This window comes from Caretta caretta, chromosome 1 (genome assembly GCF_965140235.1).
Source record: "Caretta caretta isolate rCarCar2 chromosome 1, rCarCar1.hap1, whole genome shotgun sequence".
NCBI lineage: Eukaryota > Metazoa > Chordata > Testudines > Cheloniidae > Caretta > Caretta caretta.
The window spans coordinates 17,310,997-17,455,175 of record NC_134206.1 but is presented as its reverse complement, the minus strand read 5'-3'; the positions used below and the strand labels follow the sequence as shown (position 1 = coordinate 17,455,175).

Here is a 144,179-nt window from a genome sequence, read left to right as displayed (position 1 = left end):
AGCAGACAGTGCTGCATCCTTACAGGAGGCAGTATAGTGATTTAAGAAGAATTCATTCTCACCTCCACATCCCAAATGGCACAGGAGCTTGGCTGTGGGTTGGAGGAGCTAGAGCAGGTCAGCTGAGAGGAAAATATCTCATTGGAGTGCATGTTAGGATATAGATATTCAGGCCTGTCGGTAAAGGCCTGTACTCAAAGAATTTAGGTGTATTCTTATCACTTGGGTAGTTAGAGATATAAAAGAAAGAATCAAAATCACTGTCTGCCGGTGTAAGGTCCTTCTCTTCCTGTGACAGTCTGAGGCCCTGTTCTTAGATTAAGGCCTTTGGCTAAGCAACAGAGGCATAAGCTGGGAAGTGAACGGTCACATCCTCACATTCCAACCTAGTCACATTGAAAGAAGGTGCTATTGGGCTCTTAGGAATACACTCCTGTCCTGATAGTGCCTATCGCCTCCAGAGAAAGGGAAGTGCCTAGAAAATGTAAAAGGAAACTGAGTTTGATAGCATCCTGTCTGGCAAGAACTCACTTATCAATAGCTGGGATGTGAAATCCTCACTTCTATATTGTCTTGTCATTATAGTTCCCACTTTGCTATTGTTCGTCTGTATAATCTCTGCCTTGTTCTGTGATTGTTTCTGTCTGCTGTTTAATTAATTTTGCTGGGTGTAAACTAATTAAGGTGGTGGGATATAATTGGTTACATAATCATGTTACAATATGCAAAAAGAAAAGGAGTACTTGTGGCACCTTAGAGACTAACCAATTTATTTGAGCATAATCCATGAAGTGAGCTGTAGCTCACGAAAGCTCATGCTCAAATAAATTGGTTAGTCTCTAAGGTGCCACAAGTACTCCTTTTCTTTTTGGAATACAGACTAACACGTCTGTTACTCTGAAACATGTTACAATATGTTAGGATTGGTTAGTTAAATTTCAGGAACATGATTGGTTAAGGTATAGCAAAGCAGAACTCAAGTTTTACTATATAGTCTGCAGTCAATCAGGAAGTGAGTGGGTGGGTGGGTGTGTGGGTGGGGGAGATGGGAACAGGGAATGGGGGGTAAGGAAATTGGAATCATGTTTTGCTAAAGGGGGAAATGGGATCAGGGAATGGGAGTGGGGAAACTGGAATCATGTTTGGCTAAGGGCAGGAATGGGAACAGGGACACAGGTGTAAGGCTCTGTGGTGTCAGAGCTGGGAAGGAGGATACTAAGGAAGGAAACTGGAATCATGCTTGCTGGAAGTTCACCCCAATAAACATCGAATTGTTTGCACCTTTGGACTTCGGGTATTGTTGCTCACTGTTCATGCGAGAAGGACCAAGGAAGTGAGTGGGTGAAGGAATAAGCCCCCTAACAGTGCATCTCCTCGCTAAAGCTCTGATCCTGCACCATTAATGCCAATGGGTGTTTTGACTTCAATGAGCTCTATCAAGCTCTAAAGCCCAAATCATCAGTGGTATTTAGGCTCCTAATTTCCATTAACTTAAACAGAAGTTAGGAGCCTAAATACTAGGGCTGTCAATTAATCACAGTTAACCCATGCGATTAACTCAAAAAAATTAATCACAATTAATCTCAGTTTTAATCACACCATTAAACAATAGAATACCAGTTGAAATTTATTAAATATTTTGGATGTTTTTCTACATTTTCATATATATTGTAGTCTGTTGTAATTGAAATCAAATTGTATACTATTTTTATTACAAATATTTGCGCTAAAAATGATAAACAAAAGAAATAGTATTTTTCAGTTCACCTCATTCAAGTAGCGCAGTGCAATCTCTTTGTCATGAAAGTGCAACTTACAAAGGTAGATTTTTTTGTTACATAACTGCACTCAAAAACAAAACAGTGTAAAACTTCAGAGCCTACAAGTCCACTCAGTCCTACTTCTTGTTCAGCCAATTGCTAAGACAAACAAATTTGTTTATATTTACAAGAGATAATGCTGCCCTCTTCTTATTTACATTGTCACCAGAAAGTGAGAACAGGCATTTGCATAGCACTTTTGTAGCTGGCACTGCAAGGTATTTACTTGCCAGATATGCTAAACCTTCGTATGCCCCTTCATGCTTTGGCCACCATTCCAGAGGACATGCTTCCATGCTGATGATGCGTGTTAAAAAAATTAGGCGTTAATTAAATTGGTGACTGAACTCCTTGGGGGAGAATTGTATGTCCCCTGCTCTGTTTTACCCGCATTCTGCCATATATTTCATGTTATAGCAATCTCAGATGATGACCCAGCACATGTTGTTCATTTTAAGAACACTTTCATAGCAGATTTTACAAAACGCAAAGAAGGTACCAATGTGAGATTTCTAAAGATAGCTACAGCACTCGACCCAAGGTTTAAGAATCTGAAGTGCCTTCCAAAATCTGAGAGAGACAAGATGTGGAGAATGCTTTCAGAAGTCTTGAAACAGCAACACTCCAATGTGGAAAATATAGAGCCTGAACCACCAAAAAAGGAAATCAACCTTCTGCTGGTGGTATCTGACTCAGATAATAAAAATGAACATGTGTCGATCCGCACTGCTTTGGATTGTTATAGAGCAGAACCCATCATCAGCATGGACGCATGCCCCCTGGAATAGTGGTCAAAGCATGAAAGGACATATGAATCTTTAGCGCATCTGGCATGTAAATATCTTGCGACGCTGGCTACGACAGTGCCATGCAAATGCCTGTTCTCACTTTCACGTGACATTGTAAACAAGAAGCAGGCAGCATTGTCTCCTGCAAATATAAACAAACTTATTTGTCTGAGTGATTGGCTGAACAAGAAGTAGGACTGAGTGGACTTGCAGGCTCTACAATTTTAGATTGTTTTATTTTTAATGCAATTTTTGTACATTATGCTACATTTGTAAGTTCAACTTTCATGATAAAGAGATTGCACTACAGTACTACTTGGCTCTGGGAAGAAGGATATAGGAGTTTGAGGTGCAAGTGGTGTTCTCGTCCATCCTCCCTGTGGAAGGAAAAGGCCGGGGTAGGGACCGTCAAATCGTGGAAGTCAATGAATGTCTACGCAGGTGGTATCGGAGAGAAGGCTTTGGATTCTTTGACCGTGGGATGGTGTTCCATGAAGGAGGAGTGCTGGGCAGAGACGGACTCCACCTAACGAAGAGAGGGAAGAGCATCTTTGCGAGCAGGCTGGCTAACCTAGTGAGGAGGGTGTTAAACTAGGTTCACCGGGGGAAGGAGACCAAAGCCCTGAGGTAAGTGGGCAAGCAGGATACCGGGAGGAAGCACAGGCAGGAACGTCTGGGAGGGGAGGGCTCCTGCCTCATACTGAGAATGAGGGGCGATCAGCAGGTTATCTCAAGTGCCTATATACAAATGCACAAAGCCTTGGAAACAAGCAGGGAGAACTGGAGGTCCTGTTGAAGGCAAGGAATTCTGACGTGATTGGAATAACAGAGACTTGGTGGGATAACTCACGTGACTGGAGTACTGTCATGGATGGTTATAAACTGTTCAGGAAGGACAGGCAGGGCAGAAAAGGTGGGGGAGGAGCACTGTATGTAAGGGAGCAGTATGACTGCTCAGAGCTCCGGTACGAAAATGCAGAAAAACCTGAGTGTCTCTGGATTAAGTTTAGAAGTGTGAGCAACAAGAGTGATGTCGTGGTGGGAGTCTGCTATAGACCACTGGACCAGGGGGATGAGGTGGATGAGGCTTTCTTCCAGCAACTCGCAGAAGCTACTAGATCGCACGCCCTGGTTCTCATGGGCGACTTCAATCACCCTGATATCTGCTGGGAGAGCAATACAGCGGTGCACAGACAATCCAGGAAGTTTTTGGAAAGCATAGGGGACAATTTCCTGGTGCAAGTGCTGGAGGAGCCAACTAGGGAGAGAGCTTTTCTTGACCTGCTGCTCACAAACCGGGAAGAATTAGTGGGGGAAGCAAAAGTGGATGGGAATCTGGGAGGCAGTGACCATGAGTTGGTCGAGTTCAGGATCCTGACACAGGGAAGAAAGGGAAGCAGCAGAATACGGACCGTGGACTTCAGAAAAGCAGACTTCGACTCCCTCAGGGAACGGATGGCCAGGATCCCCTGGGGGAATAACATGAGGGGGAAAGGAGTCCAGGAGAGCTGGCTGTAATTCAAGGAATCCCTATTGAGGTTACAGGGACAAACCATCCCGATGTGTCGAAAGAATAGTAAATATGGCAGGCGACCAGCTTGGCTTAACAGTGAAATCCTTACGGATCTTAAACATAAAAAAGAAGCTTACAAGATGTGGAAGATTGGACAGATGACCAGGGAAGAGTATAAAAATGTTGCTCGGGCATGTAGGAATGAAATCAGGAGGGCCAAATCGCACCTGGAGCTGCAGATAGCAAGAGATGTTAAGAGTAACAAGAAGGGTTTCTTCAGGTATGTTGGCAACAAGAAGAAAGTCAAGGACAGTGTGGGCCCCTTACTGAATGAGGGAGGCAACCTAGTGACAGAGGATGTGGAAAAAGCTAATGTACTCAATGCTTTTTTGCCTCTGTCTTCACAAACAAGGTCAGCTCCCAGACTGCTGCGCTGGGCAACACAGCATGGGGAGTAGGTGGCCAACCCTCTGTGGAGAAGGAAGTGGTTAGGGACTATTTTGAAAAGCTGGACGTGCACAAGTCCATGGCGTCGGATGCGTTGCATCCGAGAGTGCTAAAGGAGTTGGCGGCTGTGATTGCAGAGCCATTGGCCATTATCTTTGAAAACTCATGGCGATCGGGGGAAGTCCCGGACGACTGGAAAAAGGCTAATATAGTGCCCATCTTTAAAAAAGGGAAGAAGGAGGATCCTGGGAACTACAGGCCAGTCAGCTTCACCTCAGTCCCCGGAAAAATCATGGAGCAGGTCCTCAAGGAATCAATCCTGAAGTACTTACACGAGAGGAAAGTGATCAGGAACAGTCAGCATGGATTCACCAAGGGAAGGTCATGCCTGACTAATCTAATCGCCTTCTATGATGAGATTACTGGTTCTGTGGATGAGGAGAAAGCAGTGGATGTATTGTTTCTTGACTTTAGCAAAGCTTTTGACACGGTCTCCCACAGTATTCTTGTCAGCAAGTTAAAGAAGTATGGGCTAGATGAAGGCACTATAAGGTGGGTAGAAAGTTAACTAGATTGTCGGGCTCAACGGGTAGTGATCAATGGCTCCATGTCTGGATGGCAGCCGGTATCAAGTGGAGTGCCCCAAGGGTCGGTCCTGGGGCCGGTTTTGATCAATATCTTCATAAATGATCTGGAGGATGGTGTGGATTGCACCCTCAGCAAATTTGCGGATGATACTAAACTAGGAGGAGTGGTAGATACAGTGGCAGGTAGGGATAGGATACAGAGGGACGTGGACAAATTGGAGGATTGGGCCAAAAGAAATCTAATGAGGTTCAACAAGGATAAGTGCAGGGTCCTGCACTTAGGACGGAAGAATCCAATGCACCGCTACAGACTAGGAACCGAATGGCTAGGCAGCAGTTCTGCAGAAAAGGACCTAGGGGTGACAGTGGACGAAAAGCTGGATATGAGTCAACAGCATGCCCTTGTTACCAAGAAGGCCAATGGCATTTTGGGATGTATAAGTAGGGGCATTGCCAGCAGATCGAGGGACGTGATAGTTCCCCTCTATTCGACATTGGTGAGGCCTCATCTGGAATACTGTGTCCACTTTTGGGCCCCACACTACAAGAAGGATGTGGATAAATTGGAGAGAGTCCAGCGAAGGGCAACAAAGATGATTAGGGGTCTGGAACACATGACTTATGAGGAGAGGCTGAGGGAACTGGGATTGTTTAGTCTGCAGAAGAGAAGAATGAGGGGGGATTTGATAGCTGCTTTCAACTACCTGAGAGGTGGTTCCAAAGAGGATGGTTCTAGACTATTCTCAGTGGTAGAAGATGACAGGACAAGGAGTAGTGGTCTCAAATTGCAGTGGGGGAGGTTTAGGTTGGATATTAGGAAAAACTTTTTCACTAGGAGGGTGGTGAAACACTGGAATGCGTTACCTAGGGAGGTGGTGGAATCTCCTTCCTTAGAAGTTTTTAAGGTCAGGCTTGACAAAGCCCTGGCTGGGACGATTTAATTGGGGATTGGTCCTGCTTTGAGCAGGGGGTTGGTCTAGATGACCTCCTGAGGTCCCTTCCAACCCTGATATTCTATGATTCTATGATCCTTGTATTAGGTGAATTGAAAAATTCTATTTCTTTTGGGTTTTTTTACAGTGTAAATACTTGCATTCAAAAATAAATATAAAGTGAGCATTGTGCACTTTGTATTCTGTGTTGTAATTGAAATCAATATATTTGAAAATGTAGAAAACATCCAGGAATATTTAAATAAATGGTATTCTATTATTAACAGTGCGATTAATCGTGATTAATTTTTTAAATTGCTTGACAGCCTTACTAAATACCTTTGAGCAGTGGGTCTCAACCTTTCCAGACTATTGTACCCCTTTCAGGAGTCTGATTTTTCTGCATACCAACAAGTTTCACCTCGCTTAAAAACTTCTTGCTTACAAAATCAGACATAAAAATACAAAAGTGTCACAGTGCACTATTACTGAAAAATGGCTGGCTTTCTCTTTTTTACCATATAAATACAAAATAAATCAACTGGAATATAAATATTATATTTACATTTCAGTGTATAGTATATCGAGCAGCATAAAAAGTCATTGGATGAAATTTTAGTTTGTACTGACTTTGCTAGTGCTTTTTATGTAGCCTGTTGTAAATCTAGGTAAATATCTAGGTGAGCTGATGTACTCCCTGGAAGATCTCTGTGTACCTTCATGGATACATATACCTCTGGTTGAGAACCACTGCCTTTGAGGAGCTGAGTTGCACAGTCTACACTGAACAGAACACGAACTGGACAGCTGATCCCCTTGAGATTTAAAGTTATAGCACGCAGGAAAGAAAGGCATAAACATTACATAGCTACACCACAAACACTACAAGGAAAAAATGGTGACCCATAAGAAGAATGAACCTCATCCTCCAGTCTTGCACTAGGATAAAATGGTAAAATATTGCAAAATTGTAAAATGATTTCAAATTTCTACTGTGCTTTCTTTTCCCCCTTAAGAACAAAACACAGGATCTTATCTAAGAGCTGCGGGCCCTAAAAATTGTTGTTGGGGATTTAGGTTTTTGAATTTTTTAATGAAAACCTTCCCTACAAAATCTCCTATGAAATCATAATCTCCTGTGATGCATATTTGCCCAGAGTTTCATGTGTCTTTTCCATAGTGTCTTGGGATATTTTTCCCCTTCTGTTTCATTATCACCACCAGACGGACCTCTATTGTTATGTCTACACTACGAAATTAGGTCGAATTTATAGAAGTTGGTTTTGTAGAAAGCATTTTTATACAGTCGATTGTATGTGTGTCCCCACACAAATGCTCTAAGTGCATGTAGTCGGCGGAGTGCGTCCACAGTACCGAGGCAACCGTCGACTTCCGGACGGTTGCACTGTGGGTAACTATCCCACAGTTCCCTCAGTCTCCGCCACCCATTTGAATTCTGGGTTGAGATCCCAATGCCTGATGGGGCTAAAACATTGTCGCAGGTGGTTCTGGGTACATATAGTCAGGCCCCCGTTCCCTCCCTCCTTCCGTGAAAACAGGGGCAGACAATCGTTCTGCGCCTTTTTTTTTCTTGAGGTACCTGTGCAGATGCCATACCATGGCAAGCATGGAGCCTGCTCAGCTCACCGTCACGGTATGTCTCCTGGGTGCTGGCAGACGTGGTACTGCATTGCTACACAGCAGCAGCTCATTGTCTTTTGGCAGCAGACAGTGCAGTATGACTGGTAGCCGTCATCGATGTAGTCCTGGGTGCTCTTTTAACCTACCTCGATGAGGTCAGGAGCGCCTGGGCAAACATGGGAGTGACTCAGCCAGGTCATTTCCCTTTTAAGTTTCTTCTCATGGCGATTGAGTCCTACCGGCAGTGCACAGTCTTTTAATCAGCAGCCAGCAGAAGACGATGGCCAGCAGTCATACTGTACCGTCTTCTGCCGAGCACCCAGGAGATGATGATGGCTAGCGGTCGTACTGCACAGTCTGCTGCCAGCAAGATATATAAAGATAGATGAAGTGGCTCAAAACAAGAAATAGACCAGATTTGTTTTGTATTCATTTTCTCCTCCCTCCCTCTGTGAAATCAATGGCCTGCTAAACCCAGTTTTGAGTTCTATCCTTGAGGTTTTGAGTTCTATCCTTGAGGGGGCCATTCTGTTTCTTGCAAAGCCACTCCCTTTGTTGATTTTAATTCCCTGTAAGCCAACCCTGTAAGCCATGTCGTCAGTCGCCCCTCCCTCCGTCAGGGCAACGGCAGACAATCGTTCCGCGCCTTTTTTCTGTGCGGATGCCATACCAACGCAAGCATGGAGGCCACTCAGCTCACTTTGGCAGTTAGGAGCACATTAAACACCACACGCGTTATCCAGCAGTATATGCAGCACCAGAACCTGGCAAAGCGATACCGGGCGAGGAGGCGACGTCAGCACGGTGACGAGAGTGATGAGGACATGTGGACACAAACTTCTCTCAAAGCATGGGCCCCGGCAATGTGAGCATCATGGTGCTAATGGGGCAGGTTCATGCTGTGGAACGCTGATTCTGGGCTTGGGAAACAAGCACAGACTGGTGGGACCGCATAGTGTTGTGGGTCTGGGACGATTCCCAGTGGCTGCAAAACCTTTTTGCATGTGGAAGGCCACTTTCATGGAACTTTGACTTGCTTTCCCCTGCCCTGAAGCGCATGAATACCAAGATGAGAGCAGCCCTCACAGTTGAGAAGCAAGTGGCAATAGCCCTGTGGAAGCTTGCAACGCCAGACAGCTACCGGTCAGTCGGGAATCAATTTGGAGTGGGCAAATCTACTGTGGGGGCTGCTGTGATGCAAGTAGCCCACGCAATCAAAGATCTGCTGATATCAAGGGTAGTGACCCTGGGAAATGTGCAGGTCATAGTGGATGGCTTTGCTGCAATGGGATTCCCTAACTGTGGTGGGGCCATAGACAGGGATATGGGTTCCATCTTGGCACCGGAGCACCAAGCTGGCGAGTACACCAACATCAATGTGGGATGGCTGGGAAAGGTACATGACGCTCACATCTTCAGGAACTCTGGTCTGTTTCAAAAGCTGCAGGAAGGGACTTTATTCCCAGACCAGAAAATAACTGTTGGGGATGTTGAAATGCCTATAGTTATCCTTGGGGACCCAGCCTACCCCTTAATGCCATGGCTCATGAAGCCGTACACAGGCAGCCTGCACAGTAGGCAGGAGCTTTTCAACTACAGGCTGAGCAAGTGCAGAATGGTGGTAGAATGTGCATTTGGACGTTTAAATGCGTGCTGGCGCAGTTTATTGACTCGGTTAGACCTCAGCGAAACCAATATTCCCACTGTTATTACTGCTTGCTGTGTGCTCCACAATATCTGTGAGAGTAAGGGGGAGACGTTTATGGCGGGGTGGGAGGTTGAGGCAAATCGCCTGGCTGCTGGTTACGCGCAGCCAGACACCAGGGCGGTTAGAAGAGCACAGGAGGGCGCGGTACGCATCAGAGAAGCTTTGAAAACCAGTTTCATGACTGGCCAGGCTACGGTGTGAAAGTTCTCTTTGTTTCTCCTTGATGAAACCCCCGGCCCCTTGGTTCACTCTACTTCCCTGTAAGCTAACCACCCTCCCCTCCTCCCGTCAATCACCACTTGCAGAGGCAATAAAGTCATTGTTGCTTCACATTCATACATTCTTTATTCATTCATCACACAAATAGGGGGATAACTACCAAGGTTAGCCCAGGAGGGGTGGTGGAGGAGGGAAGGACAAGGCCACACAACACTTTAAAAGTTTAAAACTTATTGAATGCCAGCCTTCTGTTGCTTGGTCAATCCTCTGGGGTGGAGTGGCTGGGTGGCCGGAGGCCCCCCCATCGTGTTCTTGGGCGTCTGGGTGTGGGGGCTATGGAACTTGGGGAGGAGGGCGGTTGGTTACAGAGGGGCTGCAGTGGCAGTCTGTGCTCCTGCTGCCTTTGCTGCAGCTCAACCATACGCTGGAGCATATTAGTTTGATCCTCCAGCAGCCTCAGCATTGAATCCTGCCTCCTCTCATCACGCTGCCGCCACATTTGAGCTTCAGCCCTGTCTTCAGCCCGCCACTTACTCTCTTCAGCCCGCCACTTACTCTCTTCAGCCTGCCACCTCTCCTCACGGTTATATTGTGTTTTCCTGCACTCTGACATTGTCTGCCTCCACGTATTTTGCTGTGCTCTGGCAGTGTGGGAGGACAGCATGAGCTCAGAGAACATTTCATCGCAAGTGCGTTTTTTTTCGCCTTCTAATCTTCACTAGCCTCTGGGAAGGAGAAGATCCTGTGATCATTGAAACACATGCAGCTGGTGAAGAAAAAAAAAGGGACAGTGGTATTTAAAAAGACACATTTTATAGAACAATGGGTACACTCTTTCACTGTAAACCTTGCTGTTAACATTACATACATAGCACATGTGCTTTCGTTCCAAGGTCGCATTTTGACTCCCCCCACCACGTGGCCAGCGCCCCCCCCCCCCCCCCCCGTGGCTAACAGCGGGGAACATTTCTGTTCAGCCACAGGCAAACAGCCCATCAGGAACGGGCACCTCTGAATGTCCCCTTAAGAAAAGCACCCTATTTCAACCAGGTGACCATGAATGATATCACTCTCCTGAGGATAACACAGAGAGATAAAGAACGGATGTTGTTTGAACGCCAGCAAACATACACTGCAATGCTTTGTTCTACAATGATTCCCGAGTACGTGCTACTGGCCTGGAGTGGTAAAGTGTCCTACCATGGTGGATGGAATAAGGCTGCCCTCCTCAGAAACCTTTTGCAAAGGCTTTGGGAGTACGTCCAGGAGAGCTGCGAATGCCAGGGCAAATTAATCATTAAACATGCTTGCTTTTAAACCATGTATAGTATTTTAAAAGGTACACTCACCAGAGGTCCCTTCTCCGCCTGGTGGGTCTGGGAGGCAGCCTTGGGTGGGTTTGGGGGGTACTGGCTCCAGGTCCAGGGTGAGAAGCAGTTCCTGGCTGTTGGGAAAACTGGTTTCTCTGCTTGCTTGCTATGAGCTATCTACAACCTCATCGTCGTCATCTTCCTCGTCCCCAAAATCTGCTTCCGTGTTGCCTCCATCTCCATTGAAGGAGTCAAACAACACAGCTGGGGTAGTGGTGGCTGAACCCCCTAAAATGGCATGCAGCTCATCATAGAAGTAGCATGTTTTGGGCTTTGACCCGGAGTGGCTGTTCGCCTCTCTGGTTTTCTGGTAGGTTTGCCTCAGCTCCTTAAGTTTCACACGGCACTGCTTTGGGTCCCTGTTATGGCCTCTGTCCTTCATGCTCTGGGAGGTTTTGGCATTTCGAAAACTGGAACGTAGTTCTGATAGCACGGATTTCTCTCCCCATACAGCGATCAGATCCCGTACCTCCCATTTGGTCCGTGCCGGAGCTCTTTTGCGATTCTGGGACTCCATCATGGTCACCTCTGCTGATGAGCTCTGCATGGTCACCTGCAGCTTGCCACGCTGGCCAAACAGGAAATTGAAATTCAAAAGTTCACGGGCCTTTTCCTGTCTACCTGGCCAGTGCATCTGAGTTGAGAGTGCGGTCCAGAGCGGTCACAATGGAGCACTCTGGGATAGCTCCCGGAGGCCAATACCGTCTAATTGCGTCCACAGTACCCCAAATTCAACCCGGCAAGGCCAATTTCAGCGCTAATCCCCTTGTCAGGGGTGGAGTAAGGAAATCGATTTTAAGAGCCCTTTAAGTAAAAAAAAAGGGCTTCATCGTGTGGACAGGTGCAGGGTTAAATCGATTTAACGCTGCTAAATTCGACATCAACTCCTAGTGTAGACCAGGGCTAAGAGTATAGATCACATCACCTACGTGGAGAATCTGTACAGAGTGGGGATCTGAGCCAGAAAATATCTCTGCATGGGCAGGCCCGTCTGCCCATACAGAGCTCGTGGTAAAATCAGGGCTTAGCTGAGCCCACTTTAATAGCGTTCCAGATGCAGGAATCAACTTGTTAATTGACTCATGTTTCAAAATCCTAACCTTTTCTTCCTTGTTATCTGTACCTGGTAAAGGCATTCCTGATAAAGCAATCATTTGTAATTAAATAATATTTTAAAAGCCTGTGTCTGATCACTTATCTAACTCCTCTCAATTAACTAGTCCATATAACACTGTGAAAATGGTAATTACTGCAGGCATTAAAACCTATACATCTGCCTGTCTATCTAAGGTACTTACTGTAGTATTTAGGTACTGATTCCTGATTACTGCAGAAATCCCCCTGAGAGGCATCTACTACTGTAGTCCTCAGCCAGGATCAGGGCCCTGTGTTGCTAGATACTGTAGATATGCACACAGTAAGACACTGCCATTGCAGGGAAAGACTTTGCAATCTAAAGCTCTGATGCTGCAAATTTTTATGCCTATGAGCATTGCTACTAAGTTTACACCACACTTACCGGCATAGTCTCTGAGCACCTTGCAGTAGTGTTCTACGCCGTGGAAGAGAAGTGTGTGCAGTGGAGTGTCTTGTTCTGATTTTGAAGGTTGTGGGGGTGGTTTTGATTTGAATTAGGTTTTTTTTTTTTGCGGGGGGTGGGGTTTGTTTGTTTGGTTATTTTTTTAAATCTACATGTTGTTCTGTATTTATGTTGGAGAAGGCAGGCCAAAGAAATGTGCCTTGCTCTTGGAGTGGAAGTTGGTGAGGTCTGCTATGATCCTTTGTTCCTGGGGGGAGTTCATTCTACAGACCAGCCCTCGAGAACGTTCTGTCTCCCGTGCAGTCAACCTTTCTCTTATTGTTCCATTGGGCCAGAGGAGTGAAGCTGTCAATCACAGTCTTCATCCCAGAGCTTTAGGTGGTCTCTTAGCTATCCTGAGTCGAGACCAAGGGGACTAATTTAAGACAAGAATGCACCAACAGAAAATAAGGAACAGAGAAGATGAAGGTAACCAAGGCATGGCTACATAGACTAGCTATGAGAACAAGCAGGCAGTTCTGAGTCAGTTATTATGTTTATATATAAACTTCTTCTCCTTGTATGCAAACATCAGAGCTCAATGTCCAAGTTCCATAACCAGAGGGCAGCCTCTGTATCAAGGGAGGCTAGGGATTGTAGATTTCTGGTTGGGCACTCTTCCAGCACATGAGTTTTTGTCTGCAGTGTTGCCCCACGGTCTCAGAATGGAGAGGAAGACAGGCCAATCAGGGACATAGCTGTGGCAAATCTCTATGAGCCAGAGAGTAGCCTGTTGAGCCTGGGCCAGGATCTACAATCGAGGAAATAGGCCTACAATCGACAAGGAGGCTGGTGCAGCAATGGGCTCCTCGATTTACACTCTTGTGTTGGACTCTTTCCTACCAATGATTCCCTTCTTTAAGAACACAGTTTTCAGCTTCTGGTGGTGCCGATGATCTGTGCACGGTAAAGGACTAGTAACGCTCTTGTTCAAGAGTGCATGGGCTGCCATAGCAAAGGGCTGTCAAGAGGTCAGCTGTCATGTCACACTCTGGTCTGCATATTGGGATTCCTCCCCTGGATAAGACCAGACTGTCAAGTTGGCGCTGTGTATGGTTTCCTGTCTGAGAATGGGGCATCGGCCAACTGGAGACATAATAGGTTGGTTTCATCTGTCGCAGTTCTCCAAGCAGACTTAATAGCATTGGCATCTCATTGAAGGTCTGGCGGAGCTGCTAGCACATGCAAACTGGAGGTTGGTGTATAATTCAAGCAACCACAAATAATTCAAGTGGCTGAATTCACTTCCGTGTCAACAAGCTGAGTGTGGCAACTGCACCCCCAAACCACAGAGCGAACTCCAGGGCCAATACAGATGTATCGAAAGGTCTGCTCCCCATGAGCTTCCAGATAGTTTTGGTATCGAGGCAGTACGGGAAGAGATCTTTATTTTCAGGTGTTCCAGTTGAGGCCAGTATGTCAGGCTCTGGTTGAGCTTTTCTCCTACAACTATTTGCAATGGCCGTATGTGTTCTTGGACATGGATCAAGATGGGTCAATTGGCGAGACAATTGTTTAGATGGAAAGTAGTTGTTACTGTCTTGGTTTCATTGAGAATTAGCTTCCATTACTGTAAGTAAGGGTCAAAATGGGGAGTAAGTCTACTGCCTTCACATGGAGCCCCTGTCAGTAGTGAAAGCAAAGCTAAAATAGATGAAATGCAAAATTGGAGCTCACGTTCTCATCATATATAATCCATAACAGATATAAATAGCCATCCCAAATCCCTAAGGCAACGTTTAACATTTAACAAGATGTCAAAGGCATGAATTGCTATTTCCTTGGCGGTATTTGTAGGGTACGAATTTGAAATCAGAGTTTGGAATTATTAGCTGGTGTAGCATTGGTGGGAGCCCTGCTGGCACCGGGTGGCTGAAGTGTAGAAATGTGTAAAACAGGAAATGGAGAGGTGACCAGGTTTGGATAAAGGAAAGGAGAGGTTTATTGGGAGAGCCGGGGACTGAAGTTGGGAAGCAAAAAACCACTGTGCTGTGAACAGCTGGAGTGGAATAAACTACCAGCAGTGAGAGAGGATCTCTGCCATCACACCTTCAAGCTGATCACCCACTAAACGGACGGGGTGTCTGTGGCAAAGGGGGATTCCTCTAGCTTTTAGGACACTGTCTTGTGCTGAGACATCTTATGCCAACTGGGCAGGCCAGTCTCCTGGGTTGTGAGGAAGCTAGTACGGGGTGCTGGGCTGGGAAGGAGGGACTAGGTCAGGACTGCTAGGCGAAGTAAGGAACCTCCTCTCTGTTCCCCTGTTGGCCTTGTCTCCATCCCTGGTCCCTGATTCTTGCTGGGAAGCAGAAGCAGGTGGGGAGCTCAAAGTGGCCAGCCTGTAGGGAAGGCTGTTGTGATGGGATGTAGGCAGTCTGGCCTAGTAGTCACAGCAGGAGTCATGTCTAGTGGGCAGAGCAAGTGTCCAGGTTGGGGAACAAAGCTGAGTGCCAGGACCAGAGTCAACTGCCAATTACCAAAGCCAAGGGGTCAAGCCAGAGTCAGAAGCTGGGGTCAGAGCCAGGACTGGTAACTGGTGGCAGAAGCAAGGTAAGGGCAGGAACTGGAGGAGAGGCAAGGATCAGACACAGAGCAGGAGCACGGTGGGAAGAGGGGCAAAGGCAGGGGTTCGGCAGGAGCAGCGCAGGAGTCAGGAACAGTGTTTGGGTGCAGGAAGCAGGCGCAAGCAGAGTCCATTGCAGTTACAAGAGGAAACCACCTTATTGCTCAGACAACTGCCTGTGCCTCTTTCCGGCTTAAATAGCATGGCTGGACCAATTGGTGGAGCTAGGCAATCCCCCAATCACGGCTTCCGTGGGTGGTGCCTGGGCTGAGCCTGTAGTCCAACTGGCTTCTTGGGCCACCCCACCAGCTTTCAGCAACCATTAGGTGGAGGCCAGGATATGGTGGCTGTCTGGGAATGCCTAGACCTGGGCTCAAGACCTGGGATATCACAAAGGGTAGGCAGGTGGCTCTTCTTGTCTATGCGGTGAAGGGCTTCTTGGGTGTATGTGTGAGGGGTGATTAGCAAAGGTGGAAGAGCTTGTTTAGCAATTATAGAAGGGAGGGGTTGAGTAGTAGGAGAGAGACAGGAGATGTGTGGCCTGGAGGAATATGCATTAGAGGAGACATGAGGGGAGACTGAATTTTACTAGTGCCCCCAGCTCACTGTGTTGTGATCTATGGCAAGGCACCCATCCATCACCCTATTTCCCCCCCCCCCTACAAAATGGGGTATAATGGTTCTTAACTGCCTGCCTCACGTGAGTGCAGAGGAGTTGTGAGTTAATGCTTGAAGAGGTGAAATCCTGGTCCCTGCTGAAATCAACAGAGGTTTTGACATTGACTCCCCCCACAAAGGAATACCAATAACTGGGCTCTTTTCCCTCCCCCGAGAGTATCATCTTGCTCTAAGGGTTAAGAGGACTTGATTCCCTCCTTAGTGTTATTAGGGCTTTAGAAACAGATTCTGTTGGTTCCCTTTGTTTCTGGAGATTGTTTCTGTCTGTGATTTTACCCCTCTGCTGGAACGTGCTTGGAGAGAGGATATTTAATATGAAAATGTTTTAAAACTTCCCTGATTTAATATGTTGGTTACAGACCCTTGGTTTGTTCTTGAGCTCTATGAATCACTCAGTTATGTTCACAGATCTCCCAAAGGATATTTCAAAGATTTTTTTTTATCTGGGAAAATAAAATATGGAACACAACCAATCATTTCTGGTGACAGCTCCTCTATCTGCAAACCAATTCTCATTCATTAGGCGGCATCTGTTTGGAGGGGGTGGGGGAGAGGAACAGCTGCAATAAAACACCTCTTAATCCAGAGCCAGAGAGCAGTTGGAAGCAGGGAGTCAAAAACCAATATTTATTTTGCTTTGGCTTAGGTTTGGGTTCAATTGCATTCAGTGTGTTCTGGTTCAAGCCATCAAAAAAAAAAAAAAAGGCATGGTTCAGTTACTGGTTCAAACAGTTTCAAATCAAATGTCAAATGTTTTAGTCAGTGATGAACTGCCAGAAGCTGAAGAACCAGTTCCTTCAGTCACTCCGGGCCTTTGGTGGCACGTCCGTCACTCGCTCCGGGTCTTCGGCGGCACTGAAGGACCCGCTGCCGAAGTGCCACCGAAGACCTGGAGTGACTGAAGGACCTGCCGCCGAAGTGCCGCCAAAGGCCTGCAGTGCCCCCGGGTGAGTAAAACTTCTCAGGGGAGCCTCCCTGAGAGCTAGGCAGGATGGACAGGACGGTATGTGGCCCGCGGGCCAGAGTTTGCCCACCCCTTTAACAACCGGTTCTAAACCAGCTTCAAAATTTAACAACCGGTTCGTGTGAACCGGTGCGAACCGGCTCCAGCTCACTACAGGTTTTAGTGGAAGATGTGGTGAGATGCTGGCTGCATGTGTGTGTGTGTGTTCATTCAGTGTACTGTCCTAGCTCTGTGAAGATAGCAGAGATACCAGACCTCAATTAAACTGCCCAATAAATCCACAGACTAGGTTTTCAGCAAAGGCACTCGGCCAGGTTTATTGTCGACGAAGCACGGTCATAGCCCCTGGCAGACTCTACGAGGATATTGAGACGTGTATACTTGGGACAATGGACACAGCTCTGTCAGTGGCGGGACTTACCACTGCCCCCTAGGCCGGCCAAAGACACACCCTCTGAGATATATCTTTATACACCAATACAAACAAGGTACATATCGCTTCTGACATATCAGGGTGCCACCCTCTGACATATTAGGCCGTCACACATTGCCTAGTTCCTGTTGGTTTGATTAAAACATCTCTCTCCATCATGCTGTCATCCTGACCTTATCTTTAGGATGGGTCAGTGTGTTCCTGTTCTCTTTGGGGAATGTACTCGTGTCAAGGTGTTCTGGTACCGCCCTTCTGGAATGCGCTTGCGTGAGTGCTCTGTGCCCAGCACCTCTTAGGAATATGTTTTTATGCAATATCAGCCCCGTGCTTGCCAAATTCTGTGAGCAGGGCCTGCCTCTTGCTCACAACCTGACTTTGCTTCATATTAGTGAAGCTTTGACCACTACTTTAGTTCAAACCTCAGGCCTCTGATACAAGGGCTTATGTCTCAGGCTCTCTTCCTATTATAGAAGGAAGTTCAAAAAAGAGAGCGGAAGCTTAAAATTGATTTGATTTGTGACCATTTCCTTATTTTCAACTCTAATTTTACATGAGTTTTGGGGTCAGAAAGGAATTTTCCCCAGGTCAGATTAGCAGAGACCCTGGGGGGTTTTCACCTTCCTCGGCAGCATGGGTACAGGTCGCTTGCTGGTTTGAAATAGAGTAAATGGTGGATTTTCTGTAACTTGAAGTCTTTAGCTCAAGATTTGAGGACTTCAGGAACTCAGCCAGAGGTTAGGGGTCTATTACAGGAATGGGTGGCTGTGGTTCTGTGGCCTGCAATGTGCAGGAGGTCAGACTAGATGATTATGATGGTCCCTTCTGGCCTCAAAGTCTGAGTCTATCAATATATCTACACTGCAATAAAAGACCCATAGTATGGCCATGGCTGACCCAGCTCAGCTGACTCAGGCTCACAGGGCTCGGGCTGTGGGACTATAAAATTAGTGTAGACATTCAGGTTTGGGCTGGAGCACAGGAGACTCCAGAAGGGGGTGAATCTTTGAGCCTGGTCTCCAGCCCGAGTCTGAATGTCTATACAGTTTTTAGCCCTGCAACCCAAACCCTGTGATCCCAAATCAACTGAGCTGGGCTCTGAAACTTGGTAACTAAGTTCCCTCTAAGCTGCTCTCCCCTGTCCCTGGGCTGCTCTGATGAGAGAGGGCTGGGGGGAGTCCTGTTTTCCCACTGCAGCCCCAGGGCAGCCTGCATTGCAAACCCCTTATCCCTGGCTCCACCCCAAAGCGTGCACCCCCAGCCTTAACCCCCTCGCACTCCAACCTTCTGCCTCAGCCCTGAGCCCCCTCCCACACTCCGAACCCCTCGGCCCCACCTCCACCACACATCACCTCCATATTGGTGCACATAACAAAATTCATTCTGCACATGGATGTAAAAAATTAGAGGGAACATTGCTTGGTACCATGGGTTTTTTTGTGGCAGTGTAGATGTACCCTATAAGTTTTCCTAGTGTTTTTGTGGTGTCATATAAACACAATTTTTTTATGACTGATTTGTTTGAGAGAACTCAAAAAACATCTTCTAATGTTTGCTCTGTCATACAGGACCTCTGTGGTGAAAGGATACATTTGAGTTTGGGGCAACTGGAGAGAGGAGCTGCACCAGGGTTTGGAGATGGGTGGGAAGAGGCCTGTCTAAGGGGGAGAAGTGTTGGGGAGCCATTACCATTTCCCTTGAGCTTGAAAAGTTATTGTCAATTTTGGGACCTGGGAGCATCCACCTCTTCTCTCCCCAGGGGCGAGTCTCAGAGATGGTGCATGTATTTCTTGGGGCCCCTGGTCTGCAGGCAGCTCCTAAGCATCCCCTCTCCCTCCCTACTCTGGTGGGCTGGCCTCTTTCTATTCTCATTCTCTTCTCATTATACTGGGGCAGGCCTTGCGGGTAGCAATCACATGGCCTATTTGTTATTTTGTTGTCTTGTTTTATAATGAAAATAAAATCACAGGACTTTTTTTAAATATTGAGCTTAAAAAAAAATACAGAAACTTTATTTTAACCAGTAACCCAGTTTTTGATTTAGTTTAGTGCCAGTTTGAGTTCAGCAGGTAGGACAAAATTATGGGACAGGCTCTGGTTCAAGTAAAAATACTGGTTCCAATTTGGGGTCTGATTCAACTCCCTTGTCTGAAGACCTCATTCTCAACCACATGCATTCCCCACTCACTCCCCCTGCTTGGGAGATGAGTTCTGTAGATGGTGAACTTCCACACCAGATCACGGCTTCCTCGGGAAGGCCTCCTTCATATGAGAACACCATGAAAATTGGCTGTAGGTAGTTGAGTTGAAATGTTTTCTTCAATTTGCCCCTCCTTAACAAAGAATCATAGAATCATAGAATATAAGGGTTGGAAGGGACCCCAGAAGGTCATCTAGTCCAACCCCCTGCTCGAAGCAGGACCAATTCCCAGTTAAATCATCCCAGCCAGGGCTTTGTCAAGCCTGACCTTAAAAACCTCTAAGGAAGGAGATTCTACCGCCTCCCTAGGTAACGCATTCCAGTGTTTCACCACCCTCTTAGTGAAAAAGTTTTTCCTAATATCCAATCTAAACCTCCCCCACTGCAGCTTGAGACCATTACTCCTCGTTCTGTCATCTGCTACCATTGAGAACAGTCTAGAGCCATCCTCTTTGGAACCCCCTTTCAGGTAGTTGAAAGCAGCTATCAAATCCCCCCTCATTCTTCTCTTCTGCAGGCTAAACAATCCCAGCTCCCTCAGCCTCTCCTCATAACTCATGTGTTCCAGACCCCTAATCATTTTTGTTGCCCTTCGCTGGGCTCTCTCCAATTTATCCACATCCTTCTTGAAGTGTGGGGCCCAAAACTGGACACAGTACTCCAGATGAGGCCTCACCAATGTCGAATAGAGGGGAACGATCACGTCCCTCGATCTGCTCGCTATGCCCCTACTTATACATCCCAAAATGCCATTGGCCTTCTTGGCAACAAGGGCACACTGCTGACTCATATCCAGCTTCTCATCCACTGTCACCCCTAGGTCCTTTTCCGCAGAACTGCTGCCTAGCCATTCGGTCCCTAGTCTGTAGCTGTGCATTGGGTTCTTCCGTCCTAAGTGCAGGACCCTGCACTTATCCTTATTGAACCTCATCAGATTTCTTTTGGCCCAATCCTCCAATTTGTCTAGGTCCTTCTGTATCCTATCCCTCCCCTCCAGCGTATCTACCACTCCTCCCAGTTTAGTATCATCCGCAAATTTGCTGAGAGTGCAATCCACACCATCCTCCAGATCATTTATGAAGATATTGAACAAAACCGGCCCCAGGACCGACCCTTGGGGCACTCCACTTGATACCGGAGGTATCAAAGGAGGTAGTCTAGGTATAACCAGGGCTGGATTAAGGCATAGGCATTATAAGTCTCTGCCTAGGGCCCCAGCTCCATGTGATAAGGGCATAATCTCAGTTATCACTGGTGGGGAAAAAAAGTAAGTTTCTATCCCCCATGGTCAGAAAGAAAAGCTTGAAAATGTGACCTACGTGTAACCTGTTCAGGGACGTCTGTATGAGTTTACAAAGAGCCTGAAACAATAGCTCCAACGGGTTAAATTTACCCCATTGAGATGCATGGGAGTTAACTCCCAGTGATCTGTGGGAGGAGCGTGAAGCTCCCACTGGCCTGCCAATGCCATCCCAGCAGAGGACTCTGTGAATGACAGAAACAGCAGGCCTGGCCCACTCACTCAAGCAGATATTCCCTGGCAGCTTGGGTAAATGGTGGGGTGTTTCCCCATTTCTTCAGGCGTGAAGGGAGTCTGCTGCCATTCCTGGATGAAATTATAGGCGCCAACTCCGTGGGTGCTCCGGGGCTGGAGCACCCACAGGGAAAAATTGGTGGGTGCTCTGCACCCACCGGCAGCTCCCCACCCTGCCCCCTCCCCTTTCCTCCCCTCCCCAGCTCACCTCACCTCCACCTCCTCCCCTGAGCGCATTGCATCCCCGTTTCTCCTCCCAGCGCTTGCCACCACGAAACAGCTGTTTTATGGCATAACAAGCTATGGGAGGGAGGGGGGAGGAGCAGGAATGTGGTGCGCTTTGGGGAGGAGGCGGGAAAGAGGTGGGGTCATGGACGGGGATTTGGGGAAGGGGTCCAATATGGGCAGGGAGGGGGCGGAGTTTGGGCAGGGACTTTGGGGAAGGGGTTGGAATGGGGGTGGGGCAAGAGGGGGTGGGGCCGGGGCAGGGGGGCCCGAGCACCCACTGGCACCAGGAGAAGTTGGCGCCTATGGATGGAATAAAGGGGTCTTATGCTGCCCCTGCAAATCTATGAGGGGAGGCAGGATCATGGAGCGGAGGCAGGGCCATAGGGGTAGAGCCTAGGACCCATATTGCCTTAATTCTGACCAGGGTCCGTCTGCTTTTGTTTATGCATAATAAGACACCACATTTTCATAGCTGCATATCTACAGGCCACTAACTTCAGGCAAATATGCTGCAGCTGCATAAACATAATAAACATAGCACAGACTATCCAAAGTATAGGCTGTCCTGGAAACACTGGCAGCAAGCAGTATCATTTAGGGGAATCAGTTAAGAGTGACTGAATAAAGTGCAGAACTGCTGAGAGGAAGCATGATTCTGTGAGTAAGACACTGGACTAAGATTCAGATTTAGGTTTGGTTTCTAGCTCTGCCACAGACTCCCTGTGAGAGCTTGGCCAGGTCAGTCTCTCAGTTCTATATCCATAAAATGGGGGTGATTCCTTTCTTCTCTTCCCCCAACCCCTTTGCCAGTCCTGTCTCTTTAGAATTAAATACTTCAGAGGAGGCAGCATCTCTTACAGTGGTTTTGTACAGTGCCTAGCACAATGGGGCCTGTAAAGGATCCAAACAAGGGGGAAACCCAAAAGAAATGAACAGAATAAGTCTGTCCCTTTAATAAGGTCTCCAAGAAAGAGCCCAAGAGAGAGACTACCACCCACAGCAGCCTACGTGGCTTCTGGCCCCCAACTCCTCAGCTTTTTATAGAGAACACCTGTCCCCTTCTCAGCTGCATCCATTAGTGAAGCATGCTGGCTGGCCGGCCCCATGTCTCTGGCCCTTAAAAGCCCCCTGTTACAAGGTCCCTGTTTGTAATAAGAAATAAACTGAGGGGTCCAACTAGCCCTAGATTTTGCCAGTGCTAAGACTGGGGGAGAAAGTGATTTGACTCACACACACACCCCACACATACACACACACTAAAAAAAATGATGGCAACCACCCAACAGATCATCTTTTTGTTGTGTGTTTGTACAGCACCTAACACAATGGGGTCATGGTCCATGACTGGCGCTTACAGGCACTGCTGCAATACAAAGAATAAATTCAACTTTCCTATCCTTTTTTCCAGGTTAGCAATAGTCGGAACGAAGATTTTGGCCCCTCCTTTCAAGCATTAGATTTTATTCCTCATTGCACAACTCAGTCCCTGGTGGTTCATTTTGCTCATTTACTTATATGGTCTAGGTGCTTAGATTATGCTTCGCACTGTGGTATTTAATGTACAGATTTTATTTTTATGACACCCCCAAAAAACTGTCCAGAATTAAAGCAGCAGATAAGAGAAATTGAGAGATCAAGAAAAACACTTGCATGCCTTTTAAACAATACTTCCCTTCCCAGGCAGCAAGGGTAGTTTTATCACACTTCTCAAAAGGAAAGCTAAGCAAAGTCCCCAAGCCTCACAGCAGCGGGGCACTCAAGATAAGACAAGGAAAATATTTCACTCGTAAGGAAACTATGCTCATCTTCTTGTCATGGCTCTCTTCTTTGGAATCCAAGGCAATACTTACAGCAATTTGTAGATAATTATTTGTTAATTAGAAACAGGCTTGCTGGATATAGTTACCATTTCCTCCACAGGCTGTGTGGAGCTGTACAAAAAGACCCTGGGGGATTGAAGATTTCATAGATTCATCCATTTGTTCATTTTGAAAGCCATCTTTGGTGGGTCATCTGCTCCCTCTGTGACTCCGTGCATCATGGCAGGATGGATTAATTATCCCTATGTATCCCAGGTTGATGAATGCCCAGTTGTCCCTTGAATACTTCCAGTTAAGGTGATCTCACCATCTCCCACAGCAGCTTGTTTCACTGGATAATCTAATGAACTGTGCAAATACAGGTTAGTTTCTGCCCATCAGCATTTAAAGACTACTTATTACAGTGGCAGATCTAAGGGCCCAGTCTTGTAACAAGTAGTCCCATTAACTTGACTTCAATGGATCTACTCATGCTAAGTAGCCCACCCACCAGGAAAGTTTTGCAGGATCAGTCCTGAAGTCCTATACAACAATTTAAGTCCTACATGTGATCAGGGGTCCTACCATGACTGTCACTTCTCCATTCCACTCTACACCAGGTTTAACCTTGTATCAGAGGGGTAGCTGTGTTAGTCTGTGTCCCCAAAAACAACGAGGAGTCCGGTGGCACCTTAAAGACTAACAGATTTATTAGCGCATACGCTTTCGTGGGTAAAAAACCCACTTCTTCAGATGCACGGAGTGAAAATTACAGAAACAGGCATAAATATATATTGGCACATGAAGAGAAGGGAGTTGCCTTACAAGTGGAGAACCAATGTTGAAGGTCAATTCAGTCAGGGTGTATGTGGTCCACTCCCAATAATTGAGGAGGAGGTGTCAATACCAAGAGAGGGAAAATTGCTTTTGTAGTGAGCCAACCACTCCCAGTCCCAATTCAAGCCCAAATTGATGGTGATGGCCAGCAGTGTTCTGTTATTTTCCTTGTTGGGCCTGTCCTGTAGTAGGTGACTTCTGGGTATCTGTCTTGCTCTGTTTTTCAGATTGATAGAGTGAGACAGGTACCCAGAAGTCACCTACTACAGGACAGGCCCATCAAGGAAAATAACAGAACACCACTGGCCACCACGAACAGCCCTGAAGTAAAACCTCTCCAGGTCATCATCAACGATCTACAACCTATCCTGGAAAACAATCCCCCACTCTCACAGGCCTTGGGAGGCAGGCCAATCCTCACTTACAGACAGCCCCCCAACCTGAAGCAAATACTCACCAGCAACTACACACCACACCACAGAAACACTAACCCAGGAACCAATCCCTGTAACAAACCCTGTTGCCTTCTCTGTCCCCATATCTACTCTACTGACACAATCCTGGGACCCAATCACATCAGCCACACCATCAGGGGCTCATTCACCTGCATATCATATTAATGTGATATATGCCATCATGTGCCAGCAATGCCCCTCTGCCATGTACATTAGCCAAACTGGACAGTCTCTATGTAAAAGGATAAATGCACACAAATCAGACCTCAGGAATGGTAACATATGAAAACCAGTAGGAGAACACTTCAATCTCCCTGGACATTCAATGACAGATTTAAAAGTAACCATCCTTCAACAAAAAACTTCAAAAACAGACTTCAAAGAAAAACTGCAGAGCTACAATTCATGTGCAAACTTAACACTGTCAATTTGGGCTTGAATAGGGACTGGGAGTGGTTGGCTCACTACAAAAGCAATTTTCCCTCTCTTGGTGTTGATACCTCCTCACCAATTATTGGGAGTGGACCACATACACCCTGACTAAATTGGCCTTCAACACTGGTTCTCCACTTGTACGGTAACTCCCTTCTCTTCATGTGCCAATATATATTTATGCCTGTTTCTGTAATTTTCACTCCATGCATCTGAAGAAGTGAGTTTTTACCCATAAAAGCTTATGCCCTACTAAATCTGTTAGTCTTTAAGGTGTCATTGGACTCCTCGTAGGTTTAACCTTGGGGGTGCTACTTTTCAAAGCATCATTGGGTTTTATCCTGTGTTGGTTCATTTCTTGGACACTGCCAAGTCACTGAGGCCTGAAATCCAGGTTTTGGTTTATCACTGTGACTTTGGCATCGCTGTCTCTCCTGTTTTTTCCCAATGGTCTCTAATAGTTTATTCTCCTGAGGACTGAAATGCTTTGGTCCAACTAAAGTCTTTGGGCTCAACATAGGGGGATATATATATAATTTATACAGGAGATCATATTGGAAGAGCTAATGGTCCTTTCTGGCATTAAATTCTATGAAATCTATGATGAGTGTCAGGATAAAACCCTAAGGTAAGTACAACAGCAGCTGAGTAGTGCATGAGAACCACACAGTGAACCTAGTTAGAGACAAGAACTGAGATTGAGCAGCCTAGTTTCAGTGTCTGTGCTGACTGAGACCGTTGCCAGGAGTAAAAGCAGCAGCAAGAACAAACCAGCAGTGACAGTGAAAGGCAAATTAAAGTGTAAACATTTTCTCCATGTTTATAATCTCATGGGTTGTTAGTTACCCGGGGAAGGCTTTATCTCTTTAATTTGGTGTTCTACATAGGTTTTCATGTTCTGCTCATCAGCTGAGTACAGTACAATCTCCATTAGCCAAAGGGTGGGGTGTCATGATATACAGAATCACAGATCTGCTTCAGAAAGTTACCAAACAGATGAAATTAAAGATCAACACCAGGTTAATTAGTACTTTTAATTAACTCACAGTTATCAAATCCTTTCGGATCCTTAGACAAAATTTCTCTAAGTGCAAAGCATTAGTTAGAAACATTATTATTTATTCTCCTCTTTTCTATCTGGGTATGTGCTGCACTTGGAGTAGCTGGACATCCATCCTCAGCTCCATATGACAGCTGGATCCTGCCCTCCTCTTCTAGTGGAGATTCCCCAAGTCAACAGCTTGCATGAAATCAGGCCCTGGGGGACAATCTCAGATCTACAAGCGCTTTGGTTCTTTAACTGCAGAGCAGTTAAATCTGGGGCAGAGCAGCAGGAAAAACTGGCAGGAGGGGAACCTGCTAGGATTGAGGGAAAGCAATGACTCCCCCCGCCAGCACAGTTTTGACCTGGGCAAGAGCTCACGTGAAACAGCTAGCAAGGGGAAGGGAGAGAGTAATGGCTCATGAGTGAATGCAGAGAGTTAAAGGAAGATTTAGAGATGGCCCTTCACAGAACTTGGAAGAATTTAGTCACAGAGCAGTAAGTTTGTAGAGCTACCCCTGTCACTCCCAGCAGCTCGAGATTCTCCAGTGTCCAAGCACAGGTACCCTGTGGGGAAAGAGAAAAGAGAAATAACCATTGGGGGACAAGTGGAAATTTTCTCTTGCAGGCTCCAGGGCATTCCCCAGTGACTCCAACTGGCAGCCTCAGGGAGGGGAAATACTCTAGCAGGAATCAGGACATTCTGCTGCTCGGGGAGGCTCCTACTTCACCCCCAATGGAGGGAGCAAAATCTGCCTGATTCTCACACCACCTCTAGCCTCTCAATATTGTTCGGCCTGTTCTACACTACAGGGTTAGGTCGATGTAAGCTGCCTTGTGTCGAACTAGCTGTGGAAGCATCTCCACTTAAATTTGACTCCCGCTGACATAAGGGCCTCTCTACACTGATTAGAAACACCCAGCTCCCCGAGCAGCATAGTCACGGTCGATGTCAGTGTAGACAATGTGTTGCTTACATTGACTATAACTGCCTCCAGGAGCTGTCCCACAATCCCCCACACTGACAATACAATCGATACAAGCGCTCCTGGTGAGGACACACACCACAAACACAAGGAGCCAAGTGTGCACACGCACAAACGATTTCATAATTGTGGTGGCTGTATGCCAGCGTAAGTTAGATCAACATAATTTTGTAGTGTCGACATGGGTCTGAGTATATAAAGGATCTGGAGATAACAAATGGGGAGATAAGAGGAGACAATAGGGGCCCCAAATAAGGGCAGCTGAAGCGATACCCACTCAACCAACATCCTCTCTGCTCCTCTTTCCATCCCTACAGCACATTCATCCAGGGGGCTCTGATGGGGGAAGAGAGTATTTAATGGGTTGCAGAATGAAGTCTGAAGTTACTTTGAGTTTGGGTAATTTGGAACCTTGAAAAACCGAAAGAAATGTGCTCAGAGCCTTAGGCAGGCTAGAGAGCTGGTTCTGGCAGGGTAAAGTCTCCAGTCCCTGCTCCCCCATTCCTCTTAATTTAAGGAGAAACTGGTGTTTGGGAACTATTTTTCTAAGGCAGTGGTTCTCAGCCTTCTCCATACTGAGACCCTACCCACAGGTCCTGGTCCCATCTAGCCAAGACACCCACCCAGTAAACAATTTGGGATGGGCAGGGAGGTCATAACTGGAGCTGGCTGAAATTCAGGGATTTTGGTATTTACAAAGTTAATTTAATTTTGATCTGGAAGGAAAGCAAATTTACTGGAACTGGAGATCCCTGAAAATTTCATGACAAAACAGCAAAATATGGTATTTCTGAGACAAAATGTGAAATAGCAGCCATGAAACTGACAAGAATGTCAATTTCACTGCTGGTAGCCTCCCTGCCCAGAAACTTGGAGCCTAGCAGTGGCAAGAATCCTGCCTGCAGATGCGGAGAACCAGTCGTCCCCCAGAATCCTGGCTCCAGCTGGGCACTTGCAGGCTGGCTGCTGTGTTGCAGGGAACCTGCCAGTCTCCAGCTGGGTGTCTGGGGGCTCAGAGGCTCCCTGTCAGGGCTGTGGACCCTGGAATTTCGGTAATTTTCCAATTTAAACCTGCCTATGTTTCAACAAAAGTTTCACGGACACTATAATAGGCATGACAAAACATTTTGGTCCTTGGCCGAGGACCCCTGTTCTTAAGAGAAATAGACCAAGAATGAAGAACCTGCTAAGTTTGTTTGTTTAAGAAAAGAGGGAATCATTGGACAGGCTTAGGCTGGAGAAAGCTTGTGAGTGCTTGTGTGAGAGAGATCCTACCATCAGGATTTTAACCGGTCATTCTAGTTCATTTTAAGTGGAAGAACTTAAATTTATGTTAGTGTACTGAGATGAGAGAGAAGTTGGCAAAAGGAACAACCAACCAAAACTTTGCGGTCAAGAGTTCATAGGTTTCTTTTGATTTTAAAGGAGAGGTTTCTTAATTCTTTTGTACATAAATATGAATTTATCCATATCCAGACTAACTGTCTGCAATAAAGTGATGTTGCTAGAGTCTGTGGGGAAGAAGTGGAGAATTTGCCATAAGTGAGCACCACCACAGTCCAGAATTCAGATGGTCTGTTTCAGAGCTATACCAGGTCAGAGACTGATCTTTCAAGGCACAAAGGATGGCCCAAATGGTTCCTGGAAAGGTCTCTAGTCACTGAAGGCCCAATCCAATGTCTGTAGAAGTCATTTAAAACTGCCATTGACTTCAGTAGGTGTTGGCATAGGTCCTAAGAATCCAAAATGTGCTTGAATTTCAAGCTAACTGACTTGGTAAATCTAAATGATAGTGAAATCCTAAAGACTATCGGGCCATCTTACTGGGGACACATTTCACCTCCTTCGTTCACCCGCTACTCACCTTTCTTACTCTTCTGGTAGATGAGGAGTCCCATCACCATGAGGCTCAACCCCAGTACGAAGCCCCCAATTCCAATGAACATCTTGCTCTTGGCAGAGTCAGACTGTGCTACTGTCAAAAGAGGAGCACAGAGGACTAGGGCTCAGCCTGGACTCTGATTTCCCTTACAATATCTTTGTTGTCTTACTGAAGCGCGTGAGGAAGTAGGTATGTGGGGCACTGTGCCCCCTTCTAGATGGTTGTTACCCTGCAGCACCTGTTGCCTCCATTTCCCCCCACTTTCTTTGGCCTTCTCCAGCTGTAGGAGTGACCTGGCCCTCCAGCCAGCCCACTATACAGAGTCCAGTCCCTTCCGGGGCCTCAGAGTCCATGTTTGTTAGACTTTGGTGAAAGAAACAACCAAACCTTCATCCCAGCTGGGTTCAGCAGGCCACCTCTTCCTCCCAGGCATGCTCTGAGTGCTATAGTCTTTTCCCCATGCCGCACACCAGGTTCCTATGCCTCCAGCAACCCCACTCTCCAGGGGCTGGCACACTCCTCCCCTCACTCAGGGGCAGTGGCATTGGAAATATTTTTATAGTGAGGGTGCTGAAAGCCATTGAACCAAACTGTAACCCTTGTACAAAGTGGAAACCACTTCAAGTTAGGCATGCTGCTGCTCCCACAGCGCTCCTGGTTCCGGCACCCCTGCTCAGGGGTTCAGGAAGGCTGCAGCCCAGCAGTGTCCCTGCCTCCAGTCAGGCTTCCGGTTCACCTGCTTTGCTCAGCCTTCTTTCAGGCTGCTCCCTAGAGTGAACTCAGCCCAGTCTCCCTCAACTGGGCTCACCCATCTCTTTATGGAGGGGGAGGAAGAGGGGAAGGAGAACCCAGCTGGGCTTTATCTCCAATTAGGCCTGGCCTACCTGAACAGTTACAAGCAGGTGGGTTAATTGGCCTCTCGCGCACATATTAACCCTCTCACAGCACGTATAGGGCACACATCCCATCACAGTCTGCTTCACGGCCAGCCTCTGGTCGTCTCCATAGAGCTAGGAGTGACCCCAAGGCATCCTCCGGGGTTGCCCCAATGTCAGTCTCTTACCCCACTGCATGGTGATGGGCGTTTGCAGGCTGATGTGCTCCACTTGGCAGGTGTAGACATCTCCCCACCTGGGTTTCATTTCTAGTGTCACCTGGATCTGGAAAGTCCAGTCTCCATTATGTAGCAGCTCCCTGGATACAACTCCAGCTGTCTCCTCTTGCCCATTTTTGAACCACTTGGTCACTATCTCGGAAGGATAAAACCCTGTTGCGGAGCAAACCAGCAAGCTGGGGCGGTGGGAAGACTCTGCTTTCAGGGTGGAAATTTTCACTCTGGGCTTAACTGTGTGTGTGTGCGAGAGAGAGAGAGAGAGAGACACCTTGGCAAAGGGGACCCAAAGCACACACCTTCTCCTGTTCTGTCCTATCAGAAATTGCTCCTTGCTGGGACATGGGTGGGAATGGGCCCAGAGCGGGCCAGCTCAAGTCTACACCATCTGGATTTCTCCTTGAAACCCACCTGTCTGCATCTTCTTCAGCAGCCCTGACCCTGAAACGCACAGCCATGACTGTATTCTGCATGACACCCCTTCCAGTCACACTGGTCCCACCCTCATCACCGTCTCCCAGGTGAGGGATCCCTGTGGTACTTCAGTGCCTCCTACAGAGAGCTTTGGTAGGGGATGGGTGGGAGGGTTTCATCTGCTGCCCTTTGTCCCACTCCCACTGCCTGCAGGGGCTGGCAGGATGGGGAGGACCCTGTGTGGAGCTCTGGGGTCCTGGCCTGTCTGTGGGGCTCACCCAAATTATTTCCTTCAGTATCAGGTTTTGGGAGAATTTCCCTCAAAACTGGAATTTGGGGCCTAATTCAAGCTGAGAGCAATCCTTTGCTATTAAAGATTCTGTCTTCTCCAGTCCCGTCCTCCGACTCCCACTCTGCCCCTTCAAGATCAAACCCAGCCCCACTGATGCTCAATTGCTGCCTGGTAGGGAGTGTGCAGAGGGAGGCAAATATAACACCACCAGATCGGGGGCTGACTCAAAGTTCCCAGTTCCAATTTGGTCTCCTCCCCCTTCAGCTCACCTCGCCTATCCACAGTGATGTTTTTAAATCTCCTACGGTTATAACTGCAGAACTTCTCCACTGATGCCCACAAGTAGCTCAGCCACTCCAGCCTGTTCCAATACTCCGCGATCGGCCGACCCAGCTCCGTGCGGGCCACCGAGAAGCCCAAGTCACTGTCATAGTAACAGATCTCCTGCTGGCCCCAGATCAGTCTTTTCAGATACCTCACCCGCTGTGTGCTGTTGGTGTAGTGACACTCAGACTTCTGCTGCAGCAGGAAATGCTCTGAGAGGAGAGAGGAACAGGTCAGGAACCCACCTTCACCCACCTCTGCTGCAGCCTTTCCCCACCTCCAGTTGCTAGTCCCTTGCAGCCTTTCCCCACCTCCAGTTGCTAGTCCTCCCCTCTCACCTCCAGTTGCTAGTCCCTTGTGTTGATCCTGTAAGAGAATCTCTGAGCCTGAGCTGGGCAGGGGGAAAGCTTTTGTGTTCCCCATCCCGAGAGCCCAAAAGGGCTTTCCCCCCCCAGCACTGGGGTCTCTGCTCACCTGGAGGGTCTGTGCAATGAGTTCTGTGAGTTCTCAGTGCTATCGCCACTATTAGAGCCCCAGCCCAGCAGTTCCTGGCGACCCCAGGGATCCCTCTGGGGGCCATTGCTGCTCAAGAGGGGGAAGTTGATGGGGAGATCAAAGCTGAGAACAATAATATTTCACTACAGCTCTCGAAAATGGAAGTTCTCTGCAAAGTCCTGACCACAAAAACTCAGGAAGTTGCCTAATACCTAGGGGATTGGGTGGCCCCCAGCCAATACCACTGCCAGCCTTGGGCCTGGGCCATATCATTGGTCACTAGGCAGCAATAGGGCCAGCTTCTCCTTTGCGGTAGAGTCAACTTCCTAGAGCAAGACAGACCCAGAGTCCCAGCAGCAGCCAGTGTCCCAGAACACAATCACAGCAGAACGGGCAGCACAGCACCTGGGATGCTGTGACTGTTGCTCCGGCCCTCTCTCTCCTGGGACTGATGTCTCCAGGCCCTCCCCGTCCACACAGCCCATGACAGGAGAAGTGACCTTGGAGCACACTGGGCTGCAGGAGGACAGGGGTGAAAGTCCTATTTGCTGGGACCAGTCCTGCCCATCCTGGCCACCTGTTCCACTGCAGGCTTGGAGCATGCCAGGCATCAGCCCTACACCAGCAAGGACCCCACAGGCGAAGGGGGCTGAGAGGCAGCTGGGGGCAGCATAGATACCTTTGCTTCAAAGCTCATAATCAGACAGGGAGGGTCCATTTGTCTGACCCCTTCTGAGGGTGGGTGTCAGGGCAGGGAAAGGGCAGGGTGGGATCTGAGGAGAAACAGCCAAATGAAAAAGAGTCCCATTCAATTACATCACATAATGGCAGACAACTAAAAAGTGATAATATTTTAAGTGCTTATATACAAATGCTAGAAGTCTAAATAATAAGCTAGATGAACTTGAGTGCCTCATATTACATGAGGATATTGATATAACAGGAATCACAGAAACTTGGTGGAATGAGGATAATCAATGGGACACAGCAGTACCACGGTACAAAATATATCGGAAGGACACAACAGGTCGTGCTCGTGAGGCAATAGCAGTATATATGAAAGAAAGTGTAGAGTCAAATGAAATAAAAATCTTAAATGAACCAAACTGTACCACAGAATCTCTATGGATAGTAATTCCATGCTTAAATAATAAGAATATAGCAATAGGGATATATTACCGACCACCTGACCAGGATGGTGACAATGACTGTGAAATGCTCTTGGAGATTTGAGAGGCTATAAAAAAGAAAAAACTCAATAATAATGGGGGATTTCAACTATCCCCAGATTAGCAGCTCAGGACAGGATTCAGAGATAAAGTTTCTTGACACCTTAAATGATTACTTCTTGGAACAGCTAGTCCTGGAATCCACAATAGGAGAGGCCATTCTTGATTTAGTCCTAAATGGGGCACAGGATCTGGTCCAAGAGAGAATACAGCTGAACTGCTTGGTAACAGTGACCATAATATTAAATTTAACATCCAGGGGGTGGGGGAGAATACCACAGCAATCCACCATGGTAGCATTTAATTTCAGAAAGGGGAACTACACAAAAATGAGGAAGTTAGTTAAAAAGAAATTAAAAGGTACAGCACCAAAAGTAAAATCCCTGCAAGCTAAATAGAAACTTTTTAAAGACACACAATAGATGCTCAACTTAAGTGTATACCCGAAATTAAAAAACATAGAAAGAGGACCAAAAAAGTGCCACGGTGGCTAAACAACAAAGTAAAAGAAGCAGTAGGAGACAAAAAGGCATCCTTTAAAAAGTGGAAGTTAAATCCTATTGAGGAAAATAGAAAGGAGCATAAACTCTGGCAAATGAAATGTAAAAATAATATTAGGAAGGCCAAACAAGAATTTGAAGAACAGCTAGTCAAAGATTCAAAAAGTAATAACAAAAAAATGTTAAGTACATCAGAAGCAGTAAGCCTGCTAAATAACCAGTGAGGCCACTGGACAATCGAGATGCTAAAGGAGCACTCAAGGACAAAAAGGCCATTGTGGAAAAACTAAATGAATTCTTTGCATTGGTCTTCACAGTTGAGGATGTGAGGGAGATTCTCAAACCTGTGCCACTCTTTTTAGGTGACAAATCTGAGGAACTGTCCCAGAGTAAGGTATCATTAGAGAGGTTTTGGAACAAATTGATAAACTAAACAGTAATAAGTCACCAGGACCAGATGGTATTCACCCAAGAGTTCTGAAGGAACTCAAATGTGAAATTGCAGAACTACTAATTGTGGTATGTAACCTGTCATTTAAATCAGCTTCTGTACCAGATGAGTGGAGGATAGTTAATGTGACACCAATTTTTTAAAAGAATCCAGAGGCAATCCTGGCAATTACAGGCCGGTAAGCTTAACTTCAGTACCGGGCAAACTGGTTGAAACTATAGTAAATAATACAATTATCAGACACATAGATGAACACGATTTGCTGGGGAAGAGTCAACATGGTTTTTGTAAAGGGAAATCATGCCAAACCAATCTACTAGAATTCTTTGAGGGGGTCAACAAGCACAGGGACAAGGGTGACACAGTGGGTATAGTGTACTTAGATTTTCAGAAAGCCTTTGACAATGTCCCTCACCATAGGCTCTTAAGCAAGGTAAACTGTCATGGGATAAGACGGAAGGTCCTCTCATGGATCAGTAACTGGTTAAAAGACAGGAAACAAAGGGTAGGGATAACTGGTCAATTTTCAGAATGGAGAGAGGTAAATAGTGGTGTCCTCCAGAGGTCTGTACTGGAACCAGTACCGTTCAACATATTCAGAAATGATCTGGAAAAAGGGGTAAACAGTGAGGTGGCAAAGTTTGCAGATGATACAAAATTACTTAAGATAGCTCAGTTCAAAACTGACTGCAAAGAGATACAAAAGGATCTCACAAAACTGGCTGACTGAGCAACAAAATGTCAGATGAAATTCAATGTTGATATATACAAAGTAAAGCACATGGGAAATCATAATCCCAATTATACATATACAATGATGGGGTCTAAATTAGTTGTTACTACTCAAGAAAGAGATCTTTGAGTCATTGTGGAGAGTTCTCTGAAAACATTCACTCAGTGTGCAGCGGCAGTCAAAAAAGCGAACAGAATGTTGGGAATCATTAGGAAAGGGATAGATAATAAGACAGAAAACATCATGTTGCCTCTATATAAATCCATGGTATGCCTACATCTTGAATACTGAGTGCAGATGTGGTCGCCCCATCTCAAAACAGATATATTGGAATTGGAAAAGGTACAGAAAAGGGCAACAAAAATTATTAGGGGTATGGAGCAGCTTCCATTTGGGGAGAGATTAATAAAACTGGGACTTTTCAGCTTGGAAAAGAGATGACTAAGGGGGAATATGATAGAGACCTATAAAATCATGACTGGTGTGGAAAAAGTAAATAATGAAGTGTTATTTACTCCTTCTCATAACACAAGAACTAGGGGTCACCAAATGAAATTAATAGGCAGCAGATTTAAAACAAACAAAAGGAAATATTTCTTTACACAACGCACAGTCAACCTGCGGAACTCTTTGTCAGAGGATGTTGTGGTGGCCAAGACTATAACAGGGTTCAAAAAAGAACTAAATAAATTCATGGAGGACAATTCCATCAATGGCTGTTAGCCAGGATTGGCAGGGATGGTGTCCCTAGCCTCTATTTGCCAGAAAGTGGGAATGGGCAACAGGATCACTTGATGATTACTTGTTCTGTTCATTCTCTCTGGAGCACCTGGTATGGGCCAAGATTGGAAGACAGGATACTAGGCTAAATGGACATTTGGTGTGACCCAATATGGCCATTCCTATGGTCTTATGAAAGAGGGAAGAATCCAGTCCTTCCTACTGGAGATGTGGAAGCTGTGGGGACAGGAGGGCAATAACTGCTGAAGGCTAGAGAGATAGTGCCCCATTCCACAGTTGCTGGTTTATACCCCCATTCCCCTGTAGTAAGAGCCCAGAGAGGACCAGAGCCCCCAGCCCATTGTGCGCTGGACAGCACAGGGAGCCGTCACAGCAGGGCAGGGCTGGCAGAGGTTGGGACTATTTGCCCTTAGGCACATCACTTATAACAGCCAACAGCCCCATCCCAGCTTCAGACTCAGACCCCAGGGAGGAGAATCCAGCTTCACCAGTTGCTCACTCCCTGTGCAGGGACAGACCTGAGCTCAGCTACTGCGTCAGGATCTTCCCCCATACCATGCACATGGGGAGCTGCACCAGCTCTCTCACCCCGGGAGGCTTTGACATCGGATGACAGGACACCTGCAAAGAAAGAAAGAACCGATGTCAAGTCTCCCCAGGAGTGAGCCAAGCGTGTGCCTCTCCCTCTGCGAGACCCACCACCTGCCTCCCCTGTCAGCGCAGGACAAATGCACAAGAGACAACCACAACCCCGTCCCCACCCCAGCAACCCTCACCCCACACTCCTCCTCATTACAGTAACATTCCCATTTCCATCATCACCAGGCCCATGAGGGGCCCCATCAGTTCCCCTCCCCAGCAATCCCATCACCCCCATTTTAGTGCTGGGATCTCTCTCTCTTTAATCTGGCATCGCTGCACGGCAGTTTCTTCATTGTCTCCTTAGCCTGCTATGTAACGCTCCTGTACCAGATATGGACAGGCTACAGAGCTTGCTTATGCACACCAGATTTGTTCATCATAAGATACTTCAAAGCTCTGCCAGGTATGGCTGAGGTTTGTTTAAATAAAGTATTTTACACACAGCGCTCCCTGGTGGCTGAACAATATAATAGAGATGAGCATCCCATTACATCTCCCCCTTTAAGTTCTACATTCCTACCATATACAATATTTACACTATTGCACTATCTTTGAAGTTCAGTATGTATCAGTCTGTTAAGTGTCTCTGAATTGGACTGGCTTTCTAATTACATGACCCAAGCGCATGACAAAGTGGTCATCTGGCTGTCCATTAGTTGCAACAACTGGCTGTGGTTTGTTCAGAATTCTTGAGTCTTCTTCTTCTTGCTCTGCATCTGCTGTCTGTAGAGTTTTCTCGGTTGATTGTTTTCTGAAGAACAAACTGTAGATGTCTGGAGTTTCTGCTGAACTCTCCACTGTTGGTCTCGATCACACACGATCTGGGTGCTGAATTGTTTTTCTTTACGACAGCTGGGGCTGTCTGTCCCTTTTCTCCATCTATTTGATATGATCACAGTCTCCACGGTTCTAGACCTGGCAATTCTCTGAGTGACATCTTTAGTAAAAGTGTTCATAAGCTTTTTTTTAACCTTTTTATCTTATTTGGCTACTCTCTTCATGTCTGGCCACCTTGGAGATAGATGCTTTCCCAAAGTTGGAACAGTAGTTCTGAGTTGTCTTCCCAACAGGAGTTGTGCTGAACTATATCCAGTAGCTGCTGGTATGTTGATCTGTAACTCAGAAGAGCAAGGAATGGATCTTCCCACTGTAAGATTTTCTTAGCTGTTTGTACAGCTCTCTCAGCCTCTCCATTCGCTGGTAATGGGTAATGTAGGTGCTAGTAATACAATGAAAATAATATTTTGTTTGGAATTACTTAAATTCTGTTGCAATGAATGTGGTCCGTTGGCCTTTATTAGTTGTTCTGGAATACGGAAGTGAGCAAAAGTGCACTTCAGTTTCTTGATAACACTGTGACAGGTTATATCTTTTAAGTTATTTCTATATACCTGGAAAAATAGTCCATGACGACCAAGTAATGATGTCTTCTGAATATGCATGAATCTTCAGCTAGCCTCTTCCAAGGACTGCCTGTTAGAAGTGTTGTTATTAAAGGTTCTTTGTGCTGTGTTGGTCTATTAATTCTGCAGTATTCACATACAGATACTTTATTCTTTATGTCCTTGCTGATGCACTGCTAGTTGGCTAGTTGGTCCACTCATGGCATTTAGTTAATCATTAATGTCCTTCATGGGTGAGGCTTAAGATTTCTCTTCTCATTTCATCTAGAATTATGATGCCATTGTCTTTAATCATGAGTCCATTTGACTTGCTTAATTGTCCACACACTGCAAAATAGTCTCTTGTCAGTTCCTTAGTGTCTTTTAGATACTTGGACCAGTCGCCCCTAATGTAACGTAGAACTTCCTGAAGTTGCATGTGTGTCAAGGTTGCTTTTTGTAGCTGGAGTAGTCTCTTTTCTGACACTGGTCTCTATGTGTTGATAGCATCCACACACATCTTTACATCCTCTTCGAGCTCACCGGTAATTGAGTGTGATGCTGGGTTCTGTGACAGTGTCTGCTACTACCAGCTTTTTCCCCAGAACATATTTAGCAATTGGGTCTTTTTTGTTGATGAGGTTTGACATTATCCAGCATACAGTCTGGACTGATGAACAGCTGTATCCCCTCAGCTCCCCAACCTGGGTTGCCTTTTACACTGATTCACGGTGAGAGTTACCTCTCCTCACACAGCCAACAGCATGTACGTTACTCACAGTTATAATGTATGAGCACCATGCCCAATCACTCACGAATTACACAGCAGAGCAACACCAGCTAATTCCCAGTCCCAGACTTTCCCCCAGAAATCTATGTCTTGTACTGCCCAGCTCTCTCCTGGACAATACAAGCTCATATAAAATCCATCATTTTATTAATAGAAAATTATATGTTTATATATAATATAAAAATTATATATATATAAATCCTGTTAACTCAAATGGAGTTTCCCGAACACACTTGTTTAGATAAAACAATTAAACGAGTTTAATTAACTACAAAAGAGGGATATATTTTAAGGGAATATAATAATGAGGCATAAAAGTCAAAATTAGTTACAAGAAAAATAAAAGTAAAATACAACTAATGCCTAACTTAACAAACTAGAGTCAATTCAAAGCAAAGGTCTCTCTCACCACACGTTTCACCAGTTTTAGGGCAGTCCTGCACTACAAACTTGCATTGGTGACACTGCGTCGGTGCTGGTGCAGCGCTTCTGGTGAAGATGCCCTCAAGCAATGAGAGAGAGCTCCCCTGTTAGCTTAATAACTCCACCTCCGTGAGAGGCGGTAGCTATATCAGCGAGAGAAGCTCTCCTGCCCAGAGCGCTGTCTACACATAGGTCGGTGTAACAACGTCACTCAGGGGTGTGGATTATTCATACCCCTGAGCGACATAGTTCAACCGAAGGAATTCTGTAGAGTAGACCAGGGCTTACTGGCTAAACTTCTTTCAGTCAGGATCTCTCCCACAGTCCAGTGCTGTTTCCTTTATTCTTCCGATGTCACGGGCCGTGAGCAGAGAGAAAGGTAGGAATAATTTGGGGCATCTGCTCCTCCTTCTTATGGTTCTTTCTCTTCTTCAAGAAGCATCTCCTGCAGGGGTGCTGAAACAGGGGGGCACAGGTGGCCTTCCCACTTTTTACTGGCTGTAAGGGCAAGTGACTGGGGGGAGGGGGCAGAGAGGAGCCAGTGGGGGGCTTGGGGGGGGGAAGAGGCGGCACAGGAGCAGGGACTCAGGGAAGGGGCAGTGCAAGGGCGGGAGCTCGGGGGAATGGGCAGCTCGAGGGCAGAGGTTTGGGAAGAAGGGGTGGCATGAGGATGAGGGCTTGGAGAGAAGGGGCGGTGCAGGGGGTGGGGGCCTTGGGAGGAAGGGGCAGCACGGGGTGCAGGGCCACAGTGTGGTCACCGGTGGGGTCCCCCCATACTTTTAGGAAGCTTCTGCCTTTCCTGGTCTCCAGCTGAGGTTCAGGAGACAGAAAAATCTGTGGATGGGAACCCCCAGCTGTTTCTTTGTCAAAGTGTACATTTTTGCCCACATCCTCTTTCCTGCCAAAGAATGGCCACTTACCCAGGTGATGGTCCATTTGATTTTGTTGACACCTGGATGAGGGGTCAGCTTGCCTTTTGTCTCTGGGGAACTGGTTTATGGCAGATCCCCAGACCTGAAACATGTCTTAGTAATACCATACAGCGGAATCTTATAACTTTACATACAGAGTTGCCACACATATTTTACCAGGAAATAATGATCTGTGAATTATGAGTTTTCAAATGATACCTCACAAGGCATACTTTGTACAAAATGATCATAATCCTGTGAAAGGGGTGAACACAGGAATACTGACCATCACACCCTCCTCTGCACACAGCAACAGAGAGCACAGGAGGCTACCAAAGAGCTAAGGTTAACTCATCATTACCAAACACTTTCAGATACCTAGGTAAGTTGCCAGATATTAATTAGAGTCACTATTATTTATTCTTCTGGATATGTGTTGCACTCGGAGTATCTGACCATCTATCCATGTCTCCATGCAACAGCTGGATCCCCATGGCAAATCAGTTTCCCAAAGTCAATGGTTCCAGTGAAATGAGCGAATGGTACAATCCGGGATCTGCCATTTCTTTTCCCACAGATCAGTTTCTCTAAAGTTTCAGAGGGCAGTGGCATTAGCTATCTGGGGCTAACCTAGAGAAAAGTTCAACTACTGAGGAGTCTGCAGGAGGACAACCTTAGGCAGAGCCATATTGTCTCTGGGGAAAAGGCATGGAGGAGCCTGAGATGGGGAGGGACTCTTAACAAAGGATGATGGCTGCTGTATGCATTCAGGGAATTAGGGGAAGATTTACAAACATCCCTTCAGGGAGTGTAGAGGGATCTAGTTACAGAGCAATCAATCAACAGTATTGCCCCCATGAATCCCCAAGTTCTACACTGAACAGACTCAGAAAGATTCCATTAGTAAAGAATCAGAAATTCTTGACGTGATCCAAAGTCTCAGGAGCTAACTCAGGACCCCTGCAGGGAGAGAGAGATAAGAGACTGAAGCACTTGGGGACAGGTGGGGGAAAGGGGAATTTTCTCTTACAGGCTCCAGGAAGTACTCTAGCACAGTGGTTCTCAGACTTCAAGACTGAGCATCCCACAGCTAAATCTCGCAACTGCTTGGCCTATCAACTTTATCATTTAAATTGGTGTATCAAGAATGGATTTTTAGTTGATACTGTACTTCAAAACAATCCATGTCCTACCATCTGAGAACCACTGCTCTAGCAGCCCCTGGGTGGTTCCTGCCTTGTACCGAATCAAGGTTCCACCTGACTGTCCAGGGTCTGATTTCCACAGATGGTGGGGCATAGGGCCCCAGTATAAGGGGAGCTGCAGAGACACCAGCTACAACTTCATCTTTGCTGCTCCTCTCTCCAGCTCTACGGCACATTCAGCCAGGCACTCCTGTATGTAGGAAGGAATTAACAGAGTGCAGAGGGAAGCTGGAAATTACCTAGAGGCTAGGTGGCAGGATGTCAGAGCCCTGGGCCAGCTGGAGAGACAGTTCCTGTAGGGTGAAAATTCCAACCCCGATCCCCATTTTTACTCAGTTTAAGAAGAGTCTAGGAATCACTGTTCAAAGGAGAAAAGGCATCAGGGAGGTAACCAGTTCTTTATTTGTGGAACGATGGGGCAGTCATTCATGCTTAGGCTGGAAAAATATTCAGAGATGTTGTGTGACATTGTGCATCCAGCATTTTAACCTGTGCAATCCTCCTGCCAGGTGAAGTCGGCAGCAACCAGGACTGGATTCAATATCTAGGTGTTCCTTTTCAAAAATACAATACAGAACCAGCTTGAGCTCCCACCCAGTAACCTGGGAAAATTACACACCACCTTTGGACGCCTCTAAAAGGCAATACGTCCCCTCTCTCAAGCAGAGTCTGAGTGCAGAAAAGAAACTTTTAATGAAAGGACGGAAGTCACCCATGCAGGATTCACTCGGGGCTTCTCTGTGACAGAGAGGGAGAAACCTGGCAAAGGGGCACAAGTGCAGAGGAGGGCTGAGAGAGATGAGGTGACCCTCCTTCATCCCAGAGAAAGGTCCCCTGCTATTTGGGTTTTGTCCATTCCTGACCCATGTATTGCTCTGGGCTGGATCCATCAAAAAGCGCCAGTGGACAACCGTGTTTCATTCATTTCTAGCAGGAACAGAGGGATGTTCTAACCCTTGGGGCCCCAAGGAGATTGAGTCTCAAAACCACAAAGACAGGAAACCCTCCCAGCACCTATGCAGATCTTGAGATGGGATTTTGACAATATTCCCCCAAAGCTGAGAATGTAGACTAGTGCAAGGTTGGAGCAATGCTGAATTAAAAGCGAAAATAATTCTTGCCCTCTCCTGCCTTTTCCCATTTGATTCTGCTGCTGCCTGGTCCCTCCCACTGCTCCTGCACTTCCTGGCCACATTATTGCTCATCTGCAAAGCAGAGAGACTGTATGGTCCAGTGCTCCTCCCACCCCACTCCCATGCATGGCAAGACTCTCCTAGAGCAGTAGTTCTCAACCAGGGGTACATGTACCCCTGGGGTATGCAGAGGTCTTCTGCGGGTACATCAACTCATCTTGATATTTGCCTTATTTTACAGCAGGTTACATAAAAAGCACTAGTGAAGTCAGTACAAACTAAAATTTCATACAATGACTTGTTTATACTGCTCTATATACTATACACTGAAATGTAAGTACAATATTTATATTCCAATTGATTTGTTTTATAATTATATGGTAAAAGTGAGAAAGTAAGCAATTTTTCAGTAATAGTGTGTTGTGACACTTGTATTTTTATGTCTGATTTTGTAAGCAACTGGTTTTTAAGTGAGGTGAAACTTGGGGCAGGCAAGACAAATCAAACTTCTGAAAGGGGTACAGTAGTCTGGAAAGGTTCAGAGCCACTTTCCTAGAGAACTGGAGTAGTTTGGGGAAAGGCAGCTTGGTTTCAGCAGAAAGCAAATCTTGTCTGTCACAGACAATCTAACTAACAGCTGCCAGATGGACAAAGGGATGTGACCCCGCTCAGGATTCTGGGTTCATACCAAAACTAACTTTCTCTTGAGAAATTCAGCAGCTGGAGGTGGCTTTAACGCACTTGTTCAGAGAAGTTACTAGAAGAGAGTTCACGTCTCCCTGTGTGTATAACTGACCAATCCCCTTCAAGAGAGTGTCAGTGGAGATCAAGGCCCAGATGCTCAGCTGGTAGAAGTCAGCATAGCTCTGCTGAAGCCAATGGAGCTGTGCCCGTTTGCACTGAGTGAAGAGCTGACTCAAGAGTCTGAAGTTCATGTTAATATCTCATACGCTCCCTGTCTTTGACTTTAGGCAGCTCCAGGCTTCTCATCCATCGTACATAGTTTCTTACGTGCACTCAGCACTCTGGTATCTGAGCAAAAAAAACAAACAAACAAAAAACAAAAAACCCCAAACCATCCAACTATTCAGGGTTTAACCAGCAAAACTGTTAATAAACCCAAAGTCACAGTAATATTGCTGCCTCCTGACCCAGTGTCAGTGCTGAGCCTGCCTGCCTGACCCATGGTTGAGCTGAGGCAAAACTTCTACCTCAACACGAGGAGCGGATGAAGGATATGCCAGCAGGGACCTTCCCTGCCTTTCATCCAGGAGCACTGGAGAGACATCACAGGAATGGTCTCTGTAACAGTAGGACACAGGTGAGTAGCCTACAGACCCCTGGGGGACACCTCTATTTACCTCTCTCTATTCTGAAAACTGACTATTTATTCCTGCCCTTTGTTTCCTATCTTTTAACCAGTTACTGATCCATGAGAGGATACTTCTTCTTATCCCATGACTACTTAGTTTGCTTAAGAGCCTTTGGTGATGGATCTTGTCAAAGGCTTTCTGAAAGTCTAAGTACACTATATCCACTGGATCACCTTGTCCACATGCTTGTTGACCACCTCAAAGAATTCTAGTAGATTGGCGAGGCATGATTTCCCATTATAAAACCATGTTGACTCTTCCCCAACAAATCATGTTAATCTATGTTTCTGATAATTCTGTTCTTTACTATAGTTTCAAACGAGTAATTGCCAGGATCACCTCTGGAGCCTTTTTAAAAAGTTGGTGTCACATTAGCTACCTTCCAGTCATCTAGTACAAAGAAAAGGAGGACTTGTGGCACCTTAGAGACTAACCAATTTATTTGAGCATAAGCTTTCGTGAGCTACAGCTCACTTCATCGGATGCATAAAGCGGAAAATGCAGTGAGGATTTTTTATACACACAGACCATGAAAAAATGGGTGTTTATCACTTCAAAAGGTTTTCTCTCCCCCGACCCCACTCTCCTGCTGGTAATAGCTTATCTAAAGTGATCACTCTCCTTACAATGTGTATGATAATCAAGGTGGGCCATTTCCAGCACAAATCCAGGGTTTAACAAGAACGTCTGAGGAACAGTGGGGGGGGGGTGGTAGGAAAAAACAAGGGGAAATAGATTACGTTACATAATGACTTAGCCACTCCCAGTCTCTATTCAAGCCTAAGTTAATTGTATCCAATTTGCAAATTAATTCCAATTCAGCAGTCTCTCGCTGGAGTCTGGTTTTGAAGTTTTTCTTTTGTAATATCACTACTTTCATGTCTGTAATCGCGTGACCAGAGAGATTGAAGTGTTCTCCGACTGGTTTATGAATGTTATAATTCTTGACATCTGATTTGTGTCCATTTATTCTTTTACATAGAGACTATCCAGTTTGACCAATGTACATGGCAGAGGGGCATTGCTTGCACATGATGGCATATATCACATTGGTAGATGTGCAGGTGAACGAGCCTCTGATAGTGTGGCTGATGTGATTAGGCCCTGTGATGGTGTCCCCTGAATAGATATGTGGGCACAGTTGGCAACGGGCTTTGTTGCAAGGATAGGTTCCTGGGTTAGTGGTTCTGTTGTGTGGTATGTAGTTGCTGGTGAGTATTCGCTTCAGGTTGGGGGGCTGTCCGTAGGCAAGGACTAGCCTGTCTCCCAAGATTTGTGAGAGTGATGGGTCGTCCTTCAGGATAGGTTGTAGATCCTTGATAATGTGTTGGAGAGGTTTTAGTTGGGGGCTGAAGGTGACGGCTAGTGGCGTTCTGTTATTTTCTTTGTTAGGCCTGTCCTGTAATAGGTGACCTCTGGGTACTCTTCTGGCTCTGTCAATCTGTTTCTTCACTTCAGCAGGTGGGTATTGTAGTTGTAAGAATGCTTGATAGAGATCTTGTAGGTGTTTGTCTCTGTCTGAGGGGTTGGAGCAAATGCGGTTGTGTCGTAGAGCTTGGCTGTAGACAATGGATCGTGTGGTGTGGTCTGGGTGAAAGCTGGAGGCATGTAGGTAGGAATAGCAGTCAGTAGGTTTCCGGTATAGGGTGGTGTTTATGTGACCATCGCTTATTAGCACCGTAGTGTCCAGGAAGTGGATCTCTTGTGTGGACTGGTCCAGGCTGAGGTTAGGCTTGAATAGAGACTGGGAGTGGCTAAGTCATTATGCAACGTAACTTATTTCCTCTTGTTTTTTCCTAACCCTCCCCCCCCCACTGTTCCTCAGACGTTCTTGTTAAACCCTGGATTTTATGCTGGAAATGACTTGATTATCATACACATTGTAAGGAGAGTGATCACTTTAGATAAGCTATTACCAGCAGGAGAGTGGGGTGGGAAAAGAGAAAACCTTTTGAAATGATAAACACCCATTTTTTCATGGTCTGTGTGTATAAAAAATCCTCACTGTATTTTCCACTTTATGCATCCGATGAAGTGAGCTGTAGCTCACGAAAGCTTATGCTCAAATAAATTGGTTAGTCTCTAAGGTGCCACAAGTACTCCTTTTCTTTTTGTGAATACAGACTAACACGGCTGCTACTCTGAAACCTGTCATCTAGTACAGAATCTGATTTAAATGATGTTACATACCACAGTTAGTAGTTCTGCAATTTCATATTTGAGTTCTTCCATAAGTCTTGGTTGAATACCATCTGGTCCTGGTGACTTATTACTGTTTATCAATTTGTTCCAAAAATGTGTTTATTACCTGTATCTCTCCCAGAAAATTCAGTGGAACTGGAGAACTGACCTCTTAGGGAGGTCGGTTGGGCCAGATCACAGGACTGGCTACACTAGAATACTACGCCTGCCCCAGACTGATTCCCCTGCCCCAGATTCCTATATCCTCTTGTTGGTCTTTCAAGAGAAACTCAAAGCCCTGAATTCACCTGGGCCTTCTGTAGCATGTGGAGGCATCAGCTATTTGGGGGCAAATTAAGAGGAGGGGCTGTAAAGCAGCAGAAGAAGCTGGAGGGAGAAGAGGCACTTAGTGTGAGTGAAGGCATTACAAGAGAAACAGCAAATCATCAAAGCTGGGCAGATTAAAAGCTTTTCTCCTCCCCTTTCTCAGAGCCCAATGGGGCTTCTTTCCCAGTGCTGGGGACTCTGCTCACCAACTCTTTTCTCACCTGGAGGGTCTGTGCAATGAGGCATGTGGTTTCTCAGCACATCATCAGTAACTCTGTTAGAGGTCCGGCTCAGCAGCTCCCAGCCCCCAAAGCCACTGCAGCTCAGAAGGGGAAGAATACAGGAAAAGCGAGGCCAGGAAGACCTAGGTCTCACTGGGATTCCCCCCCAGAATGAGAACTTCTTTGCAAAACTCAGAGGAAGAAGTTTCTGTAGAGGGAAGTACAAACTGGGCCGAACAAGTAGCCAAGCAGCTCGGACACAAGAGGCGCGTGTGTTAATTTAACCCACTTTGTCCCACCCCTGCCTCTTAACAGCACTTGGCCCCTGGAGAGCTGCCTTTCACCCCAGGGGACTCAGAGCAGTGTACAGGGGTAGAGAGTCAAAAATTGTTAACTCCCTTGCCTAGGATGAGCAAGGAAGGCGCAGAGATGGGGTCTTCTTGCCCAGAGGTTAGGCAGGGATTAGTGGCGGAGCAAGAACAGAGCCCAGGGGTCCTGACTCCTGCCCTGCTCCAACAGGATCTCTCGCCCCTGCCTGGGCTGGGACCCAGGAGTCCGGAGCCCCGTCCCGCGCCCGGGCTCTGGGGCTGGGACCCAGGAGTCCGGAGCCCGCTTCCCTCCGAGCCCGCGGCGCTTCCACCAGCTCGAGCCCTGCGTCCTTCTTTTGCCTCACCACGTTACATATCATTTGCATATAAAGTAGCTCATTTGTATAATACGTCTCCTCTCGGCAACACCTGACCCGACCCCGCCTGGCCCTGGCCCCCGCCCCCGGCGCCGGGGTCTCCACAGGAGGCGGCCCCGCCCCGCACGCAACCCGGCCTCTGAGCCGCGAACTACACTTCCCAGAGCACCTTGCGCCTATGGGAGGTACTTCCGGACATCGCCTCGCCTCCTGATTGGTTCGTCGAGGCCCCTTGCGGCGACCTTGGCCGCGCGGGGTCACGTGAGCGCGCGGGACGCGGCGAGTGCTGCCGCCTGCTTGCTTTGGCCTCACGTGGGTAGAGCGGGCCGGGGCCCCGGGCGCTTTCCTCCCCCGCCCCCTCCTCCGGGCAGAGCGGCTGCGGCGGCCTGGGCGGGCCCTGGCCTCCTGGAGCCGCGGGGCAGGGCCCACCGCGAGACAGGACGAGTAGGGGCAGCTGGGCCTCGGAGCCCTGTGGAGATAGGGGGCGGCGGGGCGGGGCGCAGCTGGCCCTGGGGGTAGGGCGGGGGCACCTGAGAACAGGGCAGCGGAGGCTGCGTGGAGTCTCTTTCCGTTGCCCGGAGGGGCGGCTGTAGGGGGCTGGCGGGCGCGGTAGGGTGCGTGGGGAGACAGACGTGGGAGTGGCGTCGGGAGGCAGGAGGGGCGCGCCACACGCGGGCGAGGGAGCAGAGTCTGAGGCGGGTCTCGGCTGGGAGCCGCGGCGGGGCAGGTGCGGAAGGCCTTTAGCAATGTTTGGGGCCCGGTGTCTGCTCCTGGCTCTTCGCCCTTGTTCCTCTGCTCCTTGTCCCAAGCCCGCGCAGGCTGCGAAGCGGAGGGTCCGCGAGGCACTAGGGGCCCAGGAGGTGAATCGTGATATTAAAGTCCAGGTCGGTGGGGGTTTTATGTTGTTAATTCACGTAGTCATTTCTGTGAAGTTCTTCTTACTCCTGTAGCTCTGCCGTTTCTGAAGATCATCTTCTTGCAGAGGCTTCTCCAGAGTAGCTGGTTGGGCTCTGCGGCTGCCTGCGTGCCTTTGAACTGAAGATGTAAATTCCAGCTGGAGGAGACATACCCATGCTGGTTCTGGTCTCGCTAGTGCACTAAAAACAGTAGTGGGGCAATGGCAGGAGGGGCTTTGAGTGATGCCCCAATAAGCCTGTAACACATACTCACATTCTCCCTTTGCCCTATAGGGAACAGGAGTGCCCTATACTTAGCCTGCTCCACAAATTGAACACCGCATCTGCTACATTTTACAAGACCTTGAACTGTAGAATACCATTAAATGCTCTACTTTTGCTTCCCCTTAATAAAACTTCCGTGCCACACTCATCTCCACTGCACTGCTAATGATCTTTGGGCTCTTCTAATGACACAGCCTATATAACACAGTGATGAAATGAGATATATCTCCCAAAGTTCATATGCATTTTTTTCCTTTGATCACACATACAGGCCTCAGAAAGAGGAGCTCATGTACACCCCCAGAGGGCCACAGTCACCCAGATCACCTTGTATCACAATTAGAGCTCTTCTAAGCTGCTGTATCTTATTCCTTCACCACTCAGTACAGCCACACCTCACACAGTGAATGCAGCTGGAGTGCATGAAGATAATTCTTAAGGACTATTGCTAGCTCCAGGGGAACAGAATCAAGGTTTCATGGGCATTTATCTTAATTCTGTGATTTCCTTGTTTTCACAAATGTGAGTTTTGCTGAACTGGACATTCTGGAAGGGTGCATGTTATCACCAGGCAACTTTAACTCTGTGCTAACAAAGGTTTTGTCAATGTTTTAATTTTAAATTTAAGTCCAGCTAGAAAACTTTGTTTTAATTTGAGAACCACCCAAAACAGTGAAACATTTCTATGGATTCTGCATATGTAGAGTGCGTAGCACAATGGGTTCTAGTCCATGATGAGGTGCTATGATAATATAAATAATAGTAATATTAATTGGTTTTGATTTTTTTCCCTTAAACAAAGCCTACGTTCTGGACCTAATCTCCTTGATATTGGCCTCTTTATTAAGGCAGTACGTGTTCACAGTAGGTATGGACAAATAGCCAATTAGGAAACAGATTTCAGTTTCAGGCTTCCCGCAGATGGTTGTACATAGCAGTGAAGAATAACAATACATGAGAATTACCATGACACTGCCCTTTGAAGGAATGGTGTTCTGATTGTCTCTGTTGTTGCAATAAGGAGTGTTTACAAGGGACATAATGATATAGCATTTATGGAATGCTTTTCATCTTCAAAGTCTGTCACTGACTTTAATCTTCCCAGCTCCATGGTGACTCAGGTGAATCCCTATTGTGCTGAGGCGAAATGTTGAGGTGTCTCTCCCTCAGGATCTACTCCTACTTGCTTTGAAATCTATAGTAAAACTACCACGGATTTCATTGGAATCGGGATTGGGCCCGAAGGGAATCTTTCCATTGACTCCAGTGGGAGTTGGATCAGGCTTGAAATGACTTGCTCAGTGTCAGTTGGGTCCTGCTTATAACTAGATTGAGTTCAAACAAGGCAACCACCAACTTTTGTTTTCTTCCTCCTCCAGGGCTGGGTTCGTTCTGTCCGGTCCCAGAAAGAGGTTTTGTTCCTACACATAAATGATGGCAGTTCTTTGGAAAGCCTCCAGGTTGTAGCTGACCCAACCTTGGAACATAGGTTTGCAGATTTTACGTATTTAAAGAAATTTCTGTGCAGATTCTTGGTTGAAAAGGGTTGATGATGTGGTTGTAAGGCTCAGCTCCACCCTATCTTAGACTAAGGGCATTGATTCCCAGGCCTGGTGTCTGACCTGCTGTGGCAGCAGGGATGTGAGTGCTGCAGGGGCAGTGCGTTCAGCAGTTGCTGAGGGTGTTGCACTTGGTGGGTTCAATAGCTATCAGTTAAGGAGCTGGGTTAACGGGTTCTGAAGGGAGTAGGGGGCACTTGTAAATTGAAATTTTGTCTCCACTGAAATCAGTGGCAAAATTCCTATTGATTCATTGGGGCCAGGTTTCATAGTGTTTTTTCCATGGTGTGGCTTCCCATGCCGCTTATTCTTCCTGTGTAGGTCAGGCTGTACCTTACCAGAAGCTAGGGTTGCCATGTTAGCCTTTCCTCAACCGGATCTCTTCTGTAAGCTCCTTAGTCTTTTCCTGCCTTTTGCGCCAGTAAGCTGAGGCACCACTTTTGCAGGCTCAGCGCAAGAGAGAGCACAAAGGGGCTGGCAAACCTTGAGGCCTGTCCTTATGAACAGACATTGGGGCTCATCTTGGATCAGTCATGGAGAGCTTGCTTCTAATGAAAATAAACATTTAGACGTCATTAATTTTCAGCTACAGAAGAAGATTCTGTGCAGTTTATTTCTTGTATGATGGACAGCTTGGTGATTTATACATCAAATAATTTAAAATATCCAGACTTTTGGAATCAGGGGTTCAGATACACACATGCTGAGCTCAGATTCTTTCCATGGGGGATATATTGCATGCCATGTGAATAAAATATAGCAATCAAATTGTAACAAGCTGCCTATTTGTGATAATAGATACGGTAAGCGTAGGACTTGATCTAAATTAACCCAAATAAGTCAGCATGGGTTCCTTGAATTCAGTGGGCTTTATGTCAGGCCCATAGTGATACATTGTTGTTGTTGATGTTTTTTCCAGAGATCTGACTTTTGGAAGCGCGGTGGAAGTGCAAGGGAAACTGGTAAAAAGTCTTCATAGGATGCAAAATGTGGAATTGAAAGCTGAAAATATTCGTGTAGTAGGACCCTGTGATACTCTGGTATGTTATTGCACTTAACAGTCAAGCTCACAGGATGCCTTTTGGAAAATGACTAATTTCAAAATATTCCCATTTCTGACAGAGCACATTTCAAACTGTATTTTCTGCTATTTTTTCTAAAGTCATCTCTGTTTTTAAGGTGTTTTCTACTCTCCCATTGATGTGGACAAGGGCCTTTTCATTAAGGGAGAAACTGACTAATAGACTGGGCATGGGGAGGAAACTGTGAAACTAACTGGATACTAAGGACTGGATTTGCTAAAGAATTGCGGGCCAGATTTCCCAACTGCTCAGCACCCACAATTGGAACCAGATATCCAAAAGTGCTCTGCTGCCACTGTGAAACATATGGCAAGATGTCAGAAAGTGATTGGCACCCACCTTGCTGGGCTCTTTTGAAAATCTAGCCACTTACTTTGGCACTCAGTCCTGTTGAAATTCTAATTCTGTATAGGTGCTTATACGGACACCATCACGGTGGTGTCTGAGCATTTTCCAAAAGTGATCAGCATCTGTCCCTTGTGGTTCATTCTCTTTCTGCCTGTCTTTGTAAAATCCACAAAGTAAACTGGAAAAAAAATAACAAGTATTATTTTGCCTCGATTATTATTATTGAACTTTAATAGTCAGTGACAATATTTCATGGATATCTGTAAAATTATTCTAACTGCAGGTTCTCAGGGTTGGTTTTTTCCTGTCCTTTCTTTAGATGTTCCCTTTTAAACCAAGAGAGAGGCAACCTCTGGAATACAGCCGGCAGTTCCCTCACTTACGATGCAGGACGAACACACTGAGCTCCCTGCTGAGGGTACGCAGTGAAGCTACTGCAGCGATTCACTTATTTTTCAAGGTGCTCTGCTTCTTCACTTGATCTTGTTACTTGTGTTTTCACATATACAAATGATGGTGCCACATAACACTCCCACCTTCCCATTGCAGTTATGTAATGGGTGACAGTGGGAGACATGGAATCGGGTCTCTGAAGTTCGGTTCCTAGTTCTGACACTGACTTAGGACCGGCCTGCACTGGGAACTTATATCAGTATAGCTGCGTCTCTCAGTGGTGTGAAAAATCCCCACCCCTGCGTGACGTACTTACGCTCACCTAACTGCTACGCCTCCCAGCTGCAGAGTAGACATACCTTTACTATTCCAGATTCTATGTTTTGTGGGCAGAGGCCGGAAGTGTTACCACTATTCTCCCTCTTTCTCCCCCACATACTTTGACCCCTGAGGTCATGAAAATCATTTCAGGTCGAATGAAATGTTTTAATTTTGAGCACTTTCTAGGTTTTTTGAATAATATACATTTTTATTTTAAATCTCCAGGCCCTGTTATCACCCACCATGACAGCAGGTGGCGCCACACACCCAAATGAGCTACCTGAGTGCTTTATCTAAGCCACTCAAGGACAAACAGGAGACAACTGCCAATTTCCCAGCTCCCCAGCCTTGCACCCTTGCTGGTGTATAAACCCAGAATTATACCACCTTGCACTGTACAGGGATCTGTGTAACGCAAACTCATTAGTATAGTTTGCTTTCCCCTCAATGTGGGAAAGATATGCACAACAAGCTAGTGTTAACCAAACCTGAGATTTTCCCAGACATTTTACTTAAAGACACGCTGGTTAAGATAAAACATAAAATAAGTTTATTAACTACAGAAAGATTTTAAGTGATAGTAAACAGATCAAAGCAGATTACCTAGCAAATAAACAAAAACGCAAACTGAGCCTAATATACTAGATAGATAGGATTTGAATTAGCAATTTCTCTCCCTGCCTGATGATACAAGCAGTCCACCAAGTTTTTATACACAGGCTAGAAATCCCTTTAGCCTAGGACCAGCACTTCCCCCAGTTCAGTCTTTGTTCCTCAGGTGTTCTCTTGCGTGGGGAGTGAGGCCCTGAGATGTCACTCCCCACCTTATATAATTTTTCCATATGGTTGGAACCCTTTGTTCTCAGCTAAGTTCCCAGCCCAGTCTGTGGAAAAATACAGGTACCAATATGGAGTTCAGTGTCATGTGGTCTGGTTGCATGCCTTGCTGAGTCATAGCAGCCATTACTTATAAGATAGCTGAAAAGTTCACAGGAAGGCTCACCAGGCCGGGGGATAAACTGCTCCTAAGGGCTGTTGTTTCCCCTCATGGCCCATTACGTTGAAGAGGCCCTTCACAACCAGCTGTGTAGACTGGAAACATCTTGCCTAGTGGGTGTCACCAAGGTATAAGCACATTTGAGATACAGATACCTAGTCAATATTCACAACTTCAGATACAAAAATGATAATGCATACAAATATGATAAACATATTCAGCAAATCATAACTTTTCCAATGACCCCTCACATGACATAATTATAGGTCATAAAATATCATAATCATACCACTATGATGATTATGGGGTGCAGTGTCATGGTAGACACATCCAATAACTGTATCAGGACAGATAGAAATTGACGTGCAGGAGAACTCAGGCCATTTAAAAACTAACTCCTAACAAATACCAGTCGTTTCCAGTTATTATTGCCTTGCATTGTATGTAGAAACTTTTGTCTCTATATCTATCCTGACTGTAGAAAACTGGAATAAGATTCAGGAAATAAATCGGTAGGTCCATGCAAAGAGCAGCTAATACAGAGTAAAGAGCAGTCATTTCAGTCTCTTGAGATACTGCTTCCTTTTACAGCTCTACCATGGGACTTGTTTATGTTCCCTTTGAGCTGGGAGTCCTCCATGGAACAGCAGCATTCAAAGCTAATAGTCGGATTTCTACACACAGTGTACTAAGGAACCTATTTTCCCTGTGTAGTAATGGATTGTTCCACTTCAGCTGTCAGTGCAGTTTCAGTTGGATACACTGTTCTTCCAGTAGTGTAGCTAGGCAGGGAGCGGGGCAGCGGCCGCTCCTGCACCGAGCACAAGTGGTGCCTTTTTAATTACTTGGCGCCTTTTAAATTTTTACTCACCTGGCGGCGCTCCGAGTCTTCGGCGGCAGGTCAGGGGGAGCGTAGGTAAAAAAAAAGGCACCACCCCCTGGTACTCACCCGGCGGCGCTCCGGGTCTTCAGCAGCACTTTGGCGGCGGGTCCTTCACTCGCTCCGGTGTTCGGCAGCATTGCGGTGGCGGAGTGGGCAGTCCTTCAGAGCGAGTGAAGGACCCGACGCCGAAGTGCTGCTGAAGACCCGGAGCGCTGCCGGGTGAGTGCCACGGGGTGGCGCCTTTTTTAATCTCTGCTCCCACTGTTTTTTCCACCTGGCCACGTCACTGTGTTCTTCGCTTCCTAACCTGAATTTCTGTTGTAGTTGTGGATGCTCAGCACCTCTGAAAATGAAGCCCCTGTTCTCCTAGCTTGGATACCCAGAAACTGAGGCACCCAAATTTGGTGGTCGCTTCATTGGAAGCGTGGCCATTAGTGACGTGACCTAGCACGTACAAACAATGGCAATGTTGGGGTTAGAATTTGTCAGCTCCTGGCTCCCAATCCTAAACTCGGACCACAGCTCCTACTTTGTTAGTGGAGAAAAGGGTGGTGAGTCCTCTGGAGCCCTTGAGTTCTCCCTTAGCTCTCACTACCGCTGCCTGTAAAGCGCTGTCTTAAAATGAGCCTCCCTCTTGGATCCGTACAATATGTTTCCTTGGAGCCAATGAGAGGGATTCAGGAAGGGATTCTTCCCCCCCCCCCCCCCCCCATGCATTTGGTTTTGTTTTGTTTTGTTTATCTCCTTCCTCTCAAGCAGAGTTGGCCCAAGCTGGAGATGGGAGACTGGATGGGGAGGGCCAGGCTCTGAGGGGGCACCAGACTTTCTCTCTTTCAGGTGTTTGGCTGGCTGGTTCTTGCTCACATGCTCAGTGTCTAACTCATCACCATCTATGGGGTCAAGAAGGAATCTTCCCCAGCTCAGATTGGCAATGATCGGAGGGGCAGGGTTCACCTTCCTTTCCAAGATGTGGGTCATTTGCCACGATTGTCTGGATATATCTCACTTAATCATTTCCCTCCCATTGCAGGTGCCTCAGGCACTTGTGGACCTGGATCCCTCCTGTTGTCTGTCTGCAGCACATTATGGTCTAGTCTCCTGTGGGCTGTAATACTTTGGTCTCATTTCAGTTGTTGGGTTAATGGGCAAGTGGCCTGTGGTCTACGTGAGATCTGGTTATCCCTTCTGGCTTTAAAGTCTATGGCTTGAGTGAGTTAAAACTACATGCCAAGCACTCTTCCTCCAAAACTAGACCTGTGGATTATTAGGCAGTTTACTGTCATAAAAGGATGAATCAGACCTGCTGTAATTTGAAGGTATAGTTCCAGAGAGCCTTGGTATTTCAAATCTGATACTTAGATCACTAAGCCAAGCATAGCCTTCTCAAGAGAGTACTGTGCAATATCGTATGGATTTTAGGATTGCTTTAACATCAAAATATTGTGCCTGTTAAAGCTACTGTTAATTTCTGTACTGTAACAGCTGCTTATAGGTAAGACTACGTTTTTCTCACAGATATTTTTAGTGAAAGGCAGGGACAGGTCACAGGCAATAAATAAAAATTCATGGAAGCCTGTGACCTGTCCCTGACTTTCACTAAAAATATCCCTGACAAAATGGGGAGGTGGATTCAGCACCCACTCTTGCTGGGGCTCTCAGGTCCCCTGTTGCTGTGGGGAGTGGGAGTTCTGGGGTTCCCCTGCCCATGGGGGCTGGGCTACTACGTGGTCCCCATGGCTCCCCGGGGCAGCTGGTAGCTCAGGGTGGTCCCCTGCTGCAGCTGGGAGCTGTAGGGTCCTGCAGCCACCCGCCGCGTCTGGGCAGCTGCAGGGGGTCCCCACTAGGGTGGGGTCTGGGAACTGCAGGGTGGGGCGGCTGGCTGGGAGCTCCAGCCCCAGGCAGAAAGTGTCACGGAGGTCAAAGGAATTTACGGATTCTGTGATTTCCATCACCTCAGTGACACATTTGTGGCCTTACTTATAGGACAGACTTGGTTAAGAAAAAGCCCAGGGAGGTGAGCTTATATCTTTGATTGGACCGACTTCTTTTGTGGGACGGGTACAAGCTTTTGAGCTATACAGAGCTCTTCTTCCACCAGCAAAAGTTGGTCCAATAAAATATTATCTCACTTACTTTGTCCCTCATATCCTGGGACCAACAGCGCTACATCATCACTTCATTAAGGAAAGTCAGTACTGGTGTTTGCCCACTTGATGGCAATACCCACAATAGTTTGACTTCGGATGGTTGCAGAAGACGTGGATGGATGTTGAAGAACATCTTATCCTGAAGGAGGTTTTAAAGAGCAATAGGAAAATGCTGTTAGAATTACCAGTAAGCATGAAATTCTGGTAAGATGTTTATATCTTACTGTTGCTAAAGCAAATACCTCGCCTGTAGTTATTTTCAATATTGTGATATTTTTCATGTGGAGTTCTTCTGCTTAACGTGATATATATTTTGAAGCTAGATGCTTAATGATACTTGAATGGATTTTTAAAGGAACAATGAACGTAAGGTTAAATTTGGCCACAAACTTAGACATTTGTAAAAATAAGCTTTTGCAAAGGCTCAGACCAATAAGAACATGTCTAATTTATTTTATTTCTTTGTGATCCAGTGGAAATGACCTTTTTTAAAAAAGAATCCAAATCTTCCCATGCCGTACTTGCAGTCCAAACATTACAGCATTGTGCACAAGAACTGGAAAATGAAACTAACTAGTCTGTTTTCATTGTGCAAAACTGAAAATGAAAAAGAGCATAAAGCTAAAATGTAAACAGTAGATCTTTAACTAATCATGTAGTAGGCCAAGCTTCTTTTCATTTTTTAAAAATGCTCTTATCCCAAGGACTTTTTCACCTGACAGTGCCTGATTAACGCTATAATTTTTGCTTTGGATGTCTAAGGCTAGCAACCCACCTTTAACTTTACCCTTGGGTAGTTCAGTACCTGTGAGATGTGAATACTCCTCCTAGCCTTAAGGACCCTATGCTCCTAGACACAGGGGGTATATCTACACTGCAATTAGACCCCCACAGCTGGCATTTGCAAGCTGACTTGGGTTCATGGGGCTCGGGCTGTGGGGCTGTTTGATTGTGGTGTAAATGTCCAGGCTCAGGCTGCGAAGTGGGAGGTTCCCAGAGCTTGGACTGCTCCCCGAGCTGGAATGTTTACATCTTAATTAAACAGCTCTGCAGCCTGAGTCCCACAAGCCCAAATCAGCTGGCATGGGCCGGCCACAGGTGTCTAATTGCAGTTTAGACCTACCCAGTGAAGCGTATGCAGCATGAATATCTCCTCTGAGCTCTGAATTCCACTGCTGCTGTGGGTTCATGGCAGAGCCACTGATGTTACCATAATATTTTTTGCAGTTTGATAATGGAAACTGTGCTAAGTCTCTGGGGGGCGGGGGGAGACACTGTGGTTCTGGGCACCCTTATGATGAACCCTGCTTCTCAGGCATTTCCTAAACCAGGGAGGAAGTCTGCTAAGGTGAAATGCACTCTGCTGCCAGCTTAATGGTGGTAGCTGCCATAAATTACACTGGCCTTTAGAAACTCTACTCCCTACCTGTTACTTTAAATGTCTTCTTGTAAAATGTATTGTACACCAGCCCTGAACTTTTCGAATTCACGTGCCCCTGCCTTCCCCCAATTCTTTGGTTCAGATAGCCCCAATTTGCTGACATTTAGGGCAGGCTGCAAATCCCATTTATTTTCCCAGGCTGTGTGTGGGAGGAAGGATGTGCTGAAGGATGGGATTTATGGCTGGAGGGGTGGGTATTCTGCTCCCTGTTTCAGGGAGGTTGCTGTGTGTGTTTTTGTTTATATTTTGAAAGGCCCCTAGAGCCCTGCATAGGTGCACTCATAGGGGTTTGCATATGTAAATAATGTGGAGCTGACATTATTTTTATTATTGTTGTGTCAAGAGACCCAAGCACAGTTGGGCTGCATTGTGCTAGGAGCTGCACAGGAAGAGTGGTCCCTTCTGCCTACAGTCTAAATGTGCTCTTTCCATAGTCTCATTTGCCTGAGTGGCCTTTATTTTTCTCTCAGGCTTTCAGATGTAAATACGTGTTTCCTACAGAGATTTTGGCACTGTGGACTAGTAAGTAATGGAGCTCTCTATTCATATGGTAGAATTGTTGTGATTATAGACCCCTCTGCAGGGTTTGTTCTATAGTGTGAACACTGAAGTATCAGGCACTAAATTTGCATGCTCCAGAAATCCAGCTAGTGTTTAGCACATGCCATGGTATCTCTCACATAACGTAGAAGCGATTCTAAAATGTTACACATGTTGTCTTTGGTCCTGGGCTGGTAGATGCATCCTCACTTGTGCATTTTGAAATCTTCCTTGGATTTGACACATAATATCCTTGGACTGGCAACTTTCTATCTGCTTTCTGTTTCAGGATAATGGCTATGTGCACGTTCATACCCCTATAATTACGTCAAATGACTGTGAAGGTGCGGGGGAGCTCTTTCATGTCAGGGTAAGTTGTACTTACAAAACAACTTTGTAATTACTGGGTGTTAAAGGGACACAGTCAGTTTCGTATACTATATTTTTTATGTACTTCTCTGAGATTTAGTTTTGTCACCTACAGCTGTTCCTTGTGATACTTATAAAGTGATGATTCTAACCGGAATAGATTAAACAGCTGTTTTAATCCATTTCACTTTTATTCTGTACTTTCCCCAGCACCATATGTATTGATCAATTTCTCTATCCTGAGTTGTGTGGAAAAATTTAGAGAGAAATGGGGAGAGGGGGTCAAACATCTTCATAACCAGGAAAATGTGGCTGTAAAATTAAAAAAGTGGGAGGAGGGCCCTGGGTCAGGCACAGCTGAACTCCTGTGAAACTAAGTAGACTTCATGTTAATCGGCTCCTGCTGGAAACCGCAAAATGACTCCTGTTTTTTCCCCCACCAGCTTCTTATTTCTTGCTGCCTCTCTCACTTCCTTTTGTCCCTTCCTAAAAGCTGCCCCTGCTGTAATTATTGGCCCTTTTCTTCAGTGTTGCATAATGAAGTTCAGTGCTTTAAATTGTCATCCTGTTGACTTCAGCACTTGTAGAAATCATTCTTATCCCCCATCAAAAACTCCTGTGTGCATTTCAGAGCAACCCTAACTAAATTGCAGTATTCCCCAAATTTGCAGTAACACCCCCAACCCCCACGCACACAAAATTGTGTGCACTCCCATAAGCCCCTTTGCCTTTCACAAAGAAAAATCTATTCTTTGGCCACAGAATGATTGCGTCTACTTATGTTTATTGGCCACAGCTTTGCTGGTGAATCATCTCTAAGCAAAAAATTGTTGAGGTAGCGTGCAGTTACAGCTGCAGTGTCATTTCTACAGCTCCTTGCATCTTGCATTAATCTGCTGGTCAGAAACCTCCAGTATTGGTTCTTCAGGATTGAAAAACCTGCCCTGCCCTGCCCCACTGGCAGCACCCTCACAGACCAGTCCACAGCAACATGTGTGCCCCAGCTTTCTACTTACTCTTGATAGTACAGCCCAGCTAAACTGCTCCTGGCTAATTGAAATACCTTAGTGCTACCACAGTGTGCTCCTGGCTGTTGTTTGCAAATTAAGATGTGGAAACAAGTGACGCTTGACAGTAAACACATTATATAGTTTTCAGTCCTACAGCATATCTCTGTTTAGTCTTCTGCATGAACTATATCTATCTGTTAAAGTGTTCTGCTCACTGCAAGTGCACCTCCTTGTGGTTGGGTCTGGGAATTATCTCTTGACCTGTCTGGTGCTCCTTTCCATCACTTGCTTGCACCGTGTCCCCCCCCCCCCCCCCTCCGGGACTTGGGGTGCTTCCTTTTCATGACTCGGCCCTCCAGCCAGGTCACTATATAGTCATCCCCTGCTAGGGTAACAAAATCCCACTGGACTAGCTGTCCGGACTCTGCCTCAGATGGTCTTTGGTTCCAAGTTTCCAGGTCCTGTGCCACTTTCCTGGTGGCTGGTAGGGGAACCCAGGTCCTCCATGTACACTGGGTTCCAGCCCAGGGACCCTGTAACCAGCAGCCATGGTCTGCACAGTGCCATTCCTTCCTGCTCTTTCTTTAGGCTTCTTCCGACTCAATGTTCTCTGGTGTTCTTCCCCACAACTTCTCTGGCTTGACCCTTTATTCAGAAGCTAGGATTCCAGGGGCTATTCTCCCCACCTGGGTTTCCAACTCATCACCTTACTGCTCCCAGAGAATGATTGCACATGCCCTCACTGCAGCCCTCTTCTGCACTCAACTTCCTGGCTTTATGCTGACCAGCCTACTCCTGAGTTTCATGATCAGTTAAGCCAGGCTCTCTCTCCAGATGCACCCAGATAACATAATTGGCCTCTCAGTCCCACATTAGCCCCTTCAGGACCTGTCTGGGGAGCACACCCCATCACACCACCCCAAAACTTCACAGAACCTAAATTAGGTAGGACTGCAGTGTGAATGTCTTAAGTCACAAAAGCCCTTGTGCAAATGTTGATTGGGGTGGGGATGGGTAGCTGTGATCTAGCAGATGGGGCCTGGGAAACTCATGAAAACTGGATTTTAGTTGACTGAGGCCATGGGCACGTCATTTACATTTGTACCTTGGTTCCCCATCTGTAAAGCACTGTGGGATTTGTGGTTGAAAGGTGCTGTGTGAGTGCCAAGTATTAGCCTATTAAATAGTGTATATGGACGCACAGTGCTACAAATGTGGGGCTCTGAAGCCCTGATCACCACTGGAGAGGGGGAAGCTTCCCCTCATTCTCTGCTTTCTGCACTGGCTCCCCATTGAGCAGAGGATCCCAGCTCCTCTTTGGTCAGCTGCTTCATTGCTCAGTGAGTTTAAAGTGAAACACAGAATCCAACCTTTCACCCAGGCTTTCCCACCGCTCTACCTCAAATGCAGACTCCCACTCGTCTGTGTTCAGTAATAACTTGGTGAACAAACCATCTGCCTGCCGCTTGCTGTGGGAGGGAGCAAGATTTTTAGGGTGTGTCTACGCTACAGACCTTACAGCAACAGAGCTGTACTGCTGCAGCGGCATGGCTGTAAGGTCTCTTGTGTAGCTGCCCTGTGCCGGCAGGAGAGAGCTCTGCTACGGGCATAATTGAGCCACCCTCTATGAGCAGCAGTAGCTGTGTCAGCGGGGGAGCATCTCCCACTGACATAGCGCTGTCCGCAGTGGTGCTTTTGTTGGCGACGTTTTTGTCGGTCGGGGGCGTGGGTTTTTTTTTCCCACACTCCTGACCGACAAAAATTTTGCTGACCAAAGTGCTGGTGTAGACAAAGTCTCAGTCGTGGCTGCTGCTCAGATACCATGATGATGGGCTCCTGTATAAGAGCATAGAGAGATGAACCATTTGCAGAATATAATCTTTCAGTAAAAGAAAGTTCATAGTCTTTGATTTATGTTCCACATGTGACTGGGATATAAACCAATGTAAACTTGCTTCCTGACCCTTCCATCATCTCTAGTGCATCTGCTGTTGCTCATAGTCTTCAAGCAGTAGGCAAGTAAAACAGACTAGATTCTGCTCAGTTTCTCTGCTGTTGCTTAGATCCCTTGAGCAACACTTAAACTGGCAAAAATCCTATCGCTTTAGCTCTCCTGTTCATGGGAAAAGGTAGGAGGCACTGGAGCTGTGACCCCTGGACTCTACTGGAGGGTCCTTTTACCTCCCAATTCACCATCTTTCATATCTATCTTCCTCTAACTGGGAGGTTTAATCCTCTGACTAATGATGTCTGGTAGCTGACTAGGGTTGTGCATTCTTTCAGAGATGGTAGGGAGAATAGATACATTTGTAGGGGAGATTTTTAGAGAAAGGGAACAATAACTCCCTGCTTTAGAAAGAAGATCTGAGGAATTTGAAGGCATGTAGTCTTCGGGTTTTTAGACCTTCTTAATCCTGTTGGATTTGTTTACATGTTTAGTCTGGAAAAGAGAAGACTGAGAGTGGACGTAACAGTTTTCAAGTACATAAAAGGTTGTGACAAGGAGGAGGGAGAAAATGGTTGTCCTTAACCTCTGAGGATAGGACAAGAAGCAATGGGCTTAAATTGCAGCATGGGCGGTTTAGGTTGGACATTAGGAAAAATTTCTTAACTGTCAGGGTAGTTAAGCACTGGAATAAATTGCTTAGGGAGATTTAGCTAATTGTGACCCACATAAACGATCCAAGTACCGGTCATTTCAAGAACTTGGCCAGAGATTACATGCTGTCAGTGTGTATTGTCCTGTCAGGAAGTAGCCACCATATAACCGCTTCCCCATTCTCCTAGCAATATGAGCATGTCCTTAATTAACATGGGATGGGATGAAACCTATAATAAATATGCCTCTGTAACTCTAGATCTAGACATTAACTCCTTACCTTTCCTTCAGTACATCCAAAACAAACCCTATTGACCCCAGAGGGGAACATAGTCACAATTTTCCCCAATAGATTAACCTCAGCAAAAGTAGCGTAGTGTGGATGCAGTGAGTGTCTGCCAAATGTTTCCCTTCCAGCCAGTAGCGGAGCTGTAACACAGTCTGGTTGGGAACTGATTCCAGAGGTGAAGCTCTTTGATTATCGTAGACTCGTAGGACTGGAAGGGACCACAAGAGGTCATCTAGTCCAGTCCCCTGCACTCATGGCAAGACTAAGTATTGTCTAGACCATTGTCTCACCTGCTCTTAAAAATCTCCAATGACGGGGATTCCACAGCATCCCTAGGCAATATATTCTAGTGGTTAACCACCCTGACAGTTAGGAAGTTTTTCCTAATGTCCAACCTAAACCACTCTTGCTGCAATTTAAGCCCATTGCTTCTTGTCCTATCCTCAGAGGTTAAGGAGAACAATTTTTCTCCTTCCTCCTCGTAACAACCCTTTATGGTTGCCTCATGCTGGGATGTCGGAGGGTTTTCAGCAAAAGTTGGAGTGAATTGGAGCTCATGCCAAGCTCATATTCGTCTGTACCATTCCTGACGACCAAAATTTCTGCTTGATCCACAAGCTGGTAGTCTGTGCCTAACCCCTCTATACCTATACATCTAATTGGTACCTTAGAGAGATTACCTCAGCCAAGTCAGTGAACAAACGGGATACTGTTATGCAGTAAGATTCAACTGTTATGCAGTAAGATTCAACTCTCAGTCAGTTAGGCCTTGCCTCACATGCTCTGTTTGTTTTTTTTAAATAGCCCTGACTCTCTCAGCTTCCACTATAGGGATGTGTCTTCACTGCAGAGGTAACCTGGGTGACTGGCATCTGGGCCTGAGTCTCTGGGCTAGCCTAGCCCAGGTCTGAGCATTCCCACAGCAAAGCCCTACCCCTGTTACTGTGTCCACACCATTTCTGCACTCGCTCATCTGTGCCTAGGGGCATGTCTCATAGTTCTCTGTGTTGAAACAGCCTAGGATTCTTTTCCAGTCAATTGCAGAAGAACTTATCTGTCCTTTGGCGAGGAATTGCAGGATGGCATTGGAGGACTCATCACTCCAGTGATTTGGACTGCAGCCTCCCTGCAAAGTTGCAAACTTCCCATCTTAATTAAAGTGGATCTGGGATGCTGACCCACAAACCTAGCTGGATAAATGAGCCCAGACTTAAAGCACCTCCAAAGCCGGGTGAGAGGGTTTTCTTTGTGGATAGGAGTGGGGTTTGAGCTAGAGCCATGGTTAGCTGTGCAGTGAAGACATACCCTGAAAGGGTGATAGATGAGCAATTTAGGTAGGGATTAAAATTCTGCCTCTTGTCAAGATTTAATAGCATCTCATTTCTGGACTGGAGGAATGACTCCTGTGGTCCCTTCGGTTCTTTTTCTCTGTCCTCTTCTTCCATTAGAATTGTAAGGAGTCCATTGTAAAATCAAGTGTTTTATTGTTCCTAAAGCAAATAGCCTCTAGTCAGAGTAATATATCCAAAGGTCTCAGGGTAAATAAAAATTGATTTTCTTTTAATTTAAATCAGATTTTTTAATTAAAATTAAATACAGGTTTATTTTTTAAAAATATTTGAAATTGACAACATATGTTATGGCCTAAGTTTATAATAATCTGTTAAAATTATTTAAATTAAATTCCAAAATTCATGTTTGCTGCCAAATTTTAATGCAGTTCAGACCACTGAACTGGTAAAAGGCACGGGCTAAGAACCTGGAGTCAAGTTTGTTGAGGCTTTGGATGAGCTTTTGGCAATAGTAGCCGCCTCTGCGGGTGCAGAGAAAATGTCTACAGGTCTTCAATTCACTCCGTTCAATGGCCTGTTCATTCAAAATTAAGAAGCTGATTGGGAGTTGGAAAAGCAGAAAAGTTTGTTTTTCCTCTTCCAACTTATGAATCAAAATTAGGTGCGAGGATGAGATCTAAAAGTTCTAAAATCTTGAAGGACACAGTGACCAGAAACAATCTGTTCAGTTTGCTAACTACAGATAATATACTTCCTTTGTTTAATAAGTTATTTAGTTTTAAATGCAGAAGGTGTTTTGTTACAAAGTTTCTGATAAACTTTTTTCTTGTGTATCCATATTTGATACCTTTATTTATTTAACTAGTAAAAAATGCTGCTGTTGTGCGTTTTTAAATGAATTTGAATTTCCATCCATGGAGAACTTGACACAAATCGCAAGTAAATAAATTAATCTAGTAAATAAGAAATGCATTGCTCAGCATTTTTAATACTATAAATGTAAGTTAATTTACGTAATTGCTTAAGTAAATATGCATAAATATAGTGTGTCTTCATGGAAGTACAAATGCAAACCAAAATTAAAATTGATTATTGGAATTAATGTTTCTTGCTAGTTGACTTATGTCATGATTAAAATCAGTTATTTAAATCAGTCCATCCTGCCAGCAACCGCCCTCCCCCCGCAGACGTAACTGTGCCAATAGAAGAGTGCTTCTGTTGGCGTAGCTCGGGGGTTCTCAAACTGGGGGGTCAGGACCCCTCAGGGTGTCACGAGGTTATTACATGGGGAGTTGTGAGCTGTCAGCCTCCACCCCAAACCCCACAGCGTTTATAATGGCGTTAAATATATAAAAACGTGTTTTTAATTTGTAAGGGGGGAGATCCCACTCAGAGGCTTGCTATGTGAAAGGAGTCACCAGTACAGAAGTTTGAGAACCACTGGCGTAGCTCATGTCCGTTAGGGAGGTGTAGCTTTGCCCCTGGGATTCTGTCAGGGTATGCGACATCTCCAGTAGGGGGCTCTGCTGGCGTCGCTATGCCAGCTGAGGTTCTGTAGTGCAGACAAGCCCTAAAATGAAGATAACACCCAGCTCCTGTGGAGGGTGTGAGGGGCAGTGAATGTTCGCAAAGCTTTGGAGAGGTGAAGTGTTAAGTTACATTAATTCTACTCCGAAAATACCTGCTTGCTGAGGTGCTCAGAGGGTCCAATCTTACGCCTGTTGAAGAAAGTGGGATTCTTTCCATTGACCTCGGTGGAAGGTGGATTGGGCCTAGGGTGCTTCACGATAACTCCCAAAGCTTTACAGAAATACTCAGGGGATCAAAGAACTTCTTCAGAATGTGAACAAAGAACCAAACAGAAACGGGCGCAGTGCTGAAGAGAGGGTGGAGAGAAATAATCAGCATTTGGGTGAAGGGGAAGCAAACTGTTTGTAGAGGTTTAAGTGGATGTAGCCAGCATTTACACTGGGAAGGGCTTGAGGAAGCAGCGTTCAGCCTGAATTGTCAGTGGAATACAGGCTGATGGTTGCTAGCTGCATGCAATCATGTCTTGGAAGTTTTGTTCGTTTCTAAGATGGTTGTATGTATTTAAACCCTTTGAAACTATAGTTTGACCTCTGTAGTCTGCCCCCATACTCTTCTCCCTCCAATCTGCTGCTGTTTCTGCATCTTTCCCCTTCCCTCCCTTAATTGTGGTTAAATTTGTGGAGAAAGAGAAAGGAAAATGACATGAAATCATTATAAATAAACCAAATCACAGTCGCTGGAGGTGCAGAGATGCCTATATCCTGTTTGTGGAGAGGGAAGAGCACTCTGAGATTTCATCTCTGGCTTTCTGTCTCTCTCCTCCAGTTACTAGTCGGTATAAATCTCATATCCTACTGAAAAGGATTATATATAAGGCCCTACTTGAATTGCGGGATGATTATTAAAAAAAAAAAAATAGTGGCTGAGACAAGCCATGGAAAATCACAGAAAAGTAATAATGGATCTTATTTGCTGTAATAAGGTCCATAACCACTTTTCCACGATTTTTCTCTGTTGGCCACCCGGGGCTGAGAGTGGGAGCCCGGGGCCGACAGTGACTGGTCTCCCACTGTCAGCCCCACACACAGCAGGGTTCCTGCTGTCAAAATTGCGGTGAAAGCCTAATATTGTGGTATTCACATTTGCTACAATATCCCAAATTAAGTTGGGCCTTAGTTGGGCTTTTCTCTTTACTTATCCTTAGGGATCATAAAAGAGCAAGGGACATAATTGAATTGAAGTTTTTGTTCTGTTATGAAAATTGGGTAACTTATGGGTGATCTACAGCATTCACCTGTTTGAATTCTTATACTCAACCCATTGCCATGGTATAAGAGCGCCAGTTTGTGGGGGAGGTTTTTAAAAGAAAGCAGTGTTTTTTTATATTTTGTATCTGAGCGTAAAACACTTGGTTTGCGTGAAGAAAATATCACGGGCCTGATTTTGCTGGAACGGCAACCCTCTAGAATTGAGGTGCAGCTCCTCAATAATGTGAATTATCATAGGTCTGTTGATTTCAGTGGAGCAGTGCAGGTTTACACCCGCCGAGAATCTGGCTGTTTAAATATGGTGTAATGAAGCATGGTCTGTATGGAGGTAAACTATCCTCTGGTCTGAGAATGAAGGTAGCTGACCGTATATCTTAGAGGTGAACAGCAGAGCTTTAAAAAAACAAAAACAAAACAGGTTCCAAGCTAGTAAGAAAAATGGCAACTTGAAGAAGCTCAAAGGCTCTAGAACACTGAATGAGCTCAACGTAGCAACGCTCCATGAGGTTCTTCTATTTTACAAGCTGGGAACTGATGCAGGAAGTGACAGATCACGTGGCAGGTCCTTGGCAAAGCTGGGAATAGATGCAGGGGCCTAAATTTTGAGAGCTGGATATTGTAGGCATCTGAACCCACATCCTACACCCAGATAAGTGGTCTGACTTTTGTTTTCAGAAATGTTCTGCCTCCGGAGCGCCTTTTGAAGGCACTGGGAATCGTGGTTGCTCAGATCCTTTGAAAAGCAGGCCATTTATTTAGGTGCCCAGCTTTTAACACCCAGGTGTCCTGTCTTTCTCTACTTTGCACATTCTGGCAGACCATGCTGTCTCCCCTGAGTTCAAAATCTGTTCCTCTCGCCATAGGCATAACAAGCTGTGGGAGGGAGGGGGGAGGAGCGGGAACATGGTGTACTCAGGGGAGGAGGCGGGGAAGGGGCGGAGAAGTTGGTGCCTGTACCTCTTGCGCGTAGCTGTCAGGTTCTGAGCTCAGGTTCTGAGTTCAGGTATTTGTATTTCCTTTGTCAGTGCGGTCACTGCTAGGGTGAAACTTGCGAGCTGTTGGATGGTGCATAGTGACTGTACAAAGCAGTTTAGTTCAGGAAGTGTAGAACACCATGCCCAGCGACAGGAGAAATTTGAAGTCAAACAAATGTAACTAGCCTCGAGGGAATTCAGCCAGAGCACCCATATCTTGTGAAAAGTGCTCTCGAATCATTAATGACCACAAGCAGTTGAGCTTATGTGCCTCATCCTAAAGTTACCTTGGAGAAGGAATATTGTACTTTAGAATGAAATAAACTTCAGCAATAGGAGAGAAAACTGTCTGGATCTAGTGAGTAAACTCGAGGAAGGGGGTAGATGAAGAAGATCTTAACTAAGAATGTTTAATAAGAAACCTTGCATTTTTTACAAGGGTGGAGACACCCCTGCCAAGCCCCCTGCCCCCCAAAATTAGGGGTTACATGAACAAATGAAATACTGAGTTTGAAGCAGTTATAATTTCTCCATTTATTAGAAGTGGACATATGTAATCATGGCACAAAACCACTCATTAGAGCAATATCCAACAGCTTTTCTTTTCTTTTTAACTCTAGGCCCTCCCCCAATAAAAATGTTGTCTATGTCCAGCTAAATGTTCCAGGGTGTTTTTTTGTGTGCAAATTGTCCAATGACCTGGAAAGATACGCAAGAGCTGGAAGAAAAGGTCATTTGTGGCTCTGTGCCCCTATAACGTGTAATCTCCATATTGCTGGAGTTTTTTATTTTTTCAATGATAGAATAACAATGAAGAAGCGAGAGAATATTCCATTTTCTTTTTTTCTCATTACCATAACCCTTTTTCTAATAGAATCAAGTTCATTTCCCTGTGAAAGAAAAATAGCACTGATCAAAATTTTTTTAATAAACTTGAGCCAACCTGCCTTAGATGAAAAACACACCCATTCATCCCCTCCCCTACTTTCTTATCAGACTTAAAATTGAGCCTTTATGGCAGTGATGTGTGAAACTAAAGATATTCTATTGGCAGAAATTCTTAAAGATTTTATTTTCCATGATCTTTGTGGAGAAGAATGAAATAATGCTTAAGGTTCAGGACTAGATTGGACAGTCTGGGTTTGTTCTCCAGTATGGCTTTTCAAATGATTCAAACCTTTAATTTTGGATGCCTCAGTTTCTTAAAAACTTAGGAACTGATTTCCACTCCCCACCCCCTGAGGTTCTGAACATTTACAGCTCCGATTAGCTGTGTGTTCTCAGCTCCTCTGGAATTCAAACCCTAAATGTCCCAGTCTGAGCTCCTGAAATTAGGTTACTGCTGAAAATTCAGGCTTCCACCTCTTTGTGCCCGTTTCCCTATCTGTAAAACGGGTTGAGTAGAGGCACTCCCTCCCTGTGCTTTACATTGCATCTTGTTATACTCTTTTGTTGCTCTTCCTATTATAACCCTGCCCTTTGATTGCCTCACAATGTAAGTTATGCTCTCTTGCAATAACATACACTTCAATTACATGACCATTTGCATAGACTTCAAGCAAAATTCAGAGTTGCTAACCCACTTCTAGTCCTATAGGCCTGTATAACTGAAGTAAGAAGAGCTGCGTATTTTTAGCTTTCTCCAAGGACCCCACAGTGGCATATAAATGTGAATCCCCCACTTCTGTTACAAAGTAAATTTCTTCTATTGCTGTTTGCATTACAGTAATGCTTGGAGGCACCAACAACAATCAAGGCCCCACTGTGCTGTACACCTAGTAAGAGATTGTCTGTGCCCTGAAGAACTTAGTCTTACAAGACAAATGAAGTGCTTTTCTCCCCATTTCACTAATGAGAGACTGAGGCACAGAGAGATTGTGACTCATCCAAGGTCATGCCAGGCGTCTTTGGCAGAGCCAGGGAACTAGACCCAGTTCTCCTGAGTCCCAGTGCAGTGCATTATCCACAAGACCTTCCTCCCTAGCTCCTTTCTGCTGCATTCGATGGCTTTTTTCCCTTGTCAGTCTTTTTGCTTTCTGTTACCACATTAGTAAATTATTTCAGAGCCATATAATAACCTTAGGTATGCACCAAAGTTTAAGGGCCATATCCTGAACTTGATATGTATGCTACCATTGAAGTCAGTGGGAACCAGCCTTCAACCAAAATTTGGCCTACTCATGTGGTTATAATACACCGATCCTGTAAACACTTAAGCACATGCATAAATTGACTCATCTGACTAGTCCCGTTGACTTTGATGGGACTGTTCATGTGACTATTTAGACATGTGCAGGATCGAGAGGGAAATAGTTTTCTGTGTCCTTTTCTAATAGCTGAACACACTGCTGTCTTACAGAAAATTGTTTATAATGCAGTTAATTCTGTTGCTGGGGTCGGGGGTTGGGAATAGGAATTTGTATTTGTTATAAACCATGTTTCATGGCTTATATAAGCAGGCAGTCCAGTGTTCCCTCTAATTTTTCCCACCCATGTGGAGAATTAATTTTATATGTATCAATATGGAGGTGATGTGTGACACATCACCTCCGTATTGGGGCACATAACAAAATTCATGTGGCGGGGTAGGGCTGATGGGTTCAGAGTGTGGGAGAGGGTTCAGGGTGGGGGTAGAGGGTTGGGGTATGTGGGGGGTGAGGGCTCCGGCTGGGGATGCGGGCTCTGGGGTGGGGGATGAGGGGGTTGGGATGTGGGGGGGTGTGAGGCCAGGGATGAGGAGTTTGGGGTGCAGGCTGTCCCGGGGCTACAGCGGGGAGAGAGGCTCCCTGCCACGGCAGATCCGGCTGGGCTGGGTGGGGGTGGGGCTCCTCTCCCCAGCAGCTCCGGAGGGGCTGGGCCAGGCCGGGCCGGGTGACTGTGCGGCCTTAAATCGTCTGCTGCACGGCCGCGCAGCTTACAGGGAACCTAGGCAGGCACCCATAAATTGTGTGTCCCTCTCCACTCTCTCATATATGCAATTTATAACTAGTTAGTGACTTAAATACAATCACATGCCACTACTGTCTAAATCAGGGGTGGGCAAACTACGGCCCGAGGGCTGCATCCGGCCCTCCAGATGTTTTAGTCCGGCCCTCGAGATCCCGCCGGGAGCGGGGTTGGAGGCTTGCCGCACTGCATGCGGCTACGGGAAGCAGCAGCATGTTCCTCCTCCGGCTCCTACGCTTAGGGGCAGCCAGGGGGATCCGTACAATGCCCCTGGCCCAAGCGTGGCCCCTGCAGCTCCCATTGGCCGGGAACCGTGATCAATGGGAGCTGCATGGACGGCACGTGCGGACGGGGCAGTGTGCGGAGCTGCCTGGCCGCGCCTCCGTGTAGGAGCCGGAGAGGGGACATGCTGCTGCTTCTGGGAGCTGCTTGAGGTAAGCGCCACCTAGAGCCTGCACCCCTGACCCCCTCCTTTGCCCCAACCCCCTTCCCCAGCCCTGATCCCCCTCCCGCCCTCCGAACCCCTCGGTCCCAGTCCAGAGCACCCTCCTGTACCTCCAACCCCTCATCCCCAGGCCCACCCCAGAGCCCGCAGCTGGAGCCCTCACTCCCTCCCGCACCCCAACCCCCAATTTTGTGAGTATTCATGGCTCGCCATACAATTTCCATACCCAGATGTGGCCCTTGGGTCAAAAAGTTTGCCCACCCCTGGTCTAAATCCTCCTTAAGAGACAATTAAGAATCTCTTTTTGGTATATTTCCAACTTTCGGAGTTGGTTTCTCTCCCCTTCCCCCTCCAGATGTTCTGTGGGCTACTTCAGTGACAACAGGTGATACCATTTTAAATCACGCTGAGGCCCTGTCTAGACTGGAGATTAGCCCCAGGTTCTCATGCATATCATGGCTTTCCCTGTCTACATTAGGGGTTTCCATGGTGCAGCTATGCTGAAATAGGAGGTAATTGCCAAGTTAGAAAAGGCCCCAAACTGGTTTTGAAATGGAATTAGCTTGAACTACTTTTAAAACCAATTAGACAGTGCTCCTGGTGTAGACAAGCCCCTGGTGTATGGCTTTACTCCTGGAATCATAGAATCATAGAATATCAGGATTGGAAGGGACCTCAGGAGGTCATCTAGTCCAACCCCCTGCTCAAAGCAGGACCAATCCCCAATTTTTGCCCCAGATCCCTAAATGGCCCCCTCAAGGATTGAACTCACAACCCTGGGTTTAGCAGGCCAATGCTCAAACCACTGAGCTATCCCTCCCCCCATGGGAGGGATCATGGGACCTTGTCCTGTTCTTTTTTTCATTTGGATTGAAGCACCTGTAATTTTCTGAGGAGGGGCATGAATGATAAATTAGGAGCCAGGATCCTTAATTGTCGATTAATAGTCTGGCATGTTGTGTGTTCTTGACTTACAGACATCAAATAAAGTACAGGAACCTGGGGAAAACTCCCATTTCTTCAATGTTCCTGCCTTCCTGACCGTCTCTGGACAGCTCCATCTGGAAGTGATGGCTGGGTATGGAAATCTTTTTTCTTGACCTAAGGGAGTCTCATAAAACTCGGTCAGAGCTTCTGTCCAGTAGGCTTTGTTTCACATGTTCCACCTTCCATGTGCTTGCCAAACACCAAGTTGGGCATTGTTTTGTGGTCAGTGCTATAGAGTCCAAATCACTGTTTGAAGAAAGCTGGATTCCATTTGAATTCTGGAGAACGAGTCAGGGTGTAAATTTAAGATACAAACTCTCCTCCATCCCCCCTGGAAGAAGGTCAGTGAGAGGTTATCACAGAGATCCAGGCTGGGACGTGACTTTTATGTAATAACTTAGTTATTATCATTATCTGTTATTTGTCCAGGACCTTATCCAGCATCGCTTAATGGGGAAATCTGCTTCTCTTTAGGCCAATGCTGCTCCTGGTCTTTGTTTCTCTTCCTTCCCCATCCTCCTTTCTCTGTTTCTATCCCTTTTCCCGGTGTTTGTGTGCTTTCTCTCTTCTTCCCTCTGCATCTCCTTCCCTGCAGAACTCCCAGTGCTTACTATGCTTTTGCTCCCAACACCTCCCCTTTTCCAGCTGTGAAAGTAATCAGCAATTGAATAGTTGTTGATGATATTGCAGTGTTGTCATTAGCCTTCAGTGTTAACACCCCCATGAGATGTAGGGGATGTGAGAATTCACACCTATCAGTGCCACTGTTTCAGTCTCTCTGCAGACTCGGGTCTGGTCTACACTAAGCTTTCACAATGATTTAACTTAATTGTTAGATTAAACGAGTGGGTCCCCCTCCCCACATGTTGGTGTCATTCTATTGATACAAAGGTGTTTCTCTCGGGGCTTGTCTTCACTACTGGGGAGATCTACGCTGCTGCAATCAATGCAGCGGGTGTCAATTTAGCTGGTCTAGTGAAGACCCACTAAATCAACGGCAGAGTGCTCTCCGATCGACTCCAGTACTCTAGTCCCTGAGAAGAGTAAGGTAAGTCGACCGGAGAGCGTCTCCCATCGACACAGCGCAGTGAAGACACCGGGGTAAGTTGACCTAAGCTACGTCGACTCCAGCTACATTATTCACGTAGCTGGAGTAGCGTAACTTAGGCCGATTTACCCCAGTAGTGAAGACAAGCCCTCACTACAGCTGGGTTGCACTAGTTAAGTCTGTGCTTCTCCTGATTGAATGAAATTGTTGTAAAAACTGAGCAAAAGCCTCAGAAAGACAGCAGTGCGTCAGCTTACCACGCAGTGCACATTAGGAAGGTGATCCTCGTAACCATGGAGGAAAGAAACCTTTATTTTTTAATGAAAGCCTTGGTTCTGCAGAGTTGAATGTTCAGGGGCATCCTCAGAAATACACCGCCAGACAAGTCAGGTGTCTGAAATCTCTGAGTTAGAGAACAGGGTTGAGAGACTTAGGTGCTAGTGTGGTTTCTAGTGCATATTTGCTGTATGACCCTGGGCAAGAGTCACTCTTGCCTCAGTTTGCCCATTGAAGAACTGGGTATAATAACCTACTTCACGCTGCTGTTGCAAAGCTAATTGACTGTCAGTGAACAATCTCCCTCTGACAGAGTCCAGGCCAGGGAGAAGTAAAACTTGTATCGCAGCGTATATCCATTGACCGCTAAGGATGAAATCCTGATCTCAGTGAAATCAGTTGCAGAACTCCCACTCGCTGGAGTGGGGCCAAGCTTTCACCCCTAGAGACCGAGGATATAAGGTGCTGTGGAAGTTTTACTTCTCTCTGGCTTGGGCTCGAACAGCCCATCAAAGCACCTAAGGTCAGCTGAGGTGCTCATGCTAAGTTTTCACGAGAGTGGATATGCTTCGCAGGGTGTCCTTGACATGCTCTCTAACTTGCTGCCCTGACTGTTCTGACAAGAAGTGGAGCTTACTGACAGCCTAAGGCTATTATATCCTCCAGGGCAGTTGTCTGCAGGATGAGATGATGAGAGAGTTGAGAGAAGGTTGATAATTTGTAGGGGGGAGGTGTTTTTCTGCACCTCTGAAAAAGGTGGGATTTTATTTGTGTGTGTGATGAAATTACATCCATGCCCACTGACCTTTATTGGAGGACATACTCCTATAAATCAAATAAGGATGAAATGGTATTTTAACTTAACATCTCCATTAAATTAGTCTCTTTTCTCAGAATAGCACACCGCCTACTCTGGGACTAGAGAGAAAACTAATTGAATAAATACCAGGTCTTTTCTTCTAAATATTATTCCACTGGCATCATTCAGATGCTCCTCGTTATCTAAAAAGGGAAAAAATGGGGGGCCTTGTTGCACCTAGTACAGGATGTTATAGCTTCATGCTTTATTCTGCAATAACATGTTGTTTTTCCAAGCATTTTAAATAGACCAAACGCCAACTAAATTTAGCTGAGCTATATTTATTCTTGATCTATAGTTGTTCTGAGAACCTGCTCCTTTTTTTTTTTTTTTTTTTTTGGTTAAACGACATATTTCTGAGGTTTATAACCAAAATGCTATTAAATAGCTCAATCTTCAAAAACAGACCAAGTGAGAAGTCCCTGTGGGCTCAAAAATATCCATCATGGAGATGCATCATAGTTTCGTTGTGATATTAACTGTAACATAAGCGCTGCCATACTGGGTCAGACCGTGGTCCATCTTGCCCACTATTCTATCTCCATCAGCGGCCTATGCCAGAGCTTCAGGGTGGGTGTACAGAACAGAGCTATTAAGGAGTGATCCACTCATCTTCCACTTCTGGAAGTCAGAGGTTTAGGGTTGCTCCAAGCATGTGGTTGAATCCCTGACCATCTTGACTAATAGCCATTGATAGACTTATTCTCCATCTAGCTTACCTAGTTCTTTTTTCAACCCAGTTATACTTTTGGCCATCACAACATCCTATGGCAATGAGTTCCACAGGTTAATTGTGCATTGTGTGAAAATTTACTTTCTCTTGTTTGTATTAAACCTGCTGCCTATTAATTTCATTGGATGACCCCTGGATTTTGTATTGTGGGTAAGGGAAAATAACACTTCTCTATTCACTTTTTCCATACCATTCATGATTTTATATACTTTTATCATATGCCCCTTCATTCTCTTTTCTCAGCTGAGCAGCCCTAATCTTTTTAGTGTATCCTTGTAGGGAAGCCATTCCATACCCTCGATCATCTTTGTTGCCCTTCTCTGAATCTTTTCCAGTTCCACTGTATACTTTTTGAGGTGGGATGACCAGAACTGGACACAGTATTCAAGGTGTGGGCTCACTATGGATTTATATAGTGGTATTATGATATTTTCAGTCTCATTATCTATCCTTTTCCTAACTTATTGTTAGCCTTTTTGACTGCTGCTGTGCATTGAGTGAAAGTTTTCAGAGAACTGTCCATGGTGACTCCAAGATCTCTTTATTGGGTGATAATGGCTAATGTATAACCTATCATAGTATTTACATAGTTGGGATTATTTTTTCCAGCGCGCATTACTTTGCACTTATCAATGTTGAATTTCATCTGTCATTTTGTTGCCCAGTCACCTAGTTTTGTGACAGGTTTCAGAGTAACAGCTGTGTTAGTCTGTATTCGCAAAAAGAAAAGGAGTACTTGTGGCACCTTAGAGACTAACCAATTTATTTGAGCATAAGCTTTCGTGAGCTACAGCTCACTTCATCGGATGCATACTGTGGAACGTGTAGAAGATCTTTTTATACACACAAAGCATGAAAAAATACCTCCCCCCACCCCATTCTCCTGCTGGTACTAGCTTATCTAAAGTGACCACTCTCCTTACAATGTGTATGATAATCAAGGTGGGCCATTTCCAGCACAAATCCAGGGTATAACAAGAACGTCTGAAGGGGGGTGGGGGGGTGTAGGAAAAAACAAGGGGAAATAGGTTACGATGCATAATGACTTAGCCACTCCCAGTCTCTATTCAAGCCTAAGTTAATTGTATCCAATTTGCCAATGAATTCCAATTCAGCAGTCTCTCGCTGGAGTCTGGATTTGAAGTTTTTCTGTTGTAATATCGCAACTTTCATGTCTGTAATCGCGTGACCAGAAAGATTGAAGTGTTCTCTGACTAGTTTATGAATGTTATAATTCTTGACATCTGATTTGTGTCCATTTATTCTTTTACGTAGAGACTGTCCAGTTTGACCAATGTACCTGGCAGAGGGACATTGCTTGCACATGATGGCATATATCACATTGGTGGATGTGCAGGCGTTCTGTTATTTTCTTTGTTAAGCCTGTCCTGTAGTAGGTGACTTCTGGGAACTCGTCTGGCTCTATCAATCTGTTTCTTCACTTCCGCAGGCGGGTGGGTATTGTAGTTGTAAGAATGCTTGATAGAGATCTTGTAGGTGTTTGCCTCTGTCTGAGGGGTTGGAGCAAATGCGGTTGTATCGCAGAGCTTGGCTGTAGACAATGGATCGTGTGGTGTGGGCAGGGTGAAAGCTGGAGGCATGTAGGTAGGAATAGTGGTCAGTAGGTTTCTGGTATAGGGTGGTGTTTATATGACCATCGTTTATTAGCACTGTAGTGTCCAGGGAGTGGATCTCTTGTGTGGACTGGACCAAGCTGAGGTAGATGGTGGGATGGAAATTGTTGAAATCATGGTGGAATTCCTCAAGGGCTTCTTTTCCATGGGTCCAGATGATGAAGATGTCATCAATATAGCGCAAGTAGAGTAGGGGCATTAGGGGACGAGAGCTGAGGAAGCGTTGTTCTAAGTCAGCCATAAAAATGTTGGCATACTGTGGGGCCATGCGGGTACCCATAGCAGTGCCGCTGATCTGAAGGTATACATTGTCCCCAAATGTAAAATAGTTATGGGTAAGGACAAAGTCACAAAGTTCAGCCACCAGGTTAGCCGTGACATTATTGGGGATAGTGTTCTTGACGGCTTGTAGTCCATCTTTGTGTGGAATGTTGGTGTAGAGGGCTTCTACATCCATAGTGGCCGGGATGGTGTTATCAGGGAGATCACCGATGGATTGTAGTTTCCTCAGGAAGTCAGTGGTGTCTCGAAGGTAGCTGGGAGTGCAGGTAGCGTAGGGCCTGAGGAAGGAGTCTACATAGCCAGAGAATCCTGCTGTCAGGGTGCCAATGCCTGAGATGATGGGGCGCCCAGGATTTCCAGGTTTATGGATTTTAGGATTGAATAGAGACTGGGAGTGGCTAAGTCATTATGCAAGGTAACCTATTTCCCCTTGTTTTTTCCTACCCTCCCCCCCCAAGACGTTCTTGTTATACCCTGGATTTGTGCTGGAAATGGCCCACCTTTATTATCATACACATTGTAAGGAGAGTGGTCACTTTAGATAAGCTAGTACCAACAGGAGAGTGGGTTTGTGTGGTGGGGGGAGGGGGAGAAAACCTGGATTTGTGCTGGAAATGGCCCAACTTGATTATCATACACATTGTAAGGAGAGTGATCACTTTAGATAAGCTATTACCAGCAGGAGAGTGGGGTGGGGGGAGGTATTTTTTCATGCTTTGTGTGTATAAAAAGATCTTCTACACTTTCCACAGTATGCACCCGATGAAGTGAGCTGTAGCTCACGAAAGCTTATGCTCAAAAAATTGGTTAGTCTCTAAGGTGCCACAAGTACTCCTTTTCTTTCTAGTTTTGTGAGATACCTTTGTAACTCCTAGCAGTCTGCTTTGGACTTACAAAATTATTCAAGATAGTTATCATCTACAAACTTTTCCACTTTACTTTTCACCCCCTTTTCCAGACTGTTAATGAATATGTTGAACAGCACGGATCCCAGTACAGATCCTTGGGGGACCCTGCGGTTCATCTCTCTCCATTGTGACTGTTGATTCCCAACCTTTGTTTCCTATCTTTCAACCAGTTACTGATTCATGAGAGGACCTCTCCTCTTATCCCATGGCTGCTTAGTTTCCTTAAGAGTCTTTGGTGATGGAATTTCTCAGAGGCTTTCTGAAAATCCAAGTATGCCGTATCAACTGGATCACCCTTATCCACATGTTTGTTGACTCCCTCAGAGAATTCTCATAAATTGGTGAGGCATGATTTCCCTTTACAAAAACCGTGCTGACACTTCCCCAACAAATCATATCCATTAATTCTGTTCCTTATTATAGTTTCAACCAGTTTACCCGGTACTGAAGTTAGGCTCACCAGCCTGTAATTGCCAGCATCTCCTATTGATCCCTTTTTAAAAATTGGCCTGACATTAGCTACCATGTAGTCATCTGGTACAGAAGCTGCTTCTTCTTTCTCCGTTTTCCTTTATGCTGCTTTTCCTGGTGAGTGTTGTGGCAGCGGCGGCAGTATGGAGAGTAAGGAGGACTAGACCTCCCTTTGCTCCACAACAGATGTCAGCTCCTTCTGGGGGGTTCCCCAATGTTCTCAGGCCAGCAGGGAGATATAATCCCTCCAGCATGTGCTGGGTCAGCCTCAGGGCCTCCTCCCAGTGGGACGTGCTCAGTAGAGTTCCAAAGGAAGCCTCCCAGCAGGCATCTTTATCAGGTGCCCAAACTACCTCAACTAGCTCCTCTCAATCCGGAGGAGTAGTGGATCTACTCCGAGGCTCTCCCGAATAGCCGAGCCCCTCACCCTGTCTTGGAGAGTAAGCCCATCCACCCTGTGAAGAAACCTCATTTCTGCCACTTCTACTTGTAATCTCATCCTTTTGGTCATTACCCAAAGTTCGTGACCATAGGTGAGGATGGGGATGTACATTGACCTTTAAACCAAGAATCATAGAATCATAGAATATCAAGGTTGGAAGGGACCTCAGGAGGTCATCTAGTCCAACCCCTGCTCAAAGCAGGACCAATCCCCAATTTTTGCCCCAGATCCCTAAATGGCCCCCTCAAGGATTGAACTCACAACCCTGGGTTTAGCAGGCCAATGCTCAAACCACTGAGCTATCAGCATTGTCCTGGTTCCTAAGGGTTTTGGAGGAAAACCCCTGTTCCATCTACCCCATGTAGCCAAGTCCTGCCCTGACCTTCTTGGGAAACAGGAGTGGGCAGACACCTTCAGAAGTCTGTTAGTAGCTGGGGTGGAGCAAAACGGGGATGGAAGACCGGAAATAGCTCTGGAAAGCAGGGCTTATGCAGAGTATTGAAGAGAGCTTATTGAGAAGATGAGAGAGAGTGTGGTTGGGTTGAATGGGTAAAAGCAGAGGTTCCTCAGCTGCTCTTTCCAAGCATAGAGCCATAGGGATGAGCAGGCAGTTTGTTGGTAAATAGCCTTTGGGAACAGTTTTGGATATTTCTCTTTCTTCCCTGTGCCTCATTGCAAATTCTTTAGTGACCCCCAAGGTCATGCGTAGAGCTGGAACTGTATTTAGCTTTTGCTGCCATAGTATCTAGAAACTTGGTTTAAAAAAAGGTTTCAGAGTAGCAGCCGTGTTAGTCTGTATCCGCAAAAAGAAAAGGAGTACTTGTGGCACCTTAGAGACTAACAAATTTATTTGAACATAAGCTTTTGTGAGCTACAGATTCTGCAGGAACTGCTTTTACCCCTTGAGAAAGACTGACGTTGAGCACCGCCCCCTATTCACTCAGTATGATCCCACAGAAATGGCCTGCTTTTCAGTATAAGAGCAAAGTAACCTTTATAACCAACATTTTTAAATTGGCTCTTGATTGTATTTAAACAGAAGGCTGGTTGAGACCTTAACTGTAGGCGGCCCGCTATAGTTAGCCATAGCTTTTTTCCTAATTTCCTATGTATTTCCTGCTAGTTACTTTCTCTGAGGCATGGATGTTTTTTTCACACATTTTTCTGTTCAGGTTCATGTCTCTCCCTCATCACTATCGTAGTCTGTGTTTGTAAAGCACATAGCACAATGAGGTGCTGGTCAATGACTGAGGCTTCTTGGTCGTGCCACAATAGTTGTCATAATTAAGCAACCTGACTAGCATTTGTCATAAATTACAGAGACCTTACTAAAGCAGATGGGACTTCTGAGATTTTATTTGCAGCTCACCTTAGGGCACCCTTTCCCAAAAGGCTAGGTATGCCCCCCGGGAGGGTACGAAGTATTAGCTGCAGTGATGGGTGCAGATCAGCGTCTCAGTTATTCTCCAGAGCCCCAGCTTTAAGGTTAAGACTCTGACTGTTCTGGTTGCACAGAGAATCTCAAAACTGTGACCCATGTGTAACAATGGAACAATGTCTGCCTGTGTTTGCGGAGAGCCTGAAAAAAAAACAGCCCTGAGGTGTGAACTGCCCTATTCTTTTTGGTGGCTGCTCAGACGTCAGTAAACTTGAATGTCAATATTTCACTGCTCATCCGAACATGGAAGAAAGGAGTAGTATCACACTAGAAAGATCTACACTATCTGCTGGGACTGACCACTCGTTTTGGGGTAGGCTTTAACAACACAGAGCAGGGCTTCGTTTTCCAATTGGTATCATTTTCCTGAAGAAGGCTTAGCTTTCAGAAGGTTGGGAAATGCTGCCTTAAAGAATGATGAAATTCGATGCTTCTCAATTATGCAGCACATGAAAGGAGATTCCCTCCTGTATTCTCTTCATGCACATCACTGCTCTGCCTTGTACAGTCTTAAATACGTTTGGATGCAGATGCGTGAATGCTGTATAGGACCTATTCAGCACCCCTGCTGTTAAGAGTTACCAAGTGTAAGGGTAATTGGCTAATTTATCTTGGATCCTTTTAAAACAAAACTCTTCATGAAGTGTCTTGTGCAACATTTGTCTGAATCACCCTCATAACACAGACTCTTGTAATTAGATGGCAAACTAACTTCCATTAATTAGACTGGTACAGACACTTAATTGGAGCTATAAAAAGCAGCCATGACATGTCTGTTTTAATTCAATTACTGCACACTACAGTCTTGTTTGTAATTGCTCTAGTGATTTTTAATTACTTTTTTTTTTATTTGATGGGAGTGCGATTTTAGTGTTTAAAGCAGGGGACCTGGGAATTGGGACTCCTGCTCAGAGGTTTGCAACTTGCTTGGACAAGCTGTTTGACCTCTCTCTACTCATCTGTAAACTGGGGTGACATCCCTGGGGGTACAATCAGTACAAGAGATGTGCTAGGTTGACGGTCAGCATGGCGAGATGTCCTCTAGTTGAGGCACATGCTGTTGGGCTTGATGCAACGATGGTCTGAAGTAAATAGGATTAAATTCAATAAGGACAAATGCAAAGTACTCCACTTAGGAAGGAACAATCAGTTGCACACATACAAAATGGGAAATGACTGCCTAGAAAGGAGTACAGTACTGTGGAAAAGAATCTGGAGGGTCATAGTGGACCACAAGCTAAATATGAGTCAGCAGTGTAACACTGTTGCAAAAAAAGCGAACATCCTTCTGGGATGTATTAGCAGGAGTGTTGTAAGCAAGACACGAGAAGCAATTCTTCTGCGTTACTCGGTGCTGATTAGGCCTCAGTTGGCATATTGTGTCCGGTTCTAGGTGCCACATTTCAGGAAGGATGTGGACAAATTGGAGAAAGTCCAGAGAAGAGCAACAAAAATGATTAAAGGTTTAGAAAACATGACTTCTGAGGGAAAATTGAAAAAATTGTATTTGTTTAGTCTGGAGAAGAGAAGACTGAGAGGGGACATAACAGTTTTCAAGTACATAAAAGGTTGTTACAAGGAGGAGGGAGAAAAATTGTTCTTAACCTCTGAGGATAGGACAAGAAGCAGTGGGCTTAAATTGCAACAAGGGTGGTTTAGGTTGGACATTAGGAAAAACTTCCTAACTGTCAGAGTGGTTAAGCCCTGGAATAAATAAATAAAATAAAACCTAGGGAGGTTTATGAATCTCCATTTTTAGAGGGCTTTCCCTTCACCCTCCCACTTCCCTGGTTCTTGTCACACAGACAGTAAGGAGCAAAAGACCGGAAGTCCGAAGAACAGACAACACAATGTTTATTGGGGTTAGTTTCCAAGCAAGCATATTCCGAAGCCCTTCACACCAGTCGGGCTTATCTCTATACGCCAATAGAGCCTGTTCCCCATTGTCCCCAGCGTTTACCCCATGTCCCCCTTCCCAGCTCTGATGCTGCAGAGCGTTTACCTCGTGTCCCCTTCCCAGTTTTGATGCCGCAGAGCCTTGCCTGTGTCCCTGTTCCCCATTCCCATTCTCCCCCCTTAGCAAGCATGAGTCCAATTTCCCTTCCACCCACTTCCTGTTTATGTAGTAATAGTCTCAGCTATACCTTAACCAATCATTTTACTGAAATTTAACTAACCAATTATATTCCACTACCCTAATTAACTTACACCTAGCAACATTTATTGTACGGCAGACAGAAACAATTTGAGAACCAGACAGATTAACAATGGAAAAGTGGGGGCCATAAAGATAAAACATACAGAAATGAGGGTTTCACAACCATTGAGAAGTGATTTCTTGCCAGACAGGGTGATATCAAACTAAATTCTCTTTAACTGTCTTAAGTTCTGTTTAAAACTTCAGAAAAACCAAAAGTGTGAAAGAGGGGGTGGGGTGGAAAGCAACCAATTAACCCCGTGAAGTTGTTTTAAAGTACAGGATAACAGCAGCAAATTAAGCAAACTGAGGAGGAGGAGAAGGAAAAGAAGAAATGGGTATAGTTAGCTCTGAGCCAAAAGTAGGACTCCTGGGGTTGAAACAGTTGGGGACGGTTTCGGTTGGACATTAGGAAAAACTTCCTAACTGTCAGGGTGGTTAAGCCCTGGAATAAATTGCCCAGGGAGGTTGTGGAATCTCCATCATTGGAAATTTTTAAGAGCAGGTTAGACAAACACCTGTCAGGGATGGTCTAGATCAGTGGTTCCCAAACTTGTTCCGCTGCTTGTCCAGGGAAAGCCCCGGGCGGGCCGGGCCAGTTTGTTTACCTGCCGCCTCTGCAAGTTTGGCCGATCGTGGCTCCCAGTGTCCGCGGTTCGCTGCTCCAAGCCAATGGGAACTGCTGGAAGCGGCGGCCAGTACGTCCCCTGGAGCAGCTCCCTGTGCCAGCTGTATCTCAGGAACTGATTGTAGTTAGCTGAAGGCAGAAAGCAAACTCTTGCTGCTTTCCACACCTCCCTTAAAACAAACTGATTGCATCACAAAACAAACAACAGCAAGCATTTCTTTAAAGATGAACAGTGCTTGCACCCTAAGAAAAAGAAAGTGGAAGTGATGTGTAACAGCACTACCTGGCGAATGTTGCCATAACCACTTTTTTTCAGGATTTTAGCATAGTCGTTCATTTGTTTTGCATGCTGTAGGTTTTGAAACCTGCAGGATTTAAATACTTGGATCCAGACTTTTAAAGGGGCCTCAGCCGTATTTCCATTCGTACATCGGAGCAGCTGTGTGTGTAATTTTTGAGCACTGTTTTTGTGCTGCATGCAATCAGTAGAATACAGGGACTACACATAGTTTGAAAAAATTGATGCTTTAAAAAACTCTTTAAAGCCACTCCACTGCAATTTGAGGAGGGTGTGCATCCTCTCCAGCATAGAGGGTAAAGATGGGACACAACTGCTTTCATTAAAGTCGTGTTCTTTGCCCCTCTTATGATCAGGTTTTGAATGAGATCTTTGCTACATATTTTATCTCAGTTTGTGGAACATTTTGTGTCATTCCACTATGAAATGTCCCAGTTAGCTAAGACATGGGAATGGTTATTTGAACTAATGCCTAAAAACTGGTGTGCTGTCATTGCTAATCTGGAGGCTTTATTGATTTTTTAAAAAATAAAGTGATTTGATGAAAATCAAAACCAGGGAAAAACAAAACTCCACTGAAAATAAGACATCATATAGTAAATGCAGAGGAGTAGTGCTTAGGAGATCTCAGTTCTATTTGTGGTCCAGCCATAAGCTTGCAGTATGGCTTGAAGCAATTCATTTTACCTCTGTGTGCTGCAGTTTCCCCATCTGTAAAATAAGGATAATGCACAGGTGTGTTATGAGGTTAATTCGTATGTCACGTGCTTAGAGGGCCTGGGATGGCAGGTGGATGTAGAAATGCAAAGAATATGATTAATATTTATTTATTAGATGATATGAATATGCCTGGATCTGTGTCCATCTGACCTGGGTGACCCTATATTAATTTTGTTTGGTACCTCCTTCAATGTCTTTATCCCCAATTCTTTGCACCAAGTGCAGAACTGATGAAATTGTAACTGGAGAGAGCCAGGCCTCTAGGTATGGTTGTGCTATTGTTCCGGGCCCGCTCTTCATCCTGCAGCGGGTGCAGGGCTCCGTTTGCCCCTTGGCAATCACGGTGTGGGAGACTGCTGCCTGATCTGATTGACTGGTGGCAGAAGTTTGGCACTTCTCAGTCCGTGCCTGTCTAACCATCTCAGACAGCAGCTTGTTTTTGGCTGTATACAGAAGGAAGTATAGTTCTACCTTGTCACATCAAGTATTGAAACAGCAGCCACCAGCATCTCCTGCATAGGCCTAAAGCCACCCTTGCATTGCATGAGCAAATGGTCGAGGTGTATCTTTCCACGTCTATAGTTATCAGTAGAGCTGATCAAAAAGACTATATTTTACAGAAATTATTTCAAATGAATTTTTCCAATTTTTTTCAACAAAAATCCCCCAAACCTGAAAATAAATATATATATATATAAAATAATGGACTTTTTGTCACCCCAGTGTCTGTTTTTCAAATGAAGGCAGGGTGGGGACGAGGAAGAAGTTGGGGCAAAATCACGTGTTTTGCTTTTTCTCAAGTTTTTTAAAACAAATATTCATTGTAAATGTTTGTTTTCAAGAAAGGCCATTTTTCATCTTGAAAGGAGTTTCAGTTAAAGAGTGTGAGCCGGCTCCAGCCAGCAGCCCCGTTCTATCTCCTTTCCTCCCACTGACTTTCTTAGGATCAGTGGGTGCTCAGCTTCTCTGACAGCCTGGCCCTGTGTGCGTTGGCTCTGCCTGCTTGAATGAGCAGCGGCATTTAGTGCTTTGTATCCTGAAAGGTCCCACGGCCTGTCGCGAACCGCAGCATTGCTTAAAGACAGCCTCCCCTGAGTTTAGAGTGGCAGCCAGCTGGTGCCCAGTGGTTGAGGGAGGGGGAGTCTTGGCCTTGGACATTGGGGCAAAATCCTCCGTTTATGGAAAGTGCCTGGGGGGCAGGTTGGCCCTCAGTGATAAAAGCCTCACAAAATGAGCAAGGTCAGGTGAAATACAATGGAACTGTGTAAGAATGAGCCTTTTTTGCACTCCTCTTCGGCTTCCTCTTCCTCCAGAGAGGACAGCATGCTGAGGAAGCTCAGCCTCAGGTGCTTTCCCATCCTTATCTGCTGCTCCTACTCTCTCTTGACGTCATGTCTTGCTTACCACCCTTGGATTGAAACACTTTTTAGGTTTTTGATCTGACGTTTAAGAAAGGGCCTTTCATCTGGGAACAAACTGTGGGGGTGGAGGATCAGCAAAGAGAACACTATCTTTGTAGGTCACATTCTGTGTCCACTTACTCTTGTTTCAGAAAAGGATTTATTCCCACTCAGCACAGGTTGCCTTCTGGGTCAAACCTGCCCTGAAGACCCATTCCAGTGATTTCTTTGTGTTGGCAATGCACCTGCAACTTTGGGAGCACTGCAGCAAAACAAATAAGAAGTAATAAACGTGTGTATGTGTGGTCTAGTAGCTAGCCCTGAGTCAGGACTCCTGGGTCCTATTCCCAGCCTTGTCACTAACTTGCTGAGTGATGGTTATTAAGCTGACTGTGTAAAATGGCTCAGAGGTATATTTGCTTAGTTCGGTGACACAAGTAAGTCTTTATTATTCCTGCAGAGCCCTCGCTGTGAGAAGGGGAGCTGGATCCTTTCCTTGCCCATGAGTGATTAGCAGAATTGTTAACTAAAGTTGAATTGCAGCATAAAAGTCATCAATGGAGCTGGGTGGCTGAGCCCAAGTCTGCAATGTTGCTGTGCTGGTTTAAAGGTGTGCTTTTAAGCCAGTTTAAAGTGGTGTAGCTTTGGGCCTCTTATATTGGTTTAAACCTAGCTTTTACCATTTAACATGCTCCTGTAATAGTTGTTTTTTAAATCGACTTGAGTGAAACCAGCGTAACTTCTACATGTGGACAAGCCGTGAGAAAGGGAAGTGGGGATAGCCAGCCATCAGCCGCCTGGCTGCTCCCCACGAAATGGGTCAAATGGGAGAGAACCAGGAGGATTTGAGTAGCAAGGGAAATAGAGGTGTTGGAGTGGAGAGAGATGGTCATTTTCCCCGTGTCTTGGTTTCCCTTGGTCCTGGGAATATACATACAGGTCGGACTCGACTAATGATCTCTGAGTACAGTTCAAAGACCTGGATCACAAGGGCTCAGTCCTGCAAGGTGCTGAGCGCTGTGACCCCAATCCAACAAAGCACTTAGGCTCGTGCTTAACGTGGTACATGTGAGTAGTTCCATTGACTTAGATGGGGCCAGTCACATGCCTAAAATTAAGCATGTTCCTCAGCGCTTTGCTGGATCAGGGCCAGAGTGTTCAGCATCTTACAAGATTTAACATGCTGGTGCCATAGGATGTGTGCTTTGTGTGGTACAGTACAATGTTGGGCTCCAGACTGGGAGTGAATGAGAAGAGAAGTGAATGAAATCAAATAGCAGTTTTGGAGAGAGAGCAGTTTATTAAAGGTAGCGTTGCACTCTTTGCTAGTGCTGTTTTCATTCAGATAGTGTCTATTAGCTATGTGAACAGTTGGCTCCGGTGGGCTCAGTCCTGCTTTGTGTGAAATTGGCTACCGAGGGTCTTGTTTCAAAGCCTATTTTGTGTTCCTGTGGTAGCATATATCAGGACAGTATTACAGACAATAATGCCCCAGCTGCCACGCTTTGGCACACGTTAGGGTTTGTCTGGTATCTTACCCCCCCCCCCCTCGCCCCCGGTTGCATCTGAGGACATAAAAGGGCCTGATTTTCAGAGGTGCTGAGAACCATCAGCTCCCATTGACTTCAGTTGGGATTGAGGGTGCTCAGTACTTCTTGGGATTCTCCATCACTGACCATTTTTAAATCAAGATTGGCTCCGTTTCTAAAAGCTCTGCTCCAGGAATTGTTTTGGGGAAGTTCTATGGCCTGTGTTATACTGGAGGTCAGGCTAGATGGTCACAGTTGTCCTCGCTGGCCTTGGAATCTATGAATCTTATGAAAATTAAGCTCCTGATTTTCAGATGTCACTTTCAAATCTAAGGTTATGTCTGTACTGCAATAAACTCATGGCACGGAGTCCTAGAGACTGGGTCAGCTGGCTCAGGCTGTGGAGCTAAAAATAGGAGTGTAGACATTTGAGCCTGGCCTGGAGCCTGGGCTCTAAGACCCTCCCCGCACATGAGGTCTCAGAGTCTGGGCTTCACCCCAAGCCCAAATGGTAACTGGGATAAAATACAGCATGATTTTACAAAAGGTAGATTGTGCCAGACCAATGTGAGCTCCTTCTTTGAGAAGAAAAGTAATTTTTTTTTAGACAAAGGAAATGCAGTAGGTCTAATCTACTTGGATTTCAGTAAGGCATTTGATACAGTTCCACATAGGAAATTATTAATTAAATTGGAGAAGATGGGAATTAATATGAGAATTGAAAGGGGGATAAGGAACTGATTAAAAGGGGAGACTACAATGGGTCATGCTGAAAGGTGAACTGTCAGGCTGGAGGGAGGGTACTAGTGGAGTTCCTCAGGAATCGGTCTCGGTACCAATCTTATTTAACATTAACATAATGAGCTTGGCACAAAAAGTGGGAGTGTGCTAATAAAATTTATGGATGACACAAAGTTAGGAAGTATTGCCAATATTGAGGAGAGCCGGAATACCATACAAGAAGATCTGGATGACCTTGAAAACTGAGTAAAAGAAATGGGATGAAATTTAACAGTGCAAAGTACAAGGTCATGCACTTAGCGACTAACAACAAGATATTTTGCTATAAGGACTTATCAGTTGGAAGTGACAGAGGAGGACAAAGACCTGGGTGTATTGGTTGATCACAGGATGACTATGAACTGCCAATGTGATGTGGATGTGAAAAAGGCTAATGCATTCCTAGGATACATCAGGCGAAGTATTTCCAGTAGAGACAGAGAAGTCTTTATACCATTATACTAGTGCTTTGTAAGACCTCATTTGGAATACTGTGTGCAATTCTGGTCTCCCATGTTTAAGAAAGATGAATTCGAACTGGAACAGGTGCAGAGAAGGGCTAGTAGGATGACCCAAGGAATGGAAAACCTACCTAATGAGAAGAGACTCAAAGAGCTTGGCTTGTTTAGCCTAACCAAAAGAAGGCTATGGGGATATATGATTGCTCTCTATAAATGCACCAGAGGGATAAATACCAGGGAGGGAGAGGAGTTATTTAAGTTAAGCACCAATGTGGACACAAGAACAAACAGATATAAAGTGGCCATCAATAAATTTAGGCTTGAAATTAGCCGAAGGTTTCTAACCATCAGAGGAACGAATTTCTGGAAAAGCTTTCCAAGGGGATCTGTGGCGGCAGAAACCTAACTGGCTTCAAGACTAAGTTTGATAAATTTATGGAGGGGATAGTATGAGAAGACTGCCTACAATGGCATGTAGCCGATCTGCAACTGCTAGCTGCCGATATCTCCAGCGGCTGGTGATGGGATACTAGATGGGGAGGGCTCTTTCGCAGGGTGTCTGGCTGGTGGGTCTTGCCCACGTTCTCAGGATCTAACTGATCACCTTATTTACGGTTTGGAAGGAATTTTCCTTCAGGTCAGATTGGCAGAGATGTTGGGGTGCAGGGAGTTCACCTTCCTGTGCAGCATGGGGTAGGGGATACTTGCAGGTTTAAACTGGTATAAATGGTGGATTCTCTGTAACTTGAAGTCTTTAAATCATGATTTGAGGACTTCAGTAACTCAGCCAGAGATTAGGGGTACATTACAGGAGTGGGTGGGTGAGGTTCTGTGGCCTGCAATTTGCAGGAGGTCAGACTCGATAATCCCGGTAATTACAGGCCTGTAAACCTGACTTCAGTACCGGGCAAACTGGTTGAAACTGTAGGAAAGAACAATATTGTCAGACGTATAGATGAACATAATTTGTTGAGGAAGCGTCAACATGCTTTTAGTAAAGGGAAATCACGCCTCACCAATCTACTAGAATTCTTTGAGGGGGGTCAACAAGCATAGGGACCAAGGGGATCCAGTGGATATAGTGTACTTAGATTTTCAGAAAGCCTTTGACAAGGTCCCTCACCAAAGGCTCTATGCAAAGTAAGCTGCCCCAGGATAAGAGGGAAGGTGCTCTCATGGATTGGTAACTGGTTAAAAGATAGGAAACAAAGGGTAGGTATAAATGGACAGTTTTCAGAATGGAGAGAGGTAAATAGTGGTGTCCCCCAGGGGTCTGTTCTGGGACCAGTCCTATTCAACATATTCAGAAATGATCTGGAAAAAGGGGTAAACAGTGAAGTGGCAAAATTTGCAGTTGATACACAATTACTAAAGATAGTTAAGACCCAGGCAGACTGCGAGGAGCTACAAAAGGATCTCTCAAAACTGGGTGACTGGGCAACAAAATGGCAAATGAAATTCAGTGTTCATAAATGCAAAGTAATGCACATTGGAAAGCATAATCCCAACTATACATATAAAGTGATGGGGTCTAAATTAGCTGTTACCACTCAAGAAAGAGATTTTTGAGTCATTGAGGAGAGTTCTCTGAAAACATTCACTCAATGTGCAGCGGCAGTCAAAAAAGCGAGCAGAATTCTGGGAATAATTAAGAAAGGGATAGATAATAGGACAGAAAATATGTTGCCTCTATATAAATCCATCGTATGCCCACATCTTGAATACTGAGTGCAGATGTGGTCGCCCCCTCTCAAAAAAGGTGTACTGGAATTGGAAAACGTTCAGAAAAGGGCAACAAAAATGATTAGGGGTATGGTATGGCTTCCGTATGAGGAGAGATTAATAAGACTGGGGCTTTTCATCTTGGAAAAGAGACGGCTAAAGGGAGATATGATAGAGACCTATAAAATCATGACTGGTGTAGCGAAAGTAGATAAGGAAGTGTTGTTTACTACTTCTCATAACACAAGAACTAGGGGTCACCAAATGAAATTAATAGGCAGCAGGTTTAAAACAAATAAAAGGAAGTATTTCTTCACACAACACACAGTCAACCTATGGAACTCCTTGCCAGAGTGTGTTGTGAAAGCCAAGACCATAAGAAAAAAGAACTAAATAAATTCATGGAGGATAGGTCCATCAATGGTCCATCAATAGCCAGGCTGCGCAGCAATGGTGTCCCTAGCCTCTGTTACAAGAAGCTGGGAATGAGCGACAGGGGATGGATCACTTGATGATTATCTGTTCTGTTCATTCCCTCTGGGGCACCTGTCACTGGCCACTGTCAGAAGACAGGGTACTGGGCTAGATAGACCCTTGGTCTGACCCAGTAGGGCCATTCTTATGTTCTTATCACGATGGTCCTTTCTGACTTTAAAGTCTGAGTCTATGCTACAATTTGATATGTCTGGAGCCTGAGCACCACGAGCCAGAGTAGACTGACGTGGGCCAGCCACAGCCACGCCAGGAGTCTTTTATTGCAGTGTAAACATACGCTACTGGTCTTAAGGGAACTGGGAATGTTATTAATTGTATCGCAGTAGCGTCTAAGAACCCCAGTCATGGATCAGCCTCTTGTGCTTGGGAGGAGCTCCCCGTAAACATGCGCAAAGCTAGTTCCCTATTCTCCTTCAAATGCCTCCTTAAAATTTTCCTTTGCTGTGATACGTTAGGCCACTGGTGTACTGTCTATCATGCTGACCAATATTGTCTTGTTTCCTTGTGCTCCTCTGGCTGTCCGTATCCATTGGTTGTCTCTTATCTTGTAAGTGATGAACTAGGAAAATGATTTTTCCAACAGCATTATCATTTGTCTCATTCCTGGTCATTACTGGACAGTGGAAGTGCTCTTTCCTCCAAATAGTACTGTATAAACTTTTGCAACATGGAGATCAGAAGGAAGAGCTAACTGATCAATAACATGCATGTTCCTTTATTTGGAATCCTATGACGCTTTTGAAGCTTTTTAATTTTTTGTGGTCTTGGGTTTTTGGGGTTTTTTTTCTTTTTAACCCTTCTGTTTATCAGAATTAACATGAATGGAAACTTTTGTGATCAGATTTTTGTCAGCTGCACATCCTCTTTCAGTGTGTACCCTTACTGAGTTTGTCTCGGATTCCATGTACAACTCCTGCACTTCACTGCTTCGCGTGAATATCAAGCAACTCTTAATCTCTACTAGGAGAGTTTGTTTTCCTGTATGCTGCCTACCGTTAAAGATAGTGGCAGGTAAAGAATAAACCGAATGGCACAGCTAATCTAGACCCATTCTACTGTTCGTGATCACAGCTATATTCTGCTGAAGCGGGGGTGGCGAACCTGTGGCTCCGGAGCCACATGCGGCTCTTGAGAAGTTAATATGCAGCTCCTTGTACAGGCACTGACTCTGGGGCTGGAGCCAGGGGTGGCAGGTTTGTAGAGATTTTGGTGGAGCCCAGAACCCACCCCCGCCCAAACGCCGCCCACCACCTGCTCTGGGAGGGAGTTTGGGTGGGGGAGGAGGTCTGGGGTACGGGCCCTAGGCTGGGGCAGGGGATTGGGGTGCAGGTTCTGGGAGGGAGTTTGGGGATGGGAGGGGGTGCAGACGAGGGGTTTGGGGTATGGGAGGGGCTCAGGGCAAGAGTAGGGGTGAGGGCTCTGTCTGGGGCTGGGAATGTGGGGTGTGGGAGGGGCTCGGTGAGAGTAGGAGTGTGGGGGGTGAGGGCTCTGTCTGGAGCTGGGGGGTTTGGGGCTTAGAAAGGCTCAGGGCTGGGGCAGAGGGTTGGTGTGCAGGGGGATGAGGGCTCTGGCTGGGGCTGGAGATGAGGGGTTTGGGGTGTTGGAGGGGCTCAGGGCTGGGGGTAGAGGGTTGAGGGTGTGTGGGGGGGTGAAAGCTCTGTCTGGGGGTGTGGGATCTGGGGTGGGGCAGGGCTGGGGATGAGTTTGGGGTGCAGGCAGGCTGCTCCGGGACAGGGGCCAGAGAGGAGGACTCCCCCCAGCCCTTTCCCTGATGGCAGCAGTGAGCTCTGGGGGAGGAGCCCCCCTTTCCCGCCCCTCCAGCAGCATACTCACCCCCACCACTGTCACGGCATGTGCTCTAGGGTCCCTCTCAGGCCCAGGAATCTCCCCCACCTCCCCCGTGGTGGGTGCCGGGGGGTGCTGTGTGCCCCTCCCCTGCTGTTGCCCTGACTGTAGTCTCACTGGGGGTGAGGGATGGGGCTGCCCCTTGCCCAGCATGGGGCAGGAGTGGTGACTGCCGGCGTGGGGGCCCCCTGTGCTGGTGGAGGGTCCCGCCAGAAAAGGGAAGGGTCTGAGGTGGAAGGGCAGGCTCAGAGTCAGTCTGCCCTGCCAGTGGAGATGGGAGTTGCTGTAGGGAGGCAGCATGGAGCTGCAGGGCAGAGGTGGAGGCAGGGAGGCTCGCAGTGGTGGGCCGGGGGCAGCAAGCGGGGCCCGGGGGCACTCGGGAGGTGCGGGGGGGGGGAGGGGTGAATATGGTGGAGCTGGGCCCCTGGGCTCTGAATATTGCTGGTGCCAAGGCACCTCGTGGAGATATAACTCACCGCCCCTGGCTGGAGCTACAGGTGCCAACTTTCCAATGTACCAGGAGGTGCTCACTGCTCAACCCCTGGCTCTGCCACAGGCCCTGCCCCCACTCCACCCCTTCCCGCCCTGTCCCCTAAGGCTGCCATGCCCTCGCTCCTCCCTTCCCCCCCCCAAACCTCCTGCATGCCACGAATCATCAGCAGGTGTTGGGATGGAGGGGGAAGTGCTGATCGGCAGGGCTGCCGGTGGGTGGGAGGCGCTGGGACCGGGGGGCAGGGAACTTATTCGGGGGGTGCTGACTTATTACTGTGGCCCTTTGACAATGTACATTGGTAAATTCTGGCTCCTTCTCAGGCTCAGGTTGGCCACCCCTGTACTGAAGTGTAGGGGTGGGAGTGACAAGGCTGTTTAAGCCGCTGGCCTATTGCTGTGAAGCTCTCTCCTGAATTAGAACTTCCATGAATCTGGCAGTCTTCAGATCACAATGGAAAACTTGCTGCTTTGAATGTAACCTTCCCAGGATAAAAACAAATTAAACTGAAAGGAGTTGACTTTCGGTAGGAAGAATTTTCATGGAGGAAGATGGTGATCTGGAAGGCCCTCAGTTTCCATGCTAATGAGTGTGGCATAAGAGAGAGAAGAGATTAAATAGATTCCATGGAAGGCTGTTGGGCAAATACCAAACAATTAGGAGACAAGCTTTGAGCACATTTAAGTCACACAATGCCCCAGATGGGTCACTGGAAGTGGGGATTGAATGTGGGACCTATGGCTCTAAAAGAAGGAGTCTCTTACTCCCTGAAATGAATAAGACCCGGGTCTATTTATCTCAAAGGCTGTTGCAGACCTGTAAATCTCTGTGGACCAGCCATTAGAGGGCGGCAGAGAGCCACACTGTGTAAGAGAAGGTTACAGCGATACTACAAAATATTTCCTGTTGCTGCTAGCACCTGTTCAGCTGCATCGGTGATGGGAGCCCTCATGTCTACCAGACTGCAGTAGCTTGAGGCATTTTTACCACTACTATGTCAGTTAAACCTGTTGAAGAGCAGGTGTGAATAACATGGTCGAACAATAGTGTCTGGCAGCTGGAGCTTTGTCTGTCCTGAGCATTGTGATGTGCCAGCATCACATGCCATATGTTATCTGAATGAGGCTGACTCAGTAACAAAGAGGTGGGAACTGCCTCACTTATCTCAGTGTGTTATCTCTGAAGCATAATGATGGCAATTTTAAATGACAGTGCTGATAACTGTTTCGCTGAATCAGTTAATCAGTTTAACAGAAAGATCCCAGCTACTCTGGGATTGTGGGAGGAAAATGGGATTGTAGGTGGAGCTTGGGTAGAATGTACCCATCTGTGCTCCCCGTTCAAAATCTGCCGTCTTATCTTGTGTCTAAACTGCATCTTGTTTCTTTTTGCATTGCAGTGCATTTACACAGGTGTTCACCTTCGGCCCAACCTTTCGAGCCGAGAACTCTCAAAGTCGCAGGCACCTGGCAGAGTTCTACATGGTAGAAGCAGAGATGTCTTTTACTGAAAGCCTCCAGGACATCATTCAGGTAGGTACCAGTTTGTGTGTGATTTTAAAGGTATTGGAGCTTTCTCCTCCATTCACTGTGTTCAGCCTCACGGGCAGTGGAGTTGAACCTCCTATCTATATGTATATACATCTCCCCACTGTATTTTCCACTGAATGCATCCGATGAAGTGAGCTATAGCTCATGAAAACTTAAGCTCAAATAAATTTGTTAGTCTCTAGGGTGCCACAAGTACTCCTTTTCTTTTTCCTATCACCTACTGTAATCTCTCTAGATAAATCAGGAGTTATACTGAAGAGAGCTAAGCATTTAAGCTCTCTGTGAGCAGAGGAATGGCCATTGAGGGGAAATGAGGAAGGATTTGAGAAAAGGGCTGATCCAGTGTGTGAGCCATTGGCCAAACAGAGATATCTACGACGTGCTCCAGGACAGCGCTAATTTTTAATACAAAGGAACAACCTGCAGAGATTACTATTCCCAGCGTGTAATATTCCACCTTGATTTTAGCAGAAGGCTGGAACATGTAATCACTGCTGGTCTTACCTGCGTACTAAAGCTGAGATGAGAGCCATTTTGCACAGATGCCACCCTCTGGCTCTCAGAAAGCACAGTTTACACATTGCTGTCCTAGTTGTTCTGACGACCCCACCTCCTGGGGCTTGTGGGGAAGAGTCAGTCTAGAGGAAATAGAGAATTAGAATCTTTCAGAATTTCTCAGGTTGTGCAATTCAAAAATAATTCAAAGTTCTGAAAGGTTTATGGGTTTTGCTCTGTTTAGGGGGAAGGAAAGAACTTTTCCCCTTTGGCTTTGAGAATTTTTGTTGTTGTTAAATGTCTTGCAAAATCCTAATTTCTCTGGGTTCTCCCCTCCCCCCTCAATCTCTGACCACCATCAGCAGCTGTGAGAGAAATTCTTCTTCCTATCACAGTGGTTTATTCTACAGGTCACATTCGGGATTGCAAAATACTTATTCTTGTGATGTTCTTATTTAAAGAAGTAGAGTTCCTGTTTCTTGAAATCACTGGGCAAGCCATTAAAAAATATCTGAAAGCTGCACTAAGGCCTCAGTTAAGTTTCTGTTTCTCCATATGTTTTTAGAGAAACTGATCTAAATGCAACACCCTTGCACAGCTCAGTGCACCGTGCAGTTTTTCTGTTGAAAGTTTGTTGTCACTGGGTTTAGTGCTTTACAAAGGATGCCCAGTTGAAAGCCCTGGCAACTAATGGCCAAATTTGCATGCGTGGGTGTTTCAAGTTAGGTTTCTAAATCCATGTCTTGGTACCAAAATACAAACAGCCTGATATTTCCGAAGTGTAGACTACCTGCACCTCCCATCAATGCCAGTGACTGGGAGTTTTGGTTGCTCTGTTCTATTGGATATCAAGCCATTTGTATAGGGGCGTCAACATGAATACACAAGCCTTACTTCAGGCTCCTGCGTGTGAAAATTTTGGCCTAAGTCCTGACACTGCCCTATTGCCACTGAGGCTGACCTCTTACCCAGATGGGCTGGCTGTGTGTGTGTGTGAGAGAGAGAGAGAAAAGTTCAGGATCTCTGTCCATTCTATCCTTGACCTCTTTGATACAAGCAACGAGGACTAGTTATTGCCAGCACAGGAGTGGTGGCTTTGGGGCTGTAGACGCCTGCCCACTAGGAAACAGACTGAGATGGCAAAACTTATTTCGCATAAGCCACCAATAGCTCATAGCACTTTTCATTCAGTATCTCCCAGGATGTGATAGTTTTTTTGCTGTCATCCTGTAATGAAAGGTACTGTGTTGCATTACACAGTCCCCAGAGCCGTCCCACAATGTTGCCAACTCTTGTGATTTTTATCCCCCGTCCTGTGGTACTCAGCCTCTTTTCTTAAAGCCCCAGCTGCGGGAGTCATATGATTACATGAGACTCTCAGCTTTCATTTAAAAACCAGTCAGTTCCTAGTCCTCAAAGTCATGGAGAAGAGCTTGAAAACATGACCCAAGTCTAACCTGAAGGGTCAAAATCCAGAAGCCAAATAAAAAAGCACCCAAAATGTAGTATTTAAAAAAATAAACCCTCATGATGTGGGTCTTGACTCATGTTTTTTTATGCTTGGGGTTGACAATACTGCATCTGTTCCCAGTTGTTTTTCTTATGGTAGTTAGTGAGTATTTAATTCTGAATAATTATGACTTTCTGCTCAAGCAAGGGAATCACTTTAGAGCAGATGAAGCTAGGTCCCTGCTGCTCTGGTTGCTGTCACCTGGCCACTGACAGACAGACAGAGCTGGGCTTTGTGTGGGGGAGTTTTTGAGGACCCGAGTGCTAATAGTGTTCTCGACATTGTTGACACTATATGTGCTGCATTCACAATGCCAGACATCCAAGACTGAAGGGGATATATGCAATGCTTTAATAGCAACTTATGCACTTATTCGTCTGCTGTGATGGCTGCAGGCTCTTTAAAGACAGAGGTTTCGCATTCAAGGAGTTGTATCAGATCCCCTGATTAAGAAGATATCATGGAATTAAATCTTGTCAATGTCCACTATATCAGTGCAGCCTTAAGGTCGAGAGTTTAACCACACAAGATGGAAAATTCAGAATGAAGAAGTCTACATCAATGGGAACTCCACTCCCTTGGTCCTATCCATTATGACATATGATGACATCATTCTACTCCGTTTCAGAGCCAGTCCTCATCACCATGGTATCTGAGCACCTTCCAGAACTGCTCAGAACAAAGGCTCAGTCCTGCTAGATGCTGAGTAGTGTGATTCCAATCTAGCAAAAAACTCAAGTACATGCTTGCTTTTGAGCAAATGTGTCGTAGTCCCATTGGAGTCAATGGGGTTCCTCACATGCTCGAAGTTAAGCACATCCTTAAGTGCTGTGGTGGATTGGGGATCCTGCATGGTGCTGAGCACTCTAGCCAAGTCTCCTGATTACCGTGTCACATGTGGGTTATTCTATCTCCTCTTCTCTCCAAAGAACATTGGGCTATGTCACAGAATAGCTAGCAAATATTATAACAGGAAGCTATTATGCAGGCTACATGAGTAGGCTACTAGAAGCCTGTGGTGCATTGACAGGCATGATGCCGAAGGATACACGCCACTAACCACCAGAGAGGTGCACCAACAGCACACTAATATGCATATGGACATTATAGCTGTGAGAGTTTGGCTGAAGAATTTATAAATAGTTGCATGAAGAAAACCTTAGCACTATTTGGGGGAGCAGCATTATCCCCATACGCTTCTTCGAGGGAAGTATAGCTCCTCATAGACAGACAAACGCCTTTTCCGTTCTGTTATTTTGTTAACCCTTTCTGAGGTCCCGTGGGCAGTTTGAATTCCTTCTGCTTCCTCTGATTTTCTCCATGCTCTGTTGCTTTGTCAGCAGCACTTCATGGCCCAACGCCACCTTTTGCTGCTCTGCACTAGACACTGTATTTGGACTATTGAGCAGCTGGTGGAGGTTAGGCTTTACCCAGGAAGATGGGTTAAATTTGACAGATTGCTGATGAAAAGGCAGCTTTGCAGGAGCAGTCATGTCACTCTTTCATGCAGACCCTCCTTTTCTTCCTCCACGGATGCCGTTCCCCGCTCCAATGGCACTGAGTTCCACCCCCCCGCCCCCCACTGACTTTTTCCTTGCCCATCATGGGTCTGGTCCAGTAGTTCGTGTGCTAGGCTGGGATTTGGGAGACTAGAGTTCAGATCTCTGCTCTGCTCCAGGCTTCTTCTGTGATGCTCTGTCCTTGGCCTTTGTGCTCCTGATTTGGAGTGTTGTGCAGATAAATATATTACAACTCTGAGGCACTTGTATATTGCACTAATGGGGGCTATATAAGTACCTTAGGAAGAGCATCAAAAAGACCCGACCAGTCAAACAAACTGTAGCTTTGAACAATCAGTATCCACAGACAAACTCCCATACTGCCTCGGCATGATTCCACGTAAAAATAGTTTAATAAAATGTTAATGTTGAAAAAACTGAATGCTCTTTTTTCTTAGGAAACAGCTTCTTTTTGTATCATCATAAAGCATTTGTCAAGGAACGCAATATGTAATGTAGTACAAATGGTATTGCAGTTGTCCACTCTTATACATGTTAACTTAGTCATTCACAGTCCTATGATTTGGCTTGCTATCAGTCACTCTCAGTGAGATCTCCAAAAACCGTACAAAAATACTGACTTGGTAATGTTAAAGGTATGAATGGTTAAAGATGAATGACCTGCAAGATGAGATGGTCTCATCTCTTAGCTAATCACAGAGGTTGGGCAGGAGATAGTCCAGAATGTACACCTTCATTGCCTTTGTCTGCATTAGTGAAAGCTGGGGGAGAGAAGGAGAGGGGAGGGGCGAAGCTGGGACTGGCTGGGTCAGGGGACTGGGACTGGGATGGAAAGCCTGAGTGGAGACTGGGACTGGCTTGGTGGTGATAATGGGACTGGGATGAGGAGCCAAGGGTGGGGGAAGAGACCAGGACCAGTGGAGGGACGCGGAGTTATTTAGGGCAGAAGGGGTCGAGCTTGGAGGGAAGGGGCAAAAGAGTCTGTGCGTGTTAGAGCACACTGCCCTCCAGCACCTGGCATGGAGCTCAACGTCCATGAGTCCTCAGTTCCCCTGCTGGTGCAAAGCATCACTGATGTAAAGCATCCCATCCTCCACTAGTGCTGGTCCACATAGGCAATTACAACCTACTACTGCTGTCAGTTACTCCATTAACTCAAGTGGCAGAGGTCTGCGCAGTGCACCTAAAGGTTCCAACTCTTCTGATGACCCATGTGGGTGTTAATATGATACCCCATGATGGAATATTTCAGCTTGCTTTCATAAAATCCGACTCAATTGCACACACAAAAACTACATTAAAAGAACATTATTAGGGTTGCAAAGTCAAACACTCATTAATTAAGAAATGCCAGAATTAAGGTTGCCTGTGCAACCTTAATTTAACCCGCTTGTCCATATGCATTATGATACAGTCTTTAATTACATGGTTACATAATATTTTCCCACAGGACCCCTGCCTCATTCAGTGCACGTTGTGGCTGGTGCTCTGGGGGTGAATCAGTGCTATATAGTAGGGGAGGCTGTTACCTGCCTCATTTGTTACGGACGTCGGAAGGTGCATAGTGAATGAGACAGGGCATTGCAGGAAGAGAAAGGACAGTCTTGTAGTACAACTGAATGCTGCCCTGAAGAATTAGATTCAATTCCTGCCTCTGCAATAGAGTTTCCGTGAGATACTAGACAAACCACTTAAACCACACTTTTCACAGGTGGCTCCTAATTCTGTGTTCTTCATTTTCTGGGTGCCCAACTTGAGACACCTGGGGTCTGATGTAAAAGTGCAGAGCACTCACAGCTGCAATTGAAGTCAACAAATAAAGTGATATGTTATGCTAAGTGCACTGAAAAATCATAACCTAGGTATCTCAAATTGGGCACCCAAAATTAGTAGATACTTTTGGTGTTAAGCTCTGTGTGCTTCAGTTCCCCATCTGTAAAATGGGGGTAATAATAGCCTTCCCCTCACAAGGGGTGTAGTGATAATTAATGTTTGTGAAGTGCTCATATAACATAATGATGAGCACCATAGACAAGCCCTTGAGGAAATTAATAATTCTGTCTTCAGAGCAGGATTTGAATCATGTGTAGTAAATAAGGCTGTGGTCAAGGAGAAAACAAACTGTTAAGTAGCTCCTCATTAAGTGAGCACTGTTCATCCTGTGCACTTAATGAGGCAGGGGTCTTGTGGAAAAAAATAGTATGTAATGATGTAATTAAAGATCATCATGCATGTGCACAAGGGGACTGAATTAAGGTTGCATGGGCAACTTTGATTTGGGCACTTCTTAACTTGATTGCTTGACTTTGCAACCTTAATAATGTGCCTTTAATGTAAGTTTTGTGTTTGTCATTAGGAAATAGGTCATTGTCAACACAATGAGAAATATTCTCTTTGCAGCTGTTCCACTGACAAATTATTTCTGTGGGTCTTTCGGAGCAATTGTTTCTTGAGGCAAACATTTCCTGTACAAAAATGGTGAAAGAGCTCCACTGGGATCCCAGAGTTGGTTTCCGGGGTGATGTGTTTGCCTACGACGGTGTTCAGTTACATCATTCATTTGCACCAGACCAGTGTAGATAGCTGGGTGACACCGCTAACTGTTCTGTTGTGACACACCATGAGCACAGCCCTTGCTCTCTAGAAATGTCGCTCCTTACACAACAGCTATGCACACAGCGGAGGTGAGCGAGTATCTGACATGAATCTCACCATTTTGTGTGAGGAAGCATGAAGAGGATAGGAATATCAGTGCATGAAAACTCGGGTGAATCGTGACAAGTGCATGATTGTGCTTGAACATGTAGCAACCTGCAATCGACCGAAGACTACATCATCGTCATTGGGCATGATTCAGGGTGAACGTGAAGACAAATAATCCCATGCAGGAGTGTATCAGTGATTGTGCCTTAGGCTGACAGCAGAGATGCTCACACATTCTTCTCCATCGCACAGCAGCCCTGTTGTCTCAAACCTTCAATTTTGTTGCAAATACAGTGCTGCTTTGTTGAAACATCTACTGTTTTCATTTCAGATGTAGGCTTAGCTTGGGGATATCGAAAGTCACAAGCAGAGTACCACAAAGTTAAGGTCTGAGCTCAGAATCCCAGTTGGAGACCTTCAAGAAGTCCTCCAGCAAAATCAGGGAAGCCCAGGCTTGATGTTGTCAAGACTTTTAAAGTTTAAAAAGAAAAAAGCAGGAGAAAAATTTGGGGTGGAGGATGTTAAAACTACACCACCACCACCACCACCACTCCGCCGCTACCTCCCTCCATCTCTCCCCAGCTTTTATGCCTCCTTTATTAAGAAATAAAGGGAACAGACAAAAAAAATTTCCTTTGCAGGTAACACTTCTTCCAGGAGGTCTATAAACCTGGCCCCTCCAGTCCATCCCATCACCAAACTGCTAACAGAAATGAAATTAACAAGGCATTGGCTATATTCCTCCACTTGCTTTTGTGATATCCTATTTCCCATCCCTCCATCTTGTCCAGTTAAAATTATAACCTTGTTGGTATGTCTTCACTGAAAAGGAGGGTTTTATTGCAGCATGGGTAGGCATGCTGGCTTGAATCTAGCTAGCATGGGTAAAACAAACATAGTGTATACATGGTGGCACGGGCTTCACTATGGGCTAGCAACCTATGTATGCTCTCAGGGTAACCAACAGGCTTGTGGCTTGGGTTGCTAGCTCATGCTACCACGTCTTGACTACTATTGTTACCTGTGCTAACTGGATTAAAGCTAGAATAGGTATACCTACCTGTGCTACAGTCACACCTTCACTTTGCAGTGAAGACATGCCCCTTTAGAGCAGAGATCTTTCTTCTTGATTTTGCCTTATAAAGTACCTTGGCAATGCAGATATAAATAAGAGTAACTGCAGTTAGGAAGAGACAAAGTGTGAACCATGTGGTTTTGGTTTTTCCAAAATATAACCTCAGTCTCAAGCTTGGAAATATTTCTCAGCTTGTTTTTTCCCATACCACCCACTTTTTTTCCCGCAAGAAGAAAGCTGCTTATGTTGGATGCTGTGGGAACCTAATTCTTACTTTAGCACAAAGCAAAAACAAAAAATAGTGCTACTTAAACAAAATAAAGTTTTGGTTTCATGCACCAGATGGTACTTTCATTTCCTAGAAAGAGGAAGCTTAATGCAAAATCCCTTCGTTGCTGCCTGCTTGAAACTGGGCTGTTGTAATTATCAATGAATTTTCCTAATTTCATTTGCATAAGCCTTTTTCTTGCTAGTTTAAAGAGAGTGCAAAGTCAACTGTTGGGTCACTTGCTGCTCCGTCAGTTCAACTGTAGGAATGTTGGCTTTTAATTTATCCCGTATAGGTGTAGCAATAATGGTAACGGTCTTTATTTCCATGTGGTAGGGCCTTTCAGCCATTTGGATCTGCAAACTCTTGAGAAACTGGAGGACAAATTCTGTTGTTTATATCCAGGCATCCCCGTTGCTGTCCATGGAGTTGTACAGAAGTAACCGAGAGCAGCGTTTAGCCCTGTAGGACTCCATTTACCCATGGTGGCAATACAGCCCCCTCTTGGGAAGAAGGCAGCAAGTGTTTAATAATGCACAGCAGCGCTTCAACAGTTTGCGACAGGAGGTGAAGAAATACCTTCTCCGGTTGAGACTAGCTGGAGAACTTGGACAGAGTGCCTAAAAGCTGGTCTATACTGTGATTCCAATCCACTTTTAAACCTGCTTTAGCTGAACTGGTTTTAAATCCAGTTAGGAGTTTGGGAGGAAATTTCCCCAGTGTGGAGAGGCACTAGAAGAGAGATTTTTGGAGGTCTATGTTCACCCTCCCTGAAACACCTGTGTAAACCACACACACCTCAGCTCTGCAGCAAGGCTGTGTATGTCCCAGAAGCCCTTGCTGCCTCAGGTTCTACTGACCGGGAATTGCTGCACCTCAAATGTTCAGTTAGTCGCTGTTGGGCTAGCCAATGGCTACTAGTAACCTGGAGTAAATAGTAGATTCAGGACTCTGCTACTGAGGGCACAATCACCACTTGCGATCTGAGAGAATGCCTCAGAACATGTTAAAACCTCCCTTTTATTGGGAGGTGCTAAGCTTTAGTCCCTGCTTCAGCTGAGCTGCGGCCCGACTGCACCATTCTATCCCTGACACAGGCCTGCGGAGTTGGGACACTGCCGTGAGTTGGAAAGAAAGCAGGAGGCTTAGCAATTGTTCACACCCCATCGGTATCACATTCTCCTCTACATGTGCCACAGAAGAGCAAAATTCCAAAGGAAGGATATGCTTGTGGTTGGTGCACTGGGCTGGGACTCAGGAGCTCTGAGTTCAGTTCCCAACTCTACCACAGACTCCCTGTGTCATGCTGGGCAAGGCTCTTCAGCCTAGTTCCTGAAAGGTATTTGGGCACCTACCTCCCATTGAAATACCTTTGTGGAGATGTCTCTTAGTCTCTCTGTGCACCTCCTTGTCTGTAAAAATTGGAATAATGTTTTTCTTTCTCCCACCCTCTGTCTGTTTGGCTTGTAAGCTCTTCAGGGCCAAAACTGTTTCTTACTCTATGATTATACAGTGCCTTGCACAGTGGGGTCCTGATCTTGGATGGGTCCTCAAAATGCTACCGTATTACAATTCATAATAACAAAGCAGGAAAAGAACTGTTCATTAAAGGGCAAAACACCCCTCATGAACTGGCCCGAGACCAACAAATACAGGCGGTAACAACTTTGCTGCTGACCTGGGTTGCTGTTTGAGTGTTTTAAATACATATCTTTCATTGCCAAAACCTTAAGAATATCAGGTCATCAGAAGGGAGCAGCTCTCAAAGCCCACGCCTCAGCCTCTTGGGCTAAAAGATTAAGCCCTTTAGTTGGAAGCAGGAACAAGCTGATAGGCTCTTATGTAGTCCAGCCACTAGAGGGGGACAAAGATACTCTTGGTCTGCATGTGACACGTTTTATGTCTAGCCTAGGATATATAGGTGGTCTCAGTTTTCATGCTCTTCTGTGTTTTCCCTGTTAGGTTATGGAGGATCTTTTCAAGACCGCGACAAGCATTGTGCTCTCCAAATGTCCTCAAGATGTTGAGCTTTTTCATAAATATGTATCTCCTGCCCAAAAGGTAATAAACATGAGAGAAAAACTGCAATCCCCCTATATCTTGCAAACACTCTTGGTAGTGCGTAGGCCTGAATTTAGCAGAGTTCTCTTGTGTTACCCATTAAGAGTAGGTTTACATTTTTTTTTGTCTTTTGTTTTAACCAAGGGCAGGTTAGAACAGATGCTGAAGAACAAATTCATAACGTGAGTACTATTTTTGATTGCTGACATACGATGTGCTGCTGTTGGTCGAGCTCCTCGATAGTTATTTTCCCCCATCCTCTTGTCATACCACTGACTATTAATTCTGCACAATGTCTTTTAAAGGCACTAATCACAATTCCCTACCTGTATTTAAGCTGTTCTGTTTGCCCCAGGAATGGTTACTGTCTCCCTGACCATTTTGCTTGTGTGTTGCATCTGTTTCTCCTCCCCTTTGTTTTTGTCTTCCCAGACGCTTTGGCACAGGGACTGTCTTCCTGATGGGGTGTATGGCTGTGCAGTGCTTACCCCCACTCTGGGTGCTACTGCAAAATACATAGTAGTTCATAGGCTGTAGCCATGCCCCTTTAGGCGGTGAGATGCTCCTCTTTCCTCGAAATCCCTGCTGTCCTCTATTAGCTCTATAGCCCTTGACTGCTTTTAGTTAAGAGAGGACTTCAGTCCCCATTCTGGGCCTCCAAGCATCTCCTTTTTGCTTCACTCTCATCTGAGCCCTTGACTTCTGGTGGCTGTCCATTCATTCTGCCAAGCCATACCAGGCCACCTGACCACAACTCTCCCGGGTGTTGCACTTAAGCTAGCCTGCCACATCCATGCTTGATGACAATGGATTTGTGATCTATAACTTTCAATGTTGTTATTTTTCATCTGCACAAGCACCACAAAACATTGCTGAGAAGTGCAATGTGTGTGTATGTCTCTGTGTGTGTGTGTGTATGTGTGTCTGAGAACATGAGTCACATTTGAGCTATGGGCCACTTCAAAAGGCTTCAGGTAGCAAAAGTAGGTGAGATTCCAGCCAAGTTATTATGGAATCACATAACCCAAGCACATGGAACAGCGTATTCCTCACTAACTGTTTGTTTCAGAAAGCTTTAATGTGTTATTGAATCCTTGTGGATCTTCCTTAGGGAGCTTGGTCTAGAACTGGATTTAGCCAGTGATACACAGAGATTTGATTATTGTTACCAGGCTAATTTAGTTTTCCCAGTGATGGCTTGTTTATGTTGTTACAGCCTAGTATGTGGAAAATCCATCACGCCGCCTGCTTGGTTTGGTTTTGATTTCCAGTCACATTTTGCAGGTTGCAAAGGAGACACTGGGACAGATTCTCCACTCTGTTATGCCAATTTTCTCTGCCAGTTGCTCTATTGATTTACAGCGGTGGAGAATCTGGTGCCAGAATTGCCTTTTTGAGGACATGGACATGTTGATGAAAATAAGTCTGGCATTTTACATTGTGACAATCGTAACCCTTCTATTAATGTAAGCGCTTTATGGCATGATCTGTCCTCTTGTAGAGTACTATGTGGAGCACATGTTTGATGCTATGCTGTTGGGAGTTCCTTTCATCCTGAAGAGCCCCTTATACAAACTAGATTCTAACGGAATCACTTCACTCCTAGATGATATGCAGCCACCTCTAGGGTGGAACATGAAGTCTGTTTAACAGTGTGTTGTAACAATATAAAAGAAGCATCATATGAAATGAAGGCAAGCAGAACATAATCCTCCAAACTGGAATTTGCCTGGGCCACTGGGACTAAGCCCCAACCCAACACCACCACCTCTTGAGAAGAGTATCATGTAATCTTTGATCTCTCCAGATGCTCATTGTTAAGGCATCGTGTGGTAAAGCAATAAGCAGCACCAAGCTGGGACCTAGGTTCAATGAATGACTGACTCAGTGAGAAACCTGCCATCTACTAAGTTACCAGGAGCTCTTCCTTTGATATTCTAGGGTTCCTTTAGGAAAGAGGTTTCCATCCAAGGTACATAAGAGTTGACCTTGCTTAGCTTGAGAAATCTGAGATCACAACCTAAGGTGGCATGGCTGCACTGTCCCTTTCGTTTTCCAGTGCAATACTTAGGAAGGGACCCTCTTGGTACTCACATTTGCAATGTCAAATGCTTAGTTTTTTTCTGTTACAGAATTTCCTATACTGAAGCAGTGGAAATTTTAAAGCGAGCTCCTCAGACGTTCACTTTCCAACCAAAGGTCAGTGGGTACCCTGGCTGTGAGAGAGCCAATGCCTGGTTCCTGCTTCTGTGGTGTGGGTCTGCACAATTCTCTCCATTTCTAAATCCTGGGGAAGCCTCACTTCTCTTTCTTATGTTGCAACAGAGTTGTTAGTTCACTCAGTACATGTTAGTCCTTTTGTGTTATTGCACGGTTGCAAACCAGCCATAATCCAGTGTAACCACAGTAGTTTAGAAGATGAAGCATGGAATAATTTAGGAAACAAGTTGTTACAAGAGTGAAGTGTGCATAGTGAAGCTAAGCAATGGCTTAAGAGAAGTAGCACAATACCATTAGATTGTAAGCCCTTTGCAGAAGGTGCTGTCCCTGCCTGTGTGCATGGACAGTGCCTAGTGCACTGTGTATACTTCAGGAACACCTAATAGGCGAGAGGAATTTCGGTCGTACCAAGGGTTTAACTAGGAATAATGAAGTAAAACTGAGTCAAAACGCTGTATTGCGGAGATAGGTAAAGGGAGTCCTTTGTTCTTCTAAAAGACTACTGTAGCCAAGGAGAAAGCCGTTTACAAATTACAGTGTTCCTAAAACTCCTACTTCATCCCTGCTTCTAACAGATGCCACAGTAGGCAAAGTCCTCACTTGAGCACCTACTTCTAATCTCGCATACATAGTCATTAGTCTTAACAGTCCTCAGTCCACTGCTTTGAGGATAAGTCTGGCTGGGCCCACCTTCAGCGCAGATAGCCTAAGATCAACAGATAAACTCTGAGCCCATTTTTGTACGAATAAATTAATAAAGAGTTGTAAATCCTCTATCCGGATACAGCTGTCAGTTACACTAGCAGTTCCCCTGCAACAAATCATTCATGGCTCACACTCCTGCCACAATTGATACGGATACACCTGATGGTCTCTTCCAGGGGGCATTGGTTTTCCTAAGCGAGAGGCTGCAGAGATGGTGTGGCATGCACCAGAGCGCATCTGGGAAGGGAGGGAAGAGACAGGGAACAGGATGGATACAAGCAGTGGTTAGATAAATTCACTTTAGCTGGTTGCTAAAAATTGACCTGGTTTGTTGGGGGGCAGGTGGAACCTTTGTCCAGATAGTCTGTTCACTTAGACAACATAACAATCTGCTCTACTTCAAGCACAAGTTATTGGGAGAGATGCAGGGATTCCTGGGTGGGAGTCTCTGGCCCATGTTATGCAGGAGGTCAGACAGACCCTGTGAGAGGCGGAGCCCTTCCTAGTATCCAGCCTTTGAAAACGGTGCATCTCCACTGTATGGGGTCTTACTGTGTCTTCTAAAGTGTATGCACTGCACTACGCAGGGTCCAACTTCCCTTGCTCTCCATGTTGTTGTCTTTACAGTGGGGCAGCGATCTCCAAACTGAACATGAGAAATACCTGGTGAAGCACTGCGGCGAGGTTCCTGTGTTTGTAGTTAATTACCCATATGATCTCAAACCTTTCTACATGCGGGACAATGAAGATGGACCTCAACGCACAGTAAGTCCGTGTGTGTGCATCTCCATACTTTTTGGTCACACGCCCTGTCCTCCCTCATCCTACCTAGCAATAGATTATCATTGTTCTGGTCTCCAGTCAGGAAGCAGGAGATAAGATACATCAATCAATTGCAACAGTTAAGCCCCAGTCCAGATCCTTTCCTTCCTTTAGAGAGAGATCCAAAACAGGAGAGAATCCAGTCAGTCAAGAGAAGAATGGACAGCCTAGGTCTTTGGAAGGCAGCCAGTTAGGTTTGCTGTAGCCAGTTTCTTTTTAAGGGAAGTTCAAACATAAAATAAGGTAGCAAGTTTTTTTAAGAGGAGTCTCTTTAATGACAACCAATGCACATAATATTCATTGGCATTGTTCTCCTGCCTTCCCAGCCCAGTCTGTGAGTATTTTATCCTCCTACCAGCAGATGGGGACAGGAAGTAAACTCCTTCTGGGTTCTGCTTTGAGCATGGGGTCCCTGTGCTGTGTGACTCCAGGCACTCCGTCTGGAGGAATTCCTCTGTGCCTTGGACAGTCGAGGCATAATTGCGTTTGCCTGCCTCCCCACAGCTTGTTCTTGGGTTCTTCATACCCCTTGGGGCTTGGCCACACACAGACTTACCCCAAAATAAATGAATCTGTTTCATTTCACACTGTTTGTTATTTCGGTGTGGACACTTTTATTTCAGAACGAAAGGGGCCTACTTCGATTTGATTTTGGTTATCAGTCTGGTATTTTTTACCCTCACTGGCAGATGGCTGCTGCATTTAGTGACCCTGCCCCTCTGCAACATGCATTCTGCAAGTCCGAGGTAACGAAATGAAACATTTGCTGCTGCTATAAACAATCATGGCTGGAGAAGCTCTTCTGGAGTGTGTATATATTTACATAAGTGGTATCCTAGACTCAACAGAGGAAGCTTGAGTCGCAGTTGTAGTGACTGGATGGGAGAGCCCTCCCCACCTGACAAGAGGGAGCAGCATTTGGGAAAGGGTCTGTGAGGACCTCTGTAGAAGCCCATGTTTCCTCAGTGTGCTTCTTTGTCCCCCTCTAGAAACAAGAGTTCATGAGTCTGCTACAGTCTTTGACTCACACAGCTGGGTTTTTTAGCTCAGGCAGTAGAGGCTCCTGCTTTTCTATCCAGAGGTTCTGGGTTCAATCCCTGCATCCGATGACCAGCCAGAATATGTCTTCTGTGGAAGGTGTAACTTCCAGCTACAGGAGACATACCCTGTCTGGCTTTGATCAAGTTAGCATGCATAGAAGTGTAGCCACCTCTACCACATGGTTTCAGACAGGATTGTACTCAGGGTTGCTAGCTGCTTGCACTGCCATAGCTACCCTTTTATTTTTTAGCACGCTAGCTTGATTAGAATTAGTGCGGCTATGTGGTCTTGATCTGGAAATTACACCATAGCTCCAGGGTAGACGTACCCTAGAATTCCTGATCTGTTGTACACCATATAAGCTATGCCATCTGTTATCTTGTGCTAGTCACTACGATGTACAGCTGCCAATAGATTAGATCACTGTCTAGGTACTTGCACAGGGTCCATCTCAATAGTATCGGAGCCCCTCACAAACAGGAATGAATTTCTCCTCCTAGCAGCCCTAGGATTACTGTTGGACTGCACAGGTAAATGGCATGGCTCAGTTTATGGTTCTTTTTCCCCCAAGGTGGCAGCCGTTGATCTTCTGGTACCAGGAATAGGGGAGTTATGTGGCGGCAGCCTGAGAGAGGAGCGACCACATTTTCTTCAATCACGCTTAGCGAGGTATGGCGAAAACTTATGGCTGATTACCAGCAGTAGGGGAAGAACAGTCTGGCGAGGGAGAGTGTCAGAGGCCACTGGAGTTTGGTGGGAGAAGGAGTAGATGTGCAGACAGTAAATGTTCCATTATGTTTATTGGCTTTGAAGTATCTGTTAATCAGCTGTTTATCTATTAAGCAAAATATAGCTGTATCCCCAAATGATGACTTGCTCCTGGGGTAAACATGCAAAGTGCCTCTTTGTATCATCTCACCACAGAAGAATGTTGCATGCTACTCCGAAAGAACCTCTCCTATCACACGGGCTCCAAGGAAGCGATCTGTAACCATTAGGGCCGTCGAGTGATTAATCGCACTGTTAAACAGGAATAGAATACCATTTATTTAAATATTTTTGGATGTTTTCTACCTTTTAAAATATATTGATTTCAGTTACAACACAGAATACAAAGTGTAGTGCTCACCTAATATTTATTTTTGATGACAAGTATTTGCACTCTTAAAAAAAACCCCAAAAGAAATAGTATTTTTCAATTCCCCCCCAATACAAGTACTGTAGTGCAATCTCTTTACCATGAAAGTTGAACTTACAAATTTAGAATTGTGTACAAAAAAATCTGCATTCAAAAATAAAGCAATGTAAAATTTTAGAGCCTGCAAGTCCATTCAGTACTATTTCTTGTTCAGCCAATCGCTCAGACCAACAGGCTTATTTACATTTGCAGGGGAGAATGCTGCCCGCTTCTTGTTTACAATGTCACCTGAAAGTGAGAACAGGCATTCTCATGGCACTGTTGCAGCCGGCATCGCAAGATATTTACATGCCAGATGCGCTAAAGGTTCATATGTCCCTTCATGCTTCAACCACGATTCCAGGGGACATGCGTCCTTGCTGATGACGGGTTCTATTTGATAACAATCCAAAGCAGTGTGGACTGATGCATGTTCCTTTTCATTATCTGAGTCAGCTGCCACTAGCAGAAGATTGATTTTCTTTTTTGGTGGTTCGGGTTCTGTAGTTTCCGCATCGGAGTGTTGCTCTTTTAAGACTTCTGAAAGCATCCCTTTCAGATTTTGGAAGGCACTTCTGTTCTTAAACCTTGGGTCGAGTGCTGTAGCTATCTTTAGAAATCTCACGTTAGTACCTTCTTTGCATTTTGTGAAATCTGCAGTGAAAGTGTTCTTAAAATGAACCACGTGTGCTGGGTCATAATCCAAGACTGCTATAACATGAACTATATGGCAAGAATGTGGATAAAACAGAGCAGGGGACATACACTTCTCCCCCAAGGAGTTCAGTCACAAATTTAATTAATGCATAATTTTTTTAACAAGTGGCATCAGTATGGAAGCATGTCCTCTGGAATGGTGGCTGAAGCATGAAGGGGAATACGAATGTTTAGCATATCTGGCACGTAAATACCTTGCAAAGCTAGCTACAAAAGTGCCATGCAAATGCCTGTTCTCACTTTCTGGTGACATTGTAAATAAGAAGCGTGCAGCATTATCTCCTGTAAGTGTAAACAAACTTGTTTGTCTTAGCGACTGGCTAAACAAGAAGTAGGACTGAGTGGACTTGTAGGCTCTGTATTTTTACGCTGTTCTGTTTTTGAGTGCAGTGATATAACAAAAAAAAAAATCTACATTTGTAAGTTGCACTTTCACAACGAAGAAATTGCACTGCAGTACTTGTCTGAGGTGAATTGAAAAATACTATATCTTTTGTTTACAAATATTGCACTGTAAAAATGATAAACAAAAATAATATACATTTTGATTTCAGTTACAATACAGTATGTGTGAAAATGTAGAAAAACATCCAAAATATTTAATAAATTTCAATTGGTATTCCATTGTTTAACAGTGCAATTAAAATTGCGATTAATCATTATTAATTTTTTTAGTCGCAATTAATTTTTTTGAGTTAATCTCATGAGTTAACTACGAGTAATCGACAGCTCTAGTAATTGTGTCTGGCACATGGACTCCCTCCTTAGGCCTTGTCCCCACTCACCAACATGGTAATTCGCCACCAGTGGTAGCAAAGGTGGAAGCTGTAGTGTAGATGGGGCGTGGGTCTCTTTGACTACGGCCTGATCTACACTGCAGGGGGGGATCGATCTAAGATACGCAACTTCAGCTACGAGAATAGCGTAACTGAAGTCGATGTATCTTAGATCGACTTAAAATCACTTACTTCGTGTCCTCGCGGCGCGGGATCGACGGCCGCCGCTCCCCCGTCGACTCCGCTTCCGCCTCTCGCTCTGGTGGAGTTCCAGAGTCGACAGCAGAGCGATCAGGGATCGATTTATCATGTCTACACTAGACGCGATAAATCAATCCCCAATAGATTGATCACTACCTGCCGATCCGGCGGGTAGTGTAGACGTGGCCACAGTGTTGTCTAACCCTAAGGAATCATGCTGCAGTGAATTACAGCTATGAGCTTTGCTAATGTAGATGCAACCTCAGTGCTGTCATTTCAGAAAGTGTTGTTCTGTGCTAAGAGATGTTGATAAGTTAATTAGGAAGTGGAACCCATGTTAGTTTGTCACAGATCTCTGCTCTTTGACTCCACCCCACCCCACCCCACTCCCCTGGTCTGTAGCAGTCTGTGTGATTTCAAGGTGCTTTGAAGTCATCCGGAAGCAGCACTGTCTCCAATTATCAAAGCTGGCATTGAGGGTGCAGTCCTGTGATTCTTTAGGGGGGAAATCCTCTTCACAGGGTTAAACTCAGATCCAATCTCCATTTTCAATGGATCCTTCACAGAGTTCAGCCCTGCCCCTTTGGGCCAGTCACATACAGAAGGCATTTTTGGAGGATTTTGGAAATCCCAGTGTAACATTAGTTACATTTGGCAAATGCATTTAGTACTTAGAGCAGTCACCTATTCAGCTGAAACATGTCTAGTTAATGAAGTACAGTGAAGCCTACTTCAGCATAATGAACCAAAGAAGGGCACTGACATTCTGTAGAGGTACAGGATCTGGGTGGGGAGAGATTAAAACCAGAACTGTGTAATTTGGAATGCTGAGGAGTAAGAGCCCATACAACAGAGGTGTATAAATCAATGAAATGTATAACTTCAATGGGCTTAAAGTCCAGCAACTATGTGAAAACGGCATCATCTTACTCTGGGATCTCTTCCTTTTGAGTATTCAGGGTCAGATCTGCTGACTTGATCTGCTGAGTAAAGGAATTTTCATTGGTCTTAACTCATGTTTAGCCCTGAAGAGCTATTGTAACTAAGAGAGAGTTGGATTTTATAATACAACTGTATAAAGAAACTATGGCCCCGATCCTGCAAAGACTTGCACGCATGCTTAACTTCATTCACTTGAGTATCCCAGTTGAAGTCAATAGGACAATTCATATGTGTAAAGTTAAGCGTGTGCACAGGTCTTTGCAGGATTGGGACCTTACTGCGTTAGAATTGGTACAATACGTTTAGGAAGAGCATTGTTCAACACCACCAAAAAAGAACCATTTTGTATTTCAGAAACCTCTGCTATTGATTATGCTTCTTTCCTCTCTTCCCCTTTTTGTATTAATTAGTAGGGCTGTCAATTAATCCCAGTTAATTCTCGCGATTAACTCAAAAAAATGAATCGCGATTAAAAAAAGTTATCACAATTAATCACACTTATAACAATAGAATACTAATTGAAATTTATTAAATATTTTTGGATGTGTTTTTCTACCTTTTCAATATTGATTTCAGTTACAACACAGAATACAAAGTGCACAGTGCTCACTTTATATTATTTTTTATTACAAATATTTGCACTGTAAAAATGATAAACAAAAAATAGTATTTTTCAGTTCAGCTCATACAAGTTCAGAAATGCAATCTCTTTATCTTGAAAGTGTAACTTAGACATACAGATTTTTTTTTGGTTGCATAACTGCACTCAAAAACAAAACTGTGTAAAACTTCAGAGCCTACAAGTCCACTCAGTCCTACTTCTTATTCTGCTAATCGCTAAGACAAACAAGTTTGTTTACATTGATGGGAGATACTGCTGCCTGCTTATTTACAATGTCACCTAAAAGTGAAAACTGGCGTTCGCATGGCACTGTTGTAGCCCGCATTGCAAGGTATTTAAATGCCAGATATGCTAAACATTCGTATGCCTCTTCCATGCTTTGGCCACCATTCCAGAGGACATGCTTCCATGCTGATGATGCTCGTTTAAAAAAAAAAAAATTGTCAATTAAATTTGTGACTGTACTCCTTGTGGGGAGAATTGTATGTCTCCTGCTCTGTTTTACCTGCATTCTGCCATATATTTCATGTCATAGCAGTCTCAGATGATGACCCAGCACATGTTGTTTTAAGAACACTTTGACAGCAGGTTTGACAAAACGCAAAGAAAGTACCGATGTGAGATTTCTAAAAATAGCTACAGCACTCGACTCAAGATTTAAGAATCTGAAGTGCCATCCAAAATCTGAGAGAGGCAAGATGTGGAGCATGCTTTTAGTAGTCTAAAAAGAGCAAAACATTGATGCAGAAACTACAGAACCCAAACCACCAAAAAAGAAAAACTGGTGGCATCTGATTCAGATGATGAAAATGAACATGTGTCAGTCCGCACTGCATTGGATCATTATCAAACAGAACCTGTCATCAGCATGGAAGCATGTTCTCTGGAATGGTGGTTGAAACATGAAGGGACATATGAATCTTTAGCACACCTGGTAACTAAATATCTTGCAACACCAGCTACAACAGAAGAAAAAGCAGAAAGCATACAAGGAGTGGAAGAAGGGAGGGATCAGCAAGGAAAGCTACCTTATTGAGGTCAGAACATGTAGGGATAAAGTGAGACAAGCTAAAAGTCAAGTAGAGTTGGACCTTGCAAAGGGAATTAAAACCAATAGTAAAAGGTTCTAAAGCCATATAAATAAGAAGAAAACAAAGAAAGAAGAAGTGGGACCGCTAAACACTGAGGATGGAGTGGAGGTCAAGGATAATCTAGGCATGGCCCAATATGTAAACAAATACTTTGCTTAAGTCTTTAATAAGACTAAAGAGGATCTTAGGGATAATGGTGGCATGATAAATGGGAATGAGGATATGGAGGTAGACATTACCATATTTGAGGTAGAAACGAAACTCAAACAGCTTAATGGGACTAAATCGGGGGGCCCAGATAATCTTCATCCAAGAATATTAAAGGAATTGGCACATGAAATTACAAGCCCATTAGCAAGAATTTTTAATGAATTTGTAAACTCGGGGGTTGTACCGTATGATTGGAGAATTGCTAACATAGTTCCTATTTTTAAGAAAGGGAAAAAAAGTGATCCGGGTAATTATAGGCCTGTTAGTTTGACATCTGTAGTATGCAAGGTCTTGGAAAAAATTTTGAAGGAGAAAGTAGTTAAGGACATTGAAGTCAATGGTAAATGGGACAAAATACAACATGGTTTTACAAAAGGTAGATCGTGCCAAACCAACCTGATCTCCTTCTTTGAGAAAGTAACAGATTTTTTAGACAAAGGAAACACAGTGGATCGAATTTACCTAGATTTCAGTAAGGCATTTGATACCGTGCCACATGGGGACTTATTAGTTAAATTAGATAAGATGGGGGTTAATAGGAAAATTGAAAGGTGGATAAGGAATTGGTTAAAGGAGAGACTACAATGAGTCCTACTGAAAGGTGAACTGTCAGGCTGGAGGGAGGTTACCAGTGGAGTTCCTTAAGGATCGGTTTTGGGATCAATCTTATTTAATCTTTTTATTACTGACCTCGGCACAAAAAGTGGGAGTGTGCTAATACAGTTTGCGGATGATACAAAGCTGGGAGGTATTGCCAATTTAGAGAAGGACAGGGATATCCTACAGGAGGATTTGGATGACCTTGTAAACTGGAGTAATAGTAATAGGCTGAAATTTAATAGTGAGAAGTGTAAGGTCATGCATTTAGGAATTAATAACAAGAATTTTAGTTATAAGCTAGGGACACATCAATTAGAAGTAACGGAGGAGGAGAAGGACCTTGGAGTATTGGTTGATCATAGGATGACTGTGAGCTGCCAATGTGATATGGCCGTGAAAAAAGCTAATGTGGTCTAGGGATGCATCAGGAGAGGTGTTTCCAGTAGGGATAAGGAGGTTCTAGTACCGTTATACAAGGCACTGGTGAGACCTCACCTGGAATACCATGTGCAGTTCTGGTCTCCCATGTTCAAGAAGGATGAATTCAAACTGGAACAGGTACAGAGAAGGGCTACTAGGATGATCCGAGGAATGGAAAACTTGTCTTATGAAAGGAGACTCAAGGAGCTTGGCTTGTTTAGCCTAACTAAAAGAAGGTTGAAGGGAGATATGATTGCTCTCTATAAATATATCAGAAGGATAAATACAGGAGAGGGAGAGGAATTATTTAAGCTCAGTACCAATGTGGACACAAGAACAAATGGATATAAATTGGCCACCAGGAAATTTAGAGTAAAAATTAGACGACGGTTTCTAACCATCAGAGGAGTGAAGTTTTGGAATAGCCTTCCAAGGGAAGCAGTGGGGGCAAAAGATCTATCTGGCTTTAAGATTAAACTCGATAAGTTTATGGAGGAGATGGTATGATGGGATAACATGGTTTTGGTAATTAAATATTCATGGTAAATAGGCCAAATGCCTGTGCTGGGATATTAGATGGGGTGGGATCTGAGTTACCAAGGAAAGAATTTTCTGTAGTATCTGGCTGATGAATCTTGCCCATATGCTCAGGGTTTAGCTGATCGCCATATTGGGGTCGGGAAGGAATTTTCCTCCAGGGCAGATTGGAAGAGGCCGTGGAGGTTTTTCACCTTCCTCTGTAGCATGGGGCACGGGTCACTTGCTGGAGGATTCTCTGCTCCTTGAAGTCTTTAAACTATGATTTGAGGACTTCAATAGCACAGATATAGGTGTAAGGTTTTTTGCAGGAGTAGTGGGTGAAATTCTGTGGCCTGTGTTGTGCAGGAGGTCAGACTAGATGATCATAATGGTCCCTTCTGACCTAAATATCTATGAATCTATGAACAGGGCCATGCGAATGCCTGTTCTCACTTTCAGGTGACATTGTAAACAAGAAGCAGGCAGCATTAACTCCTATAAATTGTAAGCAACCTTGTTTGTCTTAGTGATTGGCTGAACAAGAAGTAGGACTGAGTGGCCTTGCAGACTCTGAAGTTTTACGTTGTTTTATTTTTGAATGCAGGTGGTTTTATTTTTTTACATAATTCTACATTTGTAAGTTCAACTTTCATGATAAAGAGATTGCACTACAGTACTTGTATGAGGTGAATTGCAAAATACAATTGTTTTTTACAGTGCAAATATTTGTAATAAATAAACTGAGCACTGTACACTTTGTATTCTGTGCTGTAGTTGAAATTAATGTGTTTGAAAATGTAGTAAACATCCAAAAATATTTAAAGTAAATGGTATTCTATTGTTATTTAACAGCGTGATTAATCACAATTAATTTTTTTAATCACTTGACAGCCCTATTAATTAGTAATATCTTCCCTTTTCTTTCTCTGTGTATTTCCATGCACCAAACTGTTAACAGATCACACAGCTGATACGGATCTGCTCTGCTGATTTATTGACAAGAGTTTGTTTATTCCACAGATTAGGACTTGCAGATGCCTACCAATGGTAAGTCTATAGCTTGGTCTACAAACAGTATCTGTTAAAGTTTATCCTCCGACTTCTTTAGTTGCAGCCAGAGTTGACTCTTTCATACCTTTCATTATTGCAGAAAATGGATTAACTTGCTGCTCATCAACAATTTTTAATATGAAATCCTTAAACTGTATGCAAAAAACCCAGAACGTTACTGAAAAATCCCAGGTGCTGTTGTATGAGATAAATAGAGCACAAAAACCACAAGCTATTTTTGATCTTTAGTGGCCACATGAAAAACTCCACTTGCAATTGGCAGGGTAGTAGTTGAAGTAATTACAGTTGTCCTCCTAAAGAAATAGAATGGAACAGTCCTTGAATTTAAGAAGGGAAAAATGGGCTCCCTGAGTTTTCTCCTATTAAAGTGACTGTCCAGACTGTGTCCCTTTTGAAAAATTATGAATTATTTGTATTATCATAATAATGCTTAGGATGTATCTGTTAATTATCTGGTAGAGGAGTAATGTTGCAAAGTGTTTCAAACGTCAGAGAGTTTATCAAAAAGTACTTGGGTAGCTAGAATAGCCGTTAGGGAGAAGAATGCTTTTTAAACTGATAACTTGGATTAAGAAGCTGTAATGAATGCAGGATTCCCTCCTGCATCCTGAAATTGCTTGGGAATAGCACAGCACAAGGTACCACAAGCTTCCACATCAGCAATGTGTAGGCAGGGCAAATGAAACTTCTTCCCATCTTTCATGGATTTGTAGGCCAGAAGGACCATGATGATGAGCTAGTCTGACTTACTGCTTAGCACAAGACATAGAATTTCACCCAGTAATTTTGGTGTCAAGTCCGTAAATTCTTTTGGAACTATGGCATATTGTGGAGGAATTCACTCACCGCAGGAGCACCTCCTAGTGGTCAGGCATGGCACAGTGGCTCTCTGCTCACTGAGTGCTGCCCCCTGATTGTCGCCCCAATGCTGCAGTAGTCTCTTTGCCCATCATTCCACCCTTCAGCCAGGTCATGATTTAGTCCGCCCCTTCTGGGGTAATAATGTCCCAGCTCAAAGGGACAAAAACTCTTCTATGCTTCCCCAAATCAGTAGTCAGTACACCCCCGGCTCTGCAGAGTTTCTCCTCACTCTGTCACAGAGAGCTGCTTCCCAGGGCTTTCTCTGGAGGCTCAGCTCCTCCCAAACCACTGACACTCATTCTGCCCTGGAGCCTGTCTTCTCCCAGGCCTGCTTTAGAAAGTCTCTTTCTCCCCAGCTGCCCTCTCCCTCCAGGAACAGTCTCAGGGTACCAGCTCCTTCCTGCAGGTCCTTCTATTGATCCTTTCCCTTAGTCTGGGCCTTCTTCCATTGCCAGCTTTCCTAGCCGTGCCCCTCTTTCAGGGCTTAACCCCTCTTTCAAATTTCTTACCCAGACCTGCCCTTCTCTTAGGGCCTGCTGCCCAGGGGTGTTCCCTTCCCGTGCAATCCAGCTTTCCTTCCCAGCCTTCCCCACATCTAGCTAGGATCCCAGGGCTTACCCCTCACTGCCTCGCTATTCCCAGAGAGGTATGGCAGACTCTTTTTTCCTCTTTCTCTCCATGGTGAAGCAGACTTAACTGAATAGTCTATAGCCACCAACTATAATTGCTAAGTACTCAGCCGCTGATATCCTTTCACTCTGCTCTGCGTCCATCAGGTGCCTTTCTGCTATGACCCCATTTCCCTGATATTTTTCTGAGTAACATGATATAACTTTTGTTACTTTAAGTTGTTTAAATTCCTCAAAAAGCTTTGCCCTTTTTTTAATCAAAGCTCTGACATACCCATAAAAGGTGATCAGTTTGTTTCTTTTACCCTACAGAATGCACATACTCCATCTTTGTTTGTTTGTTTTTTCAAGAGTTTTGTTTAAATCACAGTGTCCAGTCAGTACTCTAAACAAAATCACTTGATTTTTCCTATTCAAGCCCTGAAATATGTTGTTGTTCTCAACTCCACGGCACGGTTCAAAATATCTTCTACCTCTTCTTTCGTTGATCCAAAGATTTTGCCATCCTTCTTTGAAATTTTTCTGTACTACACTTTAGAATTCCCATTTATTCACGGTGTTTCTATGTCAATCCTTCCATTTCTTACAGTGCTTTTGGCTGCTTTGTCCCACCTTTTCAGTCCCTCTTTACCCCAATATGCACTGGGATTCAGGCTAAGCTACATGTTTCCCCATCGGTATTAACTCTGTCACTGGAAATATAATTTGATTGATTAAATCACTTCTGCGTTCGGAGAGGCCCTTTCTTATTGCCATAAGGCCTGAAACTGAGTCTGAAAAAATGACCGCCGCTGCTGGGCGTCAGCCCCTTTCTGCTAGAGACGTTCTCTCTTTATACTAACCATCTTTCTCCTGCCCAGTTAAGGCTGGCTTCTCATCCAGGTGCAGCTTGGTACTGTTAATTGGCCTCTCGGGCCCATATTAGCCCCTTCAGCGTCCGTGTGAGATGCATCTTTTGGAGACATCCAGTCATGACTTAAAGATTGCGAGTGAGGGAGAATCCTCCACATCCGTAGGTAGGAATGCAGGCCGAGAGCAGCTCATCTGCACTGCACATTTTGTCAGAAAGCTGCCACGGGCTCGGGACATGGAGGGTGCTCAAGTTCAATAGCTGTAGCCGGTCTCTTGCTTACTCGTTGCACCCATAGAGCTGAGAATGGTGATTGAGACAAATCACAGGAACACAGGAGTTGTCATAGTACATCAGATGATTGATCCAATTAGGCTGCTCTCCTGCTCTCAGAAGTGCCTGGTGCTTCTGAGGAATGTGGCACCTAGTTTAATTGCACACAGCTGTAGTGTGTCTGGAGAGTGGAGGGTAACTTCTTACTATTTCCCATAGGAGGTCACCTTAAGCCCTGCAGCATTCAACCTGATTGTGCATGAATAGGGTTCTGCTGTTTGGCTGGATTTTAAACAATAGCTCTATGAAGATCCATGCTGGGAGATTGTGGCAGGCTATTTATGTAATGGCTATCAACAGTAGCACGAAGGCTGTGCCATATCTTTCTAACTTTCCTTGGGGAAGCACAAGGAGTCATTGTCAACAGCCTGTCTGTGTTGGTGCATGGGGTTTCCATCATGTTCTGGAGGCACTTTCTATTCTGTCTCCACCCTCCCATCAACCGTACCTCCCATCAGGAAAAATGTGCCCTCAGGACACAGCATAGGGAGCCATTGACACTGTCGTAGCACTTGCAGCTCAACAGAGTAATAGCTTCTCATTTGGTACCTGGATTCCGCAGGGGCTTGTGCGCTGGAAATCCCTGGATAGGAGTGCACAAAAGTGCTCCTAACCCCTGATCTCTAAAGTCCACCCAAAGAGCAGGCAGTTATTGAGCTGATCTGCTTCGCTGTATCTGCTCCTAATTATCCATCAGTATTACAGCGGGATCAGTGGCGAATCCCCGAGTTGCAGTTGCACTGAGACTGACAATTCCAGCAGGACGGAACTTGCTTTCTTTACATTTTAATGATTGAATTTAGTCTCCAAATTCGACACACTAGCTCATTGGAGCGTAGTTGAAACTTCTATGTGATTTTTAAAGTAAGATATTGACTAACATTTGCACAGGAAATGCTTTAAAATGCTCCTTTTCTGAGATCCTGCATAGAACAGAGTATCTTTGTTTGCCTCTTCCTCCCACTGAGCATTGTGGGACCTTGGAAATCACAATCTGGCCGCTCCTCAGTGTGTTATTTAAGGAGTGGCTTGCCTCTAATGGACCCATTGTACCACTGGGAGAGGAGGGTGGAAGGAGAGAATCAGTGATCTGAAGCAGACAGTGTTTCTAGTCCCATCATTTATTCAGCTGACGAGTGGGCTTTAATAAGAAAATACAGTAAAGTTCCTGAACCCATCTTGATCTTTCAGTTAGATACATTGTGTGTGTGTTGTAGATTTTCCTTTTGATTGGCATTGGAGAGGGACGTTCAGCATTGGTTTGTGCAGTTATTGAGATTATTTCCACTGTCCTTTCTTTCACACTGTAACTTGCAAGGAACTCGGTCACCTCATTTTAATGCTACTGGTTATCAGATTTCGGTATAAGCATCAGAGGGGCAGAGTGGTCCAGTTTCTAGGACACTGGACTCGGGGGGGAATCAGGAGATCTGAGTTTTCTGGCTCTGCCGTGTCTTTGTTTCCCCTCCCACCCTTTGTCTATCTTGCCTGTTTAGATTGTAAACTTGTTGGGGCAAGGACTGTCTCTCGCTATGTATTTGTACAGCGCCTAGCACAATGGGGGCCTTTAGACGCTACCATAATAATAACAGGAACACTTTGTCCCCGAGCTGCTAGTTCTTGTACCGTGCCCACCCACACTGCACGTAGCAGCCCAGATACTCTCTAGATATTGGACTCGCTTCCTCATTCTGACTTTCATCGTGGACATAAATGTTGAAAGTAGCTTCACACTTGTCCCATTGGCATCTCTGCCCAGGGATCTGGATTTTCTAGCATTCGCTCAGTGGGATAGCGACAGAGCAGATGGGTACATGTGATCTGCTCTTTGGAGATGGAGTCTGTTCTGTCCCATTGGAATTCATTCCCTTTTTGACTGGAGGAGGGCTAGCCAAGCTGGGCATCTCCATGTTGTAATATACTCCTCTGAGCCTCAATGGCAAGTATGATCTTTCTATCAATATGCTGAATAGGATAGAGGTGACCCTCTGTGGCAACAGAATAAGGAAAGAATGTAATGCCATTAGAAGTAAAAACGATCTAAAGCCATGTCATTTTAACTTCTTTCTACCTTTGTGACCCACTGGCTCCTCACTCCCACTCCCCTCCTTTATTATACAGTGGGGAGCAGGGCAGCAGAGGTGACCTGAGATACAGCAGTACTCACTGGCAGCGGGTGAGCTTCATCTGTTCTAGCATTTCCAACCAATGGGTAATAGCAGCATTGATAGGCCGCATCTCCTCTTTGAGCCACAGTGCAAATGTTAAACTCACAATCCCCCTCTGAGGCGGGGAAATCATGTCTTCCTTATTTCATCGATGGGGAACTGACCTGCCCATAATTGCACGCAGTAAGTCAGTGTCAGAACTGGCTGATTTGAAGTCAAGGGGCACTTTTCCATTGACTCCAGGGAGTGCTGATTCAAGCCTTTGTCTTTGGTTCATGGAGCTAAGTTTTGATCCGACTGCCTCTCCAACACAGCATGTCCTGTGTGGAACAGAAGCAGACATTATACCTACCATCAGTACGTAGCAACAGAGCCTGGATTTTAACTGAAATATTCAATTTAAAATACGTAAGGCCAGAAGGGGACCACCACTCTGATCATCCAGTCTGGCCTCCTGCATGTGTATTTCACCCTGTAGGGTCCTGAACAGCATAGGAAACCGAGAGAAACTTTGAGATGCAAAACTGAGGTTGTTTGAGGTCAGCATTGATCAACCCAAAGGTTCAAGGCCTTTTCCAATGGGAAGAAAATCAGTTTCTTCCCAGATGTGAGCAAAATCTTTTTCTTTCTGCTCTCGTCACTCGTGGAGCGTTGGATCAGTCAACAAAGCAAGATTTCTTTCGGATTGTTGTAATTTCACTAGCACGTCTTTCAGTTTTACAAAGCATTTCCCCACCTTGAATGTTCAGGTGCGTGGGGTGCCCAGCACCTCTGTTCTTTCAGGTTTCAGAGTAGCAGCCGTGTTAGTCTGTATCCTCAAAAAGAAAAGGGGGACTTGTGGCACCGTAGAGACTAACAAATTTATTTGAGCATAAGCTTTCGTGAGCTACAGCTCACTTCATTGGATGCATTGAGTGAAAAATACAGTGGGGAGATTTATATACATAGAGAACATGAAACAATTGGTGTTACCATACACACTGTAACGAGAGAGTGATCACTTAAGGTGATCCATTACCAGCAGGAGAGCGGAGGGGGACCTTTTGTAGTGATGATCAAAGTGGGCCATTTCCAGCAGTTGACAAGAACGTCTGAGGAACAGTGGTGAGGGGGGACAAACATGGGGAAATAATTTTACTATTTATGTAAATGACCCATCTACTCCCAGTCTCTATTCAAGCCTAAGTTAATTGTATCCAGTTTGCAAATTAATTTCAGTTCAGCAGATGGACAGTGCCAGAAGATTAGCCAGAAGTCACCTACTACAGGACAGGCCCAACAAAGAAAATAACAGAACGCCACTAGCCGTCACCTTCAGCCCCCAACTAAAACCTCTCCAGCTCGTCATCAAGGATCTACAACCTATCCTGAAGGACGACCCATCACTCTCACAGATCTTGGGAGACAGGCCAGTCCTTGCTTACAGGCAGCCCCCCAACCTGAAGCAAATACTCACCAGCAACCACACACCACACAACAGAACCACTAACCCAGGAACCTATCCTTGCAACAAAGCCCGTTGCCAACTGTGTCCACATATCTATTCGGGGACACCATCACAGGGCCTAATCACATCAGCCACACTATCAGAGGCTTATTCACCTGCGCATCTACCAATGTGATATATGCCATCATGTGCCAGCAATGCCCCTCTGCCATGTACATTGGCCAAACTGGACAGTCTACGTAAAAGAATAAATGGACACAAATCAGACGTCAAGAATTATAACATTCAAAAACCAGTCGGAGAGCACTTCAATCTCTCTGGTCACTCGATTACAGACCTAAAAGTGGCAATACTTCAACAAAAATATTTCAAAAACAGACTCCAAGGAGAGACTGCTGAATTGGAATTAATTTGCAAACTGGATACAATTAACTTAGGCTTGAATAGAGACTGGCAGTGGATGGGTCATTACACAAAGTAAAACTATTTCCCCGTGTTTATTCCTCCTCTCCCCCCCCCCCCCCCAAACGTTCTTGTCAACAGCTGGAAATGGCCCATCTTGATTATCACTACAAGATTCCCCCCCCCCCCCCCCCCAGCTCTCCTGCTGGTAATAGCTCACCTTACCTGATCACTCTCCTTACAGTGTGTATGGTAACACCCATTGTTTCATGTTCTCTATGTATATAAATCTTCCCACTGTATTTTCCACCTCATGCATCCGATGAAGTGAGCTGTAGCTCACGAAAGCTTATGCTCAAATAAATTTGTTAGTCTCTAAGGTGCCACAAGTCGTCCTCCTCTGTTCTTTCAGGCTCACTTCTTTAACCAGCAGAGGGCAAGGAGATTTCAGTGTAATGAGGGGATTAAAAGGAATGGATTATGTTGTTTGGAAAGGAGACAGAAAAGGTAGAAATACATCCTACCGAGAATGGTAGTGAAGAGGGTGCTCCTTTTCGCTGTGCCGTGTAATACAGCAACAGGGCATGTGACAAAGATAAAAGGATACATGTTTGAAATGGATGAAAGGAAATGCTTTTTGAACTTGGTATATAATAAACTTCTGGAATTCACCACCCTGGGATGTTATTGCAGTGCATAGTTTAGCAAGATTCAAAGGTTACACAGGCTATCAACTCTTCAGCTGCAGGGCATAAACTGATTGCCAGCTGGGGTCATGGAAAAATATTTCCCTTCATGGAATTACATTGTGCAGTCAGCCAGGTGCAGGGGGAGCAGTTCACTTGCCTCTTAAGCTTCATGTGTGAGCCACTGCAAGAGGCAGGATGCTGGGCTAGTCTGTGGCTCTTTCATGGTGGAAAATGTGCAGCGTGCAGCTTGTTGAATAAAGAGATCCTCCAGGAGCATTTTCCAGCATAAAGGAAATTTTCCGTGCATCTGCCACAACCTGCCTTTTCTCTTGTCAGTGCAGTATTGAAAATGTCTCAGCTCCACCACTGGTGATGCGCTGACAGGGAAAGCAGTCATCAGAAATGGGTTAAGTGCCTGATCCAAAGTCCATTGAAGGCAGTGGGAGCTTTCCATTAACTTTAATGGGCTCTAGATCAGCGCCCAGGTCTGAATGCGTAGGTTAGCCTAGTGCAGGTGTGAGCAGCCACATTGCAAAGCCCTACCCAAACCCAAGTTGTTGTATCCTGTGTGTGTGTGTTGCTGCGGTTTCTGGGGATATATTCCAGGGTTGTTTGTGCTGTAGTACACTGAGCTGCTGTATGATTCTTTCCTAGTGAATTTTGGGAGAACTTGTCTGTCCTTCCGGGCACATGGGGAGAATTGTGGGAAGGCATTAGACATCTGCCGGCGCTTCAGTGTTTTAGCCTGCATCCTCACTGCAAAGCGGGTGTGTTAACAGCCTGTGCAAAAGCTCTAACCTGTACTCCGAGCTGGGCCAGCTAGCCTGGGTTTAAAACATTACCAACCCCAGATGTGAGAGGGTTTTGTGTGTGTGTGTGTGAACGGGAGAGGAGGGGAACGAGGGGCAACACCTGAGGAAGTGCCCGAGTGAAGGTGAAGACATACCTTTAATGCCAAGCCCTATTAGGCAATGGAATAGTGTGCCAGGGCACGTTTTGGCAACCCCATCACTTAGGACATTTAAAATGGGACTGGGTGGAAAATTAAAGAATCCCTGTAGGGCAAAATTCAGCATCAGTGGGGGAAGGACTAAATGAGCTAATTAGATGTCTTCCATTTCTAACTACAGATACTTTCGATGTTGCAAGAGTCTGGGTCAAGCAAAGTAATTAAGATGAAGGAAAAATTCTAAATGGAAAGAATCGCTTTCATTATCTGAGCATAACCATGTTGTGAATGTAACTATTTAAATTGCAGGTATCTAGATCTCCGGCAGTTTGGATCGGCCCCTCATGGAGGCTTCGGAATGGGGTTTGAGCGCTACCTGCAGTGCATCTTGGGAGTGGATAATATCAAAGATGTTATTCCTTTCCCGAGGTTTCCTCACTCCTGTCTTTTGTAGCTCCATGGCTGACTCACATGGACCTGTCTGCGCTGGAGTGTTTGTATGTATAATGTGTCTGCATATGACTGCTTGTGATGACATTGGGGAAAGAGGGAGAGAATTTTTGTACCAAATAATCTTGTGGTAAATTTAATGGAGGGAGTTTGGGAGCGAGACTTTTCTTGGGAGATTTTAGACCCTACCATTTCTTAGTATTATTTATATAGTACTTTAAATTGTCAAAGCAATGAATCTTGCTTAACTAAGGGGTTAAAATCCTCATGGGAGGAACAAAAGTTAGGACTATAATGAATAAACATTGTTGAGAGCTGATATTTTTTAATGCAAGATTGTTAATAAGGGGGTGCGACGCAAGGACAGGACTGGGAGCCAGGAGTGCTATGAGGCTTAATTGCATGTCTGTACAGTGCTTTGAAGACTGAGTGTGATAGAACTGCATGGTGTTACCATTACTGTGACACATTTGCTTTTAGGGTATGTCTACACTACGAAATTAGGTCGAATTTATAGAAGTCTTTTTTTTAGAAATCGGTTTTATATGTTCGAGTGTGTGTGTCCCCACAGAAAATGCTCTAAGTGCATTAAGTGCATTAACTCAGCGGAGTGCTTCCACAGTACCGAGGCTAGAGTCGACTTCCGGAGTGTTGCACTGTGGGTAGCTATCCCACAGTTCCCGCAGTCTCCGCTGCCCATTGGAATTCTGGGTTGAGATCCCAATGCCTGATGGGGCTAAAACATTGTCGTGGGTGGTTCTGGGTACATATCGTCAGGCCCCCGTTCCCTCCCTCCCTCCATGAAAGCAAGGGCAGACAATCGTTTTGCGCCTTTTTTCCTGAGTTACCTGTGCAGACGCCATACCACGGCAAGCATGGAGCCCGCTCAGCTCCCTGTCACCGTATGTCTCCTGGGTGCTGGCAGACGCAGTACTGCATTGCTACACAGTAGCAGCAACCCATTGCCTTGTGACAGCAGACGGTGCAATAGGACTGGTAGCCGTCATCGTCATGTCTGAGGTGCTCCTGGCCACGTCGGCCAGGAGCGCCTGGGCAGACATGGGCGCAGGGACTAAATTTGGAGTGACTTGATCAAGTCATTCTCTCAAGTCCTGCAGTCAGTCCTATTGAACCATCTTATGGTGAGCAGGCAGGCGATATGGATTGCTAGCAGTCGTATTGTACCATCTTCTGCCAGGCAGGCAAGAGATGAGGATGGCTAGCAGTCGTATTGTACCATCTTCTGCCAAGCAGCCCTGATATATGGATGGCATGCAGTCCTTCTGCACCTCTGCTGCCAGCCAAAGATGTAAAAGATAGATGGAGTGTATCAAAACAAGAAATAGACCAGCTTTGTTTTGTAATCATTTGCTTCCTCCCCTCCCCCGTCTAGGGGACTCATTCCTCTAGGTCACACTGCAGTCACTCACAGAGAAGGTGCAGCGAGGTAAATCTAGCCATGTATCAATCAGAGGCCAGACTAACCTCCTTGTTCCAATAAGAACAATAACTTAGGTGCACCGTTTCTTATTGGAACTCTCCGTGAAGTCCTGCCTGAAATACTCCTTGATGTCAAGCCACCCCTTTGTGATTTTAGCTCCCTGAAGCCAACCCTGTAAGCCGTGTCGTCAGTCGCCCCTCCCTCCGTCAGAGCAACGGCAGACAATCGTTCCGCGCCTTTTTTCTGTGCGGACGCCATACCAAGGCAAGCATGGAGGCCGCTCAGATCACTTTGGCAATTAGGAGCACATTAAACATCACACGCATTTTCCAGCAGTATATGTGGCACCAGAACCTTGCGGAGCGATACCGGGCGAGGAGGCGACGTCAGCGCGGTCACGTGAGTGATCAGGACATGGACACAGATTTCTCTGAAAGCATGGGCCCTGGCAATGTATGCATCATGGTGCTAATGGGGCAGGTTCATGCTGTGGAATGCCGATTCTGGGCTCGGGAAACAAGCACAGACTGGTGGGACCGCATAGTGTTGCAGGTCTGGGACAATTCCCAGTGGCTGCGAAACTTTTGCATGCGTAAGGGCACTTTCATGGAACTTTGTGACTTGCTTTCCCCTGCCCTGAAGCGCATGAATACCAAGATGAGAGCAGCCCTCACAGTTGAGAAGCAAGTGGCAATAGCCCTGTGGAAGCTTGCAACGCCAGACAGCTACTAGTCAGTCGGGAATCAATTTGGAGTGGGCAAATCTACTGTGGGGGCTGCTGTGATGAAAGTAGCGCATGCAATCAAAGATCTGCTGATATCAAGGGAAGTGACCCTGGGAAATGTGCAGGTCATAGTGGATGGCTTTGCTGCAATGGGATTCCCTAACTGTGGTGGGGGCCATAGACGGAACCCATATCCCTATCTTGGCACCGGAGCACCAAGCCTGCGAGTACATAAACCGCCAGGGGTACCTTTCAATAGTGCTGCAAGCTCTGGTGGATCACAAGGGACGTTTCACCAACATCAACGTGGGATGGCCGGGAAAGGTACATGATGCTCGCATCTTCAGGAATTCTGGTCTATTTCAAAAGCTGCAGGAAGGGACTTTATTCCCAGACCAGAAAATAACTGTTGGGGATGTTGAAATGCCTATAGTTATCCTTGGGGACCCAGCCTACCCCTTAATGCCATGGCTCATGAAGCCGTACACAGGCAGCCTGGACAGTAGTCAGGAGCTATTCAACTACAGGCTGAGCAAGTGCAGAATGGTGGTAGAATGTGCATTTGGACGTTTAAAAGTGTGCTGGCGCAGTTTACTGACTTGCTTAGACCTCAGCGAAACCAATATTCCCACTGTTATTACTGCTTGCTGTGTGCTCCACAATATCTGAGAGAGTAAGGGGGAGACGTTTATGGTGGGGTGGGAGGTTGAGGCAAATCGCCTGGCTGCTGGTTACGCACAGCCAGACACCAGGGCGGTTAGAAGAGCACAGGAGGGCGCGGTACGCATCAGAGAAGCTTTGAAAACCAGTTTCATGACTGGCCAGGCTACGGTGTGAAAGTTCTGTTTGTTTCTCCTTGATGAAACCCCCCCCCCGCCCCTTGGTTCACTCTACTTCCCTGTAAGCTAACCACCCTCCCCTCCTCCCTTCGATCACTGCTTGCAGAGGCAATAAAGTCATTGTTGCTTCACATTCATGCATTCTTTATTCATTCATCACACAAATAGGGGGATGACTACCAAGGTAGCCCAGGAGGGGTGGTGGAGGAGGGAAGGAAAATGCCACACAGCACTTTAAAAGTTTACAACTTTAAAATTTATTGAATGCCAGCCTTCTTTTTTTTTTGGGAAATCCTCTGTGGCAGAGTGGCTGGTTGGCCGAAGGCCCCCCCCCCACTGCATTCTTGTGCGTCTGGGTGTGGGGGCTATGGAACTTGGGGGGGAGGGTGGTTGGTTACACAGGGGCTGTAGTGGCAGTCTGTGCTCCAGCTGCCTTTGCTGCAGCTCAGCCATACACTGGAGCATACTGGTTTGATCCTCCAGCAGCCTCAGCGTTGAATCCTGCCTCCTCTCATCACGCTGCTGCCACATTTGAGCTTCAGCCCTGTCTTCAGCTCGCCACTTACTCTCTTCAGCCCGCCACCTCTCCTCCCGGTCATTTTGTGCTTTCCTGCACTCTGACATTATTTGCCTCCACACATTCGTCTGTGCTCTGTCAGTGTGGGAGGACAGCATGAGCTCAGAGAACATTTCATCACAAGTGCGTTTTTTTTTCTTTCTAATCTTCACTAGCCTCTGGGAAGGAGAAGATCCTGTGATCATTGAAACACATGCAGCTGGTGGAGGGAAAAAAAGGTATTTAAAAAGACGCATTTTATAAAACAGTGGCTACAGTCTTTCAGGGTAAACCTTGCTGTTAACATTACATACATAGCACATGTGCTTTCGTTCCAAGGTCGCATTTTGCCACCCCCCACCGCGTGGCTACCGCCTCAACCTCCCCCCTCCCCGTGGCTAACAGCGGGGAACATTTCTGTTCAGCCACAGGCAAACATCCCAGCAGGAACTGGCACCTCTGAATGTCCCCTGAAGAAAAGCACCCTATTTCAACCAGGTGACCATGAATGATATCTCACTCTCCTGAGGATAACACACAGAGATAAAGAACCGATGTTGTTTGAACGCCAGCAAACATACAATGCAATGCGTTGTTGTACAATGATTCCCGAGTACGTGTTACTGGCCTGGAGTGGTAAAGTGTCCTACCATGGTGGATGGAATAAGGCTGCCCTCCCCAGAAACCTTTTGCAAAGGCTTTGAGAGTACATCCAGGAGAGCCGCGAATGCCAGGACAAATTAATCCTTTCACATGCTTGCTTTTAAACCATGTATAGTATTTTAAAAGGTACACTCACCGGAGGTCCCTTCTCCGCCTGTCGGGTCCAGGAGGCAGCCTTGGGTGGGTTCGGGGGGTACTGGCTCCAGGTCCAGGGTGAGAAACAGTTCCTGGCTGTCGGGAAAAGCGGTTTCTCCACTTGCTTGCTGTGAGCTATCTACAACCTCCTCCTCCTCATCATCTTCTTCATCCCCAAAACCTGCTTCCGTGTTGCCTCCATCTCCATTGAAGGAGTCAAACAACATGGCTGGGGTAGTGGTGGCTGAATCCCCTAAAATGGCATGCAGCTCATCATAAAAGCGGCATGTTTGGGGTTCTGACCCGGAGCGGCCGTTGGCCTCTCTTGTTTTCTGGTAGGCTTGCCTCAGCTCCTTAAGTTTCACGCGTCACTGCTTTGGGTCCCTGTTATGGCCTCTGTCCTTCATGTCCTGGGAGATTTTGACAAAGGTTTTGGCATTTCGAAAACTGGAACAGAGTTCTGATAGCACGGATTCCTCTCCCCATACAGTGATCAGATTCCGTACCTCCCGTTCAGTCCATGCTGGAGCTCTTTTGCGATTCTGGGACTCCATCATGGTCACCTGTGCTGATGAGCTCTGCATGGTCACCTGCAGCTTGGCATGCTGGCCAAACAGGAAATGAGATTCAAAAGTTTTCGCAGTTCTTTTCCTGTCTACCTGGCCAGTGCATCTGATTTGAGAGTGCTGTCCAGAGTGGTCACAATGGAGCACTCTGGGATAGCTCCCGGAGGCCAATACCGTCAAATTGTGTCCACAGTACCCCAAATTCGACCCGGCAAGGCCTATTTAAGCGCTAATCCACTTGTCAGGGGTGGAGTAAGGAAATTGATTTTAAGAGCCCTTTAAGACGAAATAAAGGGCTTCATCATGTGGACGGGTGCAGGTTTACATCAATTTAATGCTGCTAAATTCAACCTAAAGTCCTAGTGTAGACCAGGGCTAAGAAACGGCTATTGCAAAGAGAGATTTTCCCGCCCTGAATTAAAAGCACGTACATGTTGAGGTTGGAAAGTAGATCCTAATCAGCTGAATCTTGTCAGGAAAAATGTCTCTTCTTTGTAACTGCCGGGGTGAGGGAGTTGGTGGCAGTTGATTTTGTGAGTCAGTAAAGATGCATGGTTGGCTTTTTCTCTCATGGTTTGTTTTTCAGTCAGAAGATTTTGGTGTTCATCATAATGGTGATTCTTTCAACCTGTTCAGCACCTGAATCCTTTACCTTACACCAGACACAGAGCTCTGTAAGAGGTGATCTATGCATACTGTCTTAAAGAGAATGCAAATTCGTGGGAAGAAAGAAGTGTTCGGTTAAGTGGAAGTACCTTTAAGCCTCTGAAGCCAATGTGTACTTTCCCATTTTTATTGAGAAATGATTTCACATTCAACTGGCCAAGCAGATTTACCTGTGTTTGTAACGCCACCCTACAACCAATACGCGCTCCCAGTCGTTGTATATCATGACTCTCGTCACTGCAGGATCTGATACAATTTTTGATAGATTTTTCCTCCTAATGCCCCTAGGTGGGTAGAGAAGAATTTCTCCCCGTTGTGCAGATGGGAACTGTGTGTAAATTAAGTGACTTGTCCAAGGTCACACAGGAAACTTGTGGTTGAGTTGGGACTTAAACCCAGGCTCCCTGAGTTGCAGTCCAGTGGCCCAGTCTACAGCGCCACCCTTCTTACCTTACACATACTGTCATAATCCTGACCTGTGAGCTCTCTGGGGCAGGGTTTTGTGTCTCTCATTTGTATAATGCCTACCACAACGGACCCTAAGCACTGCTGTAGAATAAATAATATGTACAGAAAAGGACTTAAAAAGAATTGGGTTATTTTTAATGACTACCATGTAAATAGCTGTATGGAGTGTGCAGGAAATGCAGCAGAGCTGAAATAATTTTTCTCCCACGCAGGTGAAAGAGAGTGAAAACCAATGATTAGATAACGTTACTCTCTCACAGATGTCACCAGTGTTGTGTGCAGCAGTTTTACACTATCAAACCTTGAGTATCCAAAAACTATTTCTCCAGGCCAAGGCCAGTGCCCCTCAATGTATCACACACATTGAGAAGTCCCTCTTGTATCTACATTCTTTTCATGTTTGATTAAACGAGTGTTTAGTGGGCATTTGTTGGTATATAGCTCCCAGTGTACTCCAGGGAATTATCCCTCTACATTTAGGGCCTGATTCAAAGACTCCCGTTGACATCAGTGGGCTTTGGGCCAGACCCTAATTTTGTAATTGCCCCTTGGTTAGCTGCAAGATTTGGAAAAACTCCTTCAGTCAGACAGCTCCATACTTGCAACATTACTAAGTAGCCTCCAGAAGTATATGGTATCCTTGCCAAAGTTATCAGTAACTTAAACTCACAAAATGGCCACACTGCCACAGCTGCAATCTTAGAGGCATTTGAACTAGTTCCCCAGCACACAGATTGTTTGTTTGTTATTGTTTAACATTTATTGGGCTGCCATAAGTGACAGGAATGAAGTGGGGAGTTGACAGCTCAATAAGCAGGCAGATCTGAATGACAGGGCAGGGTAAATGGAGAAGGGCCTTAAAGGCAAAGGTAAAGAGTTTACAGTTGATGCAGTGGAAGACACAAAGAAGGGGGTGATGTAGGCAGCCTGACAAGCCGGGAACAATGATTCTGGCAGCAGTGTTTTGAATGGGCTTAAGGGGAGCAGTGTGGTTAATACCAAGGCCAAAGAGGAGGAGATCACAATAGCATAAGATAACGATGGCCTGAGCCAAGAGCATTGACAGTCTGGACAAACAGAAAAGGTCAAACCTTTGAAATATTATGTATGTTGAAGTAGCAAAAGTTGGGCATATTGTTGAGAGAGCCAGGTCGAAGTTGCTGCCCGTATTAAGGCTGAAGGCTGGTGAGTGGTGTCCATGGTGATGGAGAAACTAGGGAGAGGTGAAGGCTTGAGATGAAGCGTGAGATTGATTGATAGATTTTGTGGCCGGAAGGAACCATTAGATCATCTAGTCTGACCTCCTGCATAACACAGGCCAGTTTAATCCAATTACCCCTGTATCAAGCCCAATAACTTGTTTTTCTAAAGCATATAATCCAGAAAGGCATCTGCTCTTCATTTGAAGACTTCAAGAGATTGTGAATCCACCACTTCTCTTGGCAGTTTGTTTCAATGATTAAGCGCCCTTATTGTTAATTTTTTTTTGCCTTATTTTTTATTTGGTTTTGTCTGGCTCTGGTTCTTGTTTTGCCTTTCTTCACTAGAGAACAAGATCAGAAGCTCAGTTGACCTTGAGGGCAATCTGTATCTCTCTGTGAAAGCTGTTGAAGAAGGAGGGACATTACCAGGATTGAGGCCCGGGTGGTGGTGCTGTCTGAGGGCATGTCTACACTTACCTCCGGAGCGATCGATCCAGCGGGGGTCGATTTATCGCGTCGAGTGAAGACGCGATAAATCGACCACTGAGCGCGCTCCCATCAACTCTGGTACTCCACCAGAGTGAGAAGTGTACGCGGAGTCGACGGGGGAGTGTCAGCAGTTGACCTACCCCAGTGAAGACATTGCAGTAAGTAGCTCTAAGTATGTTGACTTCAGCTACGCTATTTTCATAGCTGAAGTTAGGTAACTTAGACTTAGTCTCCCCCCCACCTCCCCAGGTGTAGATCAGGCCTGAGGCGAGTATTGTGACTGGCACTCCTGCACATTTGAAAGTTCCTGTGAGAGCTGAACTGCACGTTAGGCCTCCTGGTCCCTACTCCCTTGCAGCCAGTTTTCTAGGTATCTAGTGAGTGTGGGAGTCCTTTCCCTTCTGAGGCTGGCATTGTTAGCATCATGCCTGTCAAGGTTCCTCCCCCACTCTGATCTCTAGGGTACAGATGTGGGGACCTGCATGAAAAACCTCCTAAGCTTATCTTTACCAGCTTAGGTCAAAACTTCCCCAAGGTACAAAGTATTCCACCCGTTGTCCTTGGACTGGCCGCTACCACCACCAAACTAATACTGGTTACTGGGGAAGAGCTGTTTGGACGCGTCCTTCCCCCCAAAATACTTCCCAAAACCTTGCACCCCACTTCCTGGACAAGGTTTGGTAAAAAGCCTCACCAATTTGCCTAGGTGACTACAGACCCAGACCCTTGGATCTTAAGAACAATGAACAATCCTCCCAACACTTGCACCCCCCCTTTCCTGGGAAATGTTGGATAAAAAGCCTCACCAATTTGCATAGGTGACCACAGACCCAAACCCTTGGATCTGAGAACAATGAAAAAGCATTCAGTTTCTTACAAGAAGACTTTTAATAAAAATAGAAGTAAATAGAAATAAAGAAATCCCCCCTGTAAAATCAGGATGGTAGATATCTTACAGAGTAATTAGATTCAAAAACATAGAGAACCCCTCTAGGCAAAACCTTAAGTTACAAAAAAGATACACAGACAGAAATAGTTATTCTATTCAGCACAATTCTTTTCTCAGTCATTTAAAGAAATCATAATCTAACACATACCTAGCTAGATTACTTACTAAAAGTTCTAAGACTCCATTCCTGGTCTATCCCCGGTAAAGACCAGCATAGACAGACCCAGACCCTTTGTTTCTCTCCCTCCTCCCAGCTTTTGAAAGTATCTTGTCTCCTCATTGGTCATTTTGGTCAGGTGCCAGCGAGGTTACCTTTTGCTTCTTAACCCTTTACAGGTGAGAGGAGCTTTCCCCTGGCCAGGAGGGATTTCAAAGGGGTTTACCCTTCCCTTTATATTTATGACAATGCCATAGGTACGTAATGCTAGCAGGTATTGCCAAGGATGAGTTGATTTTCCCTGGGATTTCCATTTGGTATGTCATGCATTTCCCTCAAATTTTATCCTAGAATAAAAGGAAGTTAATTTAGAGGTTTGGGAAGGTCGTTCCTGTTGGATGTATAGTAAGTGAAGCATGCCAAGAATTTTGCTGGGTCTTCATTTAGAATCTGTCTTCATTTACTGGTTGCAGCAAAATAAAGACTTTTTCACTTTTGGAAGTAAGATCCTCTTGATTATTTACACTTAGCAATCCGTTCTTAATGTAAACATGCACTAAGGCAAGTTAAACTGGGGGCTTTTGAATGCAGTAAAGAGATTGGCTCTCATGTCTGGGTCTCCAGCCCAGACACTACATGCAACCACAAAGCCAGTCAGCGAGCCATCACTGCCACATCTCAGGTTTCTCAGCAATCCAGCGGCCTGAGATTAGACTTGATACATTTAATAAACTTTGCTTGTTGTCCACAAAAACTGCATGCATAGAAACTGGCACAGAATTGTGGGAGAGGAATTTTGAAGCACTGCAAATAACAATAATAATAATAAAAATGCTGTTGATTCTGAACACTGATGTACTGAAACTCTTTCAGCCAAGAGCTTCTCCATAGGAATATTGAACATCCGGAGATTCCAAGAAGGCTACAAACGTGAGGATACTGTGTTTCTTCCAAACTATCTAGAGAAGAGATACTTTTAGATTCAGTTTTAACTTTTAAAAAATAAAATACTTTAGCTTCCTCACCTCTAAATATTACAGGGGCCCAGTAATCAGCCTGGGAACTGGGGCCCATCTATCATAAAGATTAACTTCCTCCATTTATTATTATTTAGTATTTGTATAATGGTAGGGCCTGGCCGCTTCAGTCATGGACCAGGATCCCATTGTGCTAGGTACTGTACAAGCACAGGACAAAAAAGACAGCCATGGCCCCCAAATATTGACAATCTCCCCATGCAAAACTGCCACAGTTACCAATGGCAGGAACACCTGCACTAGAGTCCCACTAGCATATAGGGCAGCTGGCAGGGGACACGGGTTTGGAACCTATTCCCCTGCTTGGCCCATAATAGCTGATAGTTGATAGGCCATTGGGGCCCATTGGTTTTCCCCAGGAGTGAGGGGCTAGCAAAGCTCTAATCAGAGATCTTAAATATGGGTTTGGCTGTGGGCCAGTATTAGGTGTTGTAGAAGGGGGAGGGGAGTTACAGAAGTGATTTGTTCCATGGGGGTTTGAGAATTGTCATGAGCAAAGGACAGACAGACGTTCCCTTTTAATGGATGGTTGTGAGGTTTGAATAAATAATAAACGACGGTTCTGTGCCATTAAAACCCAATATCATTGGTTTATGGCTGTGGTCTTTGCCTCCCCCGTAGACCAAAAGAGAATTACAGTAGAAGCTCAGAGTTACAAACACCTTGGGAATGGAGGTTGTTTCTAACATTGAAATGTTTGTAACTATGAATAAAATGGTATGGTTGTTCTATCAAAAATTTACAACTGAACCTTGGCTTAACTCAGTTTAGAAACTTTACTATGCAGAATTAAAATGCTTATTTTAACCATCTTAATTTAAATGCAGCAAGCACACAGACATAGTTTCCTTACCTTGTCAAATCTTCTTTTAAACTTTCCCTTTAGTTTTATAGTCGTTTACACTTAACATAGTACTGTATTTGCTTTCCTTTTCTTCTTTCTTTTTGTCTCAGCTGCTGCCTGATAGCGTACTTCCAATTCCAAATGATGTGTGTGGTTGACTGGTCAGTTCCTAACTCTGAGGTTCCACAGTACAAAATTGGACTGGAGGGGAAAGGGGAGATATTTTATATAAAGACTGGCAGTCATAATTTCCTAGCTCTTCCCAAAGCTGTGGAGGCCACAAGAGATCATTACCTCTCAAGGCTGAGCTTATTGTTTTATTTCATCGTTCCTTGCAAAGCTGCACCTTTCAAAGGATCATAAAGTTTGATTGTATGATCCAGATGGGAGAAAGATGTGTTGAATTTCACTGAAGAGTTCTGTACCAGTTGTTTCAGAAGCAGGCCAGACATGGGTCTGAGCAGGAGTTCAGATACTGTTTAGCGGTTTCTACTCAAAAGTATTATTATAGTTATTTGTATTACAGTCGTGCTTAGATTGTGACATTGCACTCCATATGTTTTATGGAAATATGCTTATGAGTGTGAATATGATGTAACTGGAATATGTTTTATGCAAAAGGTCTCTTGTAAGGTATCATTACAAAGGCTATAACCTACTGAATATATTTCTCCTATTTGTATGCATGTATCATTCTTGTATCTGAAGCTAGAAATATGAAGTATAACTCTGAGGTCCTATTGTAATTAATGCAACATGTGGGCCATTAATGGTGGTTTAGAATCTTGATGGCTCCCATTGACTAGGACAGTTGGTTGTAGATGGTTTATTTACCTGCAAACCTTCCTGGGTACGTGTGGAATGGAGGCTGGAGTCTCACAGGACATGTGAACATGTCACCTGATACTGGAATCCATCTGAAACCTGGTGCTTTTCCTTTTAGAAGGAGCGGTGGGGACCCAGAGAGACAAAAGAGTCCTGCCTTGTGCCAAAGCTATAAAAGGGGGTGGAATAGAACAAGGGGGGTGCAAATTATGAGAACGCCCCTGCTTTCCACCTAAGAACTAACAAGGACTGTATCGGGGAAAGGATTGGGCTCAGACTAGGAAGGCGTCTAGTCGATGAAAGAAGCTTATTGGAACATCTCTGAGGGTGAGGTTTTACCGTTCAGTTTCTGAATGTATTAGGCTTAGACTTGCGAGTTTTTGCTTTATTTTGCTTGGTGACTTACTTTGTTCTGTCTGTTATTACTTGAAACCACTTAAATCCTACTTTTATACTTCATCAAATCACTTTTGTTTGTTAATTAACCCAGAGTAAGTGATTAATACCTGGGGGAGCAAACAGCTGTGCATATCTCTCTATCAGTGTTAGAGGGCGGACAATTTATGAGTTTACACTGTATAAGCTTTATACAGAGTAAAACAGATTTATTTGGGGTTTGGATCCCATTGGGAGCTAGGTGTCTGGGTGCTGGAGATAGGTGACCTGCTGAGCAGTTTTTGGTTAAAGTTTGCAGCTTTCGGGGTGTGGACCACACCTGGGTCTGTGTAGCAGCAGGCTAGTGTGTCTGGCTCAACAAGGCAGGGTTCTGGAGTCCCAAACTGGCAGGGAAAACAGGCTCAGAGGTAATCTCAGCATGTCAGATGACAGTCCCAAGGAGGTCTCTGTGACCGAACCCGTCACAGCAGGCTAGACATGGGTCTGAGCAGGAGTTCAGATACTGTTTTGTGGTTGCTACTCAAAGTATTATTTGTATTACAGTTGTGTCTAGATGTCCTATCAGCAATTAGGGCTCCATAGGGCTAGATTTTGTACTCGCACATAGTAAGGAGACAGCCGTTGCGCACATAGAGCTTGCAGTCGAACTAGACAAGGCAGACAAAGAGTAGGAGAAGGGCAAGATTAGGTGTCTTTCTGAAAGACATCCTCTAGCTCCACCAGAAGTTATGGACTTGAGGCAGAAATTGCTGGGTCTGTGCTATGCAGGAAGTCAGATTAGATGAGCCTAATGGTCCCTTCAGACTTTAAAATTTTCAAGTATTACTGTCCCCATTATATAGTTGGAGAACTGAGACACATAGAGACTAAGCACCTTGCCCAAGGAGGAAATGTGTGGTATAGCCAGGAATTGAGCCAAAACCAGTTGATTACAAGCCCTGTGTCTAGTCCACAAGATCATCCCTCTCCATTTACCTTTGGTTTGATTATGCTGCTAGGAGCAATGCTGAATGTTTGTAACTGATCTGGTTTAAAATGTGTTTTGTCCTATTATAATTTCTTGGTCTACGTTTTAATTATTTGTCTTCAGGACTCTTCTTGTTTCAATAAGAATGTGGCAATACGTTTAATAATTTTTTATTAATCTTACAATGAAATATTGTTTAGAATAATTGCTGCAAAGAAAATAAAAAGTAAACTTTCATTTATTTGCGAAGTCTGTTTTTTGTGGTTTTTGCTCTTCGGTTCACCAATAATTTTAATATACATTTATTTATTGCCATTCATTCAAGACTCTCAGGCCATTTTACAAACATTCCCGTTTGCACAGTATTGTGAAGGCATAGGCCTATATTTTCAAAAGGCACCAGTGATTTTGGTGTCTCATTTTGTGGGCGCCCACCATCAGACCCCCTCAACATGACCTGATTTTGCAGAAAGTATTGAGCTCTCTGAGTCTTGAGCAGTTGCATTTAGGAGTCCCAGAGATGGACCAGAACCCCACTGTGCTAGGTGCTGTACAAGCTCCACAAAAAGATGGGACCTGCCCCAAAGATTTTAAAATCTGAGTATAAGACAGGAGACAGCAGGTGGAGACTGACAGATGGAGCAAGAACAAGAAAACTATGAGACAATACTGGTGGACGCGAGAGGCAGTGGGTCTGAGTCTGCCAGCTTCCTACCCCTCAGCCCTAGCTAATTTGCCTAAATTCACAGAGCAAGTCAGGCAGAGCCGGGAACAGAGCCCAGAAAACTAGTCTTCTAGGTGCAGATCCTCAAAGGCATTTAGGCTCCTAACTTCCATTGAAACTAATCACAGTGAGGATTTTAAATTCCTTTAAGATTTGGCCCCTAGCTCCTTGGGCGATGTCTTCACTAGCAAAAAAGGGCACATTTTTAAACTGTTTTTAAAATCCTATGAAGATAAGGCAGTTGTAGTTATAACTTGTTATGACTCATTGGAGTAAACCTTCACCTCCTTGGTATCCTTTCTGTCTTGGATTATTCTTTAGAGTCCCCCATGATACCCAAGCCACTCTGGAATTCAAGTCACAGGGAAAGTAACTACATTTATAAAAGCCAGGGCTTTGTAATGACACCTCTCTAGTGCCTTTTGCCTTCAGAGGCCTTTGGACATTAATTAGTTAATGTCTGTGAAGCTGCTGAGCCTGTGGTAAGTGGTGTGGTTAGCCAGACACCCCTATGTGAAGTAGGGTTGTTATCTGTGTTTTACAGTTAAAGAAATTAGACACAGCTCAGCCTCACACAACCATTTTTCTTCACATCTCAGACATTGCTTTAACACTGGTGCAACTCTGCTGAGGGGTAGAGATATGTTTGTGCAAGATTATAATTTAGAGGCACTCCCTCATAAGGGGCACAGTATTTTATGAAGATAGGAATTCTGAGATGTGCCCAGCTAGCCGCGGTGGAGAACAAGTGTAGTTGGGTACAGTAGTTCACCACAGAAGCTCTCTAGTTCATTTTATTAGAAGTGTTATTCCTTTCTCATTCACTGGTTTGTTGTTTAACAAACCCTGAAAGTCTCACATAGTGTCAGAAGTGCTGAGTGAGAAGGAGACTACAGGAATTGTGAGGTTAACTCCTGTGTTTGAAACTGAAAGCAGAGGAAAGGGGAGCACATGGAGCAGCAAAGAGAGAAGAACAAAGACTTGTGTAGGAATCTTATGAGCACAGTAGTAGCTTGACTAACTTAAGAAGGGAAAAAAGCCAAGAATGGATGTGTTGCGAACTCCATGCAGTCTGCAACTGTTATGCAATGTTGCAGAGAATTGGAAAAAGAACCCAGAGATTTGAATTGTATTTGGCTGCTGTGGGGCAGAGGAGAAAAATGATAAAGTACCATCATCAATCTTTTTGCATGTTGTTGGGAGGAAGCATTAGATATTTATAACAACTAGGGCTGTCAGTCGCAGTTAACTCACGCAATTAACTAAAAAAAAAAGTATCACGATTAAAAAAATTTAATTGTGATTAATCACAGTTTTAATTGCACTGTTAAACAATAGAATACCAATTGAAATTAATTAAATATTTTGGATTTTTCTACATTTCCATATATTGTATTCTATGTCGTAATTGAAATAAAAAAGTGTACAACAACAAAACAACGTAAAACTTCAGAGCCCACAAGTCCACTCAGTCGTCGTCCTTGTTCAGCCAATCGCTCAGGCAAACAAGTTTCAGAGTAGCAGCCATGTTAGTCTGTATTCGCAAAAAGAAAAGGAGTACTTGTGGCACCTTAGAGACTAACAAATTTATTTGAGCATAAGCTTTCGTGAGTTACAGCTCAGAAGTGAGCTGTAGGTCATGAAAGCTTATGCTCAAATTTGTTAGTCTCTAAGGTGCCACAAGTACTCCTTTTCTTTTTAAAACAAACAAGCTTGTTTACATTTACAGGAGATAATGCTGCCCTCTTCTTAGAATCATAGAAGATTAGGGTTGGAAGAGACCTCCGGAGGTCATCTAGTCCAACCTCCTGCTCAAAGCAGGACCAACCCCAACTAAATCATCCCAGCCAGGGCTTTGTCAATCCGGGCCTTAAAAACTTCCTAACGATGGAGATTCCACGACCTCCCTAGGTAACCTAGTCCAGTGCTTCACCACCCTCCAAGTGAAATAGTTTTTCCTAATAGCCAACCTAGACCTCCCCTACTGCAACTTGAGACCATTGCTCCTTGTTCTGTCATCTGCCGCCACTGAGAACAGCCTATCTCCATCCTCTTTGGAACTCCCCTTCAGGTAGTTGAAGGCTGGTATCAAATCCCTCCTCACTCTTCTCTTCTTCAGACTAAATAATCCTAGTTCCCTCAGCCTCTCCTCATAAATCATGTGCCCCAGCCCCCTAATCATTTTTGTTGCCCTCCGCTGGACTCTCTCCAATTTGTCCACATCCTTTCTATAGTGGGGGGCCCCCAAAACTGGGTGCAATACTCCAGATGTGGCCTCAGCAGTGCCGAATAGAGGGGAATAATCATTTCCCTCAATCTGCTGGCAACACTCCTACTTTTGTAGCTGGCATTGCAAGGTATTTACTTGCCAGATATGCTAAACATTTGTTTATCCCTTTGTGCTTCAGCCACCGTTCCAGAGAACATGCTTCCATGCTGATGACGCTCATTAAAAAAAAAATGCATTAATTAAATTTGTGACTGAACTCCTTGGGGGAGAAGTGTATGTCCCCTGCTCTGTTTTATCCACATTCTGCCATGTATTTCATGTTACAGCAGTCTCAGATGATGACCCAGCACATGTTCATTTTAAGAACACTTTCACTTCAGATATCACAAAACGCAAAGAAGGTAGCAATGTGAGATTTCTAAAGATAGCTACAGCACTCGACCCAAGGTTTAAGAACTGAAGTGCCTTCCAAAATCTGAAAGGGATGCTTTCAGAAGTCTTAAAAGAGCAACACTCCGATGCGGAAACTACAGAACCCGAACCACCAAAAAAGAAAATCAATCTTCTGCTAGTGGCAGCTGACTCAGATAATGAAAAGGAACTTGCGTCGGTCCACACTGCTTTGGATTGTTATCAAATAGAATCCGTCACCAGCATGTGCCCTGGAATGATGGTTGAAGCATGAAGGGACATGAATCTTTAGCACATCTGGCATGTAAATATCTTGCGACACCGGCTACAATAGTGCCATGAGAACGCCTTTTCTCACTTTCAGGTGACATTGTAAACAAGAAACGGGCAGCATTATCTCCTGCAAATGTAAACGGACTTGTTTGAGTGATTGGCTGAACAAGAAATAGTACTGAATGGACTTGCAGGCTCCAAAATTTTACATTGCTTTATTTTTGAATGCAGTTTATTTTGTACATATTCTAAATTTATAAGTTCAGCTTTCATGATAAAGAGAGTGCACTACAGTACTTGTATTAGATGAATTGCAAAATACTATTTATTTTGGGTTTTTTTAGAGTGCAAATACTTATAATCAAAAATAAATATTAGGTGAGCACTACACTTTGTATTCTGTGTTGTAATTGAAATCAATGTATTTGAAAATGTAGAAAACATCTGAAAATATTTAAATGGTATTCTGTTGTTTAACAGGATGATTAATCACGATTAATTTTTTTAATCGTGACTGATTTTTTTAATTGCTTGACAGCCCTAATAACTTTTAAGTTTGAAGAAGGTAAAAACATGAAGTTAAGCAAAATACTGACTAAATTTGAGGAACATTGCATGTCAAAAAGGAATGAAACCTTTGAAAGAGACAATTTTTTACATGCATGCAAAAAACTGAAGACACCATAGAGCAATATGTCACAGAATGAAGGAGACTCAGTAAAACCTGTGACTCTGGTGAGGTGACAGCTTCTCTGATTAGAGATGGAATCATTTGTGGCATTAAAGACAATGTGTTAAGAGAGAGACTGCTCCCTGACGGATGCTTAACTTTAGAAAAAGCTCTCCAGATACGCAGAGCTGCAGAAACTGTGAAAGCACAAGCCAAAGAGCTGAATTCACCAGAAGGGAGGTATATCCATGCACTAAGTACAAAAGAATATAGTCAAAAAGGATCAAATCAAAAAGTGGAACCACTCCCTGTGAAAACCACTGCTGTGGGGGAGACTGGGTTTCAACAGTTATGTGGAAGGTGTGGATCACAGATGGCCCCAAACCGTGTTTTGCCTTTCGGAAACTGTTACGAATGTGGGGAAAATAATCATTTTGCAAAATGTTGCAGATCCCAAATGCAGAGAAGTCAAGCGCATTCAGCTGAAGGCAACCTGTTGAGGAGTTTTACATAGACTTTCTGAGATCGAGCCTGATGAGAGGGACTGGATACTGCCTATGACAGTAAATGGAACAATTATTCCACTAAAACTGGACACAGGAGCTCATGTTAATATTCTGTCTGAACAAGATTATGAGAGACTGAAAATAAAAGCAAAACTGGGACCAACAAAAATAAAAGTAACTGGTTATTCTGGAACAAGTACACCAGTGAAGGGGAAGTGCATTGTTAGCATCAACCATAAAAACAACATGTACAGGCTCCCATTCATTGTAGTGCCAAAGGAGGTGACACCAATTTTAGGCTTGGCTGCCTGTGAAAAATTCAGTCTGGTAAAACGGGTGCTCTCACTACAAGATACTGAACCTGGCTATAAGGTCCTCATGTGGGAACATCATGACCTGTTTCAAGGGTTGGGTTGCTTGGAGGATGAACATACAATCCAGATAAACAAGCAGGTCCTTCCAGCTATCCATGTAGAAAGTTGCCATTTGCACGCGGATAAACTCAAACTTGCAAGAATGGAAGCAATGCAATACAGAAAATTGAGGAGCCAGCGGAATAGGTGAGCTCCCTAGTCATTGTGGAGAAAAGTAATGGCCAGCTACATATATGCTTAGATCCAAGAGACCTCAATAAGGCTATAAAAAGAGAACATTTCAAACTACCAACAAGAGAAGAGAGTATGACTCAGCTTGCAAAAGCACAGTATTTCAGAAAATTGGATGCATCCTCAGGATGTTAGCAGCTAAAATTAACTGAAGTAAGCTCACAGCTATGCACATTTAATACCCCATTTGGAACATAAAGATTCTTATGCTTATCCTTCGGCATAGCTTCAGCACCAGAAGTATACCACGAAGCTGTACATATGATCTATGAACATATTAGTGGTGTCAACATCTCAATGGATGACATCGTCATGTGGAGATCAACGAAAGATGAGCATGATTGTAGACTTCAGGAAATCCTGGATGCAACTAGAGCTGCAAACCTCAAACTGAATAGGGAGAAATGTGTTTTAGGGGTTACAGAACTGACTTTTGTTGGGGACGTTATTTCCAATAAAGGTGTAAAATCTGACAAGAGGAAGGTTTCAGCCATTGAAATATGTCTCCAGTCAAAGAAAGATGTTCAACAGTTCCTTGGAATGGTTAATTATCTTAGAAAATTCAAACCTAATCTGCCTACCAAAGCAGTGGCTTTGAGAAAACTCCCGGAGAATTAAAATGAATAGCGTTGGGGTGCAGAACAGAAGGATTCATGGGAAGGTTTGAAACAACAACTGATAGAAGAGCCAGTGTTGAAGTTCTGTGCTCCAGGAAGACCTATTAAAATTTCAGCAGATGTGTCACAGTCTGGGTTAGTTGCAGTGATTTTACAGAAACATGAGGGTTGTTGGTAACCAGTGTCATATGCATCCAAATCACTGACTGAGGCAGAAACCATATACACACAGATTGAGAATGAGCTTTTAGGAATATTGTTTGCCTGTGAGAGATTCAGTCAGTATATTTATGGCCAGACAGCGGATGTTGAAATGGACCACAAGCCCCACATAGCATTAATTGGCAAACTGCTGAATGACTGTATGGTAAGAATTCAAAGAATGATGATAAAGCTGCAAGAGTGTGATTTCGTTGTGACCTACATGTCTGGTAAATTTCTATTCACTACAGATGCACTTTCTAGAGTGGTGACTCCCACTACAAAACCAGGGCGGACCTTAGAGTTGCAAGCCTACATAAAACTGATTGTAAAGTCCATTCCCATAGCTAACAGGAAACCGCAACAAATAAGAGGTGAAATGGAGAAAGATGTGATGATTAAAGAGTGTCCTGAAGAAATAAGCAATTGCTGTCCAAGTATAAGAGATTATTGGAATGCAGACATGAGCT

The 144,179-nt window shown here is 45.2% G+C and overlaps 2 protein-coding genes across 7 annotated transcripts; one reads left to right on the top strand and one right to left on the bottom strand.

Annotated features, from left to right (window-relative positions):
• Nucleotides 1-25,822: 25,822 nt before the first annotated feature.
• LOC125632481 (rano class II histocompatibility antigen, A beta chain) lies at nt 25,823-31,408 on the bottom strand. Its single transcript, XM_048840740.2, has 5 exons — nt 31,250-31,408; nt 30,721-30,987; nt 29,698-29,979; nt 28,617-28,727; nt 25,823-26,333 (listed from the first exon to the last, which is right to left on the bottom strand). The coding sequence occupies exons 1-5, from the start codon at nt 31,353-31,355 to the stop codon at nt 26,251-26,253; spliced, it is 849 nt and encodes a 282-aa protein (XP_048696697.1). The 5' UTR covers nt 31,356-31,408; the 3' UTR covers nt 25,823-26,250.
• A 15,322-nt stretch (nt 31,409-46,730) lies between these two features.
• NARS2 (asparaginyl-tRNA synthetase 2, mitochondrial) lies at nt 46,731-137,713 on the top strand. Of its 6 annotated transcripts, none has more exons than XR_012667523.1 (16): nt 46,733-47,081; nt 48,758-48,867; nt 49,857-49,977; nt 50,687-50,827; nt 57,379-57,459; nt 70,789-70,889; nt 92,854-92,986; nt 102,538-102,636; nt 102,781-102,818; nt 104,769-104,835; nt 106,189-106,326; nt 107,996-108,093; nt 115,720-115,746; nt 124,408-124,595; nt 130,059-132,455; nt 134,277-137,713. XR_012667523.1 is itself a non-coding variant. In XM_075126304.1 (15 exons), the coding sequence occupies exons 1-14, from the start codon at nt 46,944-46,946 to the stop codon at nt 124,550-124,552; spliced, it is 1,395 nt and encodes a 464-aa protein (XP_074982405.1). In that variant the 5' UTR covers nt 46,731-46,943; the 3' UTR covers nt 124,553-124,595; nt 130,059-137,713. The 6 variants fall into 6 exon arrangements, 4 of the variants coding, with proteins under 4 accessions (XP_074982405.1, XP_074982399.1, XP_048696668.2 ...); XR_012667522.1 differs by having other exon boundaries at nt 133,583-137,713; XM_075126304.1 differs by having other exon boundaries at nt 46,731-47,081; nt 50,687-50,785; nt 130,059-137,713.
• Nucleotides 137,714-144,179: the final 6,466 nt, after the last annotated feature.

Excerpts from the sequence above, each read along its gene's own strand:
- NARS2 (XM_048840711.2), top strand. The coding sequence starts at position 46,944 with ATGTTTGGGGCCCGGTGTCTGCTCCTGGCTCTTCGCCCTTGTTCCTCT. Across the intron at positions 47,082-48,757 it reads ATCGTGATATTAAAGTCCAG|GGCTGGGTTCGTTCTGTCCG; the intron begins GTCGGTGGGGGT and ends TTCCTCCTCCAG. Across the intron at positions 50,828-57,378 it reads CGATTCACTTATTTTTCAAG|GATAATGGCTATGTGCACGT; the intron begins GTGCTCTGCTTC and ends TTTCTGTTTCAG.
- LOC125632481 (XM_048840740.2), bottom strand. The coding sequence starts at position 31,355 with ATGGCCCCCAGAGGGATCCCTGGGGTCGCCAGGAACTGCTGGGCTGGG. Across the intron at positions 29,980-30,720 it reads CATCACTGTGGATAGGCGAG|TTAAGCCCAGAGTGAAAATT; the intron begins GTGAGCTGAAGG and ends ACACACACACAG. Across the intron at positions 26,334-28,616 it reads CTACCAGAAGAGTAAGAAAG|GGTACCTGTGCTTGGACACT; the intron begins GTGAGTAGCGGG and ends CTTTCCCCACAG.